General features: G+C 32.8%; 1 protein-coding gene across 1 annotated transcript; it reads left to right on the forward strand.

Moving 5' to 3' along the window:
* The first annotated feature begins 8,728 nt into the window (after nt 1-8,728).
* Nucleotides 8,729-110,684, forward strand: LOC133186243 (fibropellin-1-like). Its single transcript, XM_061321472.1, has 18 exons — nt 8,729-8,787; nt 8,941-9,057; nt 13,030-13,152; nt 17,240-17,353; nt 19,313-19,426; nt 20,632-20,745; nt 21,951-22,064; nt 23,270-23,383; nt 39,128-39,241; nt 42,281-42,394; nt 44,694-44,807; nt 47,824-47,937; nt 51,265-51,378; nt 53,822-53,935; nt 84,690-84,826; nt 89,128-89,221; nt 89,627-89,794; nt 110,449-110,684. Exons 1-18 carry the CDS (start codon nt 8,757-8,759, stop codon nt 110,682-110,684), a joined length of 2,160 nt encoding a protein of 719 aa, XP_061177456.1. The 5' UTR covers nt 8,729-8,756.
* Nucleotides 110,685-144,179: the final 33,495 nt, after the last annotated feature.

A 144,179-nucleotide genomic window follows, 5' to 3' on the forward strand; every position in this document is an offset into this window, starting at 1 on the left:
ATGGAGATATAAGGAAATATCTCATGCAGCTGTAACATTTAGGTACATTGTATTTCTTTTAAAAATTTATTCAAAAGTAGATAAAAAGGACAGAAAAAAATAGTGGTTATTTAATTATTGGTGTAAATGTCTTTTGATCATGGTCGAATTATTTTAAACTAGGAAAATGTTTTGTGGATTTATAATTATCCTTTTAAAGTACGCAGTTTAGTTAACCGATGGACAGATGTGACGTTCCTTAAATATCTTAAAATTCTGATTTTGTAACTCTTTGTAACTTCCAAAAATATTTGAACTTGTAATTATTATTGTGATTCTAAACTATTCTCAAATGTCTTCTAAAATATTAAGACCAACATTGTGATGTAAGAAATTCCAGTTATATGATTTTATATCCAAGATGATTATATTGGAAATACAATTCTCTGGTATCTAGCACACATATTTGATAATAGATTTCAATATTTCGACATGGTTTAGCTGACTTTGAAAGAGACTTGATAAAGTATCAATACGTCTATCAAAAAGTCTTGGGGAAAATTATATATTATTGAGGAGCATATATCCTCTGACGTTAAACGGAAGAAATAAAATCAATGAATAGTGTAATGATTCATAGTTTCTGTAAAATTGACAGTATATATCATTTTGTTCTACTAGAAACGATTAGGAAAGACAAATCCCATGAAAATATAAGGTTTTAATAAAAATGGATGTTTAAGCTATAAAATATCGTAAGTTTGTCCTTTTTTTGTATCAAAGTTTTTTGAAAATCGAAATTTCCATGGCACCCGATCCCACCTCTGATTTTTTTGGAGGTCCGTGTTTGCTCTGCTCCAATTTTGTCTTATCTAATGGACGTTTGAGCTTAAATACTGTTCGTTATTTCCATATATTTCATTGAAACCATTCGATTTGAATTTTCTAGCCGATTAAGAAAAATAACAAGCTGTTGTATATGTACTTTAGGAGATCGCATAGATTTTATCTTAGTTTCGTATACGTCGTCAGGAAGATAAAATTTCAAAATAGCCTATATTTGCAATATTCCATTATAAATTATCTTCGGTGGAATATTTAGGTCCTTTACATTTTGAAGTAGATTAAAGAATTATAATGCGTTTTATTGTGTGCAATTTTCTTGTCTACTGACTATGATTGATAATTTGATGTTAATAAATTATATGGATATATAAGAATCTTTCAAAAGTACATTTCAATTAACATTTAACAAATAGCGGGAATAGATTTTTTTCTTTTAAAAATCCACTAACATTTCATATATTTTTGTTTGCTATAGACTTGAAAGTTTTTTTCATTAGAACACAAATCAGAAGGACACATTGTAACATCCAGAGGTCTTTAATAAAATGTCTGGGATCATGTGCTTTTTAACTTTTCTTTTACATAGCACAAAAGTCTATAAAGTTGTCTTACTGAGCAGCAAATTCCGTCAAACATTAAAATCATTGTAACGAATCATTATTCATAGCCACCACATAGAATGTGTCAATTTGAAAATTATATAAAGGCCAGACATTGGAAAAGAAACCATTCAGAGTTTTTTGAAAAATAAATTATAGTTAACACTAGTAAACAACAATATCTTTGACGAACAAACAGTATATACAATATAATACACATTTAAATACAGTCAATATCTAAAAGATATGAAAGAATCTTATCTAGTTAGCATAGCTGTTCTTACGCCTTGAAAAGGAATATCAATAAAGCACACAACAAAAACTCAGCCTGATTACGGTTCACTTATTCGTGATCACATGATGAAAATATCCAAAGTCAACGTGCCAGCCATATTGGAATTTCGAATTTCAGAATAAAGTTCTAGTGGTCCCTCATTTACTTGTGTTCAATGATATATAAACTATTCAAATAGTTTAAAAGGAGACATTTTTTTCATTGGTTATTTACAAAATGCCTTTTGCTGTTCAACATTTTCTTGTGAAAATTCGCCAACTGAGGCGTAAACAATTTTTATCTGGTTTTATCATGATGCACCTGATGCACTTTGAACTAGCAGAAATAACCCTTTTAAAAGTAGAATGCAATTAATAAGCTCAGTCTTAGTTTATAACTTTTCGAATTCCAGATAAAAGGAAATTACTTTTTGTAACATTATGAGGCCTACAAGACATGAAATTGTACATATTTGTTCAAATTATCTTTGGTCATATACGGAGCGAATCAAGGATAGAAATAGTGCACCAAGTCGCCTTGTGTGCTTATTACTTTAAGCAAAGCATATATATTTATTTTTCAATGGTATATTTCACTTCGTTTAAATTTCTTAAACCGTTGCGAGTTTTTTCCATGTTTACTTTTCTACCGCGCCTCCGCTTTTTACACCCCACATAAAAAAATCATTCAAAATTAAGAGTCTTTTAATTATTTCTTTTGAACGAAACCTTTGAATTCTCTCAAAATGTTTCTAATGTCTGTCATATTAGGTATATATAACATGTTATTAAATTTGCATAGAATTTCAAAATATTGAATTTTATTTGAAATACAATATTCATTTAAAGTTTTTTAAACCTCACATTTTCAAACATTAAGAAAGCTCTTAATTTATCTTTAGGTCTTTTAATTCTTATCGCTATTAAAAACATATTTATTTCATGTTTTATGATATAATGCTCAAAAGTTTTAACAGTTGTTTGTAGTTTGATATTGTAAACAAGGTACATGTATATGCCTAAAATCTCGCAAGCTACCTTAATACCTTGAGTTTGCAAACGAATACCGTATATACTCGAGTATAAGCTGGTCTGCCTATAAGTCGGTTGTATTTTTTTTAAAAATATTTTCGAGGGATTTGCCATTGATCCGCTTATAAGTCAACTTTTTGCCAGAATTAGTTGACAATTTCTAATCAATGCTCTGATGTTTTTATCTGGTTTCAATCAAAATATTTAAAAAAAAAATTATGTCGATATTTAATTTCAAATCATTAAAACAGTAAGTAAGTAACGCACACTTAAGATTTAAATAAAACTATTAAAATTTATAAATACTTGTACTTTATGCATATTCTTAGAAGGCATAAATGATTTATTATATAAAGACTTTGTTCAACGATAATCGGCGGGATTAATTATGAAATACTATCTTTCGTCGTCCTGAAAAATATGAATCTGACTCGCCTATAAGTCGGACACAGAATTTTGTACCAAAATTTAACTCCCAAAAACCGACTTATAGTCGAGTATATTGTTTGTTATCTTCACATTTTATTACGTCAGCTTTCAAACCTCAGAGTGTTGCGCCAAAGGAGACGGTGTTGATGAGGAGATATAGAAGTCCGTATGGCTTTCGCCGCTTCATCCTTTATGGCATGGCTACAGACAAAGTTTCCTAGCTCCTGCATTCATGCTTTTTTTCTTATATGTATTGATAAAATACAATTGCAACTATGCTAGTATCATTGAGCTTGATTTGAATACTTAAGCTCTGGTGACATATACTTTGGGCATTGAGTCGCTAATTCTAGGGCCTTTCCGACTAACGGAGAAATAACCTGGAATGTGTTACATGTACATAAATAAATGTCCGGAGGCGTCCTTGAACATCTGGAAAACAACAAAATTGAAATAAATGTGCAGTGGACCACTTATCTGTAGAGTCTGGAGCTCTGCCGGAAAGGCAAAAGACGAGATTGTCTTCAGAGCTTAATGAGGTAGAAACCTACATGGATTTGTTCATGAACATTTTTGACAGCTCATGAATAAAGCCATTCATGAAGTATCAAAGTTAAGAGTCATTCTCTGTAATGACCCTGAACTTTTATATAGGAGATGTGGCACGCATAGTCTCAGAACTTCCGCAAACTCTCTATGATAAAAGTCTTTGATACCGTAAAATCAAATAAGGCAAAAATTGGTTGCTACGTGTCATGGTTACCATAGCAACATGTCCTAAAGTTTGAAAAATGGCATTTTTCAACATGTTCAGAGTCCCTCAGTGAACGTTTGCAGCAAAGCAAACAAGTGGCAATGACTGTTTCTGAAAGTTGATGGTCTGGTATCTTAAATGCATGATAAACATGTTTGGTAAATCAACTATTACCTACGTTACTATGGAAACAATGTATTTTGTTCATTTAATTTAAGTCATATACACTTAAGAATAAAAGCAGTTATAGGTTGAAATACAAGCAAATAATAGACAATAGATCCTTGTAATACATACCAAGGACGAAATGTGATATTTCTTATAGGTTGGCAATGGTTGCCATGGTTTTAATACCACGAAGGTATTTTAAATTTACTCTTTTAGTGTTTTAATCTAATCCTATATTAAGCATATTTCTCTTTGACTGATAATCAATTTTTAAAGGCGTTGGTGTGACCCTAATTTTCACATTTCAAAAAATTCAAATTCAATTCTTTAAATAGAGCGTTGCTATGGGAATAAGGCGAAAAAACATGCACAAAAATCTGAAAAAGTTCTGTTTCCTTCGATACGTACCCTTGTATGTAGATTCCCAAAACCTTAATGATTGATATATATGAACAACTAACCTGACTTTCAATTCTGACTACCACCCAGTCTCTAACTCGGTGCAAAAAGCTGGCACATAGGGTTTAATATTGACATAAAATTAACAAAATCGAACATTTTCTCTTCTTGGTAACCATAGCAGCAGTGTTGCATTTTTCAACAAACTTTATCAATATATGATATTCAACTTTAGTTCTAACAGATAAGTACTATTTAAGGTGAGTCAAATAATATATTTCTTGATTAAAAGGTAAGTAAATTCCTAAAGCAGCAAAAAATATCACTTTAAACAACTAGTACGTTGTTTCCATGGTTACACTGCAAAGAAACAATAAATCCCAATTTCTTATGTTGTCGGTGTTGCAAGATCCTAAGGATGTATATGTGCCAGTGATGAATTTTATTGTTTTTCCTGAAGATAGCAGCATTAACCCAATCATAGCAACATATTTGCATGGTAACACTGTGTTACCATGGCAACTATGAAAGTTATTTTTAGAATAATATTACCAATACCTGATTGCTTAAGGTCAAATATTTTTTTATTGTTTTTCTTAAGTTGTTGATTGAGTTTGATCATGTAACATCTATCATTTGTGAATATTGAGCGTTTTTCAGCATTTTTCAGCATCTAAAATGTATTCCAAATAAATGTACCCATGGTTACCACTTACTTGGCGATAAATTTTAATTTGTTTCTTTATAGCATAAGTGGCAACAAGGTGTCATGTTTTGGGAGAATGGTTTGTTTGTTTTTCTTAGTCTTTATTAAGGCTTAATAAAGATTCAAAGTAGCAGAAAATCTAAATTTTTTAAACTTTTCTGGCTGTTACCATTGCAACCAAGAAACATAGCAACGAAATTATGTATTACACAAATATATTTATGGATACCTGATATGGCGTGCTCTGTTTGACGCAAATGAAAACGCAAGGTTGGAATTGAATGGTCATATATTAATAAATAAATGATGAAGCAATCAAAATATGTCAACACATAGTATAACTGAGAATACCAAACAAAATTAAACACATTAGGTATTAGAAAGAAACGTACATAGGGCACCATCCGCTTTGTTTTGCTTTATCGTATGAAATATTTTTATCGGCACACACACAGGCGAAACGTCACGACTTTGAAGTGGTCAAATTCACTATAAAAACAAAGGTCTAACAATTGGTACGAAATAAGTTTAGCCAAAATACGACTCAAATGATTAGCTATACCTTTAAACAGGGTCATTATAACGAGCATAGAAGTTACGAAATGCTAACTTTAAACGAGGTTGTTGAAATCCTTTTAACATCAACTTTTCAGTGAGTAGTACATCTCACTTTCAAAATTGATCAATTGAGCAAGGTCTTGAGAAGCGAATAAGTTGGAAAAGATAAACACCATAAGCAGATGATAGTTGAATATTACTACATACAGATGGAGAATTGATGATAGAAATGTTGAAGTAATCCTCTTTGTCATACAATTCAGTTGTTAGTTGGCCCTTATCGTCTACAGTCAGCGAAATATCCAAAAACTAAATTCCACTGTAGATGAGACAAACTCTGTTGTGTCTTTTTTCCCAAGTGCACTGGGATATATCGAGTCAACATATGAATGAAAATAACTTTTGTTAATTGATAAAACATCGCAGATATATCTGAATGTGGAATTGAAGTCCACAGTAAGTGTTTCCTTTTTCTGATGTAGCGTTTTTTTTTTTAATAAATAATGCTTCATGGGAATATAAAAAGAGATAAGGTAATTAATAAGCACAATTAGTGTTCATCGGAATTCCAACAGTTTGTTCGAACACTTGGTCTCTAAAGACTACATAAATGTGGTAAACGAGGAACCCCGGCATCCTTTTAGTATCAACTTCAGAGTACTTGTGTGTACAACCAGAGTGGTTTTTAAAGAAGTAATCTAATTTAACTGATGACCAATCACAAGATGTAAAAATCCCCGAGTCCCCTTTCATTGAAGAAACAGCTCTCTGTAATATCAAAAGTCTAGCTTTTCAATTTATCGTGAGGAATAAATGTATAAAGGGTAGAAAATTAAGTCGTCAATTTTGATACTATAGACTTTTGAAAAATAAATAGTGATATTAAAGTTTCATAGAGTTCATAAAAATGGGTTTCTACATATGATTTACTCCACCTTTACGTCTGAAGATTCTCTTTTACAGCAACTGATTTTTTTTGAATGGAGTAAAGATAAGATTAGAGCATATGATGGACAAAGCAATGTATCTTTGTTTATAAGTATTTTCATGAGATTGAGGAATCCAGTACACGCAAGTGAGTTAAGGCTAAGTATAGACTTTTCTATGCAAATGAACTAATTAAAACGCATAAGGGCTATACTTATTATATAGAAAAGGTTAAAACTTATTTTCTAATGCAAACTTGGTACCCGAGACAAGTGAAAGCCAGAACACATTATGACGTCATATTATGACGTCATTGCTCTCTACTACACAAAGTTATAAAGAACATCAACAAAAAAGCTTCGGCGCATGGATATACCCTATTTATTTTTACAGATACAGGGTCTAATTAGAAGGATAATATTCCAAGGATTTGTGATATTGATGCACAAATATTGACAGATCAGATGGTTAGTTACTATTTGTAAAGTTTGGAGTTGAAACGGGGTAAAAATTCACAGTCCGGTATAAGTTTCCACAAATTCTTATCAAACGAGAGAGTGCATAGGATTTGTGCAGCACTTTTATTAATCTTTAGAATATTCTTCGTAGAATTATACATTATTTACTTAAAATTAAATAGGACATGCCCTTGCGCCAAAGCTGTTTCTTGATTTGTTTTATTACTTTGAGCACTAAAGAATAATGACGTCATAATATGACGTCATAATGTGCACTAGCTATAACATGCCTTGGGAACTAATTATGTGTAAGAAAATGAATTGAAGTTTTCTCTGTATGATAAATATACCTTTTTTGCATTTTTATTAGCTCATTTTCATAGAAACGCCTCTACCTAGCTTTAACTCACTTGCGCAGGTACGGTAGATCGAACTCATCATGGTTGACTGGTATATTAAAAGTATTAAACACTGAAATGCCATTTTGAATAATTTCTTTCTTGGAAAGTGAACTGTGAATATATGTTGGATTTCCAGTCGTAGAATTAAAATCAAGTTCTTCCAAAATACAGTTCAAATAATAAAAATTACAAACAGTAATTGATACAAACTATCCTCCCATTTGGCATAATTTTCATATCCAGCTGCATCCAATTTTTGGCGTTATATTTCGAATTTTCATAGTTGTTACCTAGTATATGCACCATTTATTGATAAACTCCCCTTTACAAGGACTTCTAAAACTTAAGATAATATTTTTTTAAATTCATGTACTCTTGATATGGAATGTCAAATGCGTCTCAGGATGAAATTTTCGTATTTTTGTTCGATGATGGGAATAATTATCATTAAAACTGGACGACGTGACCTAAATGTGCTAAAACAACGTGAGCTCAAAACTTATGCGATGCTGTAAGCTAGAATCATAGGATTTACCATTGATAGAATATAAATTTTCTTGGTTTCCTTTTTACATTTTTGTACGATTTTGTATCATTCAATTTATGTTATCAACAGAAGGTTTATCTTTGCAAGTCGTATTCATCAGAAATTCACGTTCACAAGGATGATACTGCAATTATTACATGATTATGATTGAAATGCAGAGGAAAAAAGAAAAAAAAAAAATGTGTCTAACGTTTCTACAAACATATATTTTTCTGATCTGTATGAAACACATCATATAAGTCAGTTAATATATTTTTGATTCATTACAAACAGTGAATCTTGATAAATAAGAGTATAACTAAGATACTTATCTTTTGGTTACAACTTTACAAAATTGTTCATGCATTGTGTTAAATTTGAATTACTGATCTGAAACGAAACGTACTTTAAATCTGTGGGGTAGGAGTACTTGCAATTTAATAAAGGCAATTTGAAAATATTTTATTGTCATTTAACCATTCCGAAGTTTTATTGATATCACATTTTACCTCATTATCTAAAAGTACATTTTGCTTCTCCTAGGAAAAAGAAAATCTTTGAAGTAAAGAAATACACGGAAAATTATTCTATAAAAGCGTAGCATTGTTAAATGCTATGTTCTTTATGTAATATGTGAAAAGGTAACAGGGCATATTTATAGGAAGAGGAAAGGAAGACAAAGTTTATCTTACATCAAGACAATGTTTTCGGTAAAGGAAGATAGTAAGATAGGTATGAGAGCTCTACGACTGTAAAATATCAGTTTTACGTTTTGAAAAAGCATCAAGATTAACATGGATTATGCTTGTTAAATATTTTAGCTAATTTTATAGATGTCAATATATTTGCTTCGAAAATTTATTATATATTCTTTTACTAATGTAGGTGGGAAGAATTATAAAGGTGGAGTACAAAAACTAACGGTTGTTTCTTTACTACTTGGAGTATTTCTGACAGTTGCTATGATAGCTTTTATAACGATTTTGCTCATACATCTTAAAGGTAAGAATCTAATAAGTATGTGACCATAAAGTATACCAAGAAATTAAACTTGAAAACGGATTTTGGAATAGGATGCATTTCCAAACCAATAGGCACTTTATAAAACATTAGATTACGTATAATTTTCTTTCTGCCTTCAATCATTTTTCGTTAAAACACATGAGGTTTGCACTATGTTCTCTGGATGTAATTACTAAGGAATGGTAACGTTATTTTATAAAAATCAAGTAATTAAAAGCATTTAAACATTTTTTTTCTCAAACAGATTAAAGCATGGTAAATTGTAAAAGTTTTTTGTCTCTGAAATTTAAAATTTTTTTGGAGCTAAGAGTCTTAGATTTATTCAATAGAAAGCAATTTGGATATTTGAATTATTATATCAAAATAATTTTGTAGAATCGTACATAACGTATAAGTATGTTCCATTATTTACTGAAGTCATTAAGTGCAATATATATACAGTATCAGAAATAAATAAATAAATAAATTAATTAAACAGTTTAATTTTATGTGAATGGATATTCCGCTTTTTGTATTAATAATAAATTGTATATCGAACTTATGCCGAGTGACGTCAATTGCCTGAGTAATCACTTGCATCAGCAGTATATCAAGTGACAGGTTAGAATAAAAAAATACGGAAAGCTACAAAGAGGTTTACGGATATTGTTATTATTTGCTCTTGAATTGATTGTTTCTTTCGAGACACGTTCATTAATATGAAAAGTGCTGGTAGCAAGTTTCCCATGCTCGGCAACTATATAAAATATATATCTGTCTTTCTATAATCTTTGCAAAAAGAGGTAGTAATGTTTCTCAAACAAAGTTTGGAACAAATTGTTTTTCCTTTCTTTCCTTATTATTGAGGTGTCTCCCTCTTCTGTATTGAGGTCTTTCGTCTCCATTTTGATTACTTAATGTCCGAACGACTATATATCGGAGTAGTTTTACGATAAAATACTTATGAAAATAAATTGTGGAGCGATCATATAAAAGTTTTGCCTAATTTAATGAAACTTGTAGGGAATAGGGTACCATAAGAGAGTGTCGTTTGGGGGAACATCTGTGGCAGTTCCTGTTACAACTGGCACTAGTGTGCATTGAAAAAAGTTAATTATATGATAAATGAACACCACACAAATAGCTATAGCTTCCGCCACTTTTCAAAGTAGTAGAGATAATAACTACGAATGTTTTAAAACCCGGAATCTCTAATAAAGGAAATATCAATGAACTTTTATGATTATTAAGGGGACTTCCAGTCATTTTAGTACATTGCTGTTGAAGTGTATCTCATTACTACTGATAAGGTCTCTACATTATCTATTCAGCTCAAATAAAAATATAGATTATAGATAAATGTATTTAAAAATGTCACAGCCCTAGTCAGATCATACTTGTTTCGTATTAATTTTATATTTACAAGCTACAATATTATATGTCGCGTGAACTACGCCTTCGCTTAAAACAAAATACTTGTGTCAAGTAATGCACGGACGTCATTTCACTTAGTACAGTAAAATCAAGTTAGCTTTTATTCTATATTTTGTTAAATTTCATTAAAGCAAGATAATGTGTAGCTCAGTTTATATTCACGTCGTTTAGGCAAAAACCCATGTTTTTGAGGTTTTAAAAAAATCAACGTTTGTAATAAATCATACTGGTTCATTTGTATTGCGTTAATGTTACGTCAAAATGAAAACGAACAGGGATCATGTAAAAAAAAAACTACAAAAGTAATGAAAAATTGTGAAATGGAGCATGAACAAGAGTCTCCTGAAATTTCAGACGTAGGATCAGGTGCCGATGATGAGTAAGCATCCACTGTTGATCGGTCATACCAGCCGTTTGCGTAAACCCTGTGTATTAATTAGACAAAATTTTCCATAGTTAAATTTAGCATGAAAAGAAGAAAAAACAATTGGCATAAAACATGTCAGTAATTGAAAGGTTAAATTTGCTAACAGGTCAGTTAAATAACAAAACAATGTTTGATCATACATGTACTTGCTAACAAGGTCATTACAACGACCATAGAATTTAAAAATGTTGATTTTAAACAAAGTTTTTGAAATCTCTGTAACATCAGCTGATCTGGTTGTAGCCTGCCTTGATTTTAATGCTTATAAAATTGATGGTAAGGGTTTGAAGTCGTACTGAGGTGTACACATTTCGTTAGTTTACACAAAGATGGTGCAATAGAACAGGCAGCACTTGTCTAAGTTTTTCAGCAGGGACAGTACAACAGTTCAGTAATTGTCTAAGTTTATCAGCACAGACTAAGACCCAATAAAAAGGCCACTAATTGTCTAAGTTCTGCAGTAAAGACAGCACATAGTCAGTAATTGTCTAAGTTTGTCAGTAAAAAATGGGAATGTCAGTACATTTCTGACTTAATAGTCACAGTGTACGTATGAGCAATTTTTAAAACGAGGTAAGTTATTGACAGACAAGTTCCTGAAACAAAAATATCAACAGTCTCGTTTAAAGTCATCATTTCGTAAGTTCTATGGTCGATACAATGGCCTTGTTAACAATTACAATTTATCAATAAGTCAAATGTTGACTGACGTTTTTCATACTAATTGTTAGGCCATTATATACACACTGAATTGTCGACTGATTTTTCCGTTATTTCCCGATCATGACAAGGAGCACACGGCGGGTGTGACCGGTAGGCAGGGGATGCTCACTCCTCCATGGCACCTGATTCCATCTCTGATGTTTTGGAGGTCCGAGATTGCTCCGCTCCTATATTTTGTATTGTTTAATGGACTTTTGAGCTTGAATACTGTTCGTTGTCTCCATACATTTCATAGACAGTTAAAAGTGAACCATGTATAAATCTAATTTTTTTACAGTAGGTTCTTCAGTTTAATTTCATAACCTTATCATACAGATGTAATTCCTCTTGCTATTGTTGTTTGGGGGGGGGGGGGGCATTAGCATTTGACACTTTTTGAAACTAAGGGATGTTAAGAAAGTTCATTCCATAATGAAATATTTTTGAAAATTTCAAATTCGTTCGTAAGATTAATTTTACAGTCTGACAAAATCACAAAATTGTACTTTCTATTTAGAAGAATTAATTTCTAGCAGGAAGTTATAGGATTTTTTCCATACGAAAATATATATAAACATCTTTAAAACACCCAAATTACAGAACTGCTAGTCATTTTTCGTGAAATTTTAGGATTATTTACTTTTGTTTCTTCATAGCTTATCTTGTTTCATACAAAACTGAAGAACTTAGGTTAAAGAAAGATTTATCACTTTTCAAGAGAATGGGTTTGTCATACTGGAATTCCATACTGACGTGATAAATTTTGCATAGGTATTTGAAAGGATATATCGACCTGTGTGCTTAAGATATTTCACTAATATGCTGCATCCTTCATTTTTCTGCACAGACGTCATCTCTTTTCAATACATGTCCTCCGTTTTTCGTTTTCTACAAAACATGGCTTAAACCTTATCAGTAGCAAGAATGGACTCTATGAACATGAAATATCATACATTTTAAATATCTTCTCTTTGTATTTCTTTTCGAAAATGAAAGAAAAACATGGAATAAACTTTCTTAACACCCTTTACACCCTGGTATGAACTTATGAATTATGAATTTCTTCCTCTCAAGTTTCAAGTTTTTATTTAAGACAAAGACCCCAACTGGGGTATATGAATGCAAATGATACAAAAATTTATAAGCATGAATGAGTGGCTCTGGTACTAATTTAGAGCCTTGTTTGCTAGAGTTATATATAGTTATATATATATATATATATATATATATATATATATATATATATATATATATATATATATATATATATATATATATATATAGTCTGACATTCTTATGTATGTTTTCTAGATTTGAGAAAACTTACCAATTGATATTTTTTAAAGTTTCTTACTTAAACCCTATTAGCACATTGAGTTTATGATTTTTGTACAACTTTTAAAAATTAGTTCATACAGTTGATGTATGTGTCAGCCATGATTGCCAGAATGGAGTTTGTGAAGCTGACCAGATTAGAGTACGAGGCTACACCTGTAACTGCACGCTTGGTTACGTCGGGGACAATTGTCAAGGTAAACTCCTATTACTATCTGTGCAATGGTCCCGAACAAACTAACATAACGTTCAATATGTTGGCGTATCCGTTGCGCATTGATAGACAGTTTTATAATTCATTAACCATAACAGGCAAAGAACTGGTACACATTTAGGGGTTGTGACTTTAATTATTGTTGGAAACATGTGCAAGAATGTTCAATAAAGCTGAAACTACAAATCTATGGGAAAATGTTATATATTATGATTTTATATAAAATTAATAGTTTTAAGAAATTGACTCTAACGACATGTTGTTCATGACATGTTGTTAAATGAAAACCCTTTATCTGAGCTTAAGTCCACAAAATATTCGGAAGTAGGCTATGTTTATCACAGTGTCAATCTCTGAACTAGAAAGATAAGACGTCATAATGAAAAAATGACGTCAGGCCACTGCATTCTTAAGCTGTCCTATCGGGGATAGTGACATAAAGTGTTCTTTTTTAATCAAGATGTTAAATCCACATGTTTTCACTGTTACGTTATGTCTCAAGTGTGTATTAATTAATGAATTTTTAAATTCTAATATACAATTATGGACTCTTTCTCTCGTCGTATCGTCTCCATACAAAAATTTTTCTATTGTTTCCAAGTATAATGTTTGTCTCGTCACTAAATGTAACTGATAACTTGTTCTCAACAGTCCAGTTTAATTTGTACAAAATGTTTTGTACAAAATGTAACCCTTTTTGCACGGTTAACGCGAGAAACCGTAATGGTTTTGGAAATGGGATGACGTTTGTAACAATGTTCAAACAATCTTCAACTTATTGTTCGTGAAGATACTTGGCATTGTGTTCTTTCATTAATCTACTCGTAAGATCTTTCAGAGTATGTCTTTTATTCCCTTTCACACTTCGAAGAAGCACCCTGTCATCCCGTGCAGTTGTTTTTCTAGCACCCCCCACTTCTCGGCATGTTTTTTGCATTCCCTCGATCTCGTACCCTCTTAAAAAATTTCTGTATTGTTCGGCAATTAATTCCAGTCAAATTCTGAATTTTATAACTCGAATTACCCGCAGAAGATAAATTAATTATGATTTCTTTCTAATCGGGTGTCAGACAGACGATAAAATTATTTAACAAAGGGGAATAACTCAATAAAGAATAAGATATGGTTAAAAGAACTGAAAATTAATTATTTCGGATATAATTGGATAGCATATGTCAAATATTAACGCAGAAATACATCATTGAAAATTGAAGCGAGAACCCGAAGCTATAACGACGACGCCATTTTGCGAAATCATTCATGTCACACTACTGTAGACAATCCTGCCACCAATAATTATCAATAATTGTATGACGATCAATTCCATGCTAAGATATTTACATTTGCCAATGTCTTTCGTTATATGACAATACTACAAAAATGATATTCAATTTGCTATGAAATGAATTTGCTCACGTGAAAAGAAAAACTTGCTTGCTTATGAATACAAATCACCGCTTCAGAAGTATTTGAGTCAATGGTACTACTTTCACCTGATTTCTTGCTTACGCAACATCATCAAAGCAAGAACAAAAATAAAAACAAACCTGAAGTGATTTAAATAGAGTTTATTTTATGAGGAGACAAGAATTTCATCAATTCATAAAATTTATGAAACATTTAACATACCATTTTGATGTTTTTATTTAAATATCGTCTGCAACTAAATTGCATCTTCTGCAACGGCAAATGACTTTGATATAGTAAGTGAAAAAATGGAAGCAGAGCTATATTTACTTTATGATGATGATATTCTGGTTTCTTTGGATCTCTCTTCTTTGGCACCTGAAAGTGAACAAGACACTGAAACTAAAACCGTATGATATGGATTGCCTTCCTCAACCTGAGACCCCTGTCTGTGTCCCTGCGTCCAATCAGAACCAACGAGATTCAGATCTATCTCAGATATTGAGTTAAAGCAGTTCAGAATGCCAGACATTCTAAATCTACTAAAAGAAAACACAAAGTGTGGAATTCAACTGCTTCAAGGTAAAACAAATAAAAGATTAACAAGCAAAAAAAAAAAAAAAAAAAATAAATAAATAAATAAATAAATAAATAAATAAAAAAAAAAATAAAATAAATAAATAAATAAATAAACTAATTCAGAAAATTAGAACTATAAACATGATAATAAAAAATGCTTATTTGCAACTACAAATCATACCTAAAAAATTAAAGTTAATTTAAAAAATCTCAAATTAAATCATATTTTAAAAAAAAAGCTAGAAATAAAAAAAAACAACAAACAAATTTTACATTATTTTAGATTGACATGTGGAGGTTTTTGGTACCCCAATGGATTTCGAAACAGTAGAAACTAATGAACTTGCTAACAAACTAAGAAAATTCTTCTGTGAGCCAAAACCAAAAGATTTAAATAAATCAAAATATATGATGGAATATTACCACAAAAGCACACAAATATCAGATCAGCAATTGACCGCCATCTGCAGGACAGGCCGTGTCATAAACATTGTACGAGATAAGGAGTTTAAGTCCTCCAACCATACCTTAGACGGAATGTTGAAAACTATGACTAAAATTGCCGCTTCGAGGCCCACTAAACACGAAGAGATTATAAATTCTTAAGATCTTCATAAGATATCCTCATATCTGCGAGCAGCCTCTTGTTCTCCTCTTGTTCTTCGACATTGTGTTTGGTGTCACCTATCCATCCATGTTGAAACGCGCGACTTGGAATTCCATCACCAGCTGCGTTGTGATTTCTTTGAGTTCCATACTGATTAGACTTGTTTTGAGTATATTACACTGAGGCAGGAAACTCAGCAAAAGAATTTCAGGCTGGCATAGAATCAGAGGAAGCTCGAAGAGACAAGAGGATGTATTCGTCAGTTGAAAGTGAGACATTCCCAGTAAAAATGTTATGTTTGCTGCTGTATAAAACAGACAAAATGAATCTTTTCTATTCCACACCTACATGAAAGTGACTCTTACCTTCTCAGCGTCACGCATAGCAGTATTGTATGCAGCAAAACCCCTAAGTAAGGGGACATTCAGTGGATATATGGCGAATATATCTATATCAGCTAAATGTTCTATTGTTTACACACCCCACCTTCAGCGGGTAAATTCCATTACAGCTATGGACGAGGCTGGTTTCGAGGCTCTACAAATTATGTTTATGTCAGGCCAAGCTGTGAATCTTCTTTGGAATCCTACAATAAAAATCTTTCCAGTGAACAAAAACTCTATCTCAGTTCATGTCTATCACCCTAAAGATCAGCGAAAGCAACCTACCTCCACTATGACTAAATCTGTCAATGTGAATGCCACAGCCACGAGTCCTGGTGATGAACATGCCATTGTACATTTCCAAAAAGTGGAAAATCATGACCAAGAGCTTAATGTCAACTTGATTCATCCATCCTTTGTCAATTCTCTCAGATCCTCTGAGTTTCTGTCCAAATCTGTGTTCAACAACTGCGTTTTCAACTTCAAGTAGACCAACTGTTTTCTCCCATTTTTGAACTGACTGACCGAATCACAACCCGGATGTAGTTTACTCCGCTAATCTTTTATTTAATTGAGTTGACTCAAATATCTTAATAACTATTATTTCACAACTATTTTATCTTCTTAGTTACTTCAAAATTAAATATTTGCATCTGATATTGTCTTATATCAATGTTGTTCTCATCTATTTATTCAATAAAAATCTAACGAACTATATGTTGTGGTGTCCGATCGTTATTTAGGTCATTTGCTTCAAAAGTATGGAAAATCGATAAAGACATAAATGAAAAAAAAGAAATATAAAAATAAAAAAATAAAATATCATTTTTGTTGTTTCACTGGGATTTGACATGAAGTCGGTACGTGATCAAATATACTATAACGCAATTTGGGCGTTATAGGATTTGATAACGAGACTGACTTCATGTTACATCCCAATGAAACTCTAAAAATGATATCTTATTTCTTAAATGATACCTTGTTGTCATTTCGATTTATCAATAAAATTGAAATTTTTATTCTACTTTAATTTTGTGCTATTTAAGCACCATGAGTTATAATTTTAGACAAAATATAAATATTTGTTCATATAGTTTATGTATGTGACAACCATGATTGTCAGAATGGGATTTGTGTGGCAGACCAATCCACAATAAGAGGATACACGTGTAACTGTACCATTGGCTTTGTTGGGAACAATTGTAAAGGTAAATTGTCTGTAACTTTCATTGCAATAAGCTTCAAGCTTACTTTCATGAACCTCAAACTTATTCTAGTGTAAATTAAAGATGATCGATACCGTTACATTATTATTATCTATTGAGCACAGTAGTCTGACTCAGAAAGGTAGCGTAGCAGTTGTTTTTTACAACGCAAAATTTACTGAATATCGTTGTCTATTTCCTAAATAATCTAGGTAATTAATATTTCATTGCACAGTTCATAAATACCTTAGTTGTAAAATAGCATTGCATTTACTTTAAAATTCACTCATTTTACTCATGCGTAAGTCACGTGATTTTTTAAGCTACGAAAGGTGCTTTCCAATTATCCGACATCCTTTACATTTTACTTGTGTTACGGTGTGATAAAAGAGTTAAAAAGTATATCATTCTTATTCTTAAAGACGAGAAAAATAGTTTTAGATGAGGGCATCTCCGTCAATGCTCTAAAATGGCTGTTCCAGAAATCAACACAATAATATTTTCTTCAATAATCATTTCTTAATGTAAATATTGTGTACCATACTATTTGTGTAAAAAAATCTTTTTAAAACTACTAAGTTGTAAATTGTTTTATATTAAATTGTATGCAAAAATAGCAATCTTAAAGGACAATAGAAAAGTGCCTATCAGGTTTTGATCAAACAGAACCAATTTAGTCGAAGCGTGTTGTTTTCCTGACTTTGTGGAAATAAAAAAAGACAATATGGACAAATCTGCCACCAATAATTATCAAAAATTATATGAGAATCGATTTCATGCTGAAATGAAACTTCATTTCGATTCATAAATCAAGTTAAACTTTTTAATTATTTTTTTTTATGGTGTACTTTGTTCACCAGATAACAAGTCATAATTTAAATCTCCAATGAACATGAATTTGTCAAATTTGATTGATATTTCGTCATAACTTTTCACAAATTCATGAGAAAATTCACTGTCAGACATAGAGGGGGTCGATATAGACCGACTATTAACCATTCTCTAATTCCAATCACACCTTCAGTACACAGAGATTCAATATATTCAAATTTAAGATTACTCCTTCTGTCACCAGCTATGTCTGACCTAATATACATTGCCAAACCCCCTCCGTACTTATTCCCAGTCTTTTCTTCAAAAAATGGTTATTATCTGCTTTAAATTGTACGTCTGAGAATGAATCACCCAGTTTAGTTTCAGCAATACCTAGCATGTCAACAATGTTTTGATCGAGTAGACTTTTGATTGAACCGAATTTATAACGTAAGCTATTGATGTTTAAATCAGCACATATTTATTTGGATGTGTTTTCCTTACTTGAAACAACTCTTCGAGTATGTCATCGTTTTTCTCTCCCTTAGTATTTACGCCAGATTTTGATCCAACGCAAGAGCAATAACTGTTATCAGTATGGTTGCTACAGCTAAATACACCAATCAGCTTCATATCCCTATATGTAAAGTCATCGGAATCAAGATAATGATGAAAATATCTTTGATAATAATGCATGGAGGACAAACCCAAAATGAATGATCAAGTTCAATTTGAGCATTCCCAATGACATTTTCTTCAATTATGATTTCTTTATGTAATTAATGAGTACTATAATATTTGTGCAAAAAATACAATTAAAACGGCTTAGTTGTAAATGGTTTTGTATGAATTTTTTAAAAAAAAAATAGCCGTCTTAAAGGAAAATAAAAAAGTACCTATCTTGTTTTTGATACAACAGTACCAATTAAGTCAAAGTGTGTTGTTTCACACTTTGTCTTTAAAAAAAAAATGGACAAAGTTGCCACCAATAATTATCAAGAATTATGTGAGAATCAATTCCATGCTGAAATCATACGTTGTCGTCGTTTCGATTTATAAATCAAGATGAAATTGGTAATTTACTTTTTATTATGCTATTTTAGCACCATGAATAAAAATGTAAGACATAATTAAATATTATTCATATAGATAAGGTATGTGATAGCAATGATTGTCAGAATGGGATTTGTGTGGCAGACCAATCCACAATAAGAGGATACACGTGTAACTGTACCACTGGCTTCGTTGGGGACAATTGTCGAGGTAAATTGTCTATAACATTCATTGCAACAAGCCTCAAGCTTACTTTCATGAACTTCAAACTTATTCTAGTGTAAATGAAAGATTATCGATACCGTTACATTATTATTATCTATTGAGCACAGCAGTCTGACTCAGTAAGGTAGTGTAAGTATATTATGGATTTAATAATTGTTGAAAACAAGTGCAGGATACAAATATACTCCGAAGCTACTAGCGCTCATCATGGAAAATGGCGGAAGAGCAGTTGTTATTTATAACGCAAAATTTACTGAATATCGTTTTCTATTTCTTAAATTATCTAGGTAACCAATATTTCATTGCACAGTTCATCAATGTCTTAGTTGTAAAATAGCATTGATTTACTTTAAAATTGGTCATTCTTTTTTATCGGGATAATAAAACAGTAAAAAAATAATACCGAGGGAGTTGCAGTTTCAAGAGCAGGCTCATTTACCGAAGCACCCTTTGGAATATTCCAGACTCCTTCGATAATATACTTTCACTGTGTTTAATTTTCTACTGATTTTCCCCATATAAAATAAGATGGTAATATGAGAATGATTTCTTAGAAATCGTTGAAAATAGATTCTCCTCTGATTTGCCATAAGTTAGTCATCTGATCTTTTCTATGCTTTGAAAGGTGCTTCCGAATTATCAGATATCTTTTAGATTTTTTTTTTGGTTACGGTGTGATAAAACAGTTAAAAAGTATATCATTCTTATTCTGAAAGACGAGAAAAATAGTTTTGAATGTAGGCATCTCCCTCATTGATCTAAAATGGCTGTTTTAGAAATCGACACAATGACATTTTCAACAATTATGATATCTTGATGTGAATGTTTTGTGTTATTATATTTGTGTAAAAAATCTTTTTAAAACTACTTAGTTGTAAATTGTTTTATATTAAAATTTATACAAAAATAGGAATCTTAAAGGAACATAAAAAGTGCTTATCATGTTTTTGATCCAATACTACCAAATTAGTAATGTTTTACTGACTTTGTGGTAATAAAGAAAAGACAATATGGACAAAGCTGCCACCAATAATTATCAAGAATTATGTGAGAATCAATTCCATGCTGAAATCATACGTTGTCGTCGTTTCGATGTATAAATCAAGTTGAAATTGGTAATTTACTTTTTATTATGCTATTTTAGCACCATGAATAAAAATGTAAGACATAATTAAATATTATTCATATAGATAAGGTATGTGATAGCAATGATTGTCAGAATGGGATTTGTGTGGCAGACCAATCCACAATAAGAGGATACACGTGTAACTGTACCACTGGCTTCGTTGGGGACAATTGTCGAGGTAAATTGTCTATAACATTCATTGCAACAAGCCTCAAGCTTACTTTCATGAACTTCAAACTTATTCTAGTGTAAATGAAAGATTATCGATACCGTTACATTATTATTATCTATTGAGCACAGCAGTCTGACTCAGTAAGGTAGTGTAAGTATATTATGGATTTAATAATTGTTGAAAACAAGTGCAGGATACAAATATACTCCGAAGCTACTAGCGCTCATCATGGAAAATGGCGGAAGAGCAGTTGTTATTTATAACGCAAAATTTACTGAATATCGTTTTCTATTTCTTAAATTATCTAGGTAACCAATATTTCATTGCACAGTTCATCAATGTCTTAGTTGTAAAATAGCATTGATTTACTTTAAAATTGGTCATTCTTTTTTATCGGGATAATAAAACAGTAAAAAAATAATACCGAGGGAGTTGCAGTTTCAAGAGCAGGCTCATTTACCGAAGCACCCTTTGGAATATTCCAGACTCCTTCGATAATATACTTTCACTGTGTTTAATTTTCTACTGATTTTCCCCATATAAAATAAGATGGTAATATGAGAATGATTTCTTAGAAATCGTTGAAAATAGATTCTCCTCTGATTTGCCATAAGTTAGTCATCTGATCTTTTCTATGCTTTGAAAGGTGCTTCCGAATTATCAGATATCTTTTAGATTTTTTTTTTGGTTACGGTGTGATAAAACAGTTAAAAAGTATATCATTCTTATTCTGAAAGACGAGAAAAATAGTTTTGAATGTAGGCATCTCCCTCATTGATCTAAAATGGCTGTTTTAGAAATCGACACAATGACATTTTCAACAATTATGATATCTTGATGTGAATGTTTTGTGTTATTATATTTGTGTAAAAAATCTTTTTAAAACTACTTAGTTGTAAATTGTTTTATATTAAAATTTATACAAAAATAGGAATCTTAAAGGAACATAAAAAGTGCTTATCATGTTTTTGATCCAATACTACCAAATTAGTAATGTTTTACTGACTTTGTGGTAATAAAGAAAAGACAATATGGACAAAGCTGCCACCAATAATTATCAAGAATTATGTGAGAATCAATTCCATGCTGAAATCATACGTTGTCGTCGTTTCGATGTATAAATCAAGTTGAAATTGGTAATTTACTTTTTATTATGCTATTTTAGCACCATGAATAAAAATGTAAGACATAATTAAATATTATTCATATAGATAAGGTATGTGATAGCAATGATTGTCAGAATGGGATTTGTGTGGCAGACCAATCCACAATAAGAGGATACACGTGTAACTGTACCACTGGCTTCGTTGGGGACAATTGTCGAGGTAAATTGTCTATAACATTCATTGCAACAAGCCTCAAGCTTACTTTCATGAACCTCAAACTTATTCTAGTGTAAATGAAAGATTATCGATACCGTTACATTATTATTATCTATTGAGCACAGCAGTCTGACTCAGTAAGGTAGTGTAAATATATTATGGATTTAATAATTGTTGAAAACAAGTGCAGGATACAAATATACTCCGAAGCTACTAGCGCTCATCATGGAAAATGGCGGAAGAGCAGTTGTTATTTATAACGCAAAATTTACTGAATATCGTTTTCTATTTCTTTAATTATCTAGGTAACCAATATTTCATTGCACAGTTCATCAATGTCTTAGTTGTAAAATAGCATTGATTTACTTTAAAATTGGTCATTCTTTTTTATCGGGATAATAAAACAGTAAAAAAATAATACCGAGGGAGTTGCAGTTTCAAGAGCAGGCTCATTTACCGAAGCACCCTTTGGAATATTCCAGACTCCTTCGATAATATACTTTCACTGTGTTTAATTTTCTACTGATTTTCCCCATATAAAATAAGATGGTAATATGAGAATGATTTCTTAGAAATCGTTGAAAATAGATTCTCCTCTGATTTGCCATAAGTTAGTCATCTGATCTTTTCTATGCTTTGAAAGGTGCTTCCGAATTATCAGATATCTTTTAGATTTTTTTTTTGGTTACGGTGTGATAAAACAGTTAAAAAGTATATCATTCTTATTCTGAAAGACGAGAAAAATAGTTTTGAATGTAGGCATCTCCCTCATTGATCTAAAATGGCTATTTTAGAAATCGACACAATGACATTTTCAACAATTATGATATCTTGATGTGAATGTTTTGTGTTATTATATTTGTGTAAAAAATCATTTTAAAACTACTTAGTTGTAAATTGTTTTATATTAAAATTTATACAAAAATAGGAATCTTAAAGGAACATAAAAAGTGCTTATCATGTTTTTGATCCAATACTACCAAATTAGTAATGTTTTACTGACTTTGTGGTAATAAAGAAAAGACAATATGGACAAAGCTGCCACCAATAATTATCAAGAATTATGTGAGAATCAATTCCATGCTGAAATCATACGTTGTCGTCGTTTCGATGTATAAATCAAGTTGAAATTGGTAATTTACTTTTTATTATGCTATTTTAGCACCATGAATAAAAATGTAAGACATAATTAAATATTATTCATATAGATAAGGTATGTGATAGCAATGATTGTCAGAATGGGATTTGTGTGGCAGACCAATCCACAATAAGAGGATACACGTGTTACTGTACCACTGGCTTTGTTGGGGACAATTGTCAAGGTAAATTGTTTATAACTTCATTTCAACAAGCCTCAAGCTTACTTTCGTGAACTTCAAACTTGTTCTAGTGTCAAAGATTATCGATATAATTAATATTATTATTATCAATTGACCAAAGCAGTCTGACTCGGAAAGGTAGTGTAGGTATTATGGACTTAATAATTGGTGAAAACAAGTGCAGGATACAAATATACTCTGAAGCTACTAGCGCTCATCATGGAAAATGGCGGAAGAGCAGTTGTTATTTATAACGCAAAATTTACTGAATATTGTTTTCTATTTCTTAAATTATCTAGGTAACCAATATTTCATTGCACAGTTCATCAATGTCTTAGTTGTAAAATAGCATTGCATTTATTTAAAATTGGTCATTTTTTTTATCGGGATAATAAAACAGTAAAAAAATAGTACCGAGGGAGTTGCAGTTTCAAGAGCAGGCTCATTTACCGAAGCAACCTTTGGAATATTCCAGACTCCTTCGATAATATACTTTCACTGTGTTTAATTTTCTACTGATTTTCTCCATATAAAATAAGATGGCAATATGAGAATGATTTCTTAGAAATCGTTGTAAATAGATTCTCCTCTGATTTGCCATAAGTAAGTCACCTGATCTTTTCTATGCTATGAAAGGTGCTTCCAAATTATCAGATGTCTTTATACCCGCACTTTCTAAAGAAAGTTTGGGTATATTGTTGTTACTCATGTCTGTCCGTCCGTCTGTCACACTCTTCTTTCTCAAACTCCTATTACATTTTACACAGTAGCCTAATCATCTTTTGGGAGATGGTTTGTGGTGTCATGTAGATGTGCAGTAAGGTTTCGGAATTTTCATTTTCACCCTGGGGGTCAAATGGGGGTCGAAAAATGACGTTTTTTTATGCAAAAAGCCCCTGGTTCCCTGAACTCCTCTTACATTTTACACAGTAGCCTAATCATCTTTTGGGAGATGGTTGGTGGTGTCCTGTAGATATGCAGTAAGGTTTCGAAATTTTCATTTTCATCCTGGGGGTCAAATGGGGGTCGAAAAATAACGTTTTTTATGCAAAAAGCCCCTGGTTCCCTGAACTCTTCTTACATTTTACACAGTAGCCTAATCATCTTTTGGGAGGTGGTTGGTGGTGTCCTGTAGTTGTGCAGTAAGATTTCGGAATTTTCATTTTCACCCAAGGGGTCAAATGGGGGTCGAAAAATGAAGTTTTTTAATATAAAAAGAACCTGGTTCCCAGAACTCCAACATTTTACACAACAGTCTAATCATCTTTTGGATTGATTATGATTGATTATTATTGTTTAATGCCTAGGCGGCAATATTTCAGCCATATTTCGGCGATCAAATTAAGTGTATATTTCCATTTATGAATTTTGACACAAATTTAAGAAAAGTGAGGTCAAGGTTAAAGGAAAGGTCAAGGTCAAAAAATGTTGATTCAGTTGAATAGCTTACATCAGTATGTACCAACATATGAAGTTTTATTACACTTTCTTGAATGGTATCTTTAAAATTGAGCTAAACTCTAATTTAAGAAAAGTGAGGTCAAGGTCAAAGGAAATGTCAATGTCAAAAAATATTGATGCAGTTGAATAGCTTACATCAGTATGTATCAACGTAAGAAGTTTAATTACACTATTTTGAATGGTATCTTTAAAACTTAGCTAAACACTTATTTAAGAAAAGTGAGGTCAAGGTCAAAGGAAAGGTCAAGGTCAAATAATTTTGACGCAGTTGAATAACTTAGATCAGTACATATCAACGTAAGAAGTTTAATTACACTATCTTGAATGGTATCTTTAAAACTGAGCTAAACACATTTAAGAAAAGTGAGGTCAAGGTTAAAGGAAAGGTCAAGGTCAAAAAATGTTGATGCAGTTACATAACTCTCATCAATATCTATCAGCATGTGAAGTTTGATAAAAATATATTTGATAGTTTCTTTGAAACTGAACTTTAAACAGAGCTAAACACAAAGCTTGACGGAAAGACAGACGGAAGGATGAAAGGACGGAAGACGGACATGACAAACACTATATGCAGTTATGCACCAACCATATTCATGGCGGGGCATAAAAACAAGGTAAAAAATTTTGTTTGCATGCATCCTTTCTCAATACCACCTCTCCATGTTCCAAGATTGAAGTTTTAATGTCAAAAGGTTCTTAAGTTATGGTTTGGAGATATTTTTTTGCAATTTGACCTTGAATGAAGAAAGGAGTCAAGGTCAAAATATTAGTTCAGTGCATCTTTTGTAAATGTCTTTTTTCTATGTTACAAATTTGAAATCCTAATGTCAAAGGGGTCTCAGGTTATAGCCTGGACTATATTTTTATGTAAAGATTGACCTTGACCTTATTGTAAGATCAAGGTAAAAACAAAGTTTGGTGGCCTCAACCCCAATTCCATACCACCTCTCCATGATTCAAGTTTGAAGTCTTAATGTCAAAGGGTTGTCTAGTTAAGGCTCGGACAAAATTTGAATGAAGAAGAAAACTGACAAAAACAATATGTAGACTAGTATAGTCTACTTGTTGCATCAAACCTGTAGGAGGAGAAGTTTTGAAAGAACAAATTTGTTTCTACATTATGTAATGAAACTTTCACATAAGATTCAACTTTTCTTGCCTAGTGGTTCTTGAGAAGGAATGTTTTTCTTACAGTAAAGCATGCTTATAGCGAAACAAGTCTATAACTAGATGCTGTCATGAGACAGTAATACCCGCACTAAGGTGTTTGCCTCTAAATGCACACTCCTTCATATTGGGCTTACCAAGGAAAAAGTCCAAATAATTCTATAATTTACACAGTACATGTATTCGTCAAATCGAGCATAAAATGCTCAGGTGACCATGTGACCCATGAACCTCTTATACGCATTTCATATACTTAATTCATTACCAGTCTGAAATATCAGAATTTAATTAATGTTGTAAATTAGGTTTTAATAAAAAGGGGGGGGGGGGTATAAATTTTTGGCCCATAATTGGAACTTTTTAAATTTATCTTCTCAAAAACAAATAATATTATTTTAGTACAAAGCGTTTTTGATGAATTTATCAAAATGTGCAAACTTTTTTTAGTATTTGATTAGGCAAAAACCTCCTTGAAAAGCCATACCCAATCAATTTATATGTGTCCCCCCCCCCCCAATACACACACACACAATTTGCCTGTTTTTGGAAATATGCTTAGATGGCAAAGTTATGTTAAAACATCGTTTGTTATGATAATTTAAAATTTGTTCTTGTACTGTACATGTATGTGAACACCTTTTTGAAAATTTCTACATCACATAGGGCTTGCGTCACCCTACCAGTACTAGTACTAGTTTTACCATTATCATTTTTAGATTGCACATGCCATGTGACATGGTGCAGTGTTACATGTATATCAGTGGAAATTAATTCATTTTGTGTTTTAATTGGATTATATTTCATGAAGTTGACAGGACCTATGACAGTCGGTAAGTACAAGTTTAAGTATAGATTGGGGTAAAATAAACCGAAATGCAAATGGTTAGGTTAAAGTTTAAAAAGGATCAAAGATCATCGGCAATCTCCTAAGCAGAGTTGTCGTTCCTTTCTCTCTCAGACACTGAATGTATGAGCCGATCGTAGAGAGTGGATCATCGATGCCACAATAGACGAATTTCACATTCTGAAGAGTTATCTCCCGTTGTCGACATTACATTCAGTTACAGGCATAGATCCGGGAATTTTTTTCCGGGGGAGGGGGGGGGGGGTCCACACCTCGGTCCAAAAAAATTCCAGCCCAGAATTTCCTGAGGAGCAAAAAAGAAAAAAAAAACAAAAAACAAACAAACAAAATAAAAACAATGATGGTGGGGTCCATGTTTTTAAAGGGGGAGGGCATCCAAAGTCATTTTTTATTTGCTTCTGTAAATCAGTATCTAGTCCTATTTATATAACTCTGCAAATTCCGGGGGGGGGGGGGGTTCCAATCTCCCTAGCCGCTCCCTGTCCCTGAAATGACAAATGATCATGCGACTCCTAAATAGTAGAAAATTTTTCCATTTGACTATACATAATTTTGTTTCTTGTGTTATTATGTTATGTACATCTAATGGTTTAAGGTTATGAACCCTTGAGGTCATCCCCACTCTCTTGTTCATAATATGACTACATCAAATTAAATAGAAGTGCATCAATGATAAGATTACTTGACATTTCATTCATGAATTTGGGTCAACCTAGAATTAGGAATGAAAATCATTCAAAGAGATGGACCATTAAACTATTTGTATGTATTCACATTTTTTTTTTATGTCAAACCAAAGTATTAGACTAGTTTGCATACATGAACAAACTGGGGTCTGGGAAGGGGAAGGGGCAAGGGGAAGGAGTTATCTCTTTACGTCTTAATTAATTGTTGAAAATTCCTAAAATGAATGTTAACCGACTTGTACGTCTTCATTATTTTTAAGTGGTGGTGTCTCCGTATGAGTGAAAAATTCCCAAGAGGGACATTTAACAACAAACAAACATTAATGACTTAAAAAACACAATATACATGTACATGTTTATTAGTCAATGGATATACTTCTGATCATATCTCTAGTTCTCCCTTGAATCAGAAATGATGATATAAATATTTTAAGAATGATTAAGAGTTGAAAAGGTTGTGCATTTTAAAATTCACTAAGCTCTGTGGTTGAATTAGCTATACCAGTTTAGCTTATTTTGCTACTCAAAGAACCTTGATTAACTATTTTTAATCATACTGTTTTCTGAAATGTGAAGTTTTTTCAACATGGATACAAGTCATACCTTTTCAGCTTCTGAAAACAATTAATGCATGAAAAAAAAAAAACTGCTTTTCAAATACTGTAACTCTTTCCAAGTACTTGGGATCATCAGTTTTTAGCTCACTTGAGTTTTTCTGGTTTTCTGATCACATTTTGTTTGTCATCCATCTGTCCGCCTGTAAACTTTTCACATTTTTGTCTTCTTCACTAGAACCGCCGGGCCAATTTCAACCAACCCAGCCACAAAGCATCTTTGGGTAAAGGGGATTCAAGTTTGTTCAAGTGAAGGGTCACACCCTCTTTCAAGGGGGGATAATCAAGAATTAGTGAAAATTTGGTGGTATCATTTTAAAAAAGTCTTATCAAGAACCACTGACTGGGCCCAAAAAGTTGAAACTTTCTTTACATAGACAGTGTAGCTTCAAATTTGTTAAAATTATGACCCACTGGGGTAGGATGGGGCCACATATGGGGATCCAATGATTTACATAGAAAAATGCAGGGGATTTTTTCCATCATAAATCTTCTTCTCATGAATAGCAAGGTCATCATTGTCGTCCGTTTTCACAAAAAGGACCTAGGGGACATTAAATCTCATTTGTCTGTCAGTCTGTCCGTTTGTCAGTCTGTCCGTCTGTCACAATAAATTTAATCTTGGTCATAACTTCTGAATAATAAGAGATAGGGATTTCATATTTCACATGTACATTACCTACAAGAACTTTCTAAACATACCATGATTTTTGAACCCATGACCTTGACCTTGAAGTTTGACCTACTTTTCAAAAAATTTAACATTATTTCAAATGATCATTTTGAAAGAGAAAAGATAGGGCGTTCATATTATACATGTATATTACCTGTGACAAGACCTTTCTAAATATATCATGACTTTTGACTCTGTGACATTGACCTTGAAGTTTAACCTACTTTTCAAAAATGTTATATTTCCTTATAACTTTTGATTGAGAAGAGATAGGACTTTTATATTTGATATGTACATTACCTGTAACAAGATGTTTCCAAGCATGCTATGATTTTTTACCCCTTGACCTTGATGTTTTACCTAATTTTCAAAAATTTTAACTTTGGTGATTACTTTTGAATGACATATGATAGGGCGTGCATATTTGAAACAATATGTCATAAATAATGGCATCCCATCCACTAGGACACGGAAAGCAGGGGACCACAATTCTTTGAATTTGCTTGTTAGTCATTTTGATATGGAAACATCCTCATATAGTGTAGATTCAAATTTTTTATGCCCTGCCATGAATATGGCCGAGGCATATAGTGTTTGTCATGTCCGACTTCAATAAAACGTCATATGCTGATACATACTGATGTAAGCTTTTCAACTGCATCAAAATTTTTGACCTTGAATTTTCCTTTGACCTTGACCTTACTTTTCTTAAATTAGTGTCTAGATCAGTTTTGAATAAACAATTCAAGATATATTTATCAAACTTCATATGCTGATATAATTATACTGCTGAGAGATTTCAATTGCATCAACTTTTTTGACCTTGACTTTTCCTTTGACCTTGACCTCACTTTTTTAAATTAGTGTTTAGGCCAAACAAAAAAATATGTGTGGTTCCGGTTACACTTCCAAAAAAATTAGGGTGGGTAGGTAGGGATTTTTATTTTTTTTTTATTTTTTTATTTATTTATTTTTTTTTTTAACAAAATGATTTTCTTAATTTTTTTTTCTAAATAATACCTATCACTGCTTTGCAAATGGCATTTAGATGTGGTGTGATAATATACTAGTCAATATTGGTAGGGGACACCTACATGCTAGCTTGCTTTGGATTTAACACTATTAAACACTTGCACTATGTTTTGCAAGGAGGCCGTCATTGCTGAAACTAAAACTTAAACTGGAGCCATTGATGGAAATTAGGGGAAATTCCGGAAAAATATGAAAATTACCAAAAAAAGTTAAGGGTCGGGGGTATAAAATAGGGAATGTCGGGTAACCCGAACCACACATATTTTTTTTATTTGGCCTTATCTACATTTTAAATAAACCATTTCTGATATTTTTGTTGAACTTCTATGCTAATAGTAAATACATACTGATGTAAGTTTTTCAACTGCATCAACATTTTGACCTCAACCTTTCCGTTGACCTTGACCTCTCTTTTCTCAAATAAGTGTTAAGCTCAGTTTTAAATAAATCATTCAAGATATTTTTATCAAACCTAATATGCTGATATGTATTAGTGAGAGCTCTTCCACTGCATCAAAAACTTGAAAATGAAAATTCTGAAACCTTACTGCACATCAACATGACACCACCAACCATCTCCCAAAAGACGATTAGGCTACTGTGTAAAATGTAAGAGGAGTTCTGGGAACCAGAGGTTTTTTGCATAAAAAACGTCATATTTCGACCCTCATTTGACCCCCAGGGTGAAAATGAAAATTCCAAAACCTTACTGCACATCTATAGGACACCACCAACCATCTCCCAGAAGACGATTAGGCTACTGTGTAAAATGTAAGAGGAGTTCTGGGAACCAGGGGCTTTTTGCTTAAAAAAGTCATTTTTTGACCCCCATTTGACCCCCAGGGTGAACATGAAAATTCAGAAACCTTACTGCACATCTGCAGGACACCACTAACCATCCCCCAAAAGATGATTAGGCTACTGTGTAAAATGTAAGAGGAGTTTAGGGAACCAGGGGCTTTTTGCAAAAAAAAAAAAAAACGTCATTTTTCGACCCCCATTTGACCTCCAGGGTGAACATGAAAATTCCGAAACCTTGCTGCACATCTACAGGACACCACCAACCATCTCCCAAAAGATGATTAGGCTACTGTGTAAATTGTAAGAGGAGTTCAGGGAACCAGGGGCTTTTTGCATAAAAAACGTCATATTTCGACCCCCATTTGACCCCCAGGGTGCAAATGAAAATTCCGAAACCTTACTGCACATCTACAGGACACCACCAACCATCTCCCAAAAGATGATTAGGCTACTGTGTAAAATGTAAGAGGAGTTCAGGGAACCAGGGGCTTTTTGCATAAAAAACGTCATTTTTCGACCCCCATTTGACCCCCAGGGTGAACATGAAAATTCCGAAACTTTACTGCACATCTACATGACACCACCAAACACCTCCCAAAAGATGATTAGGCTACTGTGTAAAATGTACAGTACCGACCGGACACAACCTAACACCAGAGCGAACCCAAAGCGCACCCTGGGTTCGCTTCCTGGGTTCGCTCGGGGTCCGCTGCGGGTTCGCTTTCAGAAAATTTGGGACCGCTCTGGGTGCGCTTCGGGTTCGCTCTGCGTTCGCTCGGGGTCAGCTCTGGGTCCGCTAGAGCGAACCCGGCGTTCGCTTCCCGGGTTCGCTTTACGCACTCATGCGTGAAGCGGACCCCGCTTTAATCTTGCCGCCAGTAAGCCCCGCCCCTTGTATATTCCAAATACAGAAGTGAAATCGGTCATTACTGTTTTTATGGCGATCGAAACATGTACACGTAAGTGACAATATGGAGAACGTTGATAAATTTTCAAGAATTTCACCGTACATTCGACGTAGAATTATCACTTATATTTTTCTTAACTTACAAGCTATTAGTAAGTATATGAAGAAAATTTATTTTCGATGTAACGGATGGAGTGAAATTGATGAGAGTATCTTAATAAAAAAAAAAAAAAAGCTTTCAAATTCATTTGTTTACATTATTTATGCGTTTTAAAATAAGTTGGAACTTCCAATTGTATTTGCAATTGCTAAATCGTAATTTAAATGTTTGAAAGACAAACAACTGAACTATGATCTTATCTATGAAATAGCTGAGACATACTGTACACGTAAAATGCTAAGTTTTCATATTTAGCAGTTTACATTTAAGCTAGGTTGTCGTCCATTACATGTATATGTAGGTCGTGATAATCACTGAAAATTCTCATACAGTGTAACTTGAATTTCGTTTTACAGATCATTTATAATTTACTTCCATGCTATAAATTATTGTTTTATAAGGCGAGTTTAACAGAAGCCTTATAAAAAAAAAAACAACAACAACAACAATCAAAAAACCAAAACAAACAAACAAAAACTAATAACTGGTCCACTGATAAGAATATATTATGTTTTTTAAGTTGTTTTTCAAATACATGTAAATGATCATTTGAATAGTTTGTGTTCCTTACTGGTTCATGACCCCCCCCCCCCCCCCCCCACTACATACATACTGAAGCGGCATGTTAACAAACAAAATTTTTAATGTTTAAAAATAAATAAAAACAAGAAATAAAAGAAACAAAACAAGAATTCAATAACTGTAAACTCGCATGATTAAGTAGATGAAATTAAGATAATAACGCCCGATGTTTTTTTTTTTTTTTTTTTTTTTTTTTTTTTTTTTTTAATTTCGATTAGTTTTTTATTTTATTTTTTTTATTTCGATGAGCCCCCCGCCCCTCACCGTACTCGAGTTGTTTTCTATGGGCCGGTTGTAGCGATTTTAATTTCAAATAATATACAGTGTTCTCTCTCTCTCTCTCGTAGATATATTTTAATTATTTTCAGCATTCAAGTGGCAGCAAATTACATGAACGTGTACTCTTCCTGCAACGTACCAAAGAACTATGACGTTTCCAAATTCCAAAAATCAAACAAAAAAGAAAAAAAAAAAAAAGAAAATAAGACAAATAATTGAATTTCTCATTGATAACGTGCCCAGACGAGGTACATGTAACTTTAGGGGCATCGAATGTAGGGGGAGTATATACTCAGGTATACCGTGACCATGGAGACAGTATACATCCAGCTAGCAAGTCTCAATTAAAAAAAAACCCACTGTAATTGCTCTTAGCACCCGCAATATCTCCGAAACAGGTGGATGATTACCGACACGGGGGTATACTTTTGATTACTTTTGGTAAAAGATTAATTAAAAAATATCATAGTAGTTAAAAAAATGAGATTTTTTTCCCTCCAATTTACGTATTGACATAATGCATATTTATACTGCACAATGTACATTTCATTATTTTTTTTCATGATCAATTATTAAGATCGATAATTTCGATGTTGATTAGGATAAATTAAAACGTGCATGTAAATTGAAATAATAAATAAAAAATAATTAGATTAAAGTACGTACATGTTCTTATAGTGTATCTTGAGATAATAAAATTCTTTAATTAATCGAAGACCAGTTTTTTTTTTTTTAATTCTTTTTTTTTTTTTAGTAACAATTGTTATAACCATTATTATCTCTTTTTTTCTATTATGAATTAAAGTACTTATTGTCTGATAAATTTACGCAATGTATATTTATATATTAATGGATTTTAAAGATATAAAGAAAATAAATATGTAATTATACATGTAACATGCTACCTGGATAATAAAAATATATAATGTATTAATAGATTTTAAAAATAAAAAAAAAAATGAAAATAGATGTGTAAATATTGCATGTTGTCTGGAGAATTAAAATATATAAATATAAAATCATGTTTAAAAATCATATTAATATTTTTACACTGTACATTCACACGCTTTGCTTGAACAATGTTTAGATTACAAACTGGAATGATGACTGGTCGATGCGCTGATGGTCTGCGCATTTTATTACTTATCCTGATTGACAGACCTGTTCGGCATGTTGATTGGTGGACGCGCCGATGAGTTAATCGCTAATCCTGATTGACAGCTCTGTTACGCAATACCGAACGCGCGTTCGCTTTCTGGGACCGCTACTGAATTTGGGGTTCGCTTTCAGCGTTCGCTCTGGGTCCGCTCTGGGTTCGCTACGGGTGCGCTCCGGGTTCGCTCGGGGTCAGCACTAGCGGACCCCAAGCGAACCCGAAGCGAACCCAGAGAGCGAACCCGGGGTGCGCTCTGGGTTCGCTTTCTGTTAGGTTGTGTCTGGTCGGTACTGTAAGAGGAGTTTGAGAAATAAGAGTGTGACAGACGGACGGACGGACAGACATGAGTAACAACAATATACCCGAACTTTCTTTAGAAAGTGCGGGTATAATGAATTGACACTTACAGCAAAGCGATTTTCATTCCCCGTGACTTTAGATATATTGTAAACTTAATGGATATAAGCAATTACACTTATAACAAAGCAAAATCATCCATCCCAGGCACTTTGTTTTAAGCGTGTTTTACTGTACATTCCCGTGTTTACAAAACTTTGATCCCCTATTGTGGCCGCACCCTACCCCTGAAGGTGATGATTTGGACAAAGTTGAATCTACACTAAGTAATGAAGTTTCACAATTTTAAACTTTTCTGGCCCAGTGGTTCTTCAGAAGAAGATATTTGAAATAACATTAAATTTTCACTCATTCTTATCTCCCCTTAAAAGAAGCTTTGGCCCTTCATTTGAACAATTGTTTTACACAAAAAAAGAATATTTTGCATGAGAAATAAAACTCTTTGTGTTTCTAAATATTTCATCACACCTCTAGTGTGTTTCTTCTTATTTTAACTAAGATAATGATGATTTAATTATGACTTCAATTTTGTACAGGCCTTTGTATGATAATTCTACCCTGAGGGGTATGTTTACCTGTCTTCAACAAGTCAGGTGATTGTTCACAGTGAGTACTTTTCAAGCATAATTGATCAAGTTCATTTCTGCCTACTGAAAATACTGATCTTGAGCAAATTAAATGGAGTTCCAAGTGAAATTTGCAACAAACCACGTTAAAAGACTTCTGGCTGTGTCCTTTTGTAATTATAGATCAAAGACCAGACAGTGAGTAAACTTATTTTTTTCTGGGAGGGATAACATTCTTGCTGCAGTATGAATTATTGTAAAATCCTAAAAAGTCATGAATTAAAAAAAAATGTCTTATAATTCCACTTTAATTTTGACTCAAATAGATGTTAGAGAGAGAGATTACTCCAGGTATATAGCCCCATGCAAAATATATATATATATATCTGTGATAGCATATTCTCAGGAGACAATTTTTGAAAAGCAATTTTCCTTCATGCATTGTTTTCAGAAAACTCAAAGGTGAAAATTTAAAATTTATACCCATGTCAACATAGTGCAACTTTTATCTATATTGATAAAAATGTACATTAAAAAAAGTATGATTAAATAGCTAAATCAAAGTGTTTTGAATAGCAAAACCAAGCTATACCAGTATAGCTAATTCAACTACAGAGCTTAATCGATTTTAGGAGATTGTGCAAGACCTGTTTTTATTCTTAATCATTCTTAAATTTATATCACCATTCCTGATTCAAGGGAGAGCTGGGCATATGACCAAAAAAGTCCATGATCTATTGATTTAATAAAGACACATGTATGTTGCGGGAAGATCAGTAAATAATGATGACAAGTGGGAAACGACCGGGTTAATATTCACAAATATTAGGAGTTTTCAACATTTAAGACCATGCTGACATAACTCCTTCCCCTTTTCCCCCTTCCCAGCCCCGGGCTTGCTTATTTATACAAATTATTCATAACTTGTTTTGGTATAAAATAAATTGTGAATAATACAAAAATGGACTGACCCTAGGGGGTCCTGAATAAAATGTCAAGCAGATTATCACTAACACACTTTTGACGCAGGTCATATTGTGATCATTTCCAGTTTCAGGATGAGGATGACTTCAAGGGGTCATAACCTTTATACCATTTAATGAATAATGACTCGAGGGACAATATTATATATGGTTAAGGGGAGAGTTTTCAACCATTTTCAAGATACAATGTATATGATCATTTGAAGTTTTAGGGGTCGGGAATGACCTCTGGGGGTGGGGGGGGGTGGGTGGGGTTATGATCCTATGTATCCTATTTTGTGTGTTATGATACAAAGATGACTTAGGGGCTTTTGCTCTAATGACAGCTATTTTATTGTTTCCGGTTCCAAAGATCAAGTGGAATGACCCCAGGGACTTGCCTCATTGTATAATTTGTATAATTGTGGCATTCCAATGATCTTTGACCCTTTTCCACCTATAGGCCCCTGACCATTTTCATTTCCGATTATTTTACCCCGTTCTAGTCGCCCGTGTGGCGCAGTGGTTAGAACGTCTGCTATAGAGTCGTGGAGTAAGGAGTTGATCCTCAAGTCGCGGGTTCGAATCCACTTCGGGACTTGGGAACCAGTTCTTCGATTGAGACTGTATAAACCGAGGTCCCTAGTTGTTGGCACAGAAAGATCCCTCAATGCTTAATGGCCCTAAGTGTCGACCATATGTGATGGCGTCTCCATATGAGCGAAAAATTCTCGAGAAGGACGTTAAACAACAAACCAACCCCGTTCTATACTAAACGTTTAAAATAATATATTCATAATGTACTTACCGCCTGTTATAGGTACTGTTAACTTGATAGAATAATAAATCCATTTAAAACACACACTAAATATTAATAATCCCAGTGGTAATAATGATGTACATACACCATGTGCAAAACAATAATGATAACGGTAAAAGTAATGCTCGCAGTGTGACGTAATTCCACGCACGTGTCTAGAAATTTTCCCAAAAGGTGTACATTTGTAAAATTTATTTTATAAATACAATTTTTTTTTCATAAGTTTGTGTTAAATCTATTCTAAATATGAAAGGAAAACGGGTGAATCATGGGTGGGGGTTGATTTTTGACAAAGTTGATTGGGTCAAGATTTGGAAAGGGGTTCTCCAAGTCCTACCCAAATACTGATAAAAATTTGCACAAGTTGTCATTTTGGCATCTAATTTTTTTTTAAGTTCATCAAAAAAGCTATGCACTAAAATAATAATATTTGTTGTTTTGACAATAAATTCAAGAAGTTCCAATTATGGATAGAAAATTACCCCCCCCCTTTTTTTTACTCAAATCTTTCAAAAATTCTCTCTTTATCAGAATTTACATTATTAGGTAATATCAGACTGGTGATGAAATATTTACATGCGCGGATCTGGGGGGGGGGGGGGGTCCGGAACCTATATACGAAATCTATATACGAAAGCAACTAAAAGTGACCTTGGACCCCCCCCCCCCCGAAAACACGGACCCCTGTTAAGTTGGTACGAAAAGTTATACATATGAAGCTTAAAAAGTGAGCAGCCAATAACCCCCCTCTCCCCCCCCCCCCCCCACCCGTCACTTGACAAGCCAAAATTTTTTTTTTTTTAAACTCAAAATACTCAAATATCCTATTTCGTGGGGTGGGGTGGGGGTGGGTTCCAACTTCTTTCAGTACCCCAATTTGATATGTACACTACTACATGTACATTACCTTTATTTGACTATAATGCAACAAAAAGTGGGGGAGGAGGGTAGGGGGAAACAACCCTTTCAAGAACATTTTCAATACTAAAAAGTTATGTTTCGAAAAAAGTGGGGGTGGGGCAGGCCCCCTCTGCCCTCCCCTCCCCCCCCCCCCGATGCTACGTGCCTGCATTTAGAGGCAAACACATTAGTGCGGGTATTACTGTCTTATGACAGCATCTATTTTTTTTTTTTTTTTTGCTTCTCAGGAAATGGGGGGCTGGAAATTTTTCTGATTGAGGTGTGGACCCCCCCCCCCACCCGGAAAAATTCCTGGATCTGTGCATGTAACTGAATGTAGTGACGACAACGGGAGATAACTCTTTAGAATGTGAAATTCGTCTATTGTGGAATCGATGATCTTTGATCCTTTCTAAACTTTAACCTAACCATTTGCATTTCGGTTTATTTTACCCCAATCTATACTTAAACTTGTACTTACCGACTATCATAGGTCCTGTCAACTTCATGAAATATAATCCAATTAAAACACAAAATGAATTAATTCCTACTGATATACATGTAATGATGTGCACCATCTAAAAATAATAATGGTAAAACTAGTACTAGTAGGGTGACGCAAGCCCAGTGTGATGTAGAAATTTTCAAAAAGGTGTTCACATACATGTATAGTACAAGAACAAATTTTAAATTATCATAACAAACGATGTTTTAACATAACTTTGCCATCTAAGCCTATTTCCAAAAACAGGCAAATTGTGTGTGTGTTTGGGGGTGGGGGGGGGGGGTGACAAAATTGATTGGGTTTGGCTTTTCAAGAAGGTTTTTGCCTAACCAAATACTAAAAGTTAGCACATTTTGATGAATTCATTAAAAACGCTTTGTACTAAAGTAGTATTATTTGTTGTTGAGAAAATAAATTTAAAAAGTTCAATTATGGGCCAAAAATTTATATCCCCCTTTTATCAAAATCTATTTTACATCATTAATTAAATTCTGTTATTTCAGACTGGTAATGGATTAAGTAAAGGAAATACCTATAAGAGGCTCATAGGTCAAATGATCACCTGAGCATTTTACGCTCGATTTGACGAAACATGTACTGTGTAAATTGTAGAATTATTTTGACTTTTTCCTTGGTAAGCCCAATATGAAGGAGTGTGCATTTAGAGGCAAGCACCTTAGTGCGGGTATTACTGTCTCATGACAGCATCTAGTTTAGATTTTTTCTTGTTTACGGTGTGATAAAACAGTTAAAAAGTATATAATTCTTATTCTTAAAGACGAGAAAAATAGTTTTGAATGTAGGCATCTCCCTCATTGATCTAAAATGGCTGTTTTAGAAATCGACACAATGACATTTTCAACAATTATGATATCTTGATGTAAATGTTGGGTGTTATTATATTTGTGTAAAAAATCCATTTTAAACTACTTAGTTGTAAATTGTTTTATATTAAAATTTATACAAAAATAGGAATCATAAAGGAACATAAAAAGTGCCTATCATGTTTTTCATCCAATAGTACCAATTAAGTGTTTTTTACTGACTTTCTGGTAATAAAAGAAGACAATATCGACAAAGCTGCCACCAATAATTATCAATAATTATACGGCAATCAATTCCATACTAACATGATACTTTGTGGTCATTTCGATTCATGAGTCAAGTTTAAATTTTTAATTTACTTTTTTATTATGCTATTTTAGCACCATGAATTAAAATGTAAGACATAATTAAATATTATTTATATAGATAAGGTATGTGATAGCAATGATTGTCAGAATGGGATTTGTGTGGCAGACCAATCCACAATAAGAGGATACACGTGTTACTGTACCACTGGCTTTGTTGGGGACAATTGTCAAGGTAAATTGTTTATAACTTCATTTCAACAAGCCTCAAGCTTACTTTCGTGAACCTCAAACTTGTTCTAGTGTCAAAGATTATCGATATTATTGATATTATTATTATTATCTATTGAGCACAGCAGTCTGACTCGGAAAGGTAGTGTAAGTATTATGGATATAATATAGGATTAAACATTCTTTTTTCAGAATTCATCGATTTGTAAACTCAAGTCTTTGTACTCACAAACTGAATAAAAGTGCGAAGCACTTTTATGTAAAGTTTGTGAGTACAAAGGAATGAGTTTACACTTAAATAAATTCTGAAAAAAAGAACATATTTCTTATAATTCAAATTACGAATATTTAAAATTATTTCTCTTTGAAGCCTCAATACAATCCGTTATTTTCGTACAGCGTATGGATACTTTATGCAGCAATGTATAAATGAAACGTAATGGAGATGAATGTCGATAAAATGCCACTCAAATTTTCCAAACAGTCAATAAAATAAACTTATAAAAACTCCTCGAATATTGTTTAAGTCAACAGATATCGTAAATACAAGTCTACCTCAGAATAATTCGTCCTTGACCATGTTGACATGACGACAACGCTCTAAAACGAAAGCAGCAGACCGACGACACCCTTCTTTGAAATCCTGCAATAAAAATCTTTCCAGTGAACAAAAACTCATATTTCCAGAATGGTACTCCTTCAAGCCATATTTTTTCCTGATTTATCACAGTCATATAATCAACTAATATTTCAGCCATTTTCAAAACTTTTTGAAGACATTGAATTTTTAGGGCATAATAAAGTCAGAACTGTACATTCTTCTTTATTGAATAACGTTGTCTATTTCTTAAAGAATTTAGGTAACCAACATGTCATTGCACAGCTCATTAATGTCTTACCGGTACTTCTAAAATAGAATTATATTTGCTTTAACAATGGCCATTTTTTGTATCGTGATAATAAAACATTAAAAAAGAATACATATGGAGTTGCATTTTCGAGAGCAGGCGCATATACCGAAGCAGAGTTCCGGACTCCTTTGATGAAATACTTTCACTGTGTTTAATTTTCTACTAATTTTCCCCCCACATAAAATAAGATGGTAAGTTGAGAATGATTTCATAAAATCATTATAAAAAGATTCTTCTCTGATTTGCCATGCGTAAGTCACGTGATTTTTTAAGCTACGAAAGGTGCTTTCCAATTATCCGACATCCTTTACATTTTACTTGTTTTACGGTGTGATAAAAGAGTTAAAAAGTACATCATTCTTATTCTTAAAGACGAGAAAAATAGTTTTAGATGAGGGCATCTCCGTCATTGCTCTAAAATGGCTGTTCTAGAAGTCAACACAATGATATTTTCTTCAATAATCATTTCTTAATGTAAATATTGTGTACCATACTATTTGTGGAAAAAATCCATTTAAAACTACTAAGTTGTAAATTGTTTTATATTAAATTGTATGCAAAAATAGCAATCTTAAAGGACAATAGAAAAGTGCCTATCATGTTTCGATCAAGCAGAACCAATTTAGTCGAAGCGTGTTGTTTTCCTGACTTTGTGGAAATAAAAAAAGACAATATGGACAAAACTGCCACCAATAATTATCAAAAATTATATGAGAATCGATTTCATGCTGAAATGAAACTTCATTTCGATTCATAAATCAAGTTAAATTTTTTAATTAATTTTTTTTTCACCAGATAACAAGTCATAATTCAAATCTCCAATGAACAAGAATTTGTCAAATTTGATTGATATTTCGCCATAACTTTTCACAAATTCATGAGAAAATTCACTATCAGACATAGAGGGGGTCGATATAGACCGACTATTAACCATTTTCTAATTCCAATCAAACCTTCAGTACATAGAGATTCAATATTTTAATCAAACTTATTCTAGTGTAAATTAAAGATTATCGATACCGTTACATTATTATTATCTATTGAGCACAGCAGTCTGACTCAGAAAGGTAGTGTAAGTATATTATGGATTTAATAATTGTTGAAAACATGTGCAGGATATAAATATACTCAGAACCTACTAGCGCTCACCATGGAAAATAACGGAAGAGCAGTTATTTATAAAGCAAAATTTACTAAATATCGTTTTCTATTTCTTAAATAATCTATGTAACCAATTTTTCATTGCACAGTTCATAAATGTCTTAGTTGTAAAATAGAGTTGTATTTACTTTAAAATTGGTCTTTTTTTTTTATCGGGATAATACAACAGTAAAAAAATAATACCGAGGGAGTTGCAGTTTCAAGAGCAGGCTCATTTACCGAAGCAACCTTTGGAATATTCCAGACTCCTTCGATAATATACTTTCACTGTGTTTAATTTTCTACTGATTTTCCCCATATGAAATAAAATAGTAATATGAGAATGATTTCTTAGAAATCGTTGTAAATAGATTCTCCTCTGATTTGCCATAAGTTAGTCACCTGATCTTTTCTATGCTATGAAAGGTGCTTACGAATTATCCGATATCTTTTAGATTTTTTTTTTTGGTTACGGTGTGATAAAACAGTTAAAAATTATATCATTCTTATTCTTAAAGACGAAAAAAATAGTTTTGAATGTAGGCATCTCCCTCATTGATCTAAAATGGCTGTTTTAGAAATCGACACAATGACATTTTCAACAATTATGATATCTTGATGTGAATGTTTTGTGTTATTATATTTGTGTAAAAAATCCATTTAAAACTACTTAGTTGTAAATTGTTTTATATTAAAATTTATACAAAAATAGGAATCTTAAAGGAACACAAAAAGTGCCTATGATGTTTTTGATCCAATAATTCCAATTTAGTGTTGTTTTACTGACTTTGTGGTAATAAAAAAAAGACAATATGGACAAAGCTGCCACCAATAATTATCAAAAATTATGTGAGAATCAATTCCATGCTGAAATCATACTTTGTCGTCGTTTCGATATATAAATCAAGTTGAAATTTGTAATTTAGTTTTTATTATGCTATTTTAGCGCCATGAATAAAAATGTAAGACATAATTAAATATTATTCATATAGATAAGGTATGTGATAGCAATGTTTGTCAGAATGGGATTTGTGTGGCAGACCAATCCAGAATAAGAGGATACACGTGTAACTGTACCACTGACTTTGTCGGGGACAATTGTCAAGGTAAATTGACTATACTGTATAGCAGGTTAAAATCGCGGTCGGAGAAGATCGCGATTTGTTTAACTTGCAGCAAATCGCGGTCGTTTGAATTCGTGGAAATGAAAAATTATACAAAAACTTTTTCCGCACTGCAATAATTTTCCTTGCATATTGTGTCGATTCTGAACCCGATTATATAGATTGAAACACTGTACTGATCCCGATTGGAAGACAAAATGTTGTACGATTTACACTGTTATGCATTCATATAAATTTTCTTCTTTCTTTTTCTTGTTTTCTTTCTTTCTTTTTGTTAAATATTTTTGAAATACATATGAGTCTATACGCGAGTGTTTTATTTAAGTGATTTCCAGTCGTATCCCAAACAATGGCAAACATGTATATATATATATATATATATATATATATATATATATATATATATATATATATATATATATATATATATATATATATATATATATATATATATATATATATATATATATATATATATATATATATATAAAGAAGAAGCCCTTTGGCAGGTGTTCGTTCATGCATAGGTATGTTTTGAGTAGAGTACTGAGTAGTATTTACTGCAGATCTTTTTAATCCCTCTGAATCTAAATCAGTTGTCAGTACCGATAGTCAAAATGTTGAACTGTTAATAAAATTGAATTAATGTGTAACAGTGTTGTCTTTACTACGTAAGTGCCTTCATTAAAGATAATAAGACTGAGTGATATGCATAGGTGAATTCTAACAATACATGTTTTATAGATAATTACATGGCGCCTCTACTGGGTGGCAGAATTAAATGTTAGTTTTAGATGTTTATTTATCAATTAAGTTTTTAAAAAACAACAACTACTTGTTAGTGATTGATCCGTACACCCTCATAATAAGGAAGACAGTCTACATCTCTGCTATATTAATGACTGCTTTTTATGTTTACAAGGAAACGTAAACAGAGTTATCGAATCTAATCACAAATATCGGTAATATTTCAATTTATCCTTATCAATTTTTGAAGAATTATTCACTGTACGTTGAATTCGTGGAATTTTTATTTCCGCGAATATAGCGAATATTATCTCCGCGAGTTAATTTCCTGCTGTACAGTAACTTTCATTGCAACAAGCCTCAAGCTTACTTTCATGAACCTCAAACTTATTCTAGTGTAAATTAAAGATTATCGATACTGTTACATTATTATTATCTATTGACCACAGCAGTCTGACTCAGAAAGGTAGTGTAAGTATATTATGGATTTAATAATTGTTGAAAACAAGTGCAGGATATAAATATACTCAGAAGCTACTAGCGCTCATCATGGAAAATGGCGGAAGAGCAGTTGTTATTTATAACGCAAAATTTACTGAATACCGTTTTCTATTTCTTAAATAATCTAGGTAACCAATATTTCATTGCACAGTTCATAAATGTCTTAGTTGTAAAATAGAGTTGCATTTACTTTGAAATTGGTCATTTTTTTTTATCGGGATAATACAACAGTAAAAAAATAATACCGAGGGAGTTGCAGTTTCAAGAGCAGGCTCATTTACCGAAGCAACCTTTGGAATATTCCAGACTCCTTCGATAATATACTTTAACCGTGTTTAATTTTCTACTGATTTTCCCCATATAAAATAAGATGGTAATATGAGAATGATTTCTTAGAAATCGTTGTAAATAGATTCTCCTCTGATTTGCCATAAGTTAGTCACGTGATCTTTTCTATGCTATGAAAGGTGCTTCCGAATTATCCGATATCTTTTAGATTTTTTTTTTTGGTTACGGTGTGATAAAACAGTTAAAAATTATATCATTCTTATTCTTAAAGACGAGAAAAATAGTTTTGAATGTAGGCATCTCCCTCATTGATCTAAAATGGCTGTTTTAGAAATCGACACAATGACATTTTCAACAATTATGATATCTTGATGTGAATGTTTTGTGTTATTATATTTGTGTAAAAAATCCACTTAAAACTACTTAGTTGTAAATTGTTTTATATTAAAATTTATACAAAAATAGGAATCTTAAAGGAATACAAAAAGTGCCTATGATGTTTTTGATCCAATAATTCCAATTTAGTGTTGTTTTACTGACTTTGTGGTAATAAAAAAAAGACAATATGGACAAAGCTGCCACCAATAATTATCAAAAATTATGTGAGAATCAATTCCATGCTGAAATCATACTTTGTCGTCGTTTCGATATATAAATCAAGTTGAAATTTGTAATTTAGTTTTTATTATGCTATTTTAGGACCATGAATAAAAATGTAAGACATAATTAAATATTATTCATATAGATAAGGTATGTGATAGCAATGATTGTCAGAATGGGATTTGTGTGGCAGACCAATCCAGAATAAGAGGATACACGTGTAACTGTACCACTGGCTATGTCGGGGACAATTGTCAAGGTAAATTGTCTATAACTTTCATTGCAACAAGCCTCAAGCTTACTTTCATGAACCGCAAACTTATTCTAGTGTAAATTAAAGATTATCGATACTGTTACATTATTATTATCTATTGACCACAGCAGTCTGACTCAGAAAGGTAGTGTAAGTATTATGGATTTAATATAGGATTAAGCAGAATTTTCAGAATTGATCGATGTGTAAACTCATGTCTTGTACTCACAAACTGAATAAAACTGCGAAGCACTTTTACTGTGGAATTATCATTGTTCGTGGGGGATCAATGTTCGTGAATTTCGTGGGTCACCCTTACCCACGAATTTACATCCCCAGGAACATTTTTTGTCATTTACTGATTAATTAAATCTACCAAATAAACGAGCTGCCCACGAAAATACATCCCCACGAACCAAGAAAATTTTGCTTGCCCACGAACATTGACCCCCACGAATCTAAATGATTCCACAGTATGTAAAGTTTGTGAGTAGAAAGGCATGAGTTTACACTTCGATAAATACTGAAAAAAGAACATATTTATTATAATTCAAATTACGAATATTTAAAATTATTTTTCTTTGAAGCCTCAATACAATCCGTTATTTTCGTACAGAGTATGAAAACTTTATTCGGCAATGTGTAAATGAAACGTAATGGAGATGAATGTCGATAAAATTCAACTCAAATTTTCAATGAAATAAACATAAAAACTCCTCGAATATTGTTTAAGTCAACAGATATCGTAAATACAAGTATAGCTCAGAATAATTCGTCCTTGACCATGTTGACATGACGACAACGCTCTAAAACGAAAGCAGCAGACCGACGACACCCTTCTTTGAAATCCTACAATAAAAATATCTCCAGTGAGCAAAAACTTATATTTCCAGAATGGTACTCCTTCATGCCATATTCTTTCCTTATTTATCACAGTCATATACTCAACTAATATTTCAGCCAGTTTCAAAACTTTTTGAAGACATTGAATTTTTAGGGCATAATAAAGTCAAAACTGTACCTTCTTCTTTATTGAATAACGTTGTTTATGTCTTATAGAATTTAGGTAACCAATATGTCATTGCACAGCTCATTAATGTCTTACCGGTACTTCTAAAATAGAATTACATTTACTTTAACAATGGCCATTTTTTTGTATCGTGATAAGAAAACATTAAAAAGAATACATAAGGAGTTGCAGTTTCAAGAGCTGGCGCATATACCGAAGCAGAGTTCCGGACTCCTTTGATGATATACTTTCACTGTGTTTAATTTTCTACTGATTTTTCCCCACATAAAATAAGATGGTAAGTTGAGAATGATTTCTTAGAAATCATGATTGTAAATAGATATTTCTCTGATTTGCCATGCGTAAGTCACGTGATCTTTTAAGCTACGAAAGGTGCTTTCCAATTATCCGACATCCTTCACATTTTACTTGTGTTACGATGTGATAAAAGAGTTAAAAAGTATATCAATCTTATTCTTAAAGACTAGAAAAATAGTTTTAGATGAGGGGATCTCCTTCAATGCTCTAAAATGGCTGTTCCAGAAATCGACACAATGATATTTTCTTCAATTATGATTTCTTAATGTAAATATTGTGTACCATACTATTTGTGGAAAAAATCCATTTAAAACTACTAAGTTGTCAATTGTTTTATATTAAATTGTATATAAAAATAGCAATCTTAAAGGACAATAGAAAAGTGCCTATCATGTTTCGATCAAACAGAACCAATTTAGTCGAAGCGTGTTGTTTTCCTGACTTTGTGGAAATAAAAAAAGACAATATGGACAAAACTGCCACCAATAATTATCAAAAATTATATGAGAATCGATTTCATGCTGAAATGAAACTTCATTTCGATTCATAAATCAAGTAATTTTTAATTAATTTTTAATGGCGTACTTTGATCACCAGATAACAAGTCATAATTTAAATCTCCAATGAACAAGAATTTGTCAAATTTGATTGATATTTCGCCATAACTTTTCACAAATTCATGAGAAAATTCACTGTCAGACGTAAAGGGGGTCGATATAGACCGACTATTAACCATTCTCTAATTCCAATCACACCTTCAGTACATAGAGATTCAATATATTCAAATTTAAGATCACTCCTTCCGTCACCAGCTATGTCTGATCTAACAATCCTTGCCAAACCCCCTCCGTACTTATTCCTGTCTTTTCTCCAAAAATGGTTATTATCTGCTTTAAATTGTACGTCTGAGAATGAATCACCCAGTTTAGTTTTAGCAATAACTAGCATGTCAACAATGTTTTGATCGAGTGGACTTTCGATTGAACCGAATTTATAACGTAAGCTGTTGATGTTTAAATAAGCACATATTTATTTGGATGTGTTTTCCTTACTTGAAACAACTCTTCGAGAATGTCATCGTTTTTCTCTGCCTTAGTATTTACGCCAGATATTGATCCAACGCAAGAGCAATGACTGTTATCAGCATGGTTGCTACAGCTAAATACACCAATCGGCTTCATATCCCTATATGTAAAGTCATCGGAATCGAGATAATGATGAAAATATATTTGATAATAATGCATGGAGGACAAACCCAAAATGAATGATCGAGTTCAATTTGAGCATTCCCAATGACATTTTCTTCAATCATGATTTCTTTATGTAATTAATGAGTACTATAATATTTGTGCAAAAAATTCAATTAAAACTGCTTAGTTGTAAATGGTTTTGTATGAATTTAAAAAAAAAATAGCCGTCTTAAAGGAAAATAAAAAAGTGTCTATCTTGTTTTTGATACAACAGTACCAATTAAGTCAAAGTGTGTTGTTTCACACTTTGTCTTTAAACAAAAATGGACAAAGCTGCCACCAATAATCATCAAAAATTATGTGAGAATCAATTCCATGCTGAAATCATACTTTGTCGTCGTTTCGATATATAAATCAAGTTGAAATTTTTGATTTACTTTTTTTATTATGCTATTTTAGCACCATGAATAAAAATGTAAGACGTAACTAAATATTATTCATATAGATAAGGTATGTGATAGCAATGATTGTCAGAATGGGATTTGTGTGGCAGACCAATCCAGAATAAGAGGATACACGTGTAACTGTACCACTGGCTATGTCGGGGACAATTGTCAAGGTAAATTGTCTATAACATTTATTGCAACAAGCCTGAAGCTTACTTTCATGAACCTCAAACTTATTCTAGTGTAAATTAAAGATTATCGATACCGCTACATTATTATTAGTTATTATATATTTGTTATATAATACAGGATTTTTGCATTCCTGATATGAACACAGGCACGCGGCCTTTAATACACACCCTGTATCAGCACCCTTTATTTCACCATTTATCACACCCTGTAATACACCTTTCCGGAACATCTTTGTATTTTTCATTCGGAGTATTTCGGATCTTTTCCGCTTTGGAGCAGACGATAGTTAAGTAAACAATGGACAAACGAACACCAAGAGAGATTGAAATGGGGGACAGAGTTTTAGAATCGTTAGCAAGGAGAATTGGGGAACTAGATGAACTGATAGAATCAGAAAATTCAACAGAGAACTTTGTCATGAATATGCGGAACCCAAATACAGTACGGAAAACATCCACAGACGTAAACAAGATCCTAACCTGGTTACGAAGCAAAAATGAAAATCGAGACATTTGCGATATTACTGCGGCGGAGTTAAATACCTATTTGGCCCAATTTTTTATGACAGCCACCAAGCAGAATGGCGAACAATATGAGCCTGATACTTTGAAATCCATCCAGTGTAGCATCAATCGTTTTTTAGCAGAGAAGGGTTCTAATCTAAACATCATCGAAGACAGAGAGTTTAAACATTCCCGGGATGTTCTACTATCGAAAAGGAAACTACCGCAACAACAAGGAAAAGGGAACAAGGAGAGAAGAGCAGATCCTCTAACTCAGAATGAAATAGACATCCTGTATTCCAACAGTTTTCTTGGTGGAGGTATGTAACTTTTTTTCTGTTAGTCTTTTCTATTTTTAGAATAGGAAAAACTTTCAAGAAACATAACTCATGTATTTTGTTTCATAGCGAACCCGAAAGCCTTGAGCAATACGGTGTATCTTAACAATTCAATGTACTTTGGAATGCGGTCCAGAACAGAACACGTCAATCTTAGATGGGGAGACATTAAATTAAAGGAAACATCGACAGGTGAAAAGTTCTTAGAGCTTTCTGAAAGAGCAACAAAAACCCGCACAGGAGTGACTGGTGAAACAAGAGCATTTATACCAAAAATGTTTGAAGACAAAGGTAGGCCTCTATTTTGCATGTCTTATTCTGATTTTTTATATACTTGTAAATGATGAATTAGTAGTAAGAACTGAACATTGAAATCAATTTTTAAGGTAATCCAAGATGCCCAGTGGAGATGTATTTATTGTACAAGAGAAAAAGGCCCGACAAAATGCTAGCTGAAGATTCACCTTTCTACATTGGCATAAATAGGAAACCGACTGGGGATTCGTGGTATGTGTCACAACCCATGGGTAAAAACACTCTAGGAAACATAATAAAGTTGATGTGTGAGGAAGCTGGTATACAAGGCCGAAAGGTAAATCACAGCGTAAGGAAAACCGCTATTACAACACTTGTACACGCAGGGATTCCGCCAACTCTAGTGCAGCAACATTCTGGCCATAAAAATATTGCCTCAATAAACAACTACAGCACTGCATCTATCAACCAACAAAAAGGTATGTCAGATCTACTGAGCAACTTTTCCAAGGGAAAAACAACGGATGCAGCAGAGGAAATGAGCGATGATCTTGGTGGGCTTGAAAATGTTCTCCAAGAAATTGGGAACTATGAATTCAATAATGATATTATTAACAATATGTCTGCAAATGCATCAGTTCCATTTCCCCAGCTTAAAGGCTTATTCACCAGTTCCACCATTAATGGAAATGTAACAATTAATTTCTGTAAAGAGTAAACTGAAAACAAAGAAACTTCACAGAGAAGAGTTGAAGCAATGTCCTGTCTTACTGTTAATGTTGTTAATCTAATTTTTACTTCATTAAATATGTTGTATCATTCAACATTATGTAGTTATTATTACTTTAATTTTTATTGGCCATTAAACTTAGAAATATTTTAAAAACAGATATACAACAAAAACTGATAAGAAATGCATATCTATTTTAATTATGGGCAAATTTGGAAATTTTCAAATATATAATAAAAACAACAATACATGACAAAATCTGTATCACATCCCATATCAACCCTCGACCAATATCAGCCCTCTGGCCTTCGGCCCTCGGGCTGATATTGGAGTCTCGGGTTGATATGGGGTGTGATACAGATTTTGCCATGTATTATTCTCTATCTATTGACCACAGCAGTCTGACTCAGAAAGGTAGTGTAAGTATATTATGGATTTAATAATTGTTGAAAACAAGTGCAGGATATAAATATACTCTGAAGCTACTAGCGCTCATCATGGAAAATGGCGGAAGAGCAGTTGTTATTTATAACGCAAAATTTACTGAATATCGTTTTATATTTCTTAAATAATCTAGGTAACCAATATTTCATTGCACAGTTCATCAATGTCTTAGTTGTAAAATAGCATTGCATTTACTTTAAAATTGGTCTTTTTTTTGTTGGGATAATAAAACAGTAAAAAAAAAAATACCGAGGGAGTTGCAGTTTCAAGAGCAGGCTCATCTACCGAAGCAAACTTTGGAATATTCCAGACTCCTTTTATAATATACTTTCACTGTGTTTAATTTTCTACTGATTTTCCCCATATAAAATAAGATGGTAATATGAGAATGATTTCTTAGAAATCGTTGTAAATAGATTCTCCTCTGATTTGCCATAAGTTAGTCACGTGATCTTTTCTATGCTATGAAAGGTGCTTCCGAATTATCCGATATCTTTTAGATTTTTTTTTTTTGGTTACAATGTGATAAAACAGTTAAAAATTATATCATTCTTATTCTTAAAGACGAAAAAAATAGTTTTGAATGTAGGCATCTCCCTCATTGATCTAAAATGGCTGTTTAAGAAATCGACACAATGACATTTTCAACAATTATGATATCTTGATGTGAATGTTTTGTGTTATTATATTTGTGTAAAAAATCCATCTAAAACTACTTAGTTGTAAATTGTTTTATATTAAAATTTATACAAAAATAGGAATCTTAAAGGAACATAAAAAGTGCCTATCATGTTTTTGATCCAATAGTACCAATTTAGTGTTGTTTTACTGACTTTGTGGTAATAAAAAAAGACAATATGGACAAAGCTGCCACCAATAATTATCAAAAATTATACGACAATCAATTCCATATTGACATGATTCTTTGTCGCCATTTCGATTCATAAGTCAAGTTTAAATTTTTGATATACTTTTTTATTATGCCTTTTTAGCAGCATGAATAAAATTGAAAGACATAATTAAATATTATTCATATAGATAAGGTATGTGATAGCAATGATTGTCAGAATGGGATTTGTGTGGCAGACCAATCCAGAATAAGAGGATACACGTGTAACTGTACCGCTGGCTTTGTTGGGGACAATTGTCAAGGTAAATTGTTTATAACTTCATTTCAACAAGCTTCAAGCTTACTTTCGTGAACCTCAAACTTGTTCTAGTGTCAAAGATTATCGATATTATTAATAATATTATTATCTATTGACCAAAGTAGTCTGACTCGGAAGGGTAGTGTAGGTATTATGGATTTAATATAGGATTAATCTTTTTTTTTTCAGAATTTATCGAAGTGTAACCTCATGTCTTTGTACTCACAAACTGAATAAAACTGCAAAGCACTTTTACTAGTATGTAAAGTTTGTGAGTACAAAGGCGTGAGTTTACACTTCGATAAATTCTGAAAAAAGAACATATTTATTATAATTCAAATTACGAATATTTAAAATTATTTCTCTTTGATGCCTCAATTCAATCCGTTATTTTCGTACAGCGTATGAATACTTTATGTGGCAATGTATAAATGAAACGTAATGGAGATGAATGTCGATAAAATTCCACTCAAATTTTCTAAACAATCAATGATATAAACTTATAAAAACTCCTCGAATATTGTTTAAGTCAACAGATATCGTAAATACAAGTCTACCTCAGAATAATTCGTCCTTGACCATGTTGACATGACGACAACGCTCTAAAACGAAAGCAGCAGACCGACGACACCCTTCTTTGAAATCCTGCAATAAAAATCTTTCCAGTGAACAAAAACTCATATTTCCAGAATGGTACTCCTTCAAGCCATATTCTTTCCTGATTTATCACAGTCATATAATCAACTAATATTTCAGCCAGTTTCAAAACTTTTTGAAGACATTGAATTTTTAGGGCATAATAAAGTCAAAACTGTACATTCTTCTTTATTGAATAACGTTGTCTATGTCTTAAAGAATTTGGGTAACCAACATGTCATTGCACAGCTCATTAATGTCTTACCGGTACTTCTAAAATAGAGTTACATTTACTTTAACAATGGCCATTTTTGTATCGTGATAATAAAACATCGCAACTGAGTTAAGGCTAAGTATAGACTTTTCTATGCAAATGAACTAATTAAAACGCATAAGGGCTATACTTATTATATAGAAAAGGTTAAAACTTATTTTCTAATACAAACTTGGTACCCGAGACAAGTGAAAGCCAGTACACATTATGACGTCATATTATGACGTCATTGCTCTCTACTACACAAAGTTATAAAGAACATCAACAAAAAAGCTTCGGCGCATGGATATACCCTATTTATTTTTACAGATACAGGGTCTAATTAGAAGCATAATATTCCAAGGATTTGTGATATTGATGCACAAATATTGACAGATCAGATGGTTAGTTACAATTTGTAAAGTTTTGAGTTGAAACGGGGTAAAAATTCACAGTCCGGTATAAGTTTCCACAAATTCTTATGAAACGAGAGAGTGCATAGGATTTGTGCAGCACTTTTATTAATCTTTAGAATATTCTTCGTAGAATTATACATTATTTACTTAAAATTAAATAGGGTATGCCCTTGCGCCAAAGCTGTTTCTTGATTTGTTTTATTACTTTGAGCCCTAAAGAACAATGACGTCATAATATGACGTCATAATGTGCACTAGCTATAACATGCCTTGGGAACTAAGTATGTATAAGAAAATGAATTAAAGTTTTCTCTGTATGATAAATATACCTTTTTGCATTTTTATTAGCTCATTTTCATAGAAACGCCTCTACCTAGCCTTAACTCACTTGCGATTTTAAAAGAATACTGAGGGAGCTGTAGTTTCAAGAGCAGGCGCATATACCGAAGCAGAGTTCCGGACTCCTTTGATGATATACTTTCACTGTGTTTAATTTTCTACTGATTTTTCCCCACATAAAATAAGATGGTAAGTTGAGAATGATTTCTTAGAAGTCATTGTAAATAGATTCTTGTCTGATTTGCCATGCGTAAGTCACGTGATTTTTTTAAGCTACGAAAGGTGCTTTCCAATTATCCGACATCCTTTACATTTTACCTGTGTTACGGTGTGATAAAACAGTTAAAAAGCATATCAATCTTATTCTTAAAGACGAGAAAAAAAGTTTTGAATGTAGGCAACCCCCTCAATGCTCTTCGATGGCTGTTCCAGAAATCGAGACAATGACATTTTCATTAATTATGAATTCTTTATATAAAATCCATTTAAAACTATTAAGTTGTAAATTGTTTATTATTAAATTTTATACAAAAATAGGAATTTTAAAAGAAAATAAAAAAAGTGCCTGTTTTTGATCCAACAGTACCAACTTAGTCTAAGCCTGATGTTTTCTTGACAATATGGACAAACCTGCCTCCAATAATTATCAATAATTATATGACAGTCAACTCCATGCTGAAATGAAACTTTTTCGTCAATTCAATTCATAAATCAAGTTGAAATTTTTAATTTACATTTCTATTATGCTATTTTAGCTCGATGAGTTAAAATTTAAATAACAATTTATGTATTTATTCATATAGATGATGTATGTGATAGCAATGATTGTCAGAATGGGATTTGTGTGGCAGACCAATCCAGAATAAGAGGATACATGTGTAACTGTACCACTGGCTTTGTCGGGGACAATTGTCAAGGTAAATTGTCTATAACTTTGATGGCAACAAGCCTCAAGCTTATTTTCATGAACTTCAACCTTTGATGTATATGTATAATTGACTGTATCATTATTAGGGATGTAAATTTTACGTTGACATCCTTTTGATTTTTATGCCGATAATTACGTGTATGTCAAACAAAATTGATTTCATATGTTTGCTTTTATATTAGTCAAGATATGTGTACATGTAAGCCATGATTGTAGGAATCGAGGATCATGTGAAGCAGACTAGTCTAAAATACGAGGTTACACATTTAACTGTGTCACTCCTATATCTGGAGACAATTGTGAAGCTAAAATTTCGATAAAAGTTAAAAAAAATCTCAAAGTTTTTTTTTCCTTACGTAGTTTTCGTCATATCAATGATATACAAATCAAGTTGTTTTTTTTTTTTTTCACTTATAAACGATTTAGTTTGATAAGTAATTTTGATAAGCAAAATGACTACCCATTTATACTTGCTGTTGTAGTAATGTAAATTGCAGATTTTATGATTTTGACACCCATGGATTCTTGATTATGAAATATATGTAGATTGCATACACAAAGCAATAACAAAACCAATTGAAATAATATAAATTGGTTGCAATGCAAACAAGGACCTATAGAAATATCAGAGTTGGGAAAAGTGTCCAATATCATTGTATATTTCGTAAATACACTTTTTCAAACAATTTACTTGAACATTTATCTGAAAAATTAATAATGTTTTGAAATTTGACTAGATATGTTAATGCATGTGTATTATTTTTAAAATTACAACAGTTTATCATTTTTTTCGGAGTAAACATCAATCATTTCAATAATAATAATAACTAGAAACTCATTGCGAGCAATGAGAGGTCTTCCGTCCGATTCTGAAAAAAAAAAAAAAAGAAAACTCAAACTGAAAAGTGATAAAAGAAATTCAGACACTCTGAAGATTTAACCCTGGTCGTCAGCCTGAAAATCCAACGTGCTAACCATTAACCATTCCCTTCTTTGCATCACTTCCTGTCACGATCGGAAGTAACGGCGATACAAGATTTTGTCACGATTCAAATAAACTGATGACTGACTATCAGTCCTGAAAGTTTTAGACTTCAGTCGTTTACTGTTGCCGAGCAATAGACCGGAAGTTGACGATTATTTCCGGTGGAATCTAGCATATTTTAAAACAGAGAAAGAGATGCAATAAAGTGATGCAAGTTTTAGTTTAAAAAAGAAAGAAGAGAAATAATATGAGCGCATCCTCTGATCTAAAAAAATAAAACAGGTTTTGTAATCCTCAGAAATACTTCTATCATTTAATAGTTGCATATTTAAGATTAGAGGTTACGTCCTATATCAAATATCGAAAAATAGCTTTAAAAATTGGCTGTTTTGTAGAAATTGTCAGGATACGAGGAAAATGACGCATTTCATGACGTCTTAATGCATAGGCTAGCCAGAAAATTACGTCATTTTTGATAGATACGCAGTCATCAAAGGTCTAAATGATATTCAATGCATCGTCAAATAAAACCAAGCAGTTTCAGTTTTTCTGAAATTCACAGGGCCAAAAAAGGCCCTAAGTGAACCTTGTTCTTTAATATTGAAACCACTACACTAGCGCAATGTACCAGCCATCATCGATGTTTACCTTGCACTCATTCCCTGAAGTAACGAGTGTCAATTAATTTTTTTTTTCTTATAGTGCGGAATTATAGGATGAAAACTAGCCAGTTAAATTTTGTGCAAGTGCTAGTAGATTTACATTGGATTTGTTACTTGAGTATTAACAACGCAGGTATGTTAAGGCAGTACCCATATCATATTTCGGCGAATTTAGACTTTTTTCGTAAAATGTAACATTGATAAATCGGAAAAGTCATAGATAAAACATTTACTATTATTATCCCTTGGATAGACGTCATTGAGTCTTCGGCTAAAAGAAGCACTCCACTACGACGTCATCACGTGACGTCTATAAATAGAAAAATTGCCTTAATGAAAAAGTGAAAAGTTAACACTACCCCGGAGCTAATTCATTTCTTTTAGTGAAAATATTTATGTAAAAACATCACTGGGCCATGAAAAGTGCTGCTAGAATCCTACTCTCCCGACACAGAAAAAAATATTCCAAAGTTTCACATGAAACCTTACCAAAATTTTTACATTTTATACATACGATCAAGGAATTGTTACCAATTCATGTTAACCACACGATTCTAGCAGCACTTTCCAAGTACTATAGAATACAAGCTTTCGATACAAACAAAAAAATTGTTTCAAAGTATGCGGCGTAGTGTTGAACTTTTGCATCTTTGTTGTTATAGAACGACAGAGGAAAGGCTGATCGGGCTTTCAAGGCACTGCCTGTGTTCATTATAAGAAAACATGATAAGAATATATTAGCGTACCTGATTCTTAATCTTTAATTCCTTATGAATCACACATAACATTCGCGGTATATGCTTTAAAACTCCCATTTCATCTATTTGTTTACATGAATTCTCGTCACGTTTAATTTCATTCGGCAAATATTTGATCAATAGTTATGACGTCATGGGTTTGGTATTTAACCCCCGTGCTAAATACTTTGCTATTTATACCACCCAAAAACGACAAGATTTAGTTTATATTATGTTTTTAATGATCCCATTCATTTCTTTGACCTGAAATTAAACTTTAAATATAGATATTAGGAAATCATTATTTCTAAAGTTCACGTCATACAGCTTACTATGACGTCATATTATAAAGGCAAGTGGGATATCTCTGGGTGTAGCCTTAACATACCCGCGAATAGCTGATAGCAGAGAAAATAATCTGTTACTGATAAAAACTGAAAAAAAAGTATTGTGTTTACTCCCTTTATTCTTTAAGCATTCAGCTTTCTGTTCTATGCAATTCGAAATACAGACATGCCCGTGTAATCTTTTTCTGTACTTCTACACTACTGCATCAGACCATTTGTGAAAGGCGGGTCAAGATACATTATTTCGCGCCAAACGTCACGAGTAAATCTTCGCACCTTTTCTTTGAAATGTGTATTCAATTGAATAAGTGTACGTGATAGCTTCAATGAAATTTTTAAAAAAAATATGTTGCTATAGCTTGATTTTCAAGCCTAAGAATGTTTATTTATCACACTGTACATATAACATATCGTATACGGGCAAGTAACATAAAGGCAGCGCTAAGTTTTCTTACACATTTATATTCCTCTTAACCTCCAAAGTGGACTATTCCAATTAGTAACACATTAATGAAAAGTCTTGAATGTTTTGCAACAAATAACGTCTCGCCATATGACGCTCAAGGAATCTGATACCTATTATGTTCGGTAACTTGCATCTATATAAGAATATAACCCTACTAAAATCAACGAAAAATATTGAAAAATGTAAAAGTTGAAAAAATTGACTTTTTTAATTCGCTTCCGGTAGCGACCGGAAGTATTCACGACGCACGAAAAGGCAAACCCGCACATCTAGGAATCATGTTCAATGCTCTCCAACAATTCTCCAATTCATATCTTTAGCCGTTCTTTAGATCTCGAGCGGATAAAATTTCATTTCAAAATCAGAAAATGTCCATAACTGGGAACCGGAAGCGAATTTCTCCAAAACTCTTTCAAATGTATCAATGGCATTTTAAAGCGCATTATACCTGGAAGTTTGATGAAAAACCACTGAATAGTTCTCGAGATATTGCGTGCACAAAATTTGTCTAAATAATAATAATAAGAAGAAGAAACAGTAGAATCACTATAAGGTCTTCCGTGAAGACGGAAGACCTTAATAATAATAATAATAATAATAACTAGAAACTCATTGCGAGCAATGAGAGGTCTTCCGTCCGATTCTGGAAAAAAAAAAACAACGAAGATTCAAGCTGAAAAAGTGATAAAAGAAATTCAGACACTCTGGAGATTTAACCCTGGTCGTCAGCGTAAAAATCCAACGTGCTAACCATTAACCATTCACTTTTTTGCATCACTTCCTGTCACGATCGGAAGTAACGGCGATACAAGATTTTGTCACGATTCAAATAAACTGATGACTGACTATCAGTCCTGAAAGTTTTAAACTTCAGTCCTTTATTGTTGCCGAGCAATATTGTGAGAACAAATTCTAATTTTGAGCACAGGTAAACACGGGACCGGAAGTGAATTTTATAAAAATCTCTGACATTTCTCTAGACATTTGCAGCATCTACAACATACATAAAATTATTTCAAGTACTTTATCGATAAGAAATATTTATGAGAAAGTTAAATATCAAAATAACGTAGTTTATCTCCTAAAACCGGAAGTTGGCGTTTTTGTTTCCGGTGGAATCAAACGTATTTCAAAACAGTGAAAGAGATGCAATGAAGTTATGCAAGTTTTAATTTAAAAAAAGAAAAGTTAAAATTTTTGATTTCTTTGATCACTTCCTGTAGCAAGCAGAACTTATTACTCATAAAAACTTGGTGTTTTAATCTTTTACCAGTTTTTGAGATCTCGAGCAGAAATCTTCTCATTTTAAGGACAGGAAAACATGCGACCGGAAGTGAACTTTTGAAAGATATTTAAGTTTACTCTCGACATTTGCAGTCTGAATAACATATTTAAAATTCATTTCAAAAACTTTATCTATAAAGAATATTTATGGGAAGGTAAAATACTCAAATGATGTAGTTTTTCTCTTATAACCGGAAGTTGTCGTTTTTGTTTCCAGTGGGACGAACATCTTTCGAATCTGCGAAAAAGTTGCAATAAAGTGATGCAATTTTTAATTAAAAAAAGAAAAGTTGAAATATTTTATTTCTTTGATCACTTCCTGTGACGACCGGAAGTGACGGCTGACGCTCTGAACCCAAATATTTTTGCTTAGATCTTAAGGTCTGTTGCTCATATAAGTTTGGTGTCTTAATCTCTAACCGTTTCCGAGATCTTGCTCAGACAATTTCTCATTTTGAGGACAGAAAAGTGAATTTTACAAAGATATTTGACCTTACTCTAGACATTTGCAGTCTGAATAACATATTTAAAATTCATTTCAAATACTTTGTCAACAAAAGATATTAATGGGAAAGAAAAATACTCCAATTATGTAGTTTTTCTCTTATAACCGGAAGTTGACGTTTTTGTTTCCGGTGGGACCAACATATTTCGAAACTACACAAAAGATGCAATAATGTGATATAGGAATTAATTCAAAAAAAGGAAAGTTGAAATTTTACGATTTCTTTGATCACTTCCGTACACGACCGGAAGTGCCGACGACGAACAAAAAGGCGATTCCACAAATTAAAATGTCACCTTCTATGCTCTCCAATAAGTCTCCAGTTCATATCTTTAACCGTTCTTGAGAACATTCGGGGACAACATTCCATTTAAAAATCAGGAAATTGCCCGTAACTTGGAACCAGAATGGAATTTACCAAATTTTCCTTGTGATGAACAAACTTCATACAATGACTAATTTTTCCTGAAAGTTTCACGTAAAACCACTCAAAAGTTTTCGAGAAAACGCCTGCACAAAATTTGGTCAAAATAATAATAATAAGAAGAAGAAGAAGAAGAAACAGTAGAATCACTATAAGGTCTTCCGTGAAAACGAAAGACCTTAATAATAATAATAATAAACTAGATGAGATCTCGTTGCGAGCAACGAGTGGGTCTTCCGTCCGATTTTTGATTAGATGAGGTAAGAATTTGACTGAGATTTTCGTTCGAATATAATGATATAAATAAATTGTTAAGACGAACAATTTTGCTTTAATAATGTTTAACAAAATATTGATCATTAAAGGGTTATAGATTAAAGACTTTCGACTCTTCTTGGCCCCTAATGTGAGAAGTCACCTCCTTTTTCTTGATATCATCTTAAAGCTCATGATTTTGAACACTTTTTATTCAGAAATTCTTTTTTGTTTTCGGGATATATGCAAAAGAAATATTAAGGGCCGGCCTTTCAAGTCCTAAATGGGGACGTCTAGCAAAAATTCAAAGAGTGCATATTGTTCAGAATATTATTTTGAACGTCTTTTGTTCAATACTGTTTATCAAAATATTCTTCCTTTTCGAGACATATTGCGCCAAAGATTATGCAATCTGGCCCCCTAAAGACCCCTTATTGCGTAATATATGATATCAACATCATGTTATTTAGATAAAGTGTGTAAAGAAGAACTATTTCGCCTCAGTAATATATTACAAAATATTGATCATTAAAGAGTTATTGATTGTATACTTTCGGCCCCTCTCGGCCCCTTATTTAAGGGGCCAGACCCTTTTCCTTGATATCACCTTAAAGCTCTCATGATTTTTTACACTTTTTGTTCAACAACAAGTCAAAAATGCTTTTTCGTTTTTAAAATATTTGCGGCCCTTCAGCTCCTTAATGGGCACGTTCAGCAAAAAATGAAAGGTTGCATCCTGTTAAGAACATTATTTTGGACATCTTTTGTTCAATATTGCTTATCAAAATATTTCCCACTTTTGAGATATAAAGCGTCAAAGATTTAGCATTCTGGCCCCTTATGGCCCCTAGTTATGTAACATATGATGTGAATATCATAATATATAGTTGTAAATAGTTGAGATAAACATTTTTGCTTCAGTAATGCATTACAAAATATTGATCGTTAAAGAGTTATTGATCAAAGACTTTCGGCCCCTCTCAGCCCCTATTGTGAAGATCCAGCCCCTTTTTCTTCATATCACTTTAAAGCTCTCATGATTTTGAACACTTTTTGTTCAACAACTAGTCAGAAATTCTTTTTTGTTTCTGAGATATTTACAAAAGAAGTATTTAGGGGCCGGCCCTTCAACTCCTTAATGGGGACGTTTAGAAAGAAATGAAAGGTTGCATCTTGTTAAGAACATTATTTTGGACATCTTTTGTTCAATATTGCTTATCAAAATATTTCCCACTTTTGAGATATAAAGCGTCAAAGATTTAGCATTCTGGCCCCTTATTTAGGGGCCAGCCCTTTAACTCCTTAATGGGGACGTTTAGCAAAAAATGAAAGGTGGCATCTTGTTTAAAACATTATTTTAGACATCTTTTGTTTAATATTGCTTATCAAAATATTTCCCACTTTTGAGATATAAAGCATCAAAGATTTAGTATTCTGGCCCCTTATGGCCCCTAATTATGTAACAAATGATGTGAATATCATAATATATAGTTGTAAATTGTTGAGATAAACAGTTTTGCTTCAGTAACGCATTACAAAATATTGATCGTTAAAGAGTTATTGATTAAAGACTTTTGGCCCTTCTCAGCCCCTAATGTGATGAGTCAGCCCTTTTTCTTTGATATCATATAAAAGATCTTGTAATTCTACACAATTTTTGTTCAATATGGTTTAACAAAATACTCATAGTTAAAAAGTTATCGTAAGAAATGTCTCTAAAATTCACTCATGATTCGTGTCCTAAATTTTGACCCCTACCGAGCTTCCATACTAGGCACTTCCGGAAGATTTGAAAACCCAGGTGATCAATGGCAACATGTCCTCTATCATCGCTGAAAATTTCAGCACTCTAGCTTTAATCGTTTTTGAGTTCCGTTGCAGACAAGGAGGTCCTCTGAATTTTGATTAAAGGGCGATAACTTCCGACCGAAAGTGAATTTCAAAAAAATGAAAAAAACGTATAAGGTTCAGACAAAGATACATCTTCCCTGAAATTTTCAAGTAAATCGATCGAGCCAACTCCGAGAAATCTTCTGCACAAAAATTGTAAAGAAAAAAAAAGAATAATAATAACTAGAGCGAGCTCGTTGCAAAGCAACGAATAGGTCTTCCGTTGGAGCTGCGGAAGGAAGAAGTGACCTTGAGTCAAGGTCATGCAACATTCTAAAGTTATACATGTAAGCAATCTTGTAAGGGGAAGCAACTTACAATATTTCGCTAGGAAAAACTGTAAAGGAATGTACGTGACCTTGAACATTCCAAATGACCAAATGACAAGCCATGTCACACTCTCGTCATAAAACCCAATCTGTGTGTTACCGACTTGAAAAGTTCACAGTGACACGCCATGTTCTTTTAGTCCATACATACAGTCAAAACATCTTATCCTTAGTGACCTTGAGTCAAGGCCATGTCACACTCTGCATGATACCAGCAATGTTTCACTAGTACAAATACGGTAGCGAAATTACAGTTTCTCTGTCAGTGACCTTGACTCGACCAAATGACCTTGCATCAAGACCATAACACACACTGGTTAAGAGCAATCCCAGTCTGAGTTTCTGAATGGATAAGTTCAGCCATGTTTTTTCAGACCATACAGCAAGTCGGAATAATTTGTTAGGTTCAACACAATGATTTAAAAATTCATTGAGAATGTTTTATGCTCAGTTTGGATAAGTAGTAAAACGTGGAGATCGGTCCTTTGGATGAGACCGTATAAGGTCTCGTGTCGGGGTAAGTGCTAGCATGAGTGATCTCATGCTATAAATTTGGAATATACCGGGTGGCAGTAAATACAAAATTTACAACATGACATGTAAATTTTGTATTTACTGACAACAGGTAAGTTCAAAATTTACAACATGACAGATCCATGGCACTTGATTCTACCTCTGATTTCAAAAGATTTGCACTGTTCCTAATTTGTATATATTGTTTGAATGGTCTTTTAAGCTTGAATGTTGCACAGGTGCTTGTGGACAGGACCCCCCCCCCCCAATATACACCCAATACACACCCCGGGGTCCAAGAATATTTTTATTCGTCTTTTTCCATAAATTAATCTTTTAGTACACATTTACAATGTATTCCATATGAAAAATAAAAAATTACCGTAGAATTAACGTTTTATTCAAAAATCATACCCGCGGTATTATGAAATAGAGAAGGTAAGTCACTTCCATTTATTTTGTTAACACTGGACCTCTCTTGGATATCGGGCCTAAAATATCATATACCTACCACATGTCACCAAAATATGTTATTATATCTTGTTTCGGTAGATATTTTTTGTCTTTAATCGTGCTATTTAATTGCCTATGCATTCCACATTAATCCGAGTATTCATCGTCAAACGTAAGAAATGTAAGACTTGAAAATATCAAAGTAGAAATTATACGGAAGTGATGCAGAAACGACACCTAGCGGGTAACTCTCGAGTTCCGAGTGTTACAGAATTAAAGGGAAAAGCCAGAGGTCTACGGAAAAGTTCGGGAAAAATTTTGATAAAGAAGTCGAAATCGATTCATTAGAATTTTAAATTTTGCTGCAGATTTTCCAGATGAGTTAGGGTAGTCATCAATATTCTTTTTAAAGGATTTTATTACTCAAACCAAATAGCGTTTTAAAAACGCTTTCTAACTGCATTTAACCAGTTTGTACAATTTCCCTGTTGTTCTTCATACTCACATATGTTTATGACATGTCCGCAGAATGTAATTATTTGTATTGAGCAAATTACACCAATAATTCAGAATTCGAAGTTTTCTTTGAACATACATTGGGCATCTACCAAATTCGAAATAAACCATTAAGTTATTTGTAGATTTTCGAAGCGAGATAATTTTCTTCAAAAAGTTAATATGTACTTGCTCAACATGTGGGGCTTTATGAAATCCCCACATCTCACATCCATAATGAAGAACAGAACCTACATATGTATCAAATAAAGAGAGTGTAGTATCCACATTTAGATTATTCTCTTTCACTCTTTTCCACAAAGAAAAAGTACATTTTTCGTTAACATTTCACCTGTGGAATGCTGATCATTTTCTCCGATTTCCATCCCTTATTGCTCAAAGACCGTAAGTACCATGTACATTATAAAATGTATAAATTTTCAGCCATTCACCATTTATATCCTATCAAAATTTTAATTCCATCTATTTTGTTAACATTAAATTCTGGAAATATAGTCAAAAATCAGGATGAAAATAATAAATGTTAAAAGTGAAATTTATTAATTGTCGAAAGTGCAATGCAAAATTCCGGAAATCAAATGCAAAAACCGAAAATGGTAACTCCCCTCACCCAAAGAAACTATTAGTAAACACTTCGACGCTCAATTGACCACTCCAATGAACACATTAAATCGTTACATTTTTTAAGTCTTAAAATAAAATAAAAGACCTTAAAAAGTTTATAAAATAGGAAAGCTTAGTCACAGATATTAATCGTTGCAGACCTTGTTTTTCATTCATTTGACGATTCGCGAATAACAAATGTCGCGTATGATTATTGGTTTACATTAAAATAGGTTGTGGATATCTCTCGGAATTCAACACGAGCCCTCACCTATATGTATACGTACCTGAACAAACCAACCGATTGACATTTTCGGCTCTAAAGAAAAACATTGTATTCTTTAAAGGGGGGGGGGGGGGGGGTACGTATCGTAATGAGAGGAAATTTGATCACCTGTCAGTCCATTAAACATGAAAGATTATTTTGGAATATTTGTATACAACTGCGTAGCTTTCTTACAACCAAATTAGTATTTGTTAGATAAATTAAATAATTATTTAAATTAGTTGTTTAAGATTTGTGACATATTTGTAAGAACCACTTTATTTACCAAACAAAGTTTCACCCTTATATGGACGCCGTGATATATTTGATAGGCTGTTTAATTACTATTCGGATATATTGCCATTCAAAGGACCAACACATTTTTTTTTAATTTGGATAAAAAGTCCGACAATTTTCAACCACATTTGCTATAATTTTACCGAATCGGATCTTTTTTCCGTATAGTCGAAATGCATGGACGCAGGATAAAAAACCGTATGCTGATCAATCAAAACATCATTGCGATTGTGTATTTAATTTATGGAGATATGTTTTTTTTCTGTTTTTCCTTATCTGTGAATTACCCGTTTGCTTTGTACACAAGCATGTATATTCTGAAAGCTCAGGATGTATTTACTTTGGGCGCTCTTCCATGTAAAACTGCATGTACTTACAAGCATGTATCCATAAAATCGTGTATTGGGATATTCTGTTTATTCGACGAAATAAAAGAAATGCATAAGTATGTCATTCTGTACAATACAATTGTAAGTTTGGTAGCAAATAATGCAAACTCAGAAGTGATTAATTTAATTTTCGATTTTCCCGAGAATTGAAAACGTCACCTCCACTTACAATTATTATGCATGTGTACATGCAGTTTAAAACATGAGACAGAAAAATAAATTGTTGCAAACCTAGTGGTTAAGTCATAAAACTTAAAATGAATAAATACACAGGCGGATAAGATAATGATAAAAATAAGCGTGAGATAGAGTGAAATTAAATAATATTTAAGATTTGAAATGATTTCAAACACATGTACAATTTTCCATTAATCGCTATGAGTACACATTGCATTAAATTTTTAACACCGATATGACCGCGGCTCGCTAATCTCTGCGGCCACGTGTGAACGACGAGTGGGTTACAAATTTTGAAGTTAAACACAGAGACAGAGCGGAATATAAACTGTCTGCTGTAAGAAGGCGTGAATTATTGTTTGTTTAAAAGTATTATTTTACGTATATAGTTTATTTAATATTAAATGAAAAATTAAATGAAGAAACAAGAGACTGATAGTAAAAATTATACTTTACACAAGTATCACTAAATACAATTCTTTGCCGTAGCACCTTTTCAATTACAATTGAAATAGAATACTATAACACGGGATAGAGAAATATTTTTTTTTTAATCGTATTGTTGTGTCAACAGTGACCAGGTCGATGAAAGCGATTAAAATTCGTAAAGATTAAATCAAAGATGAGATTAAGTTATCTTAAAGATTCGATATAAATAAAAAAAACATAATGTTTCATTAATCGTTGTTTCTACACAATAGATTTGTCTTCTCAGATGTTTGTTTTGTTTACATGGCTTATGACCGCAGGTGCCTGGTACACTGGTGACCTCGGCAACGTGGGATCGCGGGTTGTGTTACATAACCATAACATCGAGGTGAACATGGAGAACGTAAACTGGTAAAATGCGTACAGTTAATGTTCATTAATTATTCGATGCTTAAAGTTTAATATAAGTAATATTAAACTTTAAGCATCGAATAATTAATAGATACATTTAATTCCTTCCTTTATTTGAAGACGTGTTCCCTTTAAATCTAAATTAAAAAAGAAAAGAAAGTTGTAAAAAATAATTTATGAGTGAACCACAGAATACGTTTAAAACCTTATTTAGAAGAAAATTAGCATAAAATACAGTAGGGTATATAATTTATTGCAAGTTTGTTAAGTTATACACATGAAGAGTTCTGATTTACTTGCCGATTGAAAACGCTTACCTGTTTACGGGACCTGCTTTTTACCTACATATTACGACATATTACGCAATACTCGAACAAAACAACATTTGTATGAGATTAATAAGGTGTTAAAGAACAACTTTAATTCCAAAAGCCATATCGAAATATTTACCGTTTCTGAGTTATAAAGCGAAAACTTTCAAGGGCTCTAGATCCCTAATTATAGGGGCCAGCCCCTTTTAAATGATATCAAATGAAAGCTCTTGCTATTATGTACAACTTTGATTCTACATGTTTTAACAAAAAAATTTTAGTTTTAAAGATATAAAGGAAAATATGTCAAAATTTTTGCTCTTTTCCGCGTTCTAACTTTTGACCCCTCTCTAGCGCCATTTTTAATGCAAAAATCAAAAAACAAAAACCGATGTGCACAACTTCAATGCTTCTTCTTTTCAATTTCAAAGGGTTTTGTGCTCCAATTATTACAGTTTCAGAGCCTTTGTCTGGAAACCAGAGGCATAAAAATTTCAATCAAAGGGGAATAACTCGTGAACAGAAGGTAATTTCCGAATTGTATTACAGTATTCTGAGAGTGTTTAGTAAAGTCTAAAAGCTCTGAAAATTTGAACAAAATCCGTTCAGAAATGAGGAAGATATGAAGCTTCAAAGTTGGCGTCTAGGAAAAAAAAAAGAATAATAAGAATAATCTTAACCATCAGAATCAGTAGAAGGTCTTCCGTTGGAAACGGAAGACCTTAATAATAATTTGTTCATGCTTCGATGTCTAAGAATTTTGTAATATTCAAATACAGAAGTACATGTATGTCTCATTCCACATATTTTGGAGGCGCGTGTGCATGTGGGACTTTGTATTTTTCTGTATTCTAAACGCTCGATATGCATATGTTATTAAAAATATTTGGGACACTCTTGCATATTTATACAGTTGTACATTTCAAGTGCGTCGACAAAGGAACGTATATTAGCTTACATACATGCATGTACATTTAATTAAGTTTTAAAAGTCCCATCACTAGAAGGAATTATTTAAGTTAACACCTTTTCCACTGTATTTGAAATAAAACAGACAATTACCCCGAGATCGAGAAATAAATTGTTTATAAAAATGATTGTATAATTCTTTGAATAAAATGTATGTAGTTACGTATTGGAATACGACTATAAAAATAAGGTGTAATAATCTGAAAGATTCCACATATTTATCCACTCATCACTTCGTTTACAAAAATCAATTTGGAATTACTATTCTATGGTTTATTTTGTGTACGACCATAGGTCACTGGCTGGTCCACACGCCGATTGATCCCCGATGACCTACTTTGCCACGTGCTATCGAGGGAGATGTTACATAATTGTAAACACACAAGGTGAATGTAAAAGACGTGCAATTAATGGCTGAGAATAGTCTATGCTTCAAAGTTTTGTTTGATTCTCTACCTATAATGTTTGTTTTGCTGTGATAAAAAGAGAAGATTATCTTCTTTTTTTTCCATTTTAATTTTTTTTACTTGTTTATTCAAATCTGAATAAAAATTTGAAATATAAAGGAAAAGTTGTCAGTAAGTAATTTGGAAATAAAGCACAGAACACTTCAAGAACCTTATTCTAAAGAATATTAGCATCTAATGTAGCCGGGTTTATTATCTATAGAAAGTTTATTTTAGTTACACGCATGAAGAGCTCTCGTTTACTTGCTGAATGAAAACAGTTACCTGTATATGGGTCAAGCTTCTGGCGCATTTAAAACACAAGACTCGAACAAAATAACATTTTCGTGAGATCAGTAAGATGTTAAAGAACAACTTTATTTACGGCAGCTATTTCGAAATATTTACCGTTTTTGAGTTATAAAGCAAAAACTTTAAAGGGCTCCAGATCCCTAATTTTAGGGGCCAGCCCCTTTTTAGTGGTGTCAAATGAAAGGCCTTAAAATTGTGCACAACTTTTATTCTACATGATTTATCAAAATATTTTTAGTTTTAAAGATACAAGGGAAAATATGTCTTCATTTTCGATCTTTTAGGCGTTCTAATTTTTGACCCCTATATAGCGCCATTTTGAATATAGAAATCGAAAAACAAAAACAGATGTGCACAACTTCAATCCTTCTATTATTTAAATTCGGTAGAATTTCTGCTCCAGCTTTTGTAGTCTCTGAGCCTTTGTCTGGAAATGAAGTCCCCTAAATTTTCATTTAAAGGGAAATAACTCAAAAGCGGAAGTGAGTTTTTGAAGTGTTTGACAACATTCTGATAGAGTTCTGTAATGTCTATAAACTCTGCAAATTTGAGCAAAATCTGTTGAGAAATGAGCGAGATATAAGGTCTCAAAGTTGGCGTCTAGGAAAAAGAAGAAAAAACTAGAGCAGAGCTCGTTGCAAAGCAACGAGTAGGTCTTCCGTTGGAGCTGCGAACAGGAAGAAGTGACCTTGAGTCAAGGTCATGCCACATTCTAAGGTTATAAGCAATCTTGTAAGGGGTATCAACTTGCAATGTCTCACCAGTAGAAAGACAGTTAAGGAATGTTGTTTCTCCGTTGATGACCTTGAACTCGTTCAAATGACCTTGCATCAAACCATGACACACTCTGGTTATAAGAAAACCCCATCTATGTGTAACCGACTCGACAAGTTAACACATGTTCTTTCAGACCATTCATCCAGTCAAAACATTCTTTCCTTAGTGACCCTAAATTTAATCAACATGGCCGTAGGAACCGAGGGGGGCGTGCCCCCCAATAATTTTGCCGATATATAGATTACAATAGTAGACATAGATACTATAGCTTGTGCCACCTCAATAAAAACGTCTGATAACCTTCTTTTTTTTTTTTTTTTTTTTTTTGCTTGTCAAGGAATTTTTGGTAGTTGGTGACCTTTTTTTTTTGCTTGTCAGGAAATTTATGGTAGTAGTGCCCCCTCAACTGTCAACTGAAAATGTATGGCTGTGCCCCCCCCCCCCAAATGAATTTGCTTCCTATGGGCCTGATTAAGGCAATGATACACTCTGTATGATATCAGCGATACCCTTTTGTGTGTTTCGGACTTGACAAGTTCACAGTTTGCATTTATTGCATGATAGTGAGGGAGACATGAAGATTTCTTCGCCCATAAAAAATCATATTCTGCGAGGGCAACATGAAGATTTCTTCGCCCATGAAAAATCATACTTCCCGAAGGCAACGCCCGAGGGAAATATGATTTTTCATTTGCGAAGAAATCTTTATGTCTCTATTATGCAATAAATTGTTTATAATACCGAATTAACCAAAATGCAGGAATTACAAAGGAGATCCAATGAATAAAGCAAACATGCATTTGATGAGAACGAAATGAAAGAGATGTAAGTTACAGGTACACCAATAGCCTCGTTTCATTAAAAAAAAATTCCTACGTGACAAGTTTGTGTGATCACACCAGTAACATTCAAACACCATTACATTTTTACACGTTTAAATCGACACAATCAATCAACGATAATATGTTGACGGTGCGACCGTTGGGCGAGTGCATTGTTCACTTAATTTTAAGATCCGCCTCTTCAAACAGCACGAGACATTTGGAACGTCTAGACTGTGACGTCTCATGACGTATGTTAGCTGTACTTCCATAAACGAATTTTGAAAAGTGCAAACATTTTAACAAAGAACGTTTAATCTACTATCTGTATGCAATTCCATTAATTAAGGTGATTTTTTGGGGTGAATTTTTAGTTGTTGTTACCGCGCGAACGAAGTTAGCAGCGTCGCTATAAACAATCTAACTCCTCACTCGTTTAATTGTGACGTCACAATCGTGAAACACGACGTTTTGTTGCAGGGCAAACATGATGGACACGTGACTTTCTCGGCCAATCAAATTCTATTTTACTAGTGATTTTTCACTTGTAAGCTAGTTTTCACAGAGGTATAATAAACGTTTTTTTTAGACCATACATCGAAATAAATTATCATAATTTCTATAGTCGTAATTTATTAGGTTCAACTCACTGCTTTAAAGGATCATTGTAAATGTTTTATGCCCGATTTGGATACTGAACAACGTGTGATTTTTGAAACACTGATGCCCCCATATGGCATCTTATGGCAAAAGTTAAAGTTTCTCAAATGCAAGTCAAACTCCATGGTCAAGATCAAAAGATAAAAAAAATGTTATTACCCAAATAAAGGTCTTGAACAAAGAATATAACAGTTTAAAAGTTATTGCCAAGGTTAATTTCTTTAAAAGGTCAAACTCCAAGGTCAAGGGATCATAATTGTTTGTACTTGAGGGAAGGTCTTAATTGTTACAAGGAATACACATGTGGTTTTAAAAAAGCCTTAGCACCAACTGTTCAAAAGTTAAAACCAAGGTTAAAGTTTTTCAAAAGTAGGACATACTCAAAGGTCAAGGTAAAATGGTCAAAATTAAAGGTATACAATGACAGGCCTTGTCACAAGAAAATTACCTATGTAATATAAAAGCCCTAGTACTAGTCATTCAAAGGTTATTGTCAAGGCTAAAGTTGTTTAAAAGTTGGTCAAACTCCAAGATCAAGGTCAAATGGTCAAACATATTTATACCCAAGGAGGAGACTTATCACAAGGGATACAGATGTGAAGTATAAAAGCCATAGCACCAACTGTTCAAAAGTTTTGGCCAAGGTTATAGTTTGGTAAAATTTTGCGAAAGAGGATCAAACTCCAAGTTCAAGGTCAAGAGGTCAAATATGTTGGTACCTGAAGGAAGTCCTTGTTACTAGGAATACACATAAGAAATATGAAAGCAGTAGTTCCAACCAATCAAATTTTATGGGCATAGTTTTTTGCGGACAAAGAGGCTAACACAGTCTAACAGACAAATAGACAGGTGGACAGGACAAAAACTGTTTGCCCCCCGGATCTTCGATTACAGTAGCATAAAAAAAATGTCGGCGTCTTTGGGTTTTCGCATTGGCCTTAAATCTGAAAATCCAAAGGATTACAAGGTGCATTACGATACGCTTTCACATCATGTTCTATAACCCAGAGCATATTGTCTGCAAAGATAAATATTTAATTCAGTATTTAATTAGCTATGCATAATTATCTATGTTGTTTTAAAAAGAAAATATAAAAAAAATATTTGTTTTATATTTTTCGATGTAGAGATATGCAGAAAATGTTTTCCTATTTTAAGTCCTATCGCAATACATATTTAAAAGAAAGTGTGTATTGGAGGGGGGGGGGGTTCATTACATTTTTGCTGGGATTCGCCTATGTATGACCGTAGAGAAACAAAGAGTGGGGAGGGTGCAAGCAGCAACTAAATCAAAATTTACATATTAAAACTACAGCAAAAGACTATTTTCAGAAGGTCTGCCCCCCCCCCCCCCCCGGTACAATCCGTACAACGGACCTGTGAAAAAAATACTGAGCCTACATTCAGAGTCCCAGGGCACCAGGAAAGAGTGGCAAAAAGAGAAAAAGAGAATATCGGTTTATTTCAGTCTATAAGTCGAATCAAAATATCTTTTCCTCAAGAGTCTTCTTTCTTTGATTTCATCCCAGTGATCGTGTGATTTATTTCATTTATTTTACGTTCTGTACTGGACTTGGAAAATGAGGACATCTTTAGGTTCCTGAGCTGGCCTTGAAGCCCGCAGAACAGATTTTCTGCTTTATGATAAATTCAAGTGATATGTAATCCGGTATTAATTTTGTGTTGCTGTTTTTAATGTTAATTTCATCAAGAAATATGAAAAATTAATGTTTTAACTATACACAGTGAGGCATTTTTTGTGTGGAACGATTATCAAATGGGGTTTTCACGATTTTTTCATATGGTACACATGATGAGTAAGTGCAATAAATATAATTTGTGGAAAAAATGTCCAACAAGCCCCGGGGTTGAATATCGGGGGGGGGGGGGGTCTGTCCACAAGTACCTTTTGTCAAGCCCGTAGAAAGCAATTTCAGTTTTTTTGGAGGGAGGGGGGCAAATAGAAATTTCCACAGGTACTTGTACTCGATTTTTTCCTATGGTACACATGATGAATAAGTTAAGTGTAATAAATATAATTTGTGGAAAAAAATGTCCAACAAACATCGGGGTTGAATTTGGGGGGAGGGGGGGGGATCCTGTCCACAAGTACCTGTGGAAATTTCTTGATACATAACAGAATTTAAAAGCATGTATAAGACATCAATTGAAGGGGAGAGGGCACGACCGTAATTAAAAGTTATATAGAGACTACGAAGGAATGAACTGTCATTAAATTTTGGTTAAGAACTATTACCTAAACTCTTCCCTTTCACATTTTCAATTACAGATTCTTGTTTTTAAAAAGCTATACATGTACATTTATATGTATCTATTAGATGCATAAATTATGTTATTAATCATTTTATCTTAAAGGAAAAGTAAAAATCTCAATCAAACTTGTTCCGCATATTATGCTCTCTGATTCATTACTCAACAGATGCTTCATATACATAGACTGCAGACTGCAGGTGTGATAAATTCACAGCATGCAGCTCCAGCCTTATTTCCAACTTTGTTCCAAAATATTATTATTCAACGCGAAAAATTAGAATTAGCCGATAGAATATTTTGAATCACTTCGGAAATGCTGCCGTAACACCAGACTGAGTTCACAATATCGAGTGATTTTGATTGACAGGTGTAGCGCCGTTGTGCATGGATTTCGTGTAACTGCAGGTTGTGGTTGAAAATAATAAACAAACAGATCTAAAGAAAAGATATTGTATACTGTACATATATTTGTTAAGAACCAGTTCATTCATGAAACGAATTTAGTCGTATTATGTGGGCCCATGTTAGATCATTTAGGGTATTCCGAATCACCCCGCATATCACGACTCTCGGTAATTTACCTTACCGCTGTACCTCGCACGACACATGCACAGGTGTGACAACCAAACAGTCATTATTAGTAAGGTCAATACTTATTGCATACAACAAATAAAGAGGTAAACATAATGCGTTAACTAAAAGAATTAATTATTTTAATTCATTAACTTCCTACCCTTTTCGAAGAAAATGCCCGTGTAGAAACGTTGCATGGTATTTCTCATCGATGTCGTGGCGTTGTTGGTGGATGAAACATGGCATATAAGGTATCGATAGAACGGCAATTTTATAAGCTTTTGTGAGTATTATTTGTTTTTTTATAACACCTCAAAAATATACTAGTTATGGCCGCATTTGTAGCCCCCTATAGTTTCGAACCACGTGTGTACATGCCCCTAGCCAAATAAATTGCACAACACGCTACATGTATACTTGTTATATGTCAGATTATTATTTTTTTTTATAACATTGTTTTTCTTAAATGCAAGGGGTATGAAAGTAATGATTTGACAAAGCAAGAGCTATAATAAGACTATCCCGGGTCCCGGTATACACTTGATCAGTGTTGATCAATGTTGATATGTACGAGTACACGTATGCAGTGATATACGTCATTCTTGATAATCATGAAATCTAAACATGAGTTGGTTTAATTCCTTTTCACAATTTTTTTTATCACCATTATATCATTATTTGGTAGCCTACTCGTAGAATTATGACAGTTCAATGTTAATTATTTGCATTAAAAAAAATCACATAGGTAAAAAAAAAATTACATAATTATCATGATTATATTTACAGGACAACAATTTACAATCAGGTAATTTCAGAAAGTAAATATTCTGTTGGTATTTGCTTTTCTGCATGATCCGCCTCTGAGAACGCTGTTTTATAGTGTTGTCTACAGAAGGGGGGGGGGGCTTTAATAACTTAATAAAAAAACCAACAACATTCAACAAGAAAATAATTCTTTTTATTTTTTGATACTTTTGGTAAACAATACCAACTAATTCATTAATTATAATGTTGTTATCTGACTGTTTTTAGCCATTTACCTGGTGATTCGAAATACCCGGAAGTTACCTGCAATACACTAAAAAGGTGATGTAAATATAACCCCTGTCAAGGCCGCTGTATCGTAGATAGACTCGCCGTGTAATGTAGATTTGATTTTTCATTGAATTGGCTTTCCTTTAATACCAATCAACCATTTATAAACTTGTTAATAAAATCGTTTACCGTCAAAATGTAAAAAGTGATTCGGAATACTCTAAATGTACTCGTTATAAAAACAACTCATTATCAACTCAGTGGACCGATAATTTACTTCAAAATAAGCTATAGATCAATAAAATTGATTTCAGATTAACCAATATTTTGTTGCAAAGATAATGTAAAACAGAGACCGGGGATTTTGTATTTCTCTGTATTTTAAACACTCGATATGCGTACATTTGGGGCGCTCTTGCATATACATGTACACTTGTACATTCGAATTCATGATCGTGCTTAGAAAAAGAGCATGTTCTGTACTTGCATGCATGTATGTATGTATGTATCCGTAAAACTTTTCGATTTTCCCGAGAATTCATCCTCACAATGTCAATTAAGGTTCCGAAATCACATGTGAGGATGCCGAGAATTGAAAAAGTCACCTCCACTTACAATTATCATGCATGTGTTCATGCAGTTTAAAACACGAGACAGAAAAATAAATTGTTGCAAACTTAATGGTTAAGTCGGCAATTAAAATGCGTAAAACTTGAAATGAATAAATGCACGGGCGGTAAGGATTGATAAAAATAAGCGTGAGGTAGAGTAAAATAAAATAATATGTAAGATTCGAAATGATTTCAAACCCAATTTTCCATTAATCGCTATGAGTACACAATGTATTTTAATACCGATATGACCCCGGCTCTCTGCGACCACGTGTGCACGAAGACTAGGTTACAAAGCGACAGAGCAGAATGTAAACTGTGCTATAAGAAGGCGTGAATTATTGTATGTTTAAAAGTATTATTTGATGTATATACATGTAGTTTAATATTTAATTGAAAAATTAAATGAAGAAACAATTAGGAGACTGATAGTAAAAATTATACTTTACACAAGTAATAATACTTAATACTTCCATCACTAATTGCAATTATTTGCCTTAGCAACTTTTCAATTACAATTGAAATAGAATACAATTACACGGGACAGAGAAATAAATTGTTTGTTTGTTTTTTTAAATCGTATTTCTGTGTCGACAGTGAACAGGCCGGTAAAAGCGATTAAAATTCGAAATGATTTTATGCACTAGTGTTTGAAATTAAGACTAAATCAAAGATGCAATTACACGGGACAGAGAAATAAATTGTTTTTTTTTTTGTTTTTTTGTTTTTTTTTTTTTAAATCGTATTGCTGTGTCGACAGTGAACAGGCCGGTAAAAGCGATTAAAATTCGAAATGATTTTATGCACTAGTGTTTGAAATTAAGATTAAATCAAAGATGAGATTAAGTTATCTTAAAGATTCAATATAAATTTAAAAAACACAATGTTTCATTAGTTGTTGTTTCTACACGATGGATTTAAAACGTGATCACAGTCTTCACAGATATTTGTTTTGTTTACATGGTTTATGACCGCAGGTGGCTGGTCGATGGTGACCTCGGCAACGTGGGATCGCGGGTTGTGTTACATAACTAAAAACATTTAGGTGAACATGGAGAAATGCGTACTGTTAATGATCATTAATTATTCGATGCTTAAAGTTTAATATTACTTATATAGTTATATAGATACATTTAATTCCTTCCTTTATTTGAAGACGTGTTCCCTTTAAATCTAAATTAAAAAAGAAAAGAAAGTTGTAAAGAATAATTTATGAGTGAACCACAGAACACGTTTAAAACCTTATTTAGAAGAAAATTAGCATTAAATACAGTAGGGTATATAATTTATTGCAAGTTTGTTAAAGTTATACACATGAAGAGTTCCGATTTACTTGCCGAATGAAAACGCTTATCTGTTTACGGGACCTGCTTTTTACCTACATATTACGACATATTACGCAATACTCGAACAAAACAACATTTGTATGAGATCAATAAGGTGTTAAAGAACAACTTTAATTCCAAAAGCCATATCGAAATATTTACCGTTTTTGAGTTATAAAGCGAAAAATTTCAAGGGCTCTAGATCCCTAATTTTAGGGGCCAGCCCCTTTTAAATGATATCAAATGAAAGCTCTTGCTATTATGCACAACTTTTATTCTACATGTTTTAACAAAATATTTTTAGTTTTAAAGATATAAAGGAAAATATGTCAAAATTTTTGCTCTTTTCCGCGTTCTAACTTTTGACCCCTCTCTAGCGCCATTTTTAATGCAAAAATCAAAAAACAAAAACCGATGTGCACAACTTCAATGCTTCTTCTTTTCAATTTCAAAGGGTTTTGTGCTCCAATTATTACAGTCTCAGAGCCTTTGTCTGGAAACCAGAGGCATAAAAATTTCAATCAAAGGGGAATAACTCGTGAACAGAAGGTAATTTCCGAATTGTATTACAGTATTCTGAGAGTGTTTTGCAAAGTCTAAAAGCTCTGAAAATTTGAACAAAATCCGTTCAGAAATGAGGAAGATATGAAGCTTCAAAGTTGGCGTCTAGGAAAAAAAAAAAAAGAATAATAAGAACTAGAGCAAAGCTCGTTGCAAAGCAACGAGTAGGTCTTCCGTCCTGTTTTTACCGGAAGTGACGTCAGCAAGAGAAAGGAATGAGTTTAGACGTCTCCAGTGACTTTAAAATTACAATTTTGCATCAAAACCTGCAAAATAAGCTATTTCTGGCTACTTCCGGTTTGACCGGAAGTGTTGTTGAGGGATGATAAATTTGGTTGGACGCTTCTGATTACATAAATTAACTAATAACATGTCGAAAACGGCAAAAATATGCATTTTTTGACTACTTCCGTTTTGGCCGGAAGTGACGTTATATGACGACTTTCGGCAATCTTATTCACTTCTACTTGTCATTTTAATTTGCTTCTTTGATGTATCACAAATTCTCAATAGTTTTGGAGATCATTGAGAAAACACTTTCAGCCCCTGTAGATCCCTTTGATATCAAATTAGAGATCTTGCCATTCTGCACAACTTTTGTTCTATATCTTTTAACAAAATATTTACAAGTAAAGAGATATTCTTGAAAAAATGCTAAAAACTTTTATATTCTCAATAAGACTATTTTTGGAGCATACCAAGCGTCAAAGTGCGGCACGTCTGGAAAAAATGAACTACCTAGTACATATTTATGAACATTGCTCTTTCATTGTTGAAAATATCAAGTTCCTATTTTAAGTGTTTTTTTTAGAAAACGAACGGACAAAGTGACCCTCTAAAAATCACCTAATCGCAGAAATCTCCGAACCGGAAGTGAGGTCATTAAAATAAAAAAAAAATATCTAGATTTTTTTTTATTTTCTACCAGACCTGAAAGTTTCCTGAAAATCAAACAACCCGTTTCCGAGAACACGCGTGCACAAAATCGGTAGGAAAAAACAATAATAAAATTATGCCTGGACATGTTTTCTTATTTCTCTGCAAGTGACCTTGAACTTGCCAGAAAGACCTTTGATCAAGGTCATGACACAGCCTCCGTTCATAAGCAATCTCTGTTTCAAGTAAGAGCTTCCAGTGATTTTCTATTACTAAATCATAGCATGAAATAGAAATTAATTTTTTTCTGTCAGTATCCTTGAACTTGACGGAATATCCTTGGGTCGGTGTCAAGACAAACCCTCAATCTCAAACAACCTCTGTTTTAAGAAAGAGGTTCTAGTGATTCCCCCGTAGAAATTCATATCCCAGACAGGCATTTTACAACTTTTTCTGCCAGTGACCCTGAATTTGCTGAAATAACCTTATTTTAAGTCATCTAAAATCGGCGGACCATAAGCAATCTTTGTACCAAGTGCGAACATAAAAAATTACAGCCTAGATCGTAATAATACAATTTTCTTTGTCAAAGTCGAAGCAAACCTTTTTGTCACAAGCAATATCTGTATCAAGAATGAGCTTCCAGTGATTCTCAATTACAAATAAATGGCTCGGACAAAACATTTATTCTTTCTCCACTGACCTTGAATTTGCTGGAATGACCTTGGATCAAGACCATGACACACCCTAGGATCATTGGCAATCTTTGTACCAAGTATGAGCTTCCAGTTAATCCAAAAAGTCATAGCCTGGGCAAACTTGGAGGGACAGACGGGTCCTGAGAGATGGGGTACTGATTAAAATTTGAAATTATTTTTATATAGTCAATTTTTTTTACGATCGACGTTTTGATGCACCCCCCCCCCCTCCCAAAAAAAAAATGATTGAAAACTTCGCCTCTGAAGGGAAGCATTTTATCTATTTCCGGGGGGATATACGTTTACTGATGAGAGGAAATTTAATCAACTATCGGTCCTATAAATATGAATAATTGCTTTGGAATATTTGGTTACAATTACATGGGTCGCCCACGTGGCGCAGTGGTTAGAGCGTCTGCTCTAGAGTCGCGGAGTAAGGAGTTGATCCTTAAGTCGCGGGTTCGAATCCCACTGTGGGACATGGAGACCGGTCCTTTGGATGAGACCGTATAAACCGAGGTCCCGTGTCGCAGTAGGTGCTGGCACGAAAAAGATCCCTCACTGCTCAATGGCCGTAAGTGCCGAGTATAGGATAAAATTTGCAGCTCTCCACTGGCAAGTGGTGGCGTCTCCATATGAGTGAAAAATTCTCGAGAGGGACGTTAAACAACATACATACATACATACATACATACAATTGGCTTTTATATTTATTTATACACGTAAGTAAATGTCAGCTAAGAACTAAATTAACATCTGCTATAGACAAAACCAATAAATTTTTAGCTATTTAGGGTTATCTACATGTACATATATAAATCTCTATTTGTAAGAAACACTTTTTATAAAACAAATTTTCGCCAATGATATATTTGGCACTCTATTTAATTACCATTTTATTTGGATGTCGATCAACACATTTTTTTTCAAAAACCCCGTAGTGCAAAATAAGCGAAACTGTCCAATGAAGATGTTTAAAAATCCTGATTCCGCAATCGCATCATCTCGGGCGTTTCCGTCAGAGGTCGGAAAAACAACCCCGAATGTTTTAACATTACCGGATGTTAAAATTTTATACAAGATGGAGTCGCTTCCTATTTATTAAGGATAGACGGAGTTGAAAGTCCCTTCTAGCTAATTAGCATATTTTAGGTAATATCTTTACATTCAATAAAGTTATACTCAATACTCAACAGATAAAATATCTTCCCTCATTGAGAGAAGATCTTTTATAGTCATTTATTTCAAAGTTTGGGAAGGAGGGGGGGTCTACGTAATACATTAGAGGTTTTTTCCGTAAGTTGGAAAGGCCCGAGAAGTTGCGACTGACTTATCTTGGTCTAAAAACACTTTGACAAACCCAAACCACGCAGTTTTATTCAGGACACGTGTACAGTGAAATGAAAAAAGTATATTCAATCCAGTTAATTTGAGAGAAAAAAAATAGTCCGGCGTTTTTTTCAACCTCGTTCGGTTAATTTATTAATTAATCTTTTTTCCGTGAAGGAGGAAGGCATGGACAAAGGATTAAATAAAAATTATTTCCAGGTGTACAAAAGCACCCGTGCATGGACTTCATTTTAGTACTACATATTGTGATTGAAGTTGAAAATAATCAACAAATAGATTTACAGAATAGAGAGATTATGATTGATATTGTAAATAAAATTAAGAAAATTGAACAATATTTGATAAAGGAACTACCTAGTATATATGTACATGAGCAAATGAGTCTCTCTCTCTCTCTCTCTCTCTCTCTCGTATTTTTTAAAACTAATCCAGAAAAGTAATGTACGTAAGTTACAAGTCAATTATTTGAAAGAAAATACTCAATTCTATACGGTAAAGGATACAAATAGCTTAATAGTTTATGATACAAAGGCTGCCGATTATTATTTTAATAATTGAAAAAAAGTTGTCAGAGTGTAGTAATTAAGAATGATAAATTTGTGATATTCAGTAGCTGCACTGAAATTCACTGGTCTGAAAAAAAAAATGGGATGGATGACCAGAGACTCCGGTCCATCAATATTTTTTTTTTTGGAAAGCTACATGTACAGTTCTGCAGTTAGATATTCAAGTGATGCTAAAATTTTCCCGGTGTGTACCTTTTCCGTCCCAATTGATATTTAAAAAAAAATATGTTATATGCATTCTGAAATTTACAGTTCTGGACATACGATATAGGTTTATTGTTATCTACATGTATAACCCGCTACCGATATTTAATCCCACAACAAAATTATGATGTTAGCATACTATACTTAAAAAAGATCATTTACGGGTTTTGAATTAATTATAAAAACAAAATTCATTGCTTTAAAATCTTGAGGTATTTTATTAAAACTTTACTATCAACCCTGTAATATAAATAGGCATAGTGCAACACAGAAGTTGCTTATGAAGTTCAGACCTTGGCCACGTGACGGAGTTACCTATCAATGTTTAATCCATATCATTGTTTACTTTTCAAAAAAATAACGAATCATTTTTAAAGTAAGACTGCTCACCCTTATGATTCGGAAGATTCTCTTTAAAAGTTTAAAGTTGGTATAATCATGATAAAAACCTGTGATGAAAAAAATATTACTAGAAATATTTGTGTTGAAAACGGATTAATTTACTGTTTCAAAAAGTAGAGAAAGCGCAAAGCTTGTGCGTTTAATTGTTAAATTAAAGTAACCGCAGATCGCTACTCCATGCGCAATGAATCACCAAATTAAAAGTAAAATTACACACGGTTGGGAAATAAATTGTTGGTAACGTTAAAACAATTGAAATATGGAGATAACGAACATTTAAAATTCAAGACTGATTAAATGCTTAGCGTTTTGTACTTAAATCAAATCTAAGATATTAAGATAATTTATTTGAAAGATTCGATTTACTTAAAGAAAATAATATTTTCCCGTGTAAGTCGTTGTGTTTGCAAATTAGATTTAGAACAACAATGTTTGATGACTGCGCACTGGTTTACATGCACACGATGGATTGCTTTGACCACAAGCGATCGAAGGAACGGTTAATGGTTGCGTAATTGTAAACAAACACAAAACCTGGCCAGACGTTTTGGATTAAGGCTACATGTATCATGATCACGTTTAAAACAAAGATAAACCAACATAATCTCAAATATTCCATATTAATAATTGTCCATTAATTGTTTACAAAATAGACTTAATACGCCGATTTTTATTTTGTTTACGACTGTGGGTCAATGGTTCACACGCGGTGGATCGCTTTAGATCTTCTCGGCCGCGCGTGATCGAGGGATGGGTTACGTAACGGTAAACAGAATAGAATCTGGGGTTCAGGTGAATGTAAGAATCACGCAGTTAATGATTGTGAATTATTTGACTCTTAAAAGTTTTTTCGCGTTTATATTGTTTGCTTTCATATTTAAACAAAGAAAAGATACTTGTACTTTTTTCTGTTTCTCTCTCTTTCTCTCTTGGAAGGTTCTTTATTTTAAAACACAATAAAAAGAGAAAGTTGTCACCGAATAATTTGAATAGGAACCAAAGAGCACGTTTAAAACTTAATTTAAAAAAATTAGGATACAGCGTTGAAAGATATATTATTTATGGCAGGTTTATTTCAGTTATACGCATAAAGAGTTCTTCTTCACAAATGAAAACGGGTCCTTGTTTACGGGTCTAGCTTTTCTTCCCTACCATACACAAGACTGAACAAAATAATATTTTCATGAGACAAAGAAGGTATAAAGGAACAACTTTTCATCGACAGCCATATCGAAATATTTTCTCGTTTTTGAGTTATAAAGCAAAAACTTTCAAGGGCCCTAGATCCCTAATTTAAGGGGCCAGCTCCTTTTTAGTGGTGTCAAATAAAAGGTAATTAAATTGTTTACAACTTTTATTCTACATGTCTTAATAAAATATTTCTTATTTAAAAGATACAAAGGAAAACGTGTCAATTTTTGCTCTTTTATGCGTCCTAATTTTTGACCCCTATCTAGCGGCAGTTTGAACGCAGAAATCAAAAAACAAAAACCAATGTTCACAACTTCATTGCTTCTGTTTCTTACATTCAGTAGTATTTATGTTCCAACTTTCGTAGTCTCGGAATATTTGTCTGGAAATTAAAGACCCTAAATTTTCACTTAAAGGGAAATAACTCGAAAGCGGAAGTGGATTTTGGAAAAATATTATATTATTCTGATAGAGTTTTGTAACGTCTATAAACTCTGAAATTTTTATTAAAATCCCTTGAGAAATAAGCAAGATATGAGGCATCAAAGTTAACAAGTAGGAAAAAGAAGATAAAAATTTGGGCAGTAGCGGACGTTGATGTTTGGTATTTCGGGTAAAAATGAACTTCCAAGTACAAATCTACATATGTTGCTGTATCATCACTGAAAATCTCACGTTCCTGTGTTAAGTGCTTTTCTTGAAAATGCCCGGACAAACTTACCCTCTAAAATCACAAAATCTCGAAAATCTCCGGACCGGAAGTGACGTCATCAAAATAAAAAAATATATATCTAGATTTTTTAATTCTCTATCAGACCTGAAAGTTTCATGAAAATCGGGCGAGCCGTTTCCGAGAACTCGCGTGCACAAAATCGGTAGGAAAAAAAAACAATAATAAAAATAGTGGAAAAGAAACCTAAGAATAACAGTAAGGTCTTCCGCTGAAGTCGGAAGACCTTAATAATCTTAACCATCAGAATCAGTAGAAGGTCTTCCGTTGGAAACGGAAGACCTTAAAAAAGAATAATAATCTTAACCATCAGAATCAGTAGAAGGTCTTCCGTTGGGACGGAAGACCTTAACTAGACGAGCTTGTTGCAAAGCAACAAATAAGTCTTCCGTCTAAATTTGAAGGAGATGAGATTGAGATCGAGAGACTTCTACGGTCATATGTTCAAAAATGAGCCATTTACCATTACTCTCGGTGTGACCGGAAGTGACGTCATTTTGACGACTTTTAATGGTCTCCTTAGCTGCTACTTATCATTTTGAACAACTTTGCTTCTATGATGCTATACAAATTCTCAATACTTTTTGAGATATCAGGAAAACACTTTTGGCCCCTCTAGCTCCCTAATGTTAGGGGCCAGGCCCTTATTGTTGGTATCCTTTGAAAGATCGTAACATTCTACACAACTTTTGTTCTATATGTTTTAACAAAATATTTACAGGTAAGAAGATATTATAGAAAAAGTGTTAGAAAATTTAAAATTCCCGATAGGACTTTTTTCGGGCCATAGCGAGCGCCGACGCGCGGCACTTCCGACAAAAATGAAACGCCTTCCGCATATCTACAGAGATAGGTCTACCATACCTGAAAGTTTCATGTTTCTAACTAAAGCAGTATATGAGAACATCTGCGGACAATCCGGCCCTTCGAAAACCATTAAATCGGCAATATCTCCGGACCGGAAGTGACGTCATCAAAACAGAAAAAATCGCATAAGGTTCAACTGATGTTACATATGTCCTGAAAGTTTCATGGAAATCCATCGAGCCGTTTTCGAGAAATCGCGTGCACAAAATCGGTAAGAAAAAAAACAATAATAATAATAAAAGTGAAAAAGAAACCTAAGAATAACAAGAAGGTCTTCCGCTGAAGACGGAAGACCTTAATAATCAAACATTGACAGGGTTTGGGGCAACATTAATTATTAGCGAAGAATGTATGAAATATTAATAGACACGGAAAAGAAACAATATTTTCATCCCGCGGGGACTAACTAAGTCAAAGTTTTCTGAAATTTGTTATAAGAAAAACAAACCAAATCAATTAAAAACTATTTTTATTTCATTCATCAAAATTCAGCAACTCATTTATATCCAACGCTTTATCCTGTACGTTGATTGTAGTGCCAGTGAGTCTTAAGTTTTGTCACGATTGTGTTACCTGATTTTGTTTTCTTGTGACTTTGATGTTTTATGGAATTCGTAGAGGTATCATTAAGTCACAATAATTCAATCGACTAATCAGAAACAGTTATAATTCGGAAAAAAAACTATTTGCCTGTCAATTAAGAAAAAAAGATCTGTCAATTTTTTTTTTCGGTAGAGCTAAAACCAATTTTCTTAAATGATTACCATGAGCCGCTGTGAAGGTAAGAACGACAGACGCCCGTACCGAGACGACTTAATTCCTTTATTAGTAAAATGTTAAGTATTTATTGTTTAATGATATTGTTTTCAACTTTAAAACTGTTACAGTTGTTTAGCTGTTGAAATTTAACCATATTACGTTGTTGTGTTATGCATTATATTATGAGTATTTATTCGTTAGATACAAGAAATGTTTCAAAATTTCTGATTATTTGATAATACAATTAAATAAAAAAATATTGAATTTTGAATTCTGTCTAGTTGTGACTATACGGCTCTTATAGGTTCGGATAGTCACATGCACACCTCTTAAAAATCGGCGTCTTCATATGAGTGAAAAACTCTCGAGAGGGACGTTAAACAACATACAAACAAACAAATCGGCGCTTTTTCAGGCATTCATCATGTCATACAAAATCATCCATACAATTAAATGTTATGAACTGCATTTTCCATTTCCTATTTCAGTTCTTCCTAAAGATTGTAAGGATCTTCATAAAAATGGTCAAAATATTTCCGGTGTGTATGAGATATATCCATATGGGGACATCAACATTTTAGTCAGAGTCTACTGTGATATGAAGACTATGGATGGGGGATGGACGGTATATATTTTTTTGATATAGCTTCATATATTAAATATGAACATAACGAATAGTAAGCTAGCTCAAAAGTCCGTTTAAACAATACTAATTGAGAGCAGAGAAAACTCGGATCTATTTAAACAATTTTCACTCGGCAAAAATTTGATCAAAAGCTATGACGTCATGGGTTAGGTTTTTAATGCCCGTGTCAAATACTTCGTTATTTATAGTATCTAAAAATGCCAAGATTCAATTTACATTATATCTTGCAATGAATGAAGTTTTAAATGCTTTAAAACCTTTATTGTAACGTTCACGTCATATAAGTTAGTATGAGGTCATATTGTAGAGGCAAGTTGGAATATAGTTCGGTTTCCCCCTAAAATGTCTGTGTATGTACGTATCCTCAATTTGCGAAGGAGTTTAATCAGATATATTACACTGTTGAATCACATTTTGCATTGGATCAATTTTTCGAAATTTGAGGAAAAATATTTGGTTTGATTTCGTTGTTTTAGTAAGGCTGAGTTATTTTGCATATGAAATTTTATATTTCGACATGGATATGATTTAGCGGTTCCCTTCATACCTTGAAAACAATTGAAATTAAACCACCTTGAAAATAAGTGATTTCACAGTACTTGATCTTTGTTTTTTTTTTTTTTTAACTTTTTGTGACGTCACATGACTTTTTATCATCTGACAGACACATGTTATTTATAAATTACATCGGCGAAAGTGATAGTGCATTTTTATGTCTTCATAATCGAAAAGTCGGGGGTATATAGTTTTTGTACTGTCCGTCCGTCTGTCTGTTTGTCTGTTTGTCCGCAAAAACTTTAACCTTGCCCCTAACTTTTGACTGGTTGGTGCTATAGCTTTCATATTTCACAGGTGTATTCCTTGTGACCATCCTTTTTTTTGGGGGGGGGGGGGTATCACCAAATTTGACCTCTTGACCTTGACCTTGGAGTTTGACACACTTTTACAAAAAATACCAAACTTTAACCTTGGCCATGACTTTTGAACAGTTGGTGCTAGGGCTTTCAAACTTTACATGTGTATTCATTGTGACAAGACCTTAAATTGGTATAAATATTTTTGACCTTTTGACCTTGACCTTTGAATTCGATCCACTTCAAAAATACTTTAACGTTGTTCATAACGTTTGAACCGTTACTACTAGGGCTTTCATATTTCACAGGTGTATTCCTTGTGACAATACATTTCTCTTGATACCATCAATTTTGACTTTTTGACCTTGACCTTGGAGTTTGACTTGCATTTGAGGAACATCAACCTTCATCATAAGCTGCCATACGGGGGCATCATTGTTTCACAAACACATCTTGTTTGTTACAGTAAATCAGTTAACCATATCAATTTGTATCCTGGAAGTGTTGGGTGCGGATTTAAATTTTAGCTGTATGGATATTATTTCACGAGAATTTCTTTTCTCCCCAAAAGTAATGACTTCTTTCTTCCTGTACATTGCAATTTATGCAAGATAGGATTTAAAACAAAATTCCTCGGGAATATTCAGTAAGAGTACATGTACTTGCTTATTTATAGATTCACTCAGAGTATCTTCAATTTATCTGTATGAATCAGTTGATTCTATACGCAAACAATAAATTTTTACTCTGCTTAAGGATGTGTTATGTGGAACATATCAAATTCATTTTTTTTATTATCTGAATACGCAGCATATATATATAAAAAAAAGAATTACGATATTATTGCAAATATTCACGATCAAAACACGAACACACCATTCGTAACGTAAAGACTTTTAATGTGAAAGACATGTTTAACGTATGATAATGTCAGATCTATTGTTGTGTCGTGACGTCATTGCTATTATGACGTTTAAATTAAGGTAGTTGGGAGAAACTACTACATATTGTACACTCAGTGTTTTACAGGCAGCGTTATCCTAGGTATAATGTCGAAGAGATGTTAGAAAATCAAATAAAGGGAAGTATATCGTGTTTATTTCCTTCGTTAATGATTTTAAATATGTATAGATGCTGCTCATAGAGCAAAGAAAAATGTTTATTTAAGTATGTTTTAGGTCCTTTGAATTTCTGAAAATTGTGAATTTCACTTGAATCTCTAATGACTGCATATCTATTTAAAATCACATAATTTTCCCGCTCTTCCATTTATTATGACTTTATGTTTTGTTTCAATATTCCTAAATCCGTAAAATCTATTTCAGAATGGCAAAAGGTTTAAGGTTTTTTCGCGCTATTTTGTATTTCTTTAAAATATTTTACATTGAGCCGATCTACTGATCTCAAATATACAACTATTTAATAAAAAAAGAAAACTGTTTAAAAATTTTATAAAGCATTTTTCCCTATTTTTGCTTAATTCTTTGTTGAAGATGGCAAAATGCACACATTTATAAGTTTTTACTACGAACTTTGAAACACTCTAGTTTCTCATAGCTTGTTTCCAATACCTGAACTTTTAGAGAGAATTTCTCATTAGTAATAAAAAAAATTGAGCATCTACTTTATATTTATTCTAGTGGGTATTTGGTCAATTCATTACTATGTAGACATTGTATAACGAATAAAAAAGCTCAACCTAGAGGGACTTTTCGCAGTATCAGGGATTTAAGAAAAAACAAGGATCTTTAAACATTCTGTTGCGTGGAGAGCGCAAAAATTCGAACACAGAACTGTGCATGCGTACTATGAAAAAGAAAGAGAAAACTGAAATGCAGAAAAAGGTGTTTCCTTCTTTTAAACTAAATCTAATTTTGTAAATTTATTAGTTCATCTTGATTGAAGTAACGTATGTGATGAAATGTACCCCTCTTTATTGTCCCCCTGCAACGGTGTTAGAGGAGAAATAGTAACGCAATTGTGTGTTCGTTTGTGAGTGCGTTAGCGCTGTAGGAAACAGAAGTGTTGTAACTTGCATCGGGATCGATAAGCTAATTTGACGGGTATGCTCCGCCTTGCGGTACTCTTGTTAAATTTAGTTTTATCACTTGTTTGGACACACAAACACCTGACGCGAATATAAAATATATCTGCTCTCTACCACTGCATCCCATTAAATCTTATTTCCAAAAAGCTAACATTTTCATAAAAAATATGTGATTTCTGCGTCAACCCCATCAATATGTCCTTCTCTGTTTTGGTTTTTTTTTTTATTTTTTCATTGTTTAGAATTGAATCATAAAAGTACAAAAGGTAAAAAAAAAACACAGTTTACGAACAAATGGGAGGTTCCCCGTTTCGAAAGTTGCTGTGTCACCTATTATACCTTTTCAAGCTTTCTGACAGGGAAAAAGGTATCCTTCTATTCTCTTGAACAAAAACTCCTTGCTAGCATTTTGCGATGTAAAATACATACAATTCACTTGACGGAACATATCATTTTCTCCATTAACAATGAATGAGAAAGCTCTTTCGTTCGGTCTCCTGTTAAATTTTGTTAAATATTTCGTTTAATATGATTAATCCATATGATTAATCCATAATTCAAGCGAAAAACAAACGGCCAATCGTATATGAGATTGTTTTCTAGACTTAGGCCTATTAAGTCAATTATGCATAAAACTATATTAAATATATTTAAACCTTATTTACTCACGTAAAACTAGAAGCCAATTTCGTTAAATTACTTAAAATTTAAATAATTAACCCCCCCCCCCTCCGTTCTTATACTCGAGGATGGAGCTAAACAATCTTAACCAGTGAAGCTGAACTCTAGAACTCTCATGACACTAGTTGCATGTTGAGAGAAAGAAATAGATTCTTTTTCACCAGACCATAAAATGCATGTCACCTGAGGCAGCGTTCCGACCAAAGAGAGGTCTTCAGTTGTCATTCTTGTAAAACCTCGATATTTATGTTCAATTAAGTTCATGGATATCTTGATGGATCTCTTGATCACGAAGAATCACTGACTCAAATTTTCTGTTTTTTTTTTTTTAATTCTCAATGTAAATAAAAATTACATCTTTAAGTTTAAGTAAGTATTGTGGGGAAATAAGAAGTTTTCACAAGTAATGCTGAATACTCCATCACTTGCAATTGGTTTGTCTGGCGTCATTGATCGGGCAACGATCATGATATAAATGGTATAATTAGGAATATGTGAATTTATGGTTTTAGAGAAAGATTAATACGTCAATTTAATAATATGTCAATTTAATTATATGTCAATTTGATAATATGTCAATTAAATGATACCGTATGTCAATTTAATAATATGCCAATTTAATAATATGCCAATCTAATGATATGTCAATTTAATAATATGTCAATTTAATAATAATTCTTGATTTTTTTCTTACAAAGGTTATCCAAAAAAGAGCTGGATTAGTTAGCTTTGTAAAACAATGGGATGAATATAAGGTTGGTTTTGGTGAACCAGAAAATGACGTTTGGATAGGTAAATAGAGAATAATGAATATCGAATCTTTAAAGTGCTCGCCAAACGTTTTTTTTTATTTCTATATTCTAAAAAAAAAAAAAAAAAAAAAAAAAAAAAAAAAAAAAAAAAAAAAAAAAAAAAACCTATGATTTCAAGACTGAATAGTATGTATTCGACAATCTCAATTTAATTCGTATTATATTCCCCGTATTTTCTCAAAATCTTTAAAAGAAAACTTTGAACGAAAAGAAAGAAAAATCAGTCTTCAATTATGTAAAAAAAGTAACAAAAGTATCTAAACAAGAAGTGTTTTATTATGAGAAATACATTTAATCAGCTTTAAATATATAATTTGATTTCTCCTTAGGATATATTTGCTACAACAAATTAACTTTAAATGATTTTGAATATACTTTATAATAGGAAATGACGTGATCCACGAGTTGACAAAGGGACAAGACTCCTCTCTATATATTTCTATCACCCATGTAGATGGTAGGAGACTGTATGAATTATACGAGAAATTTTCGGTGTCAAATGAAGAAGAGAAATATAAACTCTTTCTGGGAAGAAGTGCCGAAGGAACCTTAGGTATGTAATGGGTACTGAAAATTTGTCTTAGTAATGATAGATCAGGAGAGAAAGATAAGATATATTGATATCACCATTAATTTACTGCATATATTACCTTGTGTATTTTCAAAATCTTGAATAATAATAAAAAAAACCCATCTCACTTTTCTGAGGAAAATAAATAAATTGACTCCAAAAAATTTGCACACAACCCTCTGAATCAAAAGGTCGTCCTCTTATTCAACGCAGTCAAATAATACAGTAGTGTTACTGTTTTGAACAGAATTTGTCATTAATTATTCAAAATTTATCATTTTAATTTAAATTATACGATGATTTCACCTGATAGATTTTGTTGTTAATATAGGATAAAGTTCTTTACAACCCCAATCCTAAAATTAAAGAACAAAAAAAGCATGTTTTATCTCTATTTAAATGTTGCAACAAAAGGCTACATGAAGGGAAAACAATACTAATTTAGTGGGGGATATACAGTGTATCAGAAAACACAATCTGTTTAATTCCTCCTACAGTTTGTCTTTATCTGTTTCCCAAAAAGAAAGAGAGAGAAAGTTATATGTTTACAGTATATCTCAGATGTAGACTTTTTATGCACCGCCATGAAAATGGCCGGGGTATATAAAGTTTGTCGTGTCCATCTTCCGTCCTTCTGTCCTCCCTTCTGTCCTTCGTTTTGCGTTTAGCTCAGTTCAAAACTCAATTTCAAAGAAACTATTCAAGATATTTTTATCAAATTTCCTATGCTTATAGATATTGATAAGAGCTATTCAACTGCATCAACATTTTTTGACTCTGACCTTTCATTCGACCTTGACATCACTTTTCTTAAATAAGTGTTTAACTCACTTTCAAAGAAACCATTCAAAATAATAAAATCAAACTTCATATGCTGATAGATATTGCTGCGAGCTATTCGACTGCATTAACAATTTTTGACCTTGACCTTACTTTTCTTAAGTTATTGTTTAGCTCAGTTTTAAGGAAACCATTCAAGATAGAGTAATTAAATTCCATATGCTGATACACACTGATGAGAGCTATCAATTGCTTCAACATATTTTGATCTTGATGTTTCCTTTGACCTTGACCTCACTTTTCTTTAATTTGTGTTTAGCTCAGTTTTGAATAAATCATTCATGATATTTTATCAAACTTCATATGCTAATACATACTGATGTTAACTATTCAACTGCATCAACATTTGACCTTTCCTTTGACCTTGACCTCACTTTTCGTATTTAGTGTTAAACTTAGTTTTAAAGAAACCATCCAAGATATTTTTTGTTATACTTAATATGCTGATACATCTTACTGAGAACTATTCAACTATATCAAGAACTTTTAACCTTGCCCTTTCCTGTGACCATGATCTAACTAGTCTTTAATTTGCATTTTATTTAGTTTTAAGTAAACATTTAAAATATTTTTTATGTAAGTTTATGTAATTCACATAATTTGGTGAGAATTTATCATCTATATTGATTTCTTTTAGATTTCAATTTCAATTTTAAAGAAACTATTCATGATATTCCCATCAAAATTTCGTATACTTATACAAATCATCATGTTGCATTACTAATATTTACTCGGCGGGGCATTCATGTCCTATAGATATATTTCTAGTTATTATTGTTTTTGAAAACTTTTACCGAGAAATTGATGATGTTGTGATGTACAGATGCTGATCCAGAAATTTTCTTTACGGGAAAGGTCAGTACCCAATGAAAAAATAGAATAAAAATAATTAAGACCAACAATGAACAATAAAAGATGATTTGTTTGATTTTCGTCGACAAGTCAAAATTGCCCCAACCAATCATTTTTTAACACTTTTGCTTTCTCAGAGAAATATAGGCTACAAATTGTCCGAATCAATTTAAAGTTAAGGTTAATCATTTCTCTAACCTAATAACAGTAAATTTTAAATATGTCTAGATGTATTGTATAGATACAGTCCCTGAAACGTTCTACGTTCCCACTTGAACGGTGAGCGAAATGAACGAACGCTGAACGAACGCAGAGCGAATGAGTGAACAATGTGTGAACGCTGAACGCAATTTGGTGAACGGTTGGTGAACGCTGAACGGTGAGCGAACGCAGAACGCGAACGGAGCGCAAACGCGAGCGCAAAGTGAACGGTGAACGAACGGTGAACGCAAGATGAACGATTTATTCGGAATGTCTCCAATCTTTTCCTTGCATTTTATGCATTCTAATTTTTTCTATTGTTAGGTGCAAAGACATCAATACATCGCCTAAATAAATTAATTTTGGAGTGCCGACATTAGCATACCATGTTATAAATTGTTCTGAACACTTCCAGAACAAATAAATAAATAAATGAATAAATAAATAAACGTTTCCACATTATCGTTAGAAGATGCACATTAAGGACGCCCATTATTTGTGTTTCTTACAATATTTTCTGCATATATATATATATATATTATGTTTAAAATATAAGCTGTTTAGTCACAAAAGAATTATCGCTGTTTTACACTGTTACTAATACAAAACTCTGTAGTCAAAGTAGAGAAAATTACAAGGATACGTGTGTTTCCACACAGAGGCGATTCCATGTAAAAAAAAAATCACAAAGAATTTTTTTTACAAAGCTCTGTGGCTGTGTTACGTAAACACACAGGCATTGTAAAATTTTATGCAATTATATTTTAATGTGACATTTTTATATTTAACGATTTTTTGGCAGACTTCTACCTTAGACCCCCCTTTCCCCGTCATGACATGTGGACAAGAGGATACAAAGAGGCATGCATTCATATTATTTATTATAGATTTGAATTTCAGTACTTGATATTTTAGTAATATGCTGCCATACTTATATATAAAAAGACAAATTATACACACAGAGAGAGAGAGAGAGAGAGAGAGAGATTCCGTCATAGCCCCCCCTTTCCCAAATGCATGTACCCGTATCAAGCGAAAATTCCGAAGTTTTATTTATTTTTTAAATATATCAGATGAAAAAAATCTTTATCAACAAATCAACTTGGTTGGCAGTCATATTTTTTTTCCTGCTTCAAGTTCACACGAAGTCCACGTGCTTGTCCTGTCAAACAAAATCATTTGACACTGTGCTGCTGTAAAAGTCTCGTCACGCCCAAGGCAAAGATCTAGTTTTCCCAAGGAGTTTAAAACACTTTCTTGATCATTTCTAGATCTGATTCAAAACATTGCTCAATAAATGAATAAAAAAATAAAGTGCATTGGACATAAACACTTGTTAATTAATTGCTACCTTACATGCATGAACATTTATAAACTTTTAATGTCACAAAATGCATTGACTTCCTTTTTAATGTGAACTAAAATATACTGAATTCGAAAATACTGACGAAGTGGCAGATTCGGGAAAGGGGGAGGGGGGTCTCTTAACTATATCAAATGGTAAACATATATACAGTTACAGGGATGAAGGATATTTTTCCTCTCTTAAAATAGAGTAGACTTTGACTATATTTGTAAAGAAGGAAACCTTATACCTTTCCAGTTCCACCAAAAATTGCTGTTTTTATTTATTTATTTTTAAGTGTATTCCAGTGTATTACAATTTAAATAAATAATTTTTTAACCATACCATCAATGTGCATCGCTCCGTAGATATTTATTTCGCAATACTACATCTATAATTCTCAGAAATAGTTGTAACATGCACATGTATTTCTACAGTAACAAAACGAGAAAAAAACGTATTAGAAATGAATATTTTGGTAATTATTCAGCAGGTGGTTAATTAAGCGACCTGGATTATCATCTCTCTATCAATGATTTGCGGTCTTTGACTTTATATCAAAATGTTGCAGAGCCGTATCCGTACATGTATATTGCCGTATTTAAATTTAATTTTGTACTAACGTACTAAATGAATATACTTCCAACAACATTTATTTTTATCATAAATTTAATGAATAATCAACAGTTAAGTTAAAAAATAATAATAAATATTGGAGATAATTTTTCCCCAGAAAATAATCATGATACTTTAAACCAGTAAACCCTTACTTTCACGTTCTTTTTCCCTTTAAAAAGATAAGTCTTTTCACTTTGGAGTTCCGAATGACAATGAAGACTGAACGATAAGTGAACGCTGAACGCAAGGTGAACGCAAAATGAACGAACGAAGAGCAAACAGTGAACGCTTTGTGAACGGTGAACGCGAGCACACGGTGAATGCTGAACGCAAAACTGTGAACGGAGAGCGAACGGTGAACGCACGCTGAACGAACGGTGAACGCACGCTGAACGAACGGTGAACGCGGCTAGGATAAGGCTGTCCGAAGAATGTCACAGTGTACCAGCCGTAGTAACTTCTCTAAACTACCTAGCCTGGTTCCCTGTCCCTGTTTTGCTTCGTGTACTCCGCTTCCCGACCAAGGATGAGGCAGGGGACAAGGCTATGAACTACCTAGATATGACGTGATAATGGCATATGACGTCAAGTCACTGCAAATTTGAGCAAAAATGACAGGGAAAGTGTCATAACTTTTACATTCCATTTACATCACATGTTGAAATGTTTTACGTTGATGTTTAATTCATGTGTCTGGATTGTTGTTTTAAGCTGTTATGATGGTGAATATTTGCAGTATAATATCGTTATTTCTTTTTCTTGTCTAACATGTACGTATTCAAACAATTACAGATAATTTAATTTTGTTTGTATTCTAGTCTCTGATTGGTTAATATCCAAAAAGGAACACAAATTATTTCTGTATAACCTGGTTTGGTATGGGGACATCCCCTCCCCCCCCCCCCCCTGACAACCAGCTGAATCATCTGTATCCATACAATCCTCTCATTTCCAGTCCTCGGGATTCATGGAAAGTTTCAAGTTTAATAAATGTACCTTTAATTTCAAACAATAATTCGACCTTACCACATGTAAACAAACAACAAGATTGCTAGGCCTATGTATCAGTTTTCACCTACCCTCGCTTCCCATCACTCCCGCTTCTTCCGTTACTACGGTTGTATTATTGAGCGGCAAATTTGAACTAATAAAAAGCAACGAAATTTTACACCCATAGTTATTTAATGATTTTAAAATTAAATTATAAGGAATGACTCTTATTCTTGGCCAAATTATTCGAGTATAACCTGGTTTGGGTCAGTTTACGCTGTTTTATAATCCGCTTCGCAGATTATAAAGCGTAAACTGACCAAACCAGGTTATACTCGAATAATTTGGCCAAGAATTAGAGTCATTCCTAAAAAAGAATGTGAAATGCCCCCTCCCTCCCCCCCCCCCCCCTTACACGTACGTAGACCAAGTAGAATGTATAAATCTTATATATATTAGACTGCCACAAGTGAATAATAAGGATTGATTGAAGATATTCTGTGTGAATATACTAGAGAAATATGTCCTTTAACTGAATTTTGCTGGGGAATTGTATGTAATTTATCCCATTTTGTATAAATTGCGATGAAGATTGGAAAATGACCCGTTGTATGTGGGTAAGTTGAATTTCTCGTGAAATATTTTCTTAAGAAATAAAATTTAGACTTGCCCCCAGCACTTTATATATACCCAAGAATACGTTTGATTGATTTATGTAACAAGCCGTTCACAATAATTTTGTTTTTCACTTGTGCCGATGCGATTTTTGTGCAACATTTAAGAAAATTTATAAGTGTCCGTCTCGTGATCAACACAGTCATGTGACATCATAAAAATGCTTTTTTATAAGAACTTATTCAATCCTCTTAACAACTTAATTGTGTATGTATACATAGATTAAAAACTGAAATCAAAACAAAGCTCAATTTAAAATAGTATATATATATATATATATATATATATATATATATATATATATATATATATATATATATATATATATATATATATATATATATATATATATATATATATATATATATATCTAATGCATATAAAGCCTTCGTACAGCTTAACTTAGCTGCGAACGAACGGGAAAATGAGAAAGTAGAACGTTTGAGGGACTGTAATAAAAACATGTATATTCTTTTGACAAACTTTCAAAAAAAAAAATAATAATCATGAAAACTAAAAAAACCAACGCAAAAAAATTATGCCTCTGGTATGGATGGGTGGGATGGGATGGTGCTGATCACTTATGAATGAACAGTTTTCTTGCATAATAATAGTAACTCATCTTACCGATTTACAAAGGTATTTCTCACAATGCAATACATATGAATGCCTTTTACCAATATATATGGGGCTTAATGCAATTACATGGTTCCTGAAATTTAAAGGTGTGGGGTGAGTAGATCTTGGTCATTAGTAAATTTATTATATTCATTTTAAAAACATTTTCAAGGACTAAAGTCTAGAAATTATTTTTACATTACAGTATCTTAAGTGTACGATTTCACTAAGCTTAACAAGAAACTCAGACTTAGCAACTAACACGTATTCAACCCCCCCCCCCCCCCCCCCAAAAAAAAAAAAAAAATAAAAAAAAAAAAAAAAAAAAAAAAACCCAAACCAAACAAACAAACAAACAAAAAATCTGAAAAGGTCCAGCAGATTTTTAAAATTACAACAGGTTTATAATTAAAGAATGTGTGCACTTTAGTACGTAATTTGGAACCTATTTGGCTATCCATTTAAAGGTGCATAGACACAGATTTGAAGTTTATATTTTCTCAAATTTTCTGTATAATATCACAACTTATATGTTGCTATAGCATTTCATACGAAAATAAAATTAAAAACTTATTTAATCTGGAAATTATCAAAACTACGAATTTCGGGAGGCGTTTGATTAACACATCCTTGCATTTTCACAATTTTTTAACTTCATCTTTAATACTTAAGAAAAGTAGCAATTTTGTTGTGTATTAATGAATAATATTACATCTATAATCCAGAAAATTCAGAGTAAAAATGTGCGAAAACAAAACCCACTCACTTAAGTATTGTCAGCCCGTGCTCAGTGTTGTGTAGTTGTGTACAGAGTTTAACAAATTGAATACACCCGTGAAACGTAAACTGTTTTTGTAAACAGGGCACGAGCTCTGTTGTTGCTTATGTTTACGTTTCACCGGGTGTGTTCAATTGTTAAACTCTGCACACACCACTGAGCACGGACTGACAACACTGGTGAGAGGATTTTGCTTTCTACATTTCTACTCTGAAATTTCTGCATTATAGATGTAATATTATTCATAAATACACAACAAAATTGCTACTTTTCGAAAGTAATAAGGATAGAGTTAAAATTTGTGAAAGTGCAAGGCTGTGTCTATCAAACGCGTCCAGAAATTCGAAGTTTCAATAACTTCCAAATAAAATAAGATTTTTATCAAATTTTCGTATGAAATGCTATAGCAACATATGTCATGAAATTATATAGAAAATTTGAGTAAATATTAACTTCAAATCTGTGTCTAAGCACCTTTAAAGCTTTGAATTACAATATTCCGCTAAATTAATCTATGATTATTGTGCATGCATATACTTTTCATATTTTTCTTTGAATTTCTTGTCATACATATTTCTATAATTACAGACAATATCATTGAAAAGAACATGTATAAGCCTTAAATTCCTGAAATTTGAACTGAAGCACTTTCGAATTTAAGGTACTTGCAAATAGGCGGAGACATTTAAATCGCATGAATGTTGAATGTAAACGTTAGCACATGATTTTTTCGCATTCAGATTCTACACTACGAATTTAAAATGAAGAAGAGAGATTGCGATTGTGTAGTTTCACGGTGCATAAAAAATGATTCTAATATTTAGGGATAGGGGTGTCTGTAGGTTTCTTCGCCCTACAGACCATAATACAGAGGCGACATGAGCCTATACTTATTAATCGTGCACCTGATTTGCACTGACAATACCATAATTCTTTCAAAACACCACTAACGAAAAATACTAAGTAAAAGAAGAATATATAATCTTTAAACCTTAATAAGATTTTCGCAAAAATATTCAATAGTTTGAAGTTGGGGGTCGATAGACACTGTCACAATAGAAACTTCCAATGACAAAGAAAATGAAATTTTCAATGAAAGCGTTAGCGTATTGAACAGTGGAATGTCGCGTAAGTAAAGTGACTATAATATCAATCGGGTTGAAATGGGTTGACACTCGGGGGCCTGTTAATTTAGTAGCTAACTCGACCGTAGTTTGGAGACTTTTCCAAAAAAATTAGATATGAGCCGCAAACATTGCCCTTTGGATATGTTAAAGTTTAAATCAAAATACATATTTTGTGTAAATTAGACGAATGGACAAGTTGCGGCTCGTTTTAAACAATGTCAATGAAAACTGGTATGCAAATTAAATGAGTAACAATAGAAATGTGACAAATTTGATAGACCCCCGTCGCAAAAGCCAGTGCCGCTCTATATTATTTAATACTTTCAAGTGATATAATACATAAAACCCTGATCTGAAGACATTAATTAATAACTTTGATATAAAAAAGTTAAAAAAAACTTCTGAAATTTATTATTATCAAAGCACTGGGACCCAACTCTCGTAGCGTAAGTGCATTAATCTTTTTGGAAAAAAGCAAATCTATTAGGTAAATCCAGCATATCTGGATCGAAATATTTATCATCAAAGTAAAATAAATGAAGGCTTTTTCTGTAAACTTCTCTGAAAAAAAATTGCAAGAAAACACATTTTGACTGCCACTGGAAAAGTGCAGAAACTGGGTTGGGTCAGAAATTGCAATGATTGTTTCCATTCTTATGTCGATACGATATATCCCGGCGAGCTTGAAATAAAAGATACTACAGAGTCTGACACCTCTGTTTCACATTTATATATTTAACTTGGAAAAGACGTTAATGGTAATCTAACAACAAGCGGCCCGTTTTACAAAAAACTTACGACTAAGACCAGAAACTTAGTTGGTTGTAAAATCTTGAAAAATCATTGATTTCTGTTATAAATTGCTTGCATAAATATATCGTACTAAATTATTTTAAAAAAAATTTAAAAAAATTAAATTAATGTAAAAGAGAAAGTTATTGGCAAAATAACATTTTGGTCCTAGCCATAAGTTCTTTCGTAAAACCGGGCCCAAGATTTATGACAAACAATACTTTAACTTTTCAGTCGTCAACTTCACTTAAGGCCCTGTCACACTGTCAGGATTTTTGCTACAATTTTACACGATTAACTAAAAAATCAGAAATCGCCGACATCCGCCACGCTAGCCTAGCGTTTTTTGTGTTTTGTTTGTTTGTTTGTTTCTCTTTTTTTTTTTGACAGAGGGTGACTTTTCTGAGTCTTTCACGATAGGAATACGATGTCCGCTCAACAATGTTCGAGGCTTGTACGATAACAGAACGAGTTTTGGCGAGTAATGTACGAACAGAGACGATCACAAGACCACAATGTGATCTTTATACGAATATGTACGATGACACGATTTTATACGATGCATTTTCGAATAACTACGACTCTGTACGATGCATACGATTAGTGACGAGTTCATACGAATATACATGTTCTGATATATATATATATATATATATATATATATATATATATATATATATATATATATATATATATATATATATATATATATATTGAGAGAGAGAGAGAGAGAGAGGGAAAGAAGAGAGAGAGAGAGAGACAGTTGCTTTAAATTCATAAGCATCATTTCGAAGTTGGATAATTACGGCAATAGCTACAGTGCGGAGGCTTCAACTGCTGCAATATTTGGGGGAACTTGAAAAGAATATTGCAGAAAATGACGAGGCGATTTAATCCCAGATCACAAAAACAAGACACATGGTTCATAAAGACTGGAACCTGGTTTAGAGTTGGCCATTACCCTTCGGTATTTAGCAACAGGAGAGTCATATACAAGTCTGATGTATGGATTTCGAGTTCCGCATAATACGATTTCCTTGCTGGTTTGTGAAGTTTGTAGAGCTTTGATTTTTAGTGATATTGGAAGAGGTACTCGGTTGGTTTTCTTGATCGTCTTCTTCATTTTCGATATCCTCTTCACTTTCTACCGTTTGAGGTTTGTCAGGTCTATTTGAGCTGTCCAGGCCCAATTTTGTCCGGAACAACAGCAATTAAAAGCATTTAGCAAATATAGAAAGAAAAAAAGTAGATTTATTATTGACTGTTAATGATACTTACCCTTACAGCTTGTCTAAACGAACTATATGGCTGGATAGAAAAGAAAATGAATCTTTGACCCATTTGTCTCTCTCTGTAAGTTCCGTACGGCCGTCACCTGATTTATATTGAGACAACTTTCCATACATAGTGCGCATGCTTTTATACCAGATTTGTAAATCTTCCACTAAAAAAAAACAAAGGTGTAATGTAAATTAAAAAAAAAAAATCTATATTAAGAGTGTAAAAATTTTCCCAAAATGTATTATTTAATGTAAAATTCATGCCTGGAACATCTATTTGTTGAGCCTTTCCTGCCAAAGGCACTGCTTTTTTGTGTAATTTTGTATTCTTTTGATCCTTTATTGTAAAATATAGGTGGTTCTTTAATCATTCTACAAGTTTATCATCTTGTTACTCACTAAAATTGAGGTTCTGTCGCCTCTTTTTTGTAAAGTTTCTGATTCTTCTTGTGGAGATGGTTCTGGATCTTGAGTGAAATCACCACCTTCTTCAGTTTCAGGACTACATGATTTTCAGTTTCTTTTTGCGTTTTCTTACCCTTTCTTCTTGGCCGCATTTTGATTTTTGACAGGGTAATCATCAGATAACTTCTTTTATAGTCAACGCTTACATTCGCACTTATTTGTAGTTCACTCGGTTTACTGCATAATATATACTTCCACTACTGGCTTTCAAAACCCCTGTCCGTATGAAAATCCCCTGTCTTTCTCTGTAACCTACAGCATTTCCACAATTATCTACGGTATATCTACAGTATGGTACGGTATGTCTCCTCTGCATATACAGTAATTCTCAGTATGCCAATGTATGTATCCCCAGCATGCCACTGTTACCTACAGTAGGCCCCAGTACGCCTACGGTAGGCCCCAGTATGGCTACTGCTTCCTACAGTGATCTACGGTATGCCACAGTATATGCCCCAGTAGGCCCCTGTATTGTTCACCGAAGCAAAACGGAAGAAGTATACACACTTCCAGAGGCGCTGTTTATCTAAGATGTGAGGTTGTCAGTTCAGTACACAACTGAAGTCAACTGATACGGGTCTCGTGATCCACATTAGGCAAAAACTTCACGCAAATATTATTGCCACAAAGAAAATATCGAAATGGTCAATAAGGTTGACTGATCTGAAGTGTACATTTCTTGCTGACAAAATAACAAAAATACGCTATAAACATTAAAACTGTTATAATTATTAATTTATTCGTATATTTCATTATGTTTACAATTGTTAAGAGACTTATCAGCTTATAGGGTTATGCAGTGATTCTGAAAAGTTTACAAATCATTGCTTCAAACGAATAAAAAAATAATCATCAATTAATGAATTTTGTTTATTATTTTTTCATTTTTCATTTATTTATTTATTTATTTATTTATTTATTTATTTATTTATTTATTGTTAGTTTATTCCTTCCTTCATTCAAAAAATATTTAATTTAAAGCATCAAATTGGGAAGGGCATACATTACGACCAATAATTCTGCAATGAAGATTTTATTCACTTATAGTACGGCTACATTAGAGACCTAAATGTATATACTAATATATATGCTCCTGGATAGTGGCTACATGTGCTTGTAAAATATATTCCTTGGTGTTTTAATAAACTTGAACACGTCGTGTAACTAATGACCTATATCCTTAGTATAATGGTCCCTGGTGTAAGTAAATCTCACCGATGCAAATATCTGAAAAGCAATCCGCGTCGATACAGGAATGTAAAATTTATTTTATTTAGATTTTCTGCCTGCTCAGCGAGAAAAAAGTCTTTTAATCTGGGTACATGTAACCATTCTAATAAATGAACATAGCTGTATACGACAGCAGTGGGTCTGTCATAGTATCTAATGACATGGTATCTTTAGGGAACACAGCTCTTTTTCTTTATTGTCAACCGATTATTTTTTTTTTCAATCGACCTTTGTTCATTATCTACAACTTTAACATTTTTTGACAATTATATTTTACATATAATAACATGCTGTCCAGGCACGGATCCAAGGATTTTTCCAGGAGGGGGGGGGGGATATTCCACCCCAATTCCAAAAAAAATTAACGCAAATTCCATTTCCTTAACGTGAAAAAAAACTATTTCATGGTGGGATCCACGCTTTCGGGGGGTGGGGGGGGGGGGTGGAGGAGGTTCAATCTCATGTTTTATTTGCTTCAATATAACTTGGTTCGGAATGCCCCCCCCCTCCCCCCCCCCCCAGGTTAGAGCATGCTGTCAGTATTAATTTTAATCGGAGAAATTCAATATTAAACGTATAATACAAGATCAGTTTATGTAAAAGAGGCACAAGTAAATTATATGTAATTGCCGACGGACAGTGAATTGTGTAATCTGTATAAAAACTGCATGTAGACATGGTTTTCTAAGAAATATTGGCATTTCAAATTTACAAAATAACGATTTAAATGTTCTATTCAGATATCTATTAACTCATTTCCCACGTCAAAATGCGAGTTTCAAATATAATGCATATAACATACACTGTAAGACAAAGAAAAATCACACGTATGTAATTAATATATATTGCTAAAAGTGATTTATAGGTCCGATGGGCCGGGTGTTGTACATATATGCTTATTTGACTAATGAACGTAAAATTAACGCAAATTCCATTTCCTTAACGTGAAAAAAAACTATTTCATGGTGGGATCCACGCTTTCGGGGGGGGGGGGGGGGTTATTGTATACACAAGTCACTATGTTTAATAAAATATTTACTTACTTACTTATAATTGTATATAATTTTAAAGCAAAATTCATGCGAAAACCTTTTTTTCTTTTTTCTGTCTTTTTTTTCCTAGGGGGCAAAGCAAACAAGCCACCATTTTTTTTTTTAAAAAAATCTGACGTTTTGTGTTTAATGAGGGAACAAGTTTACTATTAAACAGAGATGAATTAAAAAATATATCGAACCTATTAATTCCGGCTTGGTTGACAAGAAGTGCGACATCTATTTTGTACATGGAAATTTCTGGGGGGGGGGGGGGGTAGTTATACAATGGAAAATTAAATCGAAAGTCAAATATTTATTATCAAAACACGTTTACTTAGAACAACAATATTAGACAGACAAGAAGCTCATCTTGAGTTCCCCCTACGAAATATATACGTTTAGAAAGGTACATAAAAAATTGATTATTTTAGATACCGTTTTGATTCTCTTAAAAACATAGTATAACTACATCACAAATGTTTCATCATAAAGTTACGGGATCGAGATCCGGAAAAACTCCTCAAAAGAAATCGCAAGAGGCTGACCTTGACAGATGAATTAAACGAGGACGCATTTTTCTTCATAATCATCTTTCTGAATGTATTATAGTAAGTTCAAGCTGTAGTGTGTGTTTCTCATAGTGAATCCTAAAAGGTGCAATTGTCATGATTGTGCGGGACTTCATTACTTTTTTGGTTACTCAGTGGACACTGGTTGTCACAGGAGTTCGGAATTTTATCAATAAAGTCAATAGACTCACTCGATTGACCAAGCATGAGCTATGCGTTTGCGTATTGGCTGTGCTAACGCATACATGTAGCTCATGCTAGGTCAATCGATGCTAGGTCAATCAAATGATTTAACTTTATTTATAAAATTAACTTTATTAATAAAATTGCGAACTCCTGTGATCGAGGCTGTAAATAATCTGGTAATACAACTTCCATTATCAATAACGTACGTAGTAATTGTCAGTGTTTTTTTCCCGAAATCCTTAGTAGGAAGACAATCCAATTAGATGATAGCTTTTCCGTGTAAGCAGACTTAGCAAGCCACTTGTTCATGCTAAAAAACAGAAAATGGTATGGATTCTCCGTGATCGGGTTGGTGACAGTGACGATGCAAATGGACCTGATTAGCTGTATCAGTCTAACGTAATAGTGTACAGTGTAACAGTAATACTTTGTTGTGACTTGACTTCTACATTTTGATCGATGTGAATGGATTATGTTTACTGTAGCATGACATATTTTTAGATTAATGGAAAAATCTTTAGTTAAAACGAATTCGTTATTTGTGTCAGTGATTGTGATGTTCATATTATGAAACACAATATAGGCCTATAGCTGTGTTAAAAATATATTGAACACGTTCGACAATTTCAAGAAATGGAGACCCTAAAAATTATTTTGCCGTGTCTGGCAATTAAAAAAAGTTACTCAGTATTTGATATTAATTTCTTTCTTTCTTTCTTTCTTTTTTTTGGGGGGGGGGGGGGTGGGGTGGGGGTGGGGGGTTATTTCTAATTGTCAGGGATGAATATACATAATTCAATATATATGACGTGTAAATATATACATGCATGTTTACAAAAAATTGCTTTTATATTGGTTTATCTTAAGTTAATCGTAATTTAGAATTTGTGTTTCCATTCTCTTTGCAGTAAATCAGCACATAAAACTATAATAAATAACTAGATTGAAGAACAGTCTTCGTTTACTGTTCATAGTGCTAGCTGTCGATACTGATAACGTACTAAAGACCAAGGAGTTCGTAAAGTAAGCATTTTAGATTGAGGATTTAGGATATTACGATATTTATCGCATACTGTTGGACGAAGGATAAATGTACATGTATCACATTGACATGACATTAACAGGTATTGGTGGGGAAGTCCTTTCCCCAGCATTGTCGTGCATTTCATATCATGTGTCAAATAACGAATGCGAACAACTCCGTTTGTTTTGGCGTTTTTGCACTGTAGATGTATATATACACGGAAATATCATTTTTAACCCCCCCCCCTCCCAGAAGCAGCGTACATGTTAAAAGATTTCATTCACTCTTATATATATATATATAATATAAATTTCTTTTACAGTATAACAGGATTTTATTCTTATTTTCACTGTTTAGTACAATGAATTCTAATAAAAGATCATTCAATTTCAATCCATTTGTCCTTAATTACAGATCAAAGAATTATATCAGACTTCGATCTCGCTTAGGTTGGTGTTGGGAAAATTGATAACCCGCTCTAATTTATGTTGAATAATCAAATTATTGAATTTAAATGTTTGATTATTTTGATATTACTGCCATGTCTTTATCTAATTACATGCATTTTACAAACAGTATAAACTTTTACATCTTCGGGCCAGTCTACATCGTAATTCGTAATTCATATTCGCACGTGTCACAATTTTCAATTTTTAAAGGACAAAAAAGTGTATGCATCTGCAGTGCCTTGGTATTTATAATGGAGTCAGAAATTTATCATCGCAGGTAAAAAACTCTTCGGTGTTTGATTTCTGAGAATAAATTGAAAATAACATGCTAGTTCGTTGCGCCAATTTGTATACCGGATCTTGTTCTGATCAGGAGCCCGTGGACTGTGGAATCATGTACATGATTAACAGAATTTATAAATGTTGCTGATTTCTGTAATGCAGAATAGACCATGGGTAAACGTTATCGTTTTTTTTTTTATTTCTAACCCCGACACTTAGCATCGTTTTGAGGGTGAGGAAATGGGGGAATAGCTTTTTAAAAAGTCAGATTTCTTTCTTTCTTTCTTTTTTTTTTTTTTTTTTTTTTTTTTTTTTTGACGCTCTGAATTGTTTGAGAAAAAAAATTAGTCATGCATATTTCCGTGCCCTGTCTTGTGTCTAAGTATGTTTTTGAGGTTATAGTCAGAAAGAATGAGTTTGATACGAACAATTTAAAATAAATTTTCAAAATAATGATACAACTTATAGCATTTCTGGAATTAATAAAGACTTAGTATTGAATTGTCTTCTTCTTTTTTTCCAAAGGTTTGAGAGATATATCTAGGTGTTTTAAATTCCGATTTTTTTCACATCAGTTAGCGTACGATACAAACTGCATATAAAGCAGAGTAAATTTTAAATCAGTAGATTTTGATATAAAACTGACGGAAGATTTTGGTTCATTTCATGTACGGATCCTGTTTTATCCTTATTTCTCAACTGTTTTCGCTGACCTTTGTTTAAAATAACTTCTTATCCATTTATTTTGCGTAATCTAAAGTGTAATTATGTTTCTCTCTCTCTCTCTCTCTCTCTCTGGACTCGAATTATTTTAATGACTGCATATTTCAATGTACCAGTGAATAAGAGGATTATAGGCATTCGTGCCTGCTTTTCAATGCATTTTACATTACAAATATATGATATTTTTAAAATAGAAATTGTATAGCCGAAACTTATATTTTTAATTCATGCGTTTCACCCCTTAAAGAAGCGCCTAAGAAACAACATCGATGTTGAAAGTATTAGCAAGAATAAAGTACAAATTAGCAGTAATAATTGTAAATATATTGTTTTTCAGTGTTCATTTTTTTTTTTTTTTTTTGGATATTTTTTTTTTTTTCAATTAAAGTTTTCTAGCATATCTTTACTATAAATTAAACTGATATTTCATAGTGAATGTGAAAACAGTCTTGTTACGAGTGGTCAGTCAGTTGTTTATCTAGTCCTAACACCAGTGGTCAGACGCAGACAGAGAACAATAGGCAATTAGGACCTATTGTTAAGCTGACCACTGCAAATTACATTAGATATACTAGAACCTACCCTGGTTCTGCCTCAGTGCATACAATGAAGTTGATAAATAAAAAGAAAACCGCGGGGCGGATCAATGATTCTTAATCATAAGTGGGTCTGAAAATTGAAACTAGATGATAGAGTAAATGAAATTATTATTAAATTATAAATTCATTTCATTTTAAACAAAATTAATTCTGTATCACCATAAGAACCATAAGAGCATACTAATTAATTTTATGATCGGAAATCGGAAAATTTTGTTCTGATAAGGTCGAAATTATGCAGAATTTCATTACAACTAATCAGGCCCTGTCTTTAGCGTATTTTACGGAGACAAGAGGGGGTGGCTTATAAACTTAATAGCTTTATACAATCCTCCAATTATAAAAAGTTTGAGCTCTCAGCAGTTTGAAATATTTATAAAAGTTGCGTATAAATTAAAAAGAAAATGATTGATCGATTTCACAATCGAAACTTGATCGACTTTTTGCAGAATATTACGTAAATCAAAACGCAGACTAGGATTCGACAGAAATGCAACAACAAAAAAATGGAAAATTACATTCAAATGATTTCTGGGCCGTTTTAAAATAACGAGAAAAAGAGAAAAGAAGAATAACATTTCAGTGCTGTTAATAATTGTTTCTGAATTCGTTACATAAATACATAAAAATTCAATATTATCTGAATACGACTTATAATTTAATTTTATCAAGTAAGCGTCAGAAAGAATAATTTGTTATCACGTCCCTCAGTTCATTAGCCACTGTCATTTTTATTAATGGCATCATTTTTAACATTATTTATCGGGAATTATGCTCGTAGATTAAAAAAAAAAAAACCTTCTTTACAAACATGTTCATTTTATCTGATTGAAAAACATGCGGGCTTAATACGAACTATAATTCTTCTTTTTAATAAGTTCGAAGAAAGTCCAAATATGTTTATTTAATGTGTCAAAACAGACTGACCTTGTTGATGATTCGATGATTCAAAGTGATATAAAGATTCTCAGCCACTTACAATAGGACAGGACTTTTTCTTGAAATAATGGTGATTAATTATCGTTATTTCTAATATATTGACCGTATCCCCGTCTGAAATAAATCTATTATACTATTTTTTTTTTTATTTTATTTGTTACAACATAGCAAGTATATCATTACTTTAGAGATGTAATGTACAAAAACAATTCATCATAATCTTCTTCATAAATAATTTTTAGCGATGAATAGCTTCAACTGTAGAAACATTGCCTCTTAAAACATTGTGTACTTCTACCTTTTTGCTTCGGTTAACAATACAGGGGCCTACTGGGGCATATACTGTGGCATACCGTAGATCACTGTAGGAAGCTGTAGCCATACTGGGGCCTACCGTAGGCGTACTGGGGCCTACTGTAGGTAACAGTGGCATGCTGGGGATACATACAGTGGCATACTGAGAATTACTGTATATGCAGAGGAGACATACCGTACCATACTGTAGATATACCGTAGATAATTGTGGAAATGCTGTAGGTTACAGAGAAAGACAGGGGATTTTCATACGGACAGGGGTTTTGAAAGCCAGTAGTGTTCGTTACCGGAAAAAAAAAAAACAAAACAAAACGTAGAGCTTCTTTTTTACTTTATAAGTCCGAACTTGAAAGATTATATTCCAAAGACACTGCTCAAAGCTCACATTTAATATTGGAGTTGTTTTAGATGATTAATAATTGCTTCAAATATTGTACAAACGCTTTGACGTTTGCATGTACATAAAATAGTTTGGTAATATTGAGCCCTGGGTTAGATTATAATTGCGAAACTTGTACTGCTGTCTAAAACTATGTACACATATATCACGTAAAAAAAAAAACTCAATGCTTTATCGACACGATAGCACCTACGTCTCTTTGAACAATGGTTTATGCCGATGTATTATTAGTTGATATATTAAGGTTTCATAAAGCAAATTTTGTAAATATGATCGTAGAAATAAAAGATTATACATCATTTTTTAATATTTCTTTCATAAATCTAAAAAAAATAAATGGAAAATGAGTGTCCAAGTGACAATTCAAGTTGCCCTTTATTTTCAACACAACTGAGTACTTGTAATAGCCCATAATGCATTGAGACTCATTCATCAGTGGGCAAAGTAAACAGAGAGCTAATTTACATGCAAATTTATGCTGACGTCCAAAAATCTAGTGGTCTCGACCTGTTTATTTGTTATTAAGAAGTTGAAATTTACCACCCCCTTCACCACCTACGAAATAGAATTTTTGACTTTTTACGCCCCACCCCTTTTCCCTGAAGAAATGATACTTATCAGCATATTTATATGCATAGTTTATGTGATTTAATTTCTATGACGACATAAATGTTTTTTTTTTCCTTTGTTGGAATGAAAATTAACGTTGCAATTTTTAAAGGAAAAAAATACATAACTCACTACTTATTTTTCATCAACATTTTTCCCATGCTAACAATAAAAGAACCCATTTTGTGTTTAAGTAAAAGCAGGCCAAAGTCATCATAGAGTGAGACATTTTTTTGAAACAGGGAACACGTGAACAAAAGGATTGAATTATCAATATTTTCCCAAAACTTAGCTTCCCGTTGTTAAAAGTTATCGTAAATTACGCAAATTTTACCCATAAATATTTCTGTACGCACTTTGATAAAAATATGCTTTGAACATTGAGTTGTCATTCCTTATGCTTTCAATATTTTTAAATTCATTATTATTAAAAAAAATCAATTCATGTCGTCAATGTTTTAGATTTTTACGCACATCTTTTATACATTTAAATAAACATGTATTTTTTTAAAAAAAAATATTCCAGGAAAAAAAAGACTTAAAGCAATATCCACAAGCGCAAGGTCAATGCGATAAACAATGAACTGGAGTGTTCCAGGGGTTGATGTAAAAATGCACACCCTTCCTTTCTAACAAAGCTACCACCATTTGAACACTTTGGTCCTAGATACGTGTGAGCAATCCCAAGCAGCATCTACATGTAAAATCATTCATTCTCTTTCGGGCATTTTCCTGTCTACAGTCAAAAATTGTTGATATCTCGGTGTTCCAAGACGTTGCTATTCTTGAATTTGTTATTACGCATTGATCACTTATGTTTAGCCATATAATGGTTTTAACCCCTCTAATTTAATTTAAAACTTGGCCAAATGACATTTCAGGAATATTGTTGCGATAGATGATATATCAAGAATCTTTCTGCGCTTCAACAGTGAATTTTTTAGTCTTGACAAAACGTGTCTTTGTAACGTAAACGGGCAAAAAATGACATGCTGAGTGAGGCATCTTTTATCTTAAAATATAGCTGTTTATTTTTTTTATATAGATCATTGGAAAATCAAAAAAAAATATTGCATATTTATTCGATAAAATGTGTTCTTTATCTACAAAGTTTTACTGGTTTCATACATATAGCTCGCCTAAATAGAACTTATCCGCGAAATTTTCTAACAACCCTCGTATATTAATCAAAATTATATTTTATAGGCTCGCATGTGTTACAAAGCGATAATGGTAGCTGTATTGTTATATCGAATCTGTCTGTACAATGACGATATGAGAATTGAAAACAATTATATATACAAATATGGACTTCAGTGTAGGTCGATATGTGCTTATAAGGACTACAAGTGATATTGACCGAAGACACAGAAAGTGATAGCGACCGAGTCTGTAAGGTATTGACCGTTCACTAAAGTCCATATTAATTATATATAATAACTCGAAGCGAATGATCTCGAACAGTCCTAAACCCGGCTGTCACTACGCGACAATGGAAAACATGGTTCTTACATATTTTCACCTCACACTCTACGTAACTCCAGCGGACGCGCTTTGGGATCAGTATTACAAAAAGGAGGAATATATTCAGCCAATGAAAATGAGGAAAATAATTGTTTATATAATATTATGAATTTTGCGCATTACAGTTGCATTATCAATGTACATACAGAGTGTTTTTTTTAATCTGTTATAGGTGATAAAATGTCTGAATTGTCCGGGATGTACTTCAGCACCTTTGACAGGGATAATGATGGGAATCCAAGATCTGACTGTGCTAATGGCTATGGCGGGGGCTGGTGGTTTAATAGCTGTGCTTGGGCTTACCTCAATGGTCCCTGGTCATCTCCAGGGTGGTATAATCCTTGGTTTCCTTTAATAACTGAAGGGAGAGAAGTGAGGGAGACGAAGATGATGATTAAACGTCGATAGGTACATTATTCATTTTTTTTTCTACATAATTTGACTGACATTTCAAACACGTCTTCTGTTTTATACATTAATAACGATACCACTGAACATAGAAGTATGAAATTTTCAGTGATGATAGAGCAACCTTGTTTATCTCAACCACCGATGTTCAATATGTCCCAAAAATAGACATATCGAGAATTTCAAATTTTATAACACCCTTTTTATAATTTTTAACTTAAAATATGTTTTTAAAACATAAACAAAAGAAGTGCAGAATTACTAATTAAAGCTTTCAATTGCTATCTCAAACAGGGGCTAACCCCTTTAATAAGGGATCTAGAGGGTCGAAAGTTTTTTCAGGATATTTCAAAAAAGTATTGAAAATGTGTACATGTAATATACCTAGGAAACAATGTTGTTCAAAATGACAAGTAGAAGCTAGAGATGTTATTAATTCCAGTTAAGTGTGTCGTTTCGCATTACGTCACGATCTTTTACGACAGATGCGCCCAGCGTAAACAATTCACATCCCTGTTGTGCGATTGTGAACTCATTTTATCAACATTGACACGGAAATAATCTGTTGCACAAGCAACCAATCAGGGTTAAAAAGAAACTTCCAGCCATAAAGCTTGCGGTTAGGACGCGTGTACTATTTAACTTGAGCGCAGTGTCATCATAGGTTGTGACGTAATGCAAAACGGCAGACTTAACTCTATCGAGTATCGTCACTTTAGACAACCTACGGTAAAACTGCAAGTAACTAAAAATGACTTATTTCTGCAGATATGAACATGAAATCAAATGATTTATTTCACCTAAGTCAATTATCTGTCGACTGGGGTCATTTTCAGTCAAACCAGTCTTGAATTGCTTTGTGTCACGAAAAGATTCCAATAAACAAAATCCAAAATAAAGATCTACATCATATTTGGTCTGGAGGCCTTCTTTTTAATGAATGGTTTATTTAAACAATAAAATGCTTTCTTTGGTTGTTAGTATGGAAATTAACGTCGCAGCTGTTGCAGAAAAAATACATAATCCGCGTAAGCGGATTATGTAATTTTTTGCTGCAATAGCTGCGACGTTAATTTCCATACTAACAACCAAAGAAAGACATTTTATTGTTTATATTTATATCTGTATAAATAATCATTTGAAGTAGGATTATAAATTATAATTATCGTATTATTTATAGGTACGTCATAGTACGTTTCATTGATGGAACAGCCACTGATCAAGAAATCTGTACACGTGATATGCCTAATGTTAGGCAATGGTTTTCTTAAGAAATAAAGGAAAACATATTCAGTGGATATAAATATTTTCATATACTCATCTTACAAGCAATTGGACGGAAGACATACTCGTTGCTTTGCAACGAGATTTGCTCTAGTTGCATGTAATCATCATTATTACTGTTTTTTTTTTCACTTTTTGTTTTTTGTATTTTTTGTATTTGTTGTTTTTTTTTTTTTATCAGTTAATGAAAAACATCTTTGAAATCCAAGTTTCTGTTATTCAAAATTCTGATGTCCGAAGTTTTATTTTTGCTTTTTTCTAATGATGAAAGATCTTTTTGTTTCTTTTAAATTTCTTTATCTTTTTTTCTTATAGGTTCATGCGCAATAAATCAATGGATTGACGATTACATGGAAGTTTTAAAAACAGACTTTTTTTTTTTTTTTTTTTTTTTTTTTTATAAAAGAATTACTTTATATGTGTATTAATTTTGTATTCTTTGTATTCTAAATGCTTCTAAATGTCATAGCATAAAATGACGATTCTTGTAAAAATATTATTTTAACGGCTTTTCCGTGTAAATTACATCATAGATGTTATAAATTATTGTTATTTTCTTTATATTGAATAACCTCTGCATATAACATGTGTGGTGTTAACAAATTGGAAACTAGAAATATATTGTTCTTATTTTGAGGAAAAAAAAATAGTTACCTGTGCAGATATGTAAAATTAAGATTCATACCAAATGTTATTTTGTTTCTTTTACTTAATTTGACAAAATGTACCGTCTACCTAATTAATACATAGGGTTCTTGGCGTGTGTATCCGGTGAAGTGGAGGTACTTACTTCTTCTAAGCACCTGATTCCACCTCTGAAATTTACGGAGGTCCGTGTTTTATGCCCTTGTCACAAATTTGTATTGTTTGTAGGTTTTCCCCCTTTTGAGGGCAATCATTGTTTATTATCTTGACCGTTTTCAGTTTTCATAATGAAACTTTATCCACTAGAGTTTTTTTGATTGAAAATACATTGTAAATCAAAAGAGGCGGATTTCCCCCATTTACGATCAGTATATGCAATAAAGTGTGTACTTTTCATTAATTGTTCAGCGAACTTTTCATGCAGAAATACAAAACAAAAACAAAGAAACATAGAAAAATAGGATAGATTTAAAAAAAAAAAATATTCGTACATTTCAAGAAACGTCTTTCCCAAAAATCATTTGCATGTGTATATTAACTTATTTAAGGAATGTTTTCAAGTTTTGTTTGAGTTATCGGTGTGTAAATCTCATAGACTTGTCACGTTGGCATATAGCGTGCTTTATGAAAAATATGCCTACGTGCAAGTCTGTGTTATTTACACACCAATAATTCACACTAAACTTAAAAGCATTCCTTATATTTACATTTTACATGTTTAAATGCGCCAAAAATATACTCAGTGTTTGAATTTCTCGCTGCCCTATATTGTCATACATGATTTTTTTTATTAACGTCTCTGTAACCTCATTGTGACGGTACTTTAGCACGAGGTTCTCTGTGCATATTTCTGCGCGTGAGTATACACAAAAATGGCTTTCAAATCAATTTCACAATTGGGTTAGTAAAAAAAAAGCAAATATTAAAAATATTTTAATAAATGTCCATTTTGAGGTATGACGAATAATGACGTTTCGTCTTTTTAACACTCTCTAGTTAGTTAATTTCTATCTAAAGTGTATATTTACAATATTAGGAATGCGTTTATTACCGTTTATTATATCCACAATTTTCTGAGCATAAATTTAAGTGAGCATCTTACGTAAATTTTTCCCTCGCTTTCACCACTTAGATTGCCATCTGAATTCTTTGTTTTCTTAGCTTCCTTCTTCTTTTTGGCTTTAGGAAATATTTTCGCGTCTTAAATCATCTTTCTTATCATTTTCCTACCGTTATTACTGTACATTATGTATTTTTCAAAATTTTGGAGCCCAATTATTTACCCATGCATGCACTCAGAAAGCAGAGGGACTTATGATTGTAAACCTATTTGCTTCAAATATTATATACAAACAATATCTTGTTAAACCAAGTGTATGTAAAATATTTTATAAATATATACCTTCTATTTTAAACACCCCTTTTTTTTTATAATTGCATATGTGTTCATGTGTTTGTCCTACTTGTGTGTCTGGGCAGAAAAACGTTGCAGATTGGCTTTTATGTCTGACTGAAATGAAGTGATTCAGGTCATCTTAATATATATAATTAAGGTAGGTTAGTGGGCTCAATCTTGTAAAAAATATGCTTTTATAAGTTAGACATATATCCCAGCAATCTATAGACAAAAGAAAACTTATATGTCAAAGTGTTTATTTTTCCGCTATTGCCTCTCAGCGGTATATACTCCGAAATGCAAAATACTAAAATTAATGAAAATGTACCTGTCCACGAATTTTCATTTACTAGTATTCAAAAAAGTTTTGCAGTGTGATTTAATACAGTGGGTTTGCGCAGCCTGGGGAGAAAGGGGTGTGTGTGTGTGATGAGTCTAGTGTGATAATTATTTTTCAAAATATACTGTCATTGTAATGTTTGAAATAATAAAATTCTATAAATTTTTCGATGTCAAATCGCCAGAAATTCCTTTTCTTGCAAAATATCAGTATATGCTTCAACTTGTCCGCCGACGATCGATACACGTTGTCCATAAAAAAGTTACACTGCACAAAGATGTGTAATATATATATATATATATATATATATATATATATATATATATATATATATATATATATATATATATATATATATATATATATATATATATATAGTAGAAATCGAAATCTTTTGTTTATAAAATAATACACCAATCAACAATAATGTCTTATGACATTTTCAGTTTTTGTGTAGAAGTTAAAGCAATACATTCTAGTAAAATTGTTGGCAAATGAGTATGAGTAAATTATACATATTCTACATCACTGCCAGGACAATGTTCATATTTTTTAATTTAACATTCATATCTTAATTAACAAATGTTTATTCCACGTCACATCGGATGTACTGGCGGTGGTGATGGCGGTGGAGGTGAGGGTGATGATGTTGATGCCCCTTTTCTGCTTTTGCATTTTGATTTCCCGTCTGGGAACGCACTTTGGGAAGTTTTGATATCGGGCACAATCCAGTGTTATTTGCCACGCTATTTAAAGTATTAATATAGTATAATCAAATTTGTTTGTTATTTTTATTATTGATTTCTCTTACGGTTTTCTTCTACAAGTCTCTACCCTTCAATGGAAAAACAATTCTGTTCAATTCTTTAATTAATTATTCTAAACAACTTTTTTCCATTAGGATGATTTACAATATTTTATAATTAACCCGGCGTAATACCCCTTCCTTATTTGTCTGACGTCTTGGTACACTAGAATTTGTCCGAGGCTTTTTCTTCGTGCTTTCATGTATTTTTTTTCAAATCTCCTGATTTTAGTGATGTTCGAGCAGTACCTTTTTTCTTCCTGGATATATTCGATTGACTATTCAAAAATATGAAAAAAAAAATGTTTTGGTACAAACCAGAGGACATTTTGCTGTCAAACGGGTTCAGGTAATGACCCATATTCCAAGTGGGAAAACACCGAAACGCATTAACAACTGAAATTTTATTTATTTCCTTATATTTTTATCAACCTATCAAAATATTGACAGTTTCTATTTATAGCCTTAGCTATGGTCAGGCTTCCGAGATCGCCGATCTGCGCGGATTAATCATCGGCTGGTTACGCAACAGCCGCCAATATAAACATTACGCTTTTCAAAGTTAGATCAGTTCCATTTCTCAGAAAATTCATGTTGATGACGCTGGATGACACTAGGTTAAACTTTAAATGTTCAAATATCAGAAATTATTTTTCTTCTCATCAGGCAAGGTTTTAAGGAAAGCTAATATATGTATCAGAGTGAACGAGGCCTCTGCTGCCATAAATATACACAGGCCATGTGCGACACACTTTCAATTGTCTGTATTTATAGAATGATTGCATAGTAAAGCATACTTGTAAACTGTGTATTCCAAGTTGCCGATCGACCTTCTTAGGTAGATGTTGCGATATTTAGCATATAATTAAATTAAAATTAAAAAGAGAATAAGAGAAAAAAAAATAATCAAAGATGATAATAAATGAAGTGATAAAATTGCACATTGTATAGTAAAAATATCGAAAAAAATAATCTGGAGAATGTTGTTCCAATTAAATCAAATGTGGGTATTGTAATGCAATGTCCTGAGACGGATAATATGAAGGGGTTTAGGTATTATTGCCTGATATTTATGTTGTTGCGATAACTATCACTACTACTACGCCGAAATATTTGTGTTGCCAACTATAGCAACCGTACATTTTCAGACGAAGTTAGTTTTTAGATTTCAGATTGCATAAAGACATTTAAGATAATTTTTGGACAAAGATAATTATACCCTCACTTTCTAAAGAAAGTTTGGGTATATTGTTGTTACTCCTGTCTGTCCGTCCGTCCGTCTGTCACACTCTTCTTTCTCAAACTCCTCTTACATTTTACACAGTAGCCTAATCATCTTTTGGGAGATGGTTGGTGGTGTCATGTAGATGTGCAGTAAGGTTTCGGAATTTTCATTTTCACCCTGGGGGTCAAATGGAGGTCGAAAAATGACATTTTTTATGCAAAAAGCCCCTTGTTCCCTGAACTCCTCTTACATTTTACAGAGTAGCCCAATCATCTTTTGGGAGATGGTTAGTGCTGTCCTATAGATGTGCAGTAAGGTTTCAGAATTTTCATTTTCACCCTGGGGTCGAAAGGAGGTCGAAAAATGACATTTTTTATGCAAAAAGTCCCTGGTTCCCTGAACTCCTCTTACATTTTACACAGTAGCCCAATCATCTTTTGGGATGTGGTTGGTGGTGTCCTGTAGATAGCAGCAAGATTTCGGAATTTTCATTTTCACCCTGGGGGTCAAATTTAGGTCGAAAAATAACATTTTTTATGCAAAAAGCCCCTGGTTCCCTGAACTCCTCTTACATTTTACACAGTAGCCTAATCATCTTTTGGTAGATGGTTGGCGGTGTCATGTAGATGTGCAGTAAGGTTATAGAATTTTCATTTTCACCCTGGGGGTCAAATGGGGGTTGTAAAATGACATTTTTTATGCAAAAAGCCCCTGGTTCCTTGAGCTCCTCTTACGTTTTACACAATAGCCTAATCATCTTTTGGGAGATGGTTGGTGGTGTCATGTAGATCTGCAGTAAGGTTTCGGAATTTTCATTTTCACCCTGGGGGTCAAATGGGGGTCGAAAAATGACGTTTTTTTATGCAAAAAGCCCCTGGTTCCCTGAACTCCTCTTACATTTTATACTATAGCCTAATCATCTTTTATGAGGTGGTTGGTGGTGTCATGTAGATTTGCAGTTAGGTTATAGAATTTTCATTTTCACCCTGGGGGTCATATAGGGTCGAAAAATGACGTTTTTAATGCAAAAAGCCCCTGTTTCCCTGAACTCCTCTTACATTTTACACAGTATCCTAATCATATTATGGGAGGTGGTTGGTGGTGTCCTGTAGTTGTGCAATAAGGTTTGACTTTTCATTTTCACCCTGAGGGTCAAATGGGAGTCGAAAAATGATTTTTTTTTTTACAAAAAGCCCCTAGTTCCCAGAACTCCTCTTACATTTTACACAACAGCCTAATCATCTTTTGGATTCATTATGATTGATTATTAATGTTTAATGCCGAGTCGGCAATATTTCAGCCATATTTCGGCGATCAAATTAAGTGTATATTCCCATTTATGAATTTTGACACATATCTAAGAAAAGTGAGGTCAAAGTCAAAGGAAAGGTCAAGGTCAAAAAATTTTAATGCAGTTGAATAGCTTCATTAGTATGTATCAGCATATGAAGTTTGATTAAAATATCTCGAATGATTTCATTTAAACTGAGCTAAACACTAATTTAAAAAAAAGTGAGGTCAAGGTCAAAGGAAAGGTCAAGGTCAAAAAATGTTGATTCAGTTGAATACCTTACATCAGTATGTATCAACATATGAATTTTAATTACATTTTCTTAAATGGTATCTTTAAAACTGATCTAAACACTAATTAAAGAAAAATGAGGTCAAGGTCAAAGGAAATGTCACTGTCAAAAATATTGATGCAGTTGAATAGCTCTCATTCGTTTGTATCAGCATATGAAGTTTAATTGCACTATCTTGAATGGTATGTTTAAAACTGAGCTAAACACTGATTTAAGTAAAGTGAGGTCAAGGTCAAAGGAAAGGTCAAGGTCAAAAGATGTTGATGCAGTGGAATAGATTACATCAGTATGTATCAACATAAGAAGTTTAATTACACTATCTTGAATGGTATCTTTAAAACTGAGCTAAACACTAATTTAAGTAAAGAGAGGTCAAGGTCAAAGGAAAGGTCAAGGTCAAAAAATGTCGATGCAGTAATATAGCCCCCACCAATATCTATCAGCATATTAAGTTTGATAAAAACATCTTCCATAGTTTCTTTGAAACTGAGCTTTGAACAGAACTAAACACAAAGCGTGACGGAAAGACAGACGGAAGGATGAAAGGACTGAAGACGGACATGACAAACACTATATGCACTGGCCATATTAATGACGTGGTATAAAAACAAGGTAAATAATTTTGTTTGCATGCACCCTTTCTCAATACCACCTCTCCATGTTCCAAGATTGAAGTTTTAATGTCAAAAGGTTCTTAAGTTATGGTTTGGAGGTGTTTTTTTCAATTTGACTTTGAATGAAGAAAGGAGTCAAGGTCAAAATTTTAGTACAGTGCATCTTTTGTAAATGTCTTTTTTCTATGTTACAAATTTGAAATCCTAATGTCAAAGGGTTCTCAGGTTGTAGCCTGGACTATATTTTTATGTAAAGATTGACCTTGGCCTTATCGAAAGGTCAAGGTTAAAAAAAAAGTTTGGTGGCCTCAGTCCCAATTCCATACCACCTCTCCATGTTTCAAGTTTTAAGTCTTAATGTCAAAGGGTTTAATTTTCAAGTTAAGGCTCGGACAAAATTAGATTGAAGAAGAAAACTGACAAAACAATTTGTAGACTAGTATCTATAGTGTACTTGTTGCATCAAACCAGTAGGAGGAGTAGTTTTGAAAGAACAAATTTGTTTCTACATTAAGTTTTGAAACTTTCACATAAGATTCAACTTTCCTTGCCTAGTGGTTCTTGAGAAGGAATTTTTTTCTTATACAGTAAAGCATGCTTATAGCGAAACAAGCTTATAATGAAATGACACTTACAGCAAAGCGATTTTCATTCCCCGTGACTTTAAAATATATTGTAAACCTAAAGGATATAAGCAATTACACTTAGAACAAAGCAAAATCGTCCATCCCAGGCACTTTGTTATAAGCGTGTTTTACTTTACATTCCCATGTTTACAAAACTTCGACCCCCTATTTTGGCCGCACCCTACCCCTGAAGGTCTTGATTTGGACAAAGTTGAATCTACACTAAGTAATGAAGTTTCACATAATTTTAAACTTTTCTGGTTCAGTGGTTCTTCAGAAGAAGATTTTTGAAATAACATTAAATTTTCACTAATTCTTATCTCCCCTTAAAAGAAGGTTTGGCCCTTCATTTGAACAATTATTTTACACAAGAAAGAATATTTTGCATGAGAAATAAAACTCTTTGTGATTCTAAATATTTCATCACACCTCTAGTGTCTTTCTTCATATAAGATTATGATGATTTAATTATGACTTCAATTTTGTACAGGCCTTTGTATGATAATTATACCCTGAGGGGTATGTTTACCTGTCTTCAACATGTCAGGTGATTGTTCACAATGAGTACTTTTCAAGCATAATTGATCAAGTTCATTTCTACCTACTGAAAATACTGATCTTGAACAAATTAATAGGAGTTCCAAGTGAAATTTGTAACAAACCACATTAAAAGACTTCTGGTTGTGTCCTTTTTTAATTATAGACATAGATCAAAGACAAGATAGTGAGTAAATTTATTTTTTTTTTCTGGGAGGGATAACATTCTTGCTGCAGTATGAATTTAAGTGTAAAATCCTAAAAAGTCATCAATTAAAAAAAAAATTGTCTTATAATTCCACTTCAGTTTTGACTCAAGTAGATGTTCGATCGATCGATCGATCGATCGAGAGAGAGAGAGAGAGAGAGAGAGAGAGAGAGAGAGAGAATTACTCCAGGTATATAGCCCCATGCAAAATATAAATATCTGTGATAGCAAATTCTCAGAAGACAATTTTTGAAATGCAATTTTCTTTCATGCATTATTTTCAGAAAACTCAAAGCTGAAAATTTAAAATTTATACCCATGTCAACATAGTGCAACTTTTATCTATATTGATAAAAATGTACATTTAAAAAAGTATGATTAAATAGCTAAATCAAAGTGTTTGGAATAGCAAAACCAAGCTATACCAGTATATAGCTAATTCAATTACAGAGCTTAATCAATCTTAAGAGATTGTGCAAGACCTGTTTTAATTCTTAATCATTCTTAAAATATTTATATCACCATTCCTGATTCAAAGGAGAGCTAGGCATATGACCAAAAACAAAAAAAAGTCCATGATCTATTGATTTAATAAAGACACATGTATGTTGTGGGAAGATCAGTAAATAATGATGACAAGTCAATAATATTCACAAATTTTAAGGGTTTTCAACATTTAAGACCATGCAGACATAACTCCTTCCCCTTTTTCCCCTTCCCAGCCCCAGGCTCGTTTATTTATACAAATTATCTATAAGTTGTTTATGTATAAAATAAATTGTGAATAATACAAAAATGTACATGCACACAAAGTATAATGGCGGGTCTCTGAATGATTTTCATTTTCTAATTCTAGGAGGGTGGACTGACCCAAGGGGGTCCTGAATAAAATGTCAATCAGATTATCACTAACACACTTTTGACGCATGTCATATTGTGATCATTTCCAGTTTCAGGATGAGGATGACTTCAAGGGACCATAATCTTTATACCATTTAATGCATAATGACTTGAGAGACAATATCACATATGGTTAAGGGGAGAGTTTTCAACCATTTTCAAGATACAATGTATATGATCATTTGAAGTTTTAGGGGTTGGGAATGACCTCTGGGGGGTCCTGACCCCATATATCCTATTAAGTGTGTTATAATACAAAGATGACTTAGGGACTTTTGCTCTTATGAAAGCTATTTAATTGTTTCCGGTTCCAAAGATCGAGTGGAATGACCCCAGAGACTTGCCTCATTGTATAATTTGTATAACTGTGGCATTCCAATGATCTTTGACCTTTTTCTACCTATATAGTCCCTAACCATTTTCATTTCCATTTTTTTTACCCCGTTCTAGTCGCCCGTGTGGCGCAGTGGTTAGAACGTCTGCTCTAGAGTCGTGGAGTAAGGAGTTGATCATTAAGTCGCGGGTTCGAATCCACTGCGGGACGTGGAGATCAGTTCTACGGATGAGACTGTATAAACCGAGGTCCCTTGTTGCAGTAGTTGTTAGCACAAAAAAAAGATCCCTCACTCAATGGCCCTAAGTGTCGAACATAGGTTAAAATTTGCAGCCCTCCACCGGCAAGTGGTGGCGTCTCCATATGAGTGAAAAATTCTCGAGAAGGACGTTAAACAAAAAACAAACCCCGTTCTATACTAAACGTTTAAAATAATATATTCATAATGTATTTACCGCCTGTTATAGGTACTGTTAACTTGATAGAATGATAAATCCATCTAAAACACACACTAAATATTAATAATCCCAGTGGTAATAATGATATACATACACCATGAGAAAAACAATAATGATAACGGTAAAAGTAGTGCTCGCAGTGTGACGTAATTCCACGCACGAGTCTAGAAATTTTCCCAAAAGGTGTACATTTGTAAAATTTATATTATAATTACAGTAAAACTCGTTTAGTACGAACACGGATATTGCGAATCCACGGATATAACGAAGTTTTCTTGGATACCCAGTGGGGGGAGGGGCAACCACACTTTCATGAACATTTTCAATAGTAAAAAGTTATGTTTCGAAAAAAGTAGGGGGGGGGGGCAGGCCCCCTCTGCCCCCCCCCTCCGATGCTACGTGCCTGCATTTAGAGGCAAACGCATTAGTGCGGGTATTTCTGTCTTATGACAGCATCTAGTGTTTCTTGTCACCGTGACACTCAAACACTTTTCGGCGCATTTTGTCGATAATCTGATTCCACTTTTATCGTCAATACAATGGATAGTATTTTTTATCTAACTGCGTAGAACACATTTGGAGTTAAATTATTCATTTACTGGACTTTGCACGAATTTGAATGGTCATTTTAAAATATTTTCCTTCCTGGAGAGACTCATGTTATATGGCTTATGAATTTAAACATGGATGGACTAGTAGCATTTAAAAAAAATATGCACGAATAACAACACATCTATACTTAACATTACAGGGTTTGCACCTAGCATGTCAAAACAATAAATAAAAATAGAACGGCGCTGAATAAGATTTTGAGATATCTTTAAGGACGTTTACTGGGAACATGATCATCCCACACTACAATAAATGAGAACATGTAAAAGGACACACCACATAGAGTTGAATGAGTTGACATTAGGGCATTATCCTTTTGAAGATTTATATGGACAACATTGGAAATTTTGAATGAAGTGAGTTTAAGAAAATTCAATTTAAAGTGTAAAATTTGCAACGTGTATAATGAGTAAAAACATTCGCTGTAGATACAGGAGCCTTTTCTTTCACAAATTCTTTTTGTGAAAAAAAAAAATCATTATATATGCGTTCTGATACTGACCAATAGGGCCATGCGCACCTTCACACTTTCACCTTTGGGCGAAGATGTGAAAGTGCGATATTACAAAGGTGAAAATGCGAAGATGCAATGTAAAGAAGCAGAAGTGTGAAGATGAAGGGCGAAGATGCAAAGACTACGATACTATTTCGGTATCGCATGCTCGCATTTTCGCGACTTAGCTCAGCAAACCTAGATTTTATTCTGCAAACCACGAAATTTTGATCCACGAAAATGTGTGATTTACTGCTTTTTATAAGCATTTAAACACCTTTTTACTTTGACTTCGTGCCCTTTTATGGAGTTTGGGCGTGTTTCATTGTGTCTAATTCAATATACTGACATAAATGAGAGCAACTTTAGTGCAGAACATTTTACTCTAGCTATCATAATATTTCATTTTTTTGCTGGATTCAAAACATTAATTGTACATATACACGGGGTTCTTTCTCCCTGTCCTTCTGAACAGAAATAAAGTAATGAATTCTATGGAAAATTATCATATCAAGGGAACATCATTGCTCAAAAATATAGCCCGAGACAAACCGTACGACTTTTCAACTCTTGATACAATCAGTTCATGGAAAATTTTATAAAGTAGGCATTTCCGATATAATAAAAGGCTGCTTCTTCAATAAAGGTTTAGAACACGAAAAAAACATTGTATCCTTTTATTAATTCTCAACACAAATATTTTTTATAAAATCACTTTGATTCAGCACACAAATAAATTGAAATTGATAAGGAAGCCAGAGTACATCATTGATGACATTTTTGTAGTCTTTGGAGACCAGGTCTTCAAACTGATGGAATTTCGATGGGGACTAATAATGCCCCTTTATTATCCGACCAGTTTTTGTATTTCTATGAAGTAGAATTATTCTAAAATTTCTACTTGAGAAGAAGGAAAAAGTCAACATTCATATAATAGTATATGTACAAAGTATGGCGTATAGTATTCGTCTCCAAGGAAAGTAATTGTCGACAAGTTGCACACTTAGTCAAAGTAAGTAAATTAGTGAGTTAATATGTATACGTACAATGCAGCCAAATGCAACTTTGTATAGTGCAGTAAAATGCAATGTAATATATATAGGATCTCCCATGATTTGTAGTTGGATATGATTTTTATCCAACGAGTTGTGTGTTTTTTATCCCCGAGCCTTGGCGAGGGGATAAAAACACACAACGAGTTGGATAAAAGTCATATCCAACTACAAATCATGGGAGATTCTTTTTATCCCATGTTTAATACTTCACAACCAATGTTTTACATTGTTTTATATAGGACACCACTTTATTTTACTTCATCGCGCTAACGCAAAAACCATTGTGACGTCACAACTGTGGATTATGAAAAAATTATCCAATGAGTCATATCCACGGGATAAAGGGGTAAACATGGGATAAATATGTATAATATATGCACCTCGGGGAATTTACACTAAAATGTTCAAGTATTAGCAAAGCATGTTGTGTCTATATCTAACTATGATTTATATTTTAGGTCCCATAAAGCCATTTAGCCATTCAGGGCCAATCATGCTGATGGTGCCATTGTAGAACGAGTGTGTTTGTAAATACTGTAAATAAAGAAGTCTATTTTATCAAATTGTCCTGTGATATTTAAACCACAAGCCACCCTCTGACAGATATATAACGTGATTGGTATGCGGGGCCCGAGAGGGGGACATATGCGTCTAATTTGATAGTTATATAAAGTTAATATTTTAATAATTGAAACAATAAAACCCATTAAATTTACCGTTGTCAAATTTTAGCCAAAACTTTTTCTCGTGAACTTTCACTATTTCGTTGATACACGTAGTTTAGGCTTATCTGTCTTGCAACAGCTTTGATACATGTACCATACTCTTGGTCAATGTTTATTTCGGCACATTTTCATCCACAGAAATGACGTTTGTGTTACATATTCATTAATCCATCATTTTTCTGTCGACCGCAGGTTATATACATCCTTTTTTGTTTAATCTCTCCTTAAACTGTTTATTCAATCTTTGTAAGTTTGTTTGTCTAATCAACTTGGAACAAAATTGTTAAAAGGATAGTAGTATTTTTTTTTTTTTTTTTTTTTTTTTTACAAAGTCAGAACTATAGAGTTTAAAAATCACATTTCGGAAATGGGAAATGTCATTTCAGTTTTAATATTCTTTAGTAAAGTAATGCGAGTATATTGTGTAATAAAAAAGTGGGGTTTTTTTGCCAGTTAATAAAAAAAAAAAAAAAAAAAAAACGGAAGTCGCAAAATGTTTTTTATTCATTGTATTTAACGTAAATACACAAATACACGTGTTTGAGACTTAACAAATTGTTTTATTAATTAATGCTGTTAATTATAATTATGGTTATACTCAAAGTATATAAATCTCTATGTCATAAAGAAGGAAACAATCATGTCTTTAATGTTAAATAATCAAAGTGACATGCTAATATTCAGATAACTGTATATCTCTTCAATTTTCAATGTAGTGTAAGGCGGCGCCGCAAAATTTCATCGGTATCGAAAGCATTTTTTTTCGACTTGCCTAAATGACCGAGCGATCTAGAAGGATGTTTTACTGTACTACTAGGAGACAGATTCCGCAGGTCGAGTGTTCAACCCAAAGTTTCGGCGGAAGTGGGTATTCTTATAAAGTGAATTTCTCTGTGCTTTCTTTATTATATTAAATAAATGCATAAATGTACATGTATATATATATATTATCAAACCTGGGGTCAATTACTTTGAAATGTAATGCATTAAATTACAATTACTTTGGAATTTTTACCATTACAATTACTATCACCATTACTCTCATTCAGAAAAGTAATAAATCAAATTACAATTAATTTGTTAAAGTAATGAACTACATTACACGTTACATTTTATAAGAGAAAAACACAAATTTTAGGACCACACTATCTATATCTATACTTTTCACAATTTGTGCTCGGTTGATATGCTTACCCTCAGGTCTATAAGTCAGAGTTGTATTTGGATTTTGGATGCATTTATCATGTTCATGTAGTTTAACCAATCAACAGTTGACAAAGAAAATGGATCAGAACTCTTCAGTAATGTATTGTTCAGTCTCTGATGTTAGTTCCTCTGTTTTATATTAAATAAATGATAAACATTTCATACTATATGTTTTATGTAAAGTGATATTTAATTAAAAGATAATGCTGTAATTGTAAAACGAGTATGTTTTATTAATTTAGTGAATTAGTTAGCACTTGTAATTAGCTGAGCAGGCATAATCAATGAAGCTATAGATTGAACACAACCAAAGGTGATAATTACCACTACCTAGATATAGGGTTTGAATTTTGAAGTGACTCTTAAGCTACCAAAAATGAATGATGGACAATACATCAATATTTATATTTGGCCTTAGTTTCCGTTTGTGTCTTCAAGTAGAAAATACTGAATCTTGAATCTTGCTTACCAAGTCCATTTTACCAAAATCTTTGTGAAAAGAAAAAAAAAACAAGTTGAAAAATAGACATGTAGTTTGTATCTTAATTGGTAGTCTCGGTACACATGTATTAATGTTTTTTTTTTTTTTTGTTCTTTTTTTTTTTTTTTTTTTTTTTTAGCTTTCTTTGAAACTTAATGATTTTTTTTAAAAGTTCTGGCTCTCTTCAACTGATTTTATAATTGTCTTGTCTCGAAGTTTTCTTTTAAAAAAATGATTTAGTATGTCTATCAATCAACATCGAATAAACTTTTTTTTTAAGTAATATATAGGATTTTAATGTTTAGACTTTAACATTATAAATTTCAAAAAAAAAAAAAAAAAAAAAAAAAAAAAAAAAAAAAAACTCTCAGTGACCTTTATTGGTTTCAGATTCAATAATAAAGAGAGATTTAAAACCAAAATGTAATTGAAATGTAATTGAAAAGTAATGGTCATTACTGACATTTTTTTTTAAAGTAATGCATTACATTACAATTACTTGTAATTGAAAGAAGAATCCATTACACATCACATCCAATTACTTTGAAAAAATGTAATGATTACAATCCATTTCGATTGCACATTACCATTACCCAAGGTCTGTTTATTATATGATTGAATAATTTCTAGTTCTCTGATTGGCTGAGATCCAACAAAGAAGAAAATATTCTTTATTTAGAACTTTATAAACACCTGCACGTGACCTTCAGGTGATTACATATATAAGGATTTATTTTCGCTACATTGGTCTATTTCGCTACAATAGATCGGGAAATTCCAATTTGATAAAAATAGTTTTGGAAAGATATTTCACATGCCACCGACTTCCACTCACTACAGGTGAACATAGCATTAGGAAATATATAGTTTTCGGTGGGGATCATTGTTGGGGGATGTAGGGGACTCCCCCAACTCACCCATCCCCCCGAACACTTTTTCTGAGCGATTTTGTTTTTACTTTTAATTTAGACTACAAATATTCTGAAAGGCTGGTCCACCACTAATGGACCTTAATATCCCATCCATAACCCCCACCAAAATAAAAAAAAATAAAAAATGAAGTTTGGAAAAATTCCCTTTTCGAGGGGGCTAGTCAAAGATTTTTTTTTTTCTGCTGTAATTTTTTTTTCTCTGATAATGCACTCTCCCTTTCAAAATCGATCCAATAAAAGAGCCTGAAATTATTTCATAGAAACTGAAGTTGATTTTGAAAATTCCGAATTAATACAACTGGTAATGTTTATACAACCCTGCTTCTCTCATTGCATTTGGCTAGGGCTTTAACAAATAGAAATATGTAAGATGGCATGAACTGCTTGTCATATAATCATCAAATCATATAATAAAACAACTGTTGCTGGGTTTTTTTTCAGTCAATCCGATGATTTAGCCATTTTCAGAGTACAATATTCACCTCGCCCTTTGGGCTCGGTGAATATTGTACTCCTCAGAAACAACAATAATTGTATATTATTCTTCATGAAAAGATAACATTGCAATTCATTCAGGTATGTACCTTTAACATGTAGCAGTTGATACATGCATTATCACATGCGGAAGATTTTCTCAAATCCAAACGTTATTTTTTTTTATTTTTTGAAAATACCTCTTATTAACATAAAATGAAGTAAATAATTTCTGATTATTATTTATTTATTTCTTAAAATGCATAGGTAATGTATTTTAAAATGCACTGTTTACCTAAAAAGAGGCAATTATACTTGAGGCGGGGCAACCATTAAATTTTTCAGAATATTCCTAATCAATATCAACCAAGGTAGTTAGGTGTGTACTTTTAAGTATGTGCTCAATGATTTTTTTTACACAAACATACAACTATAAAAATAGGAAAGATATTTAAACGTACCTTAGCATAATTCAACACCTTCCTTTTTCATACTTTTCATACTTCACTTTTATGTAGATATTAATCTAAATTCTCATTAATGTCCTTTGTGAATTATGGTAATAAAGATGATATATATCATAAGAATACTTCAATACATCAAATTTTCGCCATTTATATTAACGGAAACAAAAATAATTGGCAGTACCTCTTTGTATCTTTTTGTTTTGCATCTGTGACTATCGTCAGGAGGCCAAGAAGTTTAACATTATAATAATAATTCAATAATTTTTAACACAAAGGAAAGAAAATAGTTATACACTTCTGGAATTATTTATTATAAATGTGCATTTTGATGTTGATGGCATTTGCTTAATATTATGGTTCCATTATTATCCTTCTTTTTGTTATGAAAAGCATAATTTTTAAATACAAAATACACTAATTGTCATTGACTAATTTTTCTGGCAGAGGGTCAAATTGAATACAAGAATTACCCAGAGAGTCTGATTTTCTATTTTATCTTCTGAAAATATAAGCTCATCGACCTAAAAACCTGGGCAAAAATTCTGTGCACATTGTAAAGTATTAGTAGCATCAAACTTATAATCATAATTCCTTTTATAGGACAAAATCCTACAGAATCATATGTCAGTTTTGAATATTTTTAATATTCCCAACAATCAAAGTGATTTAGAATTACAAAACCTTTAACTGATCCCTAAAATGAAGTGCACATAAAAATTCCTTACAAAGATATATAACGGGTTCTAGTTAGTATCAAGCCTTTTTCTTTAATCCTCATCAAAATATTTACAGCATGCAGTGAAGGAAAAACTTTCACGTGCAACAACATATTCGAGAAATTGTGTCAATAAGAAGTGGATATTTAAAAAAAAAAGACACTTTTAGAAAATTAGAAATAACATTTAAACCAAATGAACAGCATCAAAATGTACGACTTTTCAAAACTTTATACAACCATTCCCCACGGAAAGGTAAATACCAGTCATTTTGCCATCAAAGATTATTGCATTTTTATAGAATGGAAGTAAATTAGCATATTTTCATTGGTCGTCTGCAAATATTTTGTTACGAAGCACACAAGTATAAAGAAATTGATGATAATAATAATATGCTTAAGTTTCTGAATGACAATATATATATATAGTTTTTGGAGATCAGTTCTTCCAACAATCTGTCAAAAATCCTACATTTATGAATGTTAGTAGTATATCAATTTTTCTTTTAATTCCCTATTTGTTACTATTACTTTGAAATCGTTTAGCCTTTCTTTTTAAACTCTCATGACAGTTATCATTTTGGTCATTTGAAAGATAATATTCGATACATATTGTACATAACTGGATTTCAATACCAAAATTATTAGCTTGTTGATCAAAACCCTAACTTACAACATTAACAATCACAATTAGTTTAATTTTTTTTTTTTGTTTTTTTTTTTTTGCGCGTTTCCTATCCTAATTGAAATTCAAAGAAAAAGAGAAAAGAAAAAAAAAAAACACGACAAAATGTTTTAATTGGATGCCCTTACAAATAAAATTTATTCTATTTTGTATTTTAGCCCTAATGAGAAGCAATTCACGTCTGTTCCTTTCGAAAAGAAAAATATATGTGTAAGGAAAGAAAAAGAACATTTCAACATCCAAAAATTGATGATTCCGCCTAAATAGAAAATTTCCTACGTAAGGTAAAACTTATCAGAAAACTTCATTGGAATTCATTCAAAATAAAATACTTTATGTATTTGCGTAGACAGAAAAACAAACAAGTAAAATGCAAGCAAATTATCTCTCTTTTTCCTAATCATTATTTCTAAGGGTACATCTTGAATTACGAAGAAGAAATTTTCTTTGAATTAAAGAAAAAACAAAATTGATAATTTGGAAAAGTGTAAAATTTATTTGCTTGTTATTTTGTATATTGAACCTAATATTAATCTAAAGCTTCAGCGAGCATATTTAAAAGGAGGATGAAAACAAAGATCAATTTATTCAACATTAAGAATGACTTCGGTTAGTCCTGTAAATAACGACAATCAAGGTAAGGTTATACCATTGCCGTGAATATTGAAAACACACAGACAGGGTGATATATATATGTTTTTTAAAAGTATGAATTCTTGTATCATTTACATGAATTATAGTCGCCCGCGTAGCGCAGTGGTTAGAGCGTTCGCTCTAGAGTCGCGGAGTAAGGAGTTTGACCTTAGGTCGCGGGTTCGAATCCCACTGTGGGACGTGGAGGCCAGTCCTTCGGATGAGACCGTATAAACCGACGACCCGTGTTGTAGTAGGTGCTGGCACGAAAAAGACCCCTCACTGCTAAATGGCCCTAAGTGCCGAGTATAGGTCAAATTTTGCAGCTCTCCACCGGCAAGTGGTGGCGTCTCCATATGAGTGAAAAATTCTCGAGAGAGACGTTAAACAATAAACAAACAAACATTAATTACATGTAACTTTATACTTTTTATCACATTTACTACTTTATCCCGTTGATATCACTCACTTGTTTTTTTTTCTTATAGCCCACTGCTGTGACATCACAATGGGTTTTGCGTGAAAGTAATGAAGTAAAATAATGTGGAGTCATATTTAAAACAGTGCAAAACATTGATTTTGTTGTTTAATACATGCGCCAAGGCTCGGGGATAATAAACATACAATTCGTTAGATAAAAATCATATCCAACCAAAATAATGGGAGATCCTTTATTTATTTGTTGATTTATTATCTGAGATATGTCAGTCTTCTTTAGAAAGAAAAGTTTTTGTTAATAAAGTATGCTGTTTTTATATTTTATTTAACTAAAAAAAAATGTATGATATACACTTGCGTTTATTTGTATGCTTTTTACATTTTTATTTTTTTCTGAATTAGGAGTGATGGATCATAAAATTGCAATGAGAATATCAAAGAGTTTTTCAATGATTCTTGGATCTTGTCTGGCAGTGACCTTAATAGCTTTAAGTGTGGTTTTGGTCATACTTCTGCAAGGTAAGGTGTTGAATCTTACACTGTAGGTTTATATTATAACTATGTAAACTTCTTTTAATTAAACCAAGAAATTTAAAAAAAAATGATTAAAATTTTTAAAAGAGAAAATTCGGAAAAGGAGCATTTTTAGTCGAAAAAGCTATTTTTTGTTCGAAATATAGAGCTAGGTTCACTTTTTCTGTAAAATGGCTCTGCCCATATATAAATTTACTGATCAATTCTTTATGTCCCATTTCCATCATGAGTCTTCCATAAGTGTTGCTGTTCTTTTTTTTGTCCTGAATGACCAATTAAATGACCTAAAAAACAATCTATGTTTTAAGGGTTAAATCTGATATCTCCCGTACAGCCAATGAATTATTTGACCATATTACTCTTGGTATAACACTGCTCCTAAGCTTAATTGAGTAACTCAAATGGCAGGTTATAGTCACCAAATCCTAGAATTGGAGGTGAAGTTAAATGTTTTTCTTAATGTGTTTGAAAGCTCCTTTCCCGATTTAATTCCGATCTAAATTACTTTGTTGCTTTTTTACGTTTCTTTTTCTTATTAACACTGGTTTGTTTTGCGTCATTTCTGCTCAGCTAGGTTATGAATCCCATTCTTACATGTACATCAGCCTAAGCTAAGGTTCGGGAAAACAATTATGACGTGACCTTAAAACATACATATTAATCTCGGCAAATAAGTACTAATGTTCTTTTTCATATACACCTAAATACAGTCTTTACTCATAAATAATGTAAACATAAACTGATGTGTAACTTATCTTGCTAATATAACACTATTTGAATGTAGAATGTGGATTGAGGTGATATCATGTATTATGTATGAATGTAGAATGTAGATTGAGGTGATATCATGGACTAGTTTGACATTCAGTTTCTCTGTACTTGAGACATAGATCAAGCTATTGTTGTAGCTTGTAAATATGGAAATTTAAATTTTAAAATAAAGATAATAAAACAAGCGTGATTTGACCAAAATAGAGACATATTCTTGAGTGTATTAATCAGTATTTTAAAGTCTAATTAAATTAAAAATGTATAGATCTTATATAAAGCCGCAGTAATGCACACTTATACAGTAAAGTACTAGATTGACAGGCACGGTCCTTTGAAAATCTCAAAATTTCAATGATATTCTCTTCACTTTAAATTATGACTTTTAAAAACACGTGTAGCTATTATCTCCATACTATTTCAAAAGTGCTGGGAGGTGGTTGTGCGGTGTTGATTTATTCCGTAATTTAGCATTATTTCAATGCGCATTATGTCAATGTAAAAATTTCATCGAAAGACGGCTAAATTTTATATAATTCCCGGGCATGAGGAAGTTACTCCCAGCACTTTTCATGTTGAGGGGGAATTCTTGTCGGTTTCTAACAAAATGATATATTTTAAGTACAGCTCTTTGTAAAAATCATGCAAAATAGGCATGTAGGTGATATATGAGGGTTCTCAGAATTCGATGATTTTCCACACACAGTTTTCTTTTGCCCTATGAACCATGTATGCAAAGGGTAAAATGTTTTGATTCACGGTTACCATGGAAACATGGGTAAAGAAATTTCCCTAGCAACCAGCCAATTTTCAGCTTTGATGGACTAAAAAATCTCTTATCTTTCAGGCTCAAATTAAATGTAAATACTAAAAGAATTTCTTTTTCATTTCTGTTATTCTCAAGATAATGATCTTAACAGTTTTCACAATCAAAAATATAGAAATAAGATTTAAAGATATATCTGTGATAGATGTGGGAATATATGCATGTTTTTCCTTTTTTGCTGTCTCAGCATTTTCCTTGATTTTGGAATTATTCAATGCCTAATAACTCCAGTGATGGACCTCATACAGACATCCTGTGTATATAACATAAAAGCAGAGGATTTTGTCTTTTAGAATTTGAATTCAGAAGCGTATAATTTTTAAACATTCCTATCCGTTGCCTAGCAACAAAAATGGATGTTTTGATGAATAAAAAGAGAAAAAATGTAAAATGCTAAAGTCATAAATCACATAACTTGTTATCTTTGAATAATCAAAACAAATTTTACAATAAATTGAAATTTTTGAGACCTCTCTGCAAGCTATGGAATGTTTTACAATTTGTAATCTCCATGGTAACAGCAATTTCCCCTTAGCAACACATCATAGAATAATAATTTTAGCATGTTCATGTACCTGTTGTTAAAGGTCATAGGAAACGATTTTTAACACAAGGATTTCACTTTTTAAACCTAAAGCTATATATGTAAGAATGTTAAATTACGAGTAGTAATATTTTTTGGCCTTTGTTCTACTGAAAAATAAAGGTGAAAACTTTTCCACTTGTTACTTTTCTTACCCGCTTATCGTTCTTGAATTTGTGGATTTATGACGTCACAAGAGCCCACTGATGTAAACAGAGCATTAGACTAATGTATTTCTGCCATATTTTATCTAGTTAATTTAAGCTATTTTTGTAAGTTTAAATATGTCTATGTTTTCAGGTGAGTTATTTGATTTCGTAGTTCAGTCAATTCAGTTTGAGCGAGTCGTTAATAAGGCACGGCAACTCAAAACTGGAGCTTTTTATCGGAGGATGATCCTGATGAATATCCTATATAAAATTACGCTTAAATTAAGCTACAACTTTGATTACTTACTCTACAGCAAACCATTAGCAAACCAAAAAAAAAATATTTCCCTGTTTAACACATATACGATATACCAAGAGGATTTCATCGTCATTCAAAAAAGTTATTAAGCCGTTTTTTATTCCAAGAAAAATCCGGCGCATAATGCAACATAGAATAGAGCAATTTATTAAAAGTGACCTTTTCTGCTTAGAATAAAAATTTTGATTAAGCCTTTAATATTCTGTTATAGAAAGATATATGACACGTTCGTGGGAAATATCCCTAACGTGAACCCAAAATAAATACGGGGCCAGTGGTATTGAAGTCCATGATAAGCGCGAACCACTGAAAATGTCAGCGTCTTTGAAGTTTCTTATTCCCCGATCCGAAACACACATACTGCTGTAAAAACGATATAGCAATAGAATCCCCGAGTTTATGACATGATCGTGTTATATATAAAGAAGAAATGTTGAGCCCAGAGCAAATAAGATTGTTACGATGCCGATACTTTGTGCAGTCACGGTTTGATTCGACAATATCGATTTTTGAAATACTCGGCCCATGTAACAGGCCCGTAGGAAGCAAATTCAGTTGGTGGGGGGGGGGGGGGGGGGCAGCCATACATTTTCAGTTGACAGTTGAGGGGGCACTACCAAATATTTCCTGGCGAGCAAAAAAAAAAAGAAGGTAATCAACTACCAAAAATTCCTTGACAACCAAAAATATAAAAAAAAAAAAAAATAACGTCATCAGACGCTTTTATTATTGAGGGGGCTCAAGTATACAGTACCTTTGTTTACTATAGTAATCTATATATCGGTAAAGTTATTGCCCGGTTCCTACGGCCAGTAGTATATAGTAGTAGTAGTAAATAGTACAGCCCATGATCTGTTTGCAAATCCATCCATCATTTGCGAGACTACACTTTTATTATTAATGTTCTTTTTAACAGGTAATAAAACTTTTGAAATTATATCCTTTACAGAAAAAAACCCGTAAATATAATATACACTGGAAAAATAAATAGGTTTGTATACGATGATAAGTACTGATCTTTGATAAATATTTTAACAAATTGACGGGAATGAGACCTACCTTTTTTGTATTTTATGTATTAAATTTTACTAAATTAAAAAAAAAATGTCGATTTCTAATTCATTCAATATCTACATTTGGTATAATCCTTATTCTTCATAGAAATATTTCCACATGTTAAAGCTTTTTTTTTTTAATACATAGGTCTGCATGTTTAAACAGCGTTTGTACTAACTCGCATATAATTACACAAGTTTACGCATAGTTCTTGCCAGGGTTGTTTTTACCCAACTACAGTGTGTTTAAAAATGACACGATTAAGAACTTTCAAAAACTTTCAATTACAAAAAGAAAGAAATAACAAGTGGGAGGGGGGGGGGGGCGCCAGAGATCGGGTATCAGGCCCGTAGGAAGCAATTTCACTTTGAGGGGGCACAACCATACATTTTTAGTTGGTTAGCACTATCAAGTACCAAAATTCCTTGACAAGCATTATTGAGGGGGCACAGGCATACAGTAGCTATGTTTTCTATAGTCTTCTATATATCGGCAAAATTATTGGGGGGGCACGCCCCCCCCCCCCCGGTTTCTACGGCCATGGGTATTGGCGGTGCATGATGTTGTACATGAGTAAGATATAAAGTCAGTGTCATATGATAAGAATTGATTAAATTGTATAAAACAGTAACACAAGAATTTTTTTTCTTGTCTTTTTTTAAAAGCCATGTGATACTACACACCAGGTACGTATCGTTTGTCAAGAAAAGTGTCATACTGACAGTGTTGGACTCTGTGCGAAAGTAAAACTAGGTTGTAAATAAATGATTTCATTAAAAAACTGCCCTGGTTATGAAAACTGAATTCATTCTTACTCTCCCTCTCCCTTCTTCCTCTCTTTCGATCGCTTTCTCTCAATAGATCGAAGTGTCAAACGATGAAAATGATCACGTTTTGATCACGTTTTGACTGATAAAAAATGCAAACATCTTGCAAATATGCAATGGAATTTTTAAAAAGGAATACTAGCCTGTTTGAAGATCATATATTTATACAAGGTTTTTGCCATGATTATGATATTCTTTAAGATTAAGCTGCAAAATGATATGACAGTTTGTAAACATTGCATAGCTTTGAACAGCGACTGGGCCCTAGTGACGTCATATGCTATGGGAGATATGCAACGTTAGTCAAAATCAATTTTCACGACTGAGTAATTTTCATCAACTGTGCTGTAGCTAAAAAATCCAAAAAACAATTCCAGTCTTATCTTACCAGCTCAGATGAACTCATTCCTGTATGTAACTCAATATGTTCAGGTAATTGTCTCCTATGACCTTTAAGGATTCTTCAAAACATGCTGTAAAACTTTGATTAGGCAAATTTTACAATGCAATTAGCATCTTATAAAATTCTACTTTTCACAATTCCATCTTCTTCTCAAGAACTGCTTGACCAATTTCAACCAAAATTGGCACATAGCATTCTTGGGTAAAGGGGATTCAAGTTGGTTCAAATAAAGGGCCACACTCTCTTCCAAGGGGAGATAATTACAAGTTAGTGAAAAATTAATGGCATCTTTAAGAAATCTTCTTTTCAAGAACCACTGAGCCAGATGAAACTCATGTGGAATCATCCTCATGTAGTGTAGATTCAATTTTGTTAAAATCATGATCCCAGGGGGAAGGGTGGGGCCACAATGGATGATCAAATTTTACATAGCAATATATAGGAAAAATTTTAAAAAATCATCTTTTCAAAAACCACTGGGCCAGGAAAGATGAAACTCATGTGGAGTCATCCTCAGGTAGATTAAATTCAATTTTGTAAAAATCCTGACCCCCAGGAGTAGGGTGGGGCCACAATGGACGATCAAAGTTTTACAGAGAATATATATTAAAAAATCTTCTCAAGAACAGCAAAGCCATGATTGGCTATTAACTACTAGGAAGTATCCTAAGGTAGTGTAGATATTTATTTTAGAAAAATCATGACCTCTCTGGTGATATGTAGGGGTCATAATTGATGACTCAAGTTATGCATAGGAATACATAGGACATTTTTTTTTAAATCTCGTTCTGAAGAAGAGCAAAGCTATGATTAGTCATATTTATATGGAAGCATCCTCAGATAGTGTAGATTCAGATTTGTTCAAATTATGATCCCCGGGGGTAGGGTGAGACCATAATGAACGTTCAAACTTGTAGTGAAAAGAGTCACAATTAGTCAAAGAAATATGAAAGGGGGGATCCTACTCTTAAGCCATTATTCCGGGGGGGGGGGGGGGGGGTTAGAGAGGAAATCCTACTCTACAAGACCGGTAGATAATGAGCTAATTTTTGGTATGTCTCTTGATATTGTTGACTAACAAATCAGGTTTCGAGTTTCTTTGGTCCATTTGATGCTCATCAGAGCAAATTGCTCAAGGTTCTGATCATATTTTGTCCGGCGTCCATCGGTCTGTTCATCTGTCAGATTGCCGTCTGACTGTCTGTCCGTCTGTAAACTTTTTCGACATTTTCGACATCTTCTCAAGAACTACTGGGCAAATATCAACCAAATAGCAACAAAGTATTGTTAGTTAAGGGAATTCAAGTTTGTCCAAATGAAGGGCCAAGCTTTCTTCCAATGGGAGATAATTATGAATTTAATGAAAAATTAGTGACATCTTTTAAAAATCTTCTTCCGAAGAGCCAATGGGTCAGAAAATATTAATCATATATGGAAACATTCACAAATAGTGTAGATTCAAGTTTGCTAAAAAATGACTTGTAGGGGAGATTGAAGTTTGTTCGAATCATAACCCCCATGGGAGGAGTGGGGCTACAATAGACGATCAAGGTCTAACATATAAATACACAGGATTTTCTTTTAATCTTCTTTTCAAGAACAGTAAAGTCATATTTAGTCATTTATTTGGAAGCATTCTCGGGTAGTGTAGATTCAAGCTTGATCAAATCATGACCGGATGGAGGGAGGGGGTTAAGAGGGGGGGGGGTTGGGGGGGGGGGCACATTAGGCAATGAATTTTCTTACATAGGAATACATAAGTACATGGGAAATATCTTTAAAAATCTTTTTCTCAAGGACAAAAAATCCATTAATTATACATAATAATACAGAAGCTGCAGATTCAAGTTCGTTCAAATCATAACACTTAGGGGAATTGTGGAACCACAACAATGATCAAAGTAATACAAAGGAATATTAAAAAAAACATGCTTATAGATAAGGAGCTTATATATGAAATGACGCTTACAGCTAAGTGATCTGTGGGTTAAGAAAATATTTGGTACTGTACTTTATCAAATAAGTTGAAATGGTTATATTCCCGATGCTTTCCGAGCGGATATACACAATTTAAACGACGTGGATAAAGCATATACCACCTCACACAATTATAGATTTTTATTAACCGCACAATTATAGATATTTCAGTTATCTCATAAGATTTTCTTTTTTGACAAAAAATTAAGGTAATCCCTTTAAAATGACGTTAATTGATTTCTACCCAAATCGACAACGCGAAAATTGATGACGCCGCACTGTTAAAGTTGGAATGCTGAAAGTTTTTTGTAAGCCAAGTGCTAAGGTGAGTAGTGTAGCCAATGGGCCTCTTCATAGAAAAGTTATTGCCATTAGACTTAGTTTCTAATTGTCATAGAGAGGGCTATAATTATAGGCAATGCCTGCTGCTTAATATATTTATGTAGATCATATTAAAATATGCTCAAATGAAAAACTTCTAATAATTTACATTTTTTTTAAATGTTTGGCTGTAGAGCTGATTTTTAGTTTGTCTTATAATATTGATGACTGACAAATCAATTCAAGTTTATTGCTGACTGACCCACTTTTATGAAAGTACTTGTATTAGTACCTTGTCAGTGAGTAGCATGCCTTGCTTTAAAAATTGAATTTACTCAGAGCAAGCTCTTGCGTACCGAATAAACACCATAAGCAAGTGATACTGGAACATTACGTAACTACAAAAATAAGGAAAGGTGACGAAGTGACCTTTCCTGATCACCTGTCTTCTGTCTATCTGTCCATCTGCCCGTTGTTCATTTCTTATTTTTTCAACTTTTTTCTACAAAACCCGTTGGTCAAATTCAGCCAAACTGTTGCGAACTAGTGTATTCTAACAAAACTTATATTTTTAAGACAGAGGAGAATAAAATCGAAAATGATTCCCCATCATCACAATTAAGGTTAAAATGTACAATTTTTAAATAGCAACGTATATATATGCAAAAATATCAATACCAGTTTCCTTCTTAGTTTTGGTTTTAAGACTTGATTCCAGAATGTATAAAATTTATATATATTTTCTACCAGCAATCATTTTAATTGTCAGTGCTCCGTAATCTTGATTCTGTGTAACAAAATCGTTGAAGTGCTTAAGAGTATGACTCTCAACTCTTCATAGATTACATTGGTTGTTATGTTCACAGAATCGTTGTCATGGGTTAATTAAGTAAAAAAAAAAACAACTTAGTAAGTTGCTAATTGCATTGTAAAATTTGCCTAATCACAATTTTACAGCATGCTTTGAATAATCCTTAATAAAATCTTTCCCCCCCCCCCCAGAAAACTGGCTCTAGAGTAGGATTTCCCCCCGGAAAAATGACTCTAGAGTAGGATTTTGCCCCACAGAAATCCTACATCAGATTCAATTTTCTGGTACAAGCATAGCAAAAATGTACGGAAAATTAACTATGCCAAAATGCGAACGTCCATTTTATAAAATACTTTCATAAACAAAAATGAATTTATTTCATTCATGAAATAATAATTAAAACATGTCGAAAACCCGTGCTTGTATATTTCGTTTTTATTTTAAATTTAGAAAGCTCTGAATGAAAATGAAGAAAAAAGCTGAAATGATATGAACAAAAATGTTTATACCCGTTACCATGGTAACATTCTTAGTTTGAATTTTCAAATCTTGATTGCAAATGTATATATTTATGCATATTTTGTACCAGCAATGATTTTACATAACAGTATCCTGTAATCTTGAATCTGAATATCAAAACAGTTGCAATTCCTACAGATAATGACTCTTCACTCTAAATAGGTTATATTGCTTGCCATGTGCTCAGAATCGTTGCCATGGGTAAATCAAGTGAAAAATAGAATTTTATAAGATACTAATTGCATTATAAAATTTGCCTAATCACAATTTTACAGCATGCTTTGAAGAATACTTAACAACAGGTACGTGAACATGCTAAAAATATTATTCTACGGTGTGTTGCTAAGGTGAAATTGCTGTTACCATGGAGATTACAAATTGTAAAACATTCCATAGCTTGCAGAGAGGTCTCAAAAATTTCAATTTATTGTAAAATTTGTTTTGGGTATTCAAAGATAACAAGTTATGTGATTTATGACTTAAGCATTTTACATTTTTTCTCTTTTTATTCATCAAAACATCCATTTTTGTTGCTAGGCAACGGATAGGAATGTTTAAAAATTATACGCTTCTTAATTCAAATTCTAAAAGACAAAATCCTCTGCTTTTAAGTTATATACACAGGATGTCTGTATGAGGTCCATCACTGGAGAAATTAGACATTGAATAATTCCAAAATCAAGGAAAATGCTGAGACAGCAAAAAAGGAAAAACATGCATATATTCCCACATCTATCACAGATATATCTTTAAATCTTATTTCTATATTTTTAATTTTGAAAACTGTTAAGATTATTATCTTGAGAATAACAGAAATGAAAAAGAAATTCTTTTAGTATTTACATTTAATTTGAGCTTGAAAGATAAGAGATTTTTTAGTCAATCGAAGCTGAAAATTGGCTGGTTGCTAGGGAAATTTCTTTACCCATGTTTCCATGGTAACCGTGAATCAAAACATTTTTCCTTTTGCATACATGGTTCATAGGGCAAAAGAAAACTATGTGTGGAAAATCATGAAATTCTGAGAACCCTCATATATCACCCTTTGCATGATTTTTACACAGAACTGTACTTAAGTATATTTGCTCGTATGTCTTACATAATTTGGTGTAAAAGATTTAAAATATTATATTTTTCTTTCCTTTTCATAATTGTACAACTTTCAATAGAAATGGTAAACTTAGTTTGAAATCGAGTAGGGACTTTATTTTTGATGGAACTGCGGCGTATGAAAATATCTCCTTTTCTGCTTTTTTAATTACTACAGAACATCGAATTTCATTTAGTAAAAGGTGATTCTTCTCTCGTATTAAACGGTCAAAACTTTTTGTGTTTGTATCATTTTGTATATTTATATGAATACTTCACCACATGTAAAACATAAGAAAAATTTAAATATACGAATATTCCCTACACATTTAAGGAAAATAGAGGAAATTAGGGTAAGTTAATATCTATTTTATTTAAATAATTTATCTTTTAAGTAAGTAATATCATCAAAATGACCTATTTCACATTGCCTTTTAATGCAAAGTCCAAAAAAAAAAAATTAAAAAAAGAAAAAAAAAGAAAAAAAAATCTTTTGAAACAGAAGTAGGCATCACCGAATTGCAAATTGGCAACAGCATTTTTTAGTCCTAATGTCAAGGTAAAAGATAATGACCTTGAGCTGACCTTGCTCATAAGATTAAACGGTCAAATTCAACCTAGGTGATACCATCACTTAATAATATTGTTTTCCTGAATCCGTGAAAATTCATTTATTTTTAAATACAATAAATATGAGAAGAATTCCTCCTTAAGAAAATTATATTATCTCAAAGAAAACCCAATCAATTTCTTACCGAAAAGATATCCGTATATCGTTGAACTTGTACATTTTTTGTAGTCGTACATATTTTTTCTAATTTTAAACATGTCACGTGACAAACAGATAATGTAAGTGATGTTGTTTTGGCCGAACTCAGCAGAGACCTGATATATACATATGCAAATAGTATAATCCCCATTCTTCAAAACTCAAACTATTTTTAAAAAAAGATATCAACACTATATTCATTTTCTATGAGCGCCCGTAACCTAGCTGCGTGTAAGAGGTTTGGAAATTTTACTGACATTTGACTTTTTAAAAGTACCCAATCAATTTTCTTATTTCTTCTGATGTCGGTCAATCCCAAACTTTCTCTACTTTTTCTGGGTCTGTTTCCATACCCTCCTCTAAAACAATGTGACCTACATACTGCACTTTCTACATAAATAGATGGAATATGAAGATAACGAACAGTATTCAATCTCGAAAGTCCAATGAAACGATACAAATTTGGAGCAGAGCAAACACGGACCTCAAAATTTAGATGTGGGATCAAGTGCCATGGAGGAGTGAGCATCCCCTGCCGACCGGTCACATCCGCCGTGTGTTCTTTGTCATGACCGGAGAAAAAAAACGGAAAAATCTGTAGACAATTCAGTGTATAAATAATGGCCTAACAATAAGTATGAAAAACGTCAGTCAGCATATGATTCAATGATAGGTTGTATGTGCTGACAAGGTCATTGTATCGACCGTAAAATTTGCAAAATGATGACTTCAAACAATACTGCTGATATCCTTGTTTCAACTTGTTTGTCAATAGCTTGCCTCATTTTAGAAATTGTTCATACGTAGAACATGCTCTTGCGTATCGCATCAACTTAGAGACATAAACCCCATACATTTCTTTAAGACATCTTAAGACCTGATTCTTGTAGTTTATCGAATACTAGTTGTAAAATTTAAATCTTTGGATAAGTTCTTCATATGATTTAGAAAATACTATCAAGTCTTCGAGAAAAATGAAAGATGTTTAAATTCAGATCTTTTAAGCAATTTTTCCAAAAGTCTTTGGTAAGTAGTCGGGCTGTTGGATAGTTCGAAAGGAAGTCGATTAAATTTGTAAAAGTGTAAAATCGTTCCTTGTATTTCTCTAGAACCTCGACCAGATGATAACCTGAATTCATGTCCAACACAGAAAGTGCTTTTTTTGAGAAATAGCATTCAGAATTTCATCGACTCTTGGTAGGGCATATGCGTCTTTCTTGATTCGTTGATTAATTTGACATCGTCACGGTAGCTCGGTCGGTAGAGCGCTTGCTCCGTGGGAAGCTCGTGGGATCAAACCCAGGCTGCGATTGTCCAAACTCGATAAAAATGGGCAGCAACTGTTGCTTCGCGATGCGCTCTACTCTTTAAAGTGAAAGTTGCGTGACCTTCGGATGAGACCTTAAAAACCGTGGACCTTTGTCACGTCGGGCGTTGGCTAGTTAAAGATCCCTCATTGCTCAATGACCCTGAGTACCCAGTTAAGGTCTAAATTTGAAGCCCTTCACTGGTATATAGTGACATCTTTTAATAGGTGAAAAATTCTCATATGGATTGTAAAAAAAAAAAAAAAAACAACATACGTAAAGATTAAGTTGACAGTAATCAACACACATCCGTAACTTGCAATATTTCTTTCCACAAGGGACATAATTACTGGGAAAAAAGAAAAAAAATTGAAAAAAATAATAATTCAGGATGTTTTATTATACCTGTGTAAAGCACATTTACGTTTTCTTTCTGATGAAATATACGGTAAAATTAAATATTGCTTAAAAGGCTTATTTTTCTGTCTTTTCTTAATATTGATAAAATGAATTAGCATATGAAGTTACAAAAAATTATCTGATAATCCCCCCCCCTTTTTTTTTCTTTCAATTTTGTGAAAGAATAATTTTGAAACGGTAATAATACAAACTTGAAATATTCAACTGAATAAGGGTCACATAACTCAGTTTAACAACTTCAAAGTTCTTGATAATATAAGTGCAAAACTTTATGTAAAATTATGTACTCATTAGAACTAGAGTAATTTGCTTAACTCTTTACCCCTTGCTCTGTCTGTGACGTAATAGTTGCATTATATTTGTCACTGTTTGATGACGTTATCCTTTTCCCCGCAGAGCACTTGCGATTAGGTGCAGAAAAAACGTGATTTTGAACATGAATATTTACATTGTGTGTAGCGATTTATTGTAAAATAGGTTGCCGTATTTATCGTCAAAATTTACGCAACTATCCGCAAGTTGAATTCAAGTATTTTTAATGGTGATTTGATCCTGTTTATTTTGTTTAAATCATTATTTCGTGTGGACTGTGTTGCACCTTTATTATAAAATCATTGCTTTATTAAAAAGTTTAAATCTAAAGCATTGTTCAAAATATTTGTTTAATTTTCCAGACAGGGTTCAATTTCTGTGCTCATAATAAAATGAGACGACGACACTCGTAACCGCCCCCCCCCCTTTTTTTATTTCTTCGGTCACACGTAACGCATAACCATTTTTTTGAAACTTGCAGAATCTTCTAATAAATAAAAATAGAAATGAGGAAAGAAGAATTATCACTCGTAAAGATTTTGATTAGTGTTATTTTACAGATCTATGAGGAGAAAAAAAGAAGTTGGCATACTATACTTTGTATTTGTAGGTTTCAACATAAAATTTATCTGAA

This window comes from Saccostrea echinata, unplaced genomic scaffold (genome assembly GCF_033153115.1).
Source record: "Saccostrea echinata isolate AGI-Se365-2 ecotype Australia unplaced genomic scaffold, CSIRO_AGI_Sech_v1 ptg000013l, whole genome shotgun sequence".
Taxonomy (NCBI): domain Eukaryota; kingdom Metazoa; phylum Mollusca; class Bivalvia; order Ostreida; family Ostreidae; genus Saccostrea; species Saccostrea echinata.

Excerpts from the sequence above, each read along its gene's own strand:
- LOC133186243 (XM_061321472.1), top strand. The coding sequence starts at position 8,757 with ATGTTTTCGGTAAAGGAAGATAGTAAGATAG. Across the intron at positions 22,065-23,269 it reads CGTTGGGGACAATTGTCGAG|ATAAGGTATGTGATAGCAAT; the intron begins GTAAATTGTCTA and ends TTATTCATATAG. Across the intron at positions 84,827-89,127 it reads CTATGGATGGGGGATGGACG|GTTATCCAAAAAAGAGCTGG; the intron begins GTATATATTTTT and ends TTTCTTACAAAG.